At 37.4% G+C, this 121,896-nt stretch overlaps 1 protein-coding gene across 1 annotated transcript; it reads left to right on the top strand.

Moving 5' to 3' along the window:
* Positions 1–468: 468 nt before the first annotated feature.
* On the top strand, positions 469–71,551 carry ETNK1 (ethanolamine kinase 1). Its single transcript, XM_036758495.1, has 8 exons — positions 469–920; positions 26,551–26,810; positions 40,009–40,149; positions 41,689–41,831; positions 53,572–53,655; positions 55,149–55,309; positions 65,147–65,220; positions 65,568–71,551. The coding sequence occupies exons 1-8, from the start codon at positions 765–767 to the stop codon at positions 65,638–65,640; spliced, it is 1,092 nt and encodes a 363-aa protein (XP_036614390.1). The 5' UTR covers positions 469–764; the 3' UTR covers positions 65,641–71,551.
* Positions 71,552–121,896: the final 50,345 nt, after the last annotated feature.

The raw sequence follows: 121,896 nt of genomic DNA, 5'->3' as shown, positions 1-121,896 counted from the left end.
GTTATTGTTTTGTTGACTATAGACTAAGAAAATGATGAAGACAATGTCAATTGATGACGATTAAACTTAAGAGTGTGTGTGGCACGTACATTTCTTTTTCAGAGAGCCGACAGTTAAACCATTCACCTGCACATTCCCGGCCTTCAGCTCTGACATTCCAATGGGACACCTCCGGGGGCAAGATCGCGGCTTCTTACCTCTATGGGTTTACAGACCCTTTGCCTAAAAGGGCCTCTAAAGCTAAGGAGCCTCGGCAGCTCCGCCCACAGTCTTGGGCCGCTCCCCCAAGGCGGAAGTCCAACCAAAATGGGGGTTAACGGTAGCGCAGGCACCCACGACCCTGCTCCTGATTACGAGCCTCACCTGGCTCCGGGACCAGATTCAGCCTCAGCCGGGAGCCCGACCGAGGCCTCTGCTTGTGACGTCAGGCGCGTGCCCCACCCCCTCCCGTGACGCAAGAGTCAGGCCAGTCCCGGCATGCACCGGGGCCGCCGGCAGTAGAGCGCAGCGAAGTGGAATTTTCCCTGTGAGCTACCCGCCCCTGCTCGTTCCAGCTGTAGCCGAGACCCTCCCTCCCCCCCATCATTGCCCCCCTCCCCAGCAGGTTCCAACCGCTGCCCTCCGACCGCTCACCCGCCCCCCTCGCGCCCTCGGTCCGCCACCCTCCTCAGCCCAGAGCGTCGCCCGGCTTCAGCCTGTCGGCCCCCGCTGCCCTCGTCGCGGTTGCCGTAGTCGTCGTGGTCGTCTCCGCTGCCGCCTGGGCCATGGCTAACTACATCCACGTTCCCCCCGGGTCCCCGGAGGTCCCGAAGCTGAACGTCACCGTGCAGGAGCAGGAGGAACAGCGCTGCCGGGAGGGGGCCCTAAGCCTCCTTCGACACCTGCGGCCGCACTGGGACCCCCAGGAGGTGACCCTGCAGGTAACGCCCATCCCCCCGGGCGGCGGGGACCCCATCGGGCCCAATCTTCCTGCTCTCCTGTCTCCGGCTGGAGATGACCGAACCGTCTTTGCCTGGTCCCCGGGCCCCGATTACCATCCCCTTGCCATCCTGTCACTCGGGAGATAAACTCCGTGGTTTTTCCTATCCGAGTTGTAATTTTCCCCCTCCCCCCCTCTTAACATCTGGGAAGCGGATTCGCCTGAAGCTCCCCTCCCCCCATGGTTTGTTGTAGAGAAACACAAACTTAACACTTAACTGAAGCAGTCGGATAAATAATACCCGCTCCTCCCCCCCATCCCCGCTACCTCGGAGTTTCCTGTTATTTCTTTCCCTTAGGTTAGTAACCCTACCCCTCCACCCCCCACGGCTCCTTCTCAAATCCGGTTAGGAATAATGCCACGGGATTTAATCCTTTCTACCCATTCCCTCTCGTACCCCTCACCTCCACTTGAGCCCAAGATGCTTCTTGTCCTTCTTTTCTGGCCGGGTGTTACCTGTGTCCCGTTGGAAAGGGGTGTGTACCTACCTCACTTTATGGTAATGCCTAGGTTAGTTAGGTCCTTCTGTAGAGCTCCTCAGATTTTGTTTTATTTTAGTTTGGTGTAAGCTTTCCGAAACGTGTTGTGTCGGTGATGTGGTAGTTTGTTTAGAATGACAATATATGTTGATTTCTCCCTAACCTACTTGACTCTTTTTTTAAAAACTTCATTTTGTAAACCTTGAGGCTATATAAATGTCAGTTCTTGTTCCCCTTGTTAGTAGAAATAGTTTTCTGTATAGAAGCACTAAATTTGGAAAAAGGTTTCTCTAACATGATTTTTCTTTAACCCACGATTTATTTTTAAGTCTTAGGTTTACAAGAATGTTTTCATGGTAAACAAAGATAAATGTTAAAATGTTAATTTTGAAGTTTCAAGAACGTTTGGTATTTTGTACAGTAAAGTCCAACAAATGTAAGAGTAACAGGCGGGGTATATTGAGGAGAGTGGAGTCTCTAGCAGATAGCCGAACCTATCAACGTCTTACAACAAAATACCAGACCAAAAAAAAATTAAGTCTAATAGAGTGTTGAAATTTGCTGGACAAATATCAGAAGCAGCACTCCCACCCCCTTTTGACATTTTGTTAAATAAGCACATTATTTCCTTCTAGTTAAGGAAATTATTTTCATAATTGCAGATGAGCAATCCGTTTGTGTGGGGTGGGGGTTTAACTTGTTAACATAATTTTGGCATCATATGGAAAAAAATAATTGAAATTTTATTCTTCCAGTGTATAACTGTTAACTATCCAGTAAATTCTGGTGCTGGTAATAAGGGAAAGCACCTTAATCATTTCAGTACTGGCTTCGGGGATTGAAAACTCTGGACTGGGATTTGCTTCAATATATGAGGATCATAGAGTCTGTGTATCATAGACGGGCTTTATATCTGAATATAGAAAAATAAAGTAAGCACAGATTAAAATAAAAGCATAGAACATTTTTTGAGACTTCAAAAAAATCAACCAATTTTTCCATCCAGTCCCAGCTACTTCCTAACCAAGAATCCCCTAGTATAATTTCCTCAACAAATGGTTACCTGACCTTTTGAAAATCTCAAGGGGAGGAGAGGGTAGAAGAAATCCATTGCCTTTCCTTAACCCTCCCTATTCCACTTTAGGAGAGAATTACTATTCTAAAGTTTTTTTTTAAGTTTTTTTTTAAATAAACTGAAATCTGTATAGATTTATATGTAAATCTATATTTCTTTTAATATATGAAAGCCTCTCAGGTGCTATACTTGAATGGAGTGATGTGGTTCCTACTAAGGCTTTTAATCTTTCCAGTCCTTTTATGAGGTATTGAGGAAGGACTAGCACCTCTGGTGTGGGAGCTTGCCAAGTGCTTTTCAGGGCTGCTCATCCACGTTTGTTGTCCACCAGTTACCCTACTCTTACTGTGGCTCCTAGAAGCTGTAGCTTTTGCATAGGTCATGCTCAAAGTTGAGGGTAAACTACAGTCCTCATTGGTGAGTTAGGGGAGTATCTGCCCCAAGCATGAGAAGACTTCCTGGGTAGAATGGGCAGATGAGAACAATTTCTTCCAGTGTCCATGAAGGCAGCAGAGCTCGGTCGGACATTAAAGATGCCAAGGTCATCCGCTGGATCTGGGGCCATTGTTGGTTATTTTCGCTTTTGTCCTGCCCCTGAAGTTTGATGACTCCGGGGAAGAATGAAGCTAACAATGTTGTGTATCTCTGGGTCACTTAAATCCAATTCTTGTGCAAGCCAAGATATTATTGGTTCTCTTTGAAAAGGAAGGATGAACAACAATGTATATGTCTCCTTATTTTAGGTATTGAGGAAGGTTAAAAAAAAGTAGATCAGTACCTTGGCTTTGAAGGAGTTTATAGTCTAGTTGGGAAGTATGTAAAGATGTATTCAACTGTAACTAATGCAGATTGGAATTTGTTGACTGTATAAGCAATATAAAAATGTCAGAAATCAAGTTGCAAATGAAGACAAATGCTTGCTACCCTCTTGTTATATAAGAAAGATACCCAGTTTTGTTTTTGAGAATTACCACATCATACACAACTCAGCCCTAACCTTTTTGAATTATGAAGAACATTTTATTTTCTTTTAATTTTATTTTTAGTTTACAACACTCAGTTCCACAAGCATTTGAGTTCCAAATTTTCTCTCTCTCCCTAAACTTGGAAAATAATCTTAAATTCCTCTATGACCAAGCAAAACCTGGATCAAAAAAGCATCAACTTTTCTGTCAACCCAGCTATCATTAATCATCCATTACATTTCTGCAGGTCTGGTCTTGACTACTTTGACTTTCTTCAAGTCAGATCTTAACACAATGCCTGGTATGTAGTAGGGCTTAAGTGCTTACTTATTTTATTTCCTTCTCTAGTACTCTGGGGTTTCTTTAGTGATCTCACTGGGAATCCAGAAATTCTCAAAACAATTAATTTTAATTTCATTTAATTAAAAAAATACATCAAGCACAAAACAAAACATGCCACATGATGGTGCATTTAGGAGGACCAGGCATATTACCAAATCAAAAGTTAGTGTATTGAAATTCCAAAACCCCTGGAAATTGTTTTAGTCCTTTTATTCCTCTCATTTTTGGGGAGCCTCTGACTTGTGAATGAATAAATATAAATAAGTTTTTAAGATTTAATTCATATTCCTATAATATCTCTAATTTATAGGTCATTTGTCTAGAATGTATATATGTGTGTGTATATATATATATATATATATATATACATGTATAAAAAACACAAAATGTATTGTTTTTTTCCCCACCAGCCAACATGTAGATTCCCCTTGTTTTCAGTACTAGGGTTTCTCTGTATGCTATATGTGAATACTGTTGCTGGCCTTTCATCAGTTTGTCATTGTACAAGATCCCAGGAGAGTGACAGTATGCTACTATAAGTATTAAGGCTTAAGTCGTCAAAGACTAGTGGCTGTGGATACCAGCAAGTATAATTATTTTTAGCATGAATATTGACCCTTTTGCACATATAAAAAGATAATGCCAGGACATGATAAAATTTACTATGACTATGACATTTATTATCACAAGATGAACTTATCTTTCATATGCCATTATTTGTTTTGGAAGTACATTAGATTTTATACTGTGGAAGATAATCATTATTTTGCTAGGTAGTTTGAGTACTGTCTAGGGCAGCTAGGTGGTGCAGTGGATAGAGTACTGGGCCTGGAGTTAGTAAGACCCATCTCTATGAGTTCAAATGTGGCCTGAGACACTTAGTAGTTGTGTAACCCTGGACAAGTCATTCAACCCTGTTTGCCTCAGTTCCTTATCTTTAGAGGAGAAGGAAATGGCAAACCATTCCAGGTCATGAAGATTTGGTCACGACTAAACTGAACAACAATAAAATGAATGCTCTATTTCCCTGATTACTATCATTTTATTGTAGTTATTTTAATTTTATGATTAAGCCCAACACTACTACTTGTAAAAGCCAGTAGCTAATCTCCCAAGATGAAAATTGGTCCTAAATTTAATGGAGTCCCTTGACTATCAGTCTGCCTTTTTTGCCTTAGGTATTTGCTACTGATTTTAACTTCTCTGTAACTTGTTGTCTTAGTTGCCTGGGGTCATGAGAAGTGACTTGTCATTAGTAACACTGCTGTTAGTAGTATGTGTCAGCTATGGGACTTGAATTTATGGTAGGTCTTCCTAACTCAAAGACTCCATTTCACCAAGTTGCTTAATGTCACTTTGGTGGCATTGTGTTGCCTGTTGGGTGAGCATGAACATTGTTGCTGTGGAGCTAACTTTCCTTTAAGGCTGTTTCAGAACCAATTAAGAGTTAGATGAAATTTATCTAAGTAAACATACTAGTGAATTTAGAAAACACTCAAAATAATTTTTCCAGTTAAAAGCTAAAATAGAAATTCTGAAAAATATAAAAAAATTGAAAGCAAATAATAATAATAATAAAAAATAAGACTAGGAACTGTTTTTTTTTAAACAAAACAATAAAATAGACCATTAGCAAATTTGATTTTAAAAAAGAGGAAAAGTAGATTATCAGTATCAAAAATGAAAAAAATTCATGGTAAATAAGAAATTATTAGAAGTTATTTTAACCAACTATATGCCAATAAAACCAACTTAAATGAAATGGTGGATGAATGTTTTTAAAAGTATAAAATGCCCAGATTAACAGAACAAAAAAAAAGAATTTAAACCACCTAATCTCATAAATTCTTTTGTAGTCATTTTCATGGGTCTATATTTTTCCCAGTACAGTTAATCATTCAAGAAATATTTTTTGAAACGTAGTTGCATATCTTTTGATATAATTCACTTTATTAGACCAAGATAGAGAAACAATATCCTTTGGTCATACATTCCTAGTTTATTATCAATTATACTATACCTTGATGCCTTTTTTTTTTAGAAGAGGCAGTGTGATACAGTGCCAAGAGCCCTGTACCCAGGTTCAAGTTTTTGCTCTGACACTTAAAAGCTTTGTGCCTGCATAGCTTAATATCTTTGATTCTCACTTGGTAAAATGGATATAAAGGTACTTAGTCTTCCTGTCTTGAAAAGTTGTTAGGAGGCAACAACTTTATAAACTTTAAAATTCAATATTAATATGATTTGTGATTTAAAAGATAAAATCATTTTTAAAGCATTCAAGTTCCTGAAAATTTGCATGCAAATTAAATTTTTGTAAGCAGGGATAGTATTTTGATTGTGGTAGGAGTTTGAGATTTAAAGGAACATTGGCCAAATCCTAAATAAATGTGACCTGGGCATACCTCTGTATTTAGGTACATTTGGGTATGTGGTGTTGAATTGACAGAGAAAGGTCTTTCTTTCCTTTTCCTATTTTTTGATTTCGTCTTTGTCTCTTAGATTGATAAAGATTTGGGAAAGTTTTGGTATTTAAGGTCATATTGGAAATCATAAGATATCTCTGTAATTTGCTGGAGAGGATTTGTATATATTTATGAGATATTAACTGGAGTGGCTGTTGAATGTGAAGAATCTTTGTGGGGGGGGGGTCAGTAATGTCTGTCTCAGGTTCAAAAGGTGTCTTTGAAGTAAATATGTATGGTTTTTATATGTCTGTTACCTCTACACAGACACATGTAAATAGTATCAATTAATAAACATTTATGCTAGGCACTGTGCTAGACACTGGAGTTGTAGAAAGATTCGAAAGACAGTTCCTGCCCTCAAGAAACTTATAATCTAAGGTTGAAGAGGAGAGATCACATGCAAAGAAACATAGAAAATAAGCTATGAAAATAATTAACAGAGGCAAGACACTAGAAGTTAGAGGGGGTGGGGAAAGCTTCCAGTAAAAGACGAGATTTTATTTGGGACTTCAAAGGGAGCCAGGGAAGTCAGTAGGCAGAATGTAGGAGAAAGAGCATTCTACACATGGGGACCAGGGTGAGAAAATGCCCAGAGCAGAGAGATGGGAGCATCTTGTTTGTCGAGTAACAAGGAGGTCAGTGTCATTGGATCCAAGAGTGAATGTTGGTGAGTAGGTATAAAAGGACTGGAAAGGGAGGTGGGAGCTAGTTTATAAAAGACTTTAAAGGCTAAACAGAGTATTTTATAGTAGATCCTAGAGGTAATTGGAGTTCGTTGAGTAAACATGACTTGGTTAGAGCTTTGCTTGAGGAAAATTACTTTAGTGGCTGAATGGAGGCTGGCTTGGAGTGGAGGAAGATTTGAGGCAGATAGACTCACCATTAGGGCTCCTATAGTAGTCCAGCTTTGAGGTAATTAAGACCTGAACTAGAGTAGAGTCAGTGTCAGGAGAGAAGGAATCATAAAAATGTAATATGTTGCAAAAGTGAAATCAAAATGCTAGGTCTTTGTGGTTTTTATTAATGGTTAGATTAATTACTAAGCGAAGATTATATCTTAAGTAACAACTATTGGAGAAAGTAAGTCACCCTGCCAAGGAATACAATATTGTTGAAGTTGGAGAAGGGCTTATAGTTATTTGATAGGAACAGGGGATAAGAAGTCTGAAGTCTTTTATTCATTGGTTTTGTTTCTTCCTGTATTACTGAATTGATTGGTAACTATGGAGATACTATTTGCCTGTAGAGAATTGTTAACTGAAATGCCAGTGTGAGCCATTAATTTATGTACACCATAGTGAAAGCTTTAAAAGTGGTATTTGCTTTAATGAGTAAGGAGGCAATGTGGTATGTAGCAGAAAGAACTTTGGACTAAGGAGGCTTGGGTGATAGGCCTATTTCAGCTACCAACTAGCCGTGTGACTTTCATTAAGTTAAATTCTTAATTGTGAAAGCTGGATAATCTCCAAGATCCCTTCTAGGTTTAAAATTTGATGCTAAAATGATCAAATAGCAACTTTAGTTTTTTGATAAATCAGTGATTCTTCAGTGTATTCTCACATGACCCATCCTTATGCCCCACAGTAATGGCGTTTTGTTGACAAGGTTAGAAGAGGTAACATTTGATAACCCAAGGACTCATAATCACATGCTTGATAGTAAAACATAGAAAACATGACAGAAACCTAGCAAAAGAAGTATCTAGAACTAAAATTTTACTTGAAACTGAACTTTCCCAATGATGTCATCACCACTCTAGAAGGAAGCACAAAATACTTTAATGAGTCTACTTAAATTACCAGGAGATTACTCTTCCTTTAAAAAATACATCCATGATCTCAGTGATGCTGGTACTTCTTTGAGTAGTACCAGGTAGTAGCTCATCTGGGAATTCTCATTGTGTTTCTTATCTGTTGAGGTATTTTCAGTCGTGTCCAATTGTACCAGTTAGTAAAAAGGAAATCCAATAAATGCTGGTTTCATTTAACTTTCTGAGCACAGGGGGAAAAAAAACTAGCGAATAAATAATGGCTATTGTCCAGACTTTGTTGTTGTTGTCCTTCAGTCATTTCAGTCATGTCTGACTCTCCATGACCCCATTTATGATTTACTTGGCAGATATACTGAAGTGGTTTGCCATTTTCTTCTCCAGCTCATTTTACAGATGAGGAAACTGAAGCAAACAGGGTCAAGTGACTTGCCCAACGTCACATAGCTAGTAAGTGTCTTACTGACTCCAGGCCAGGAACTCTATCCACTGTGTCACCAAATTTGTCTTGTCCATGTCCTCCCATAAATCCTCCACGGGGAATCCATTCAGTATGGTAGGGGCATTTATTGAGATCTCTTGACATTGTACAAATGCCAGGGAAATTAGTGTAGACCAGGAGTGGGGAACCTGCAGCCTCAAGGCCACAGGTGGCTCTTTAGGTCCTCGAGTACAGACATTTGACTGAATCCAAGCTTCTTTTTATTAAAGAGATCTGTTTTGTCAAGTTTGGATTCAGTCAAAGGGCCACATTTGAGGACCTGGAGGGTCACTTGTGGCCTCGAGGTTGCAGGTTCCCCACCCCTGGTGTGGACTGTCCATTTAAACTTGCACCCACTGTGATTAACACGTCTTTTTCTGGTCACATATTTCTTTGATTGTATCTTTGATGCTTCTCCCACAAGTTCTTCATTGTTAATACTTATAGCCTACTTGTGTCTGTTGTACACTTCTCCATTGCCCTTTGGATGACTTTCAAACAGAATCCTTCCAGTACTGTGGAACAATTTTGATATTAAAAAAGATGGATCTTAGTTTCAGGGAAAACGTGTGTTTTCTTAGAAGTGTTGCCCAGTTTCCTAAAAGAAGTTATGCTCACTCTCTTCTTTATTCACTTTTGGGTTCATTTCATTGTCCATCCATGGGGTTTGTCTGAGATGTATGTATAGATGGACCAGCACTGTGGGTTGTTGTTACACGCTGTGTCTGGACAACAGGGCGGCTAGATTGTGCAGTGGATGGAGTGCTGGACCTGAAGTCAGGAAGACTTAATAGCCTGGGCAATTCACTCAAACCTTGTTTGCCTCAGTTTCCTCATCTGTAAAAGGATCTGGAGAAGAAAATGGCAACGTGCTCTAGTATCTTTGCCAAGAAAACCCCAAATGGGGTTATGGAAAGTGAGACATGACTGAAATGAATGAAGGACAACAACAACAAAGTCTGGACAGCAGGCATTATTTATTCACTACTTTTTTCCCCCTGTGCTCAGATAGAAAGTTAAATGAAACCAGCATTTATTGGATTTTTACTATTTGGTCACCACACCTGAACAAAAATTTGTGCTTTTACCATCACCAGCAAGTTTTCATCTTTTGTGTGAAGATCTTCAGTGAGATGAAGTCTATTATTTTCTGTGTACCAGAAGGGAAAAAAGAGATGAAGAAATGTCTTTGTTGATGAAGCTAATTACTCTTACCAGAAATTAGTATCTCAAGAGTTGGAAAGGACCTGAAGAGGGAATCCCCTCTATAATCTACTAGATATACTGTTGTTCAACCTTTTACTTGAAGACTAATAAGGGTGAACTTATAAGTTTATTAAAATAAGTTTTATTAGTGATTTCTATTTTTTTCATCATCTCAGTTATCCCAAGTATTCCTCTCCATCCTACGTGTGTGTATGTATGTATTTAGGGAGAAAAAAATCTTGTTACTGATCAGTATGTTGAAAAAGGCTGAAAACATGGAGGTTATAACACCTGTGAACGTGAACTTCCTGCCTCCAGGAAGAAGGGAGTTGGGTGCTGTCCTCTCATCTTTGCATTCCAGTCTTGCTTGATCTTTGCAATTTTTTTACATTCACTTTTGATGGGGTTACTTCACTGTACATCAATTAGTTCATATAGATCTTTCTTTTTTTAAAGATTTTTTTAAAATATATTTTTTTTTTATTTTTAGAGTACCACACTCAATTCCACAAGTTTTTGAGTTTTAAATTTTCTTCCTCTCCATTCCCTCCCCACTTCTCCCAAGACAGCCTGGGGGTTCTTCAGGTATTTGTTCTAGATTTTCCCTTTTGTTTATCTTTCTGTTAGACTTATTCAATGAGTGATTTGAGTATCTTGTTGGTATTGTGTTGTTATCTATGTCTTGTAGCTCAGTTAATGTTTCCTTTATAAATTTATATATATGTAGTTTGCTTGTTTTTCCCTTTTTATTTTTTGAATATTTGTTTTTGCTTTATCATAGAATATTATTGCAATTCCTGCTTTTTTGTGTTCATTTGATGCATAGTAAATTTTTTTCATCATCTCAGTTTCTTTTCTTACCTTCTTCCTACTGTTTCTTTCTCTTAACTCTTAAAAAGTATTCAAAGATTAGTTTTAATAATTATCATCTTCATTATCCTCTATCCTAGTCAGAAAAAATCTTACCTTTTTTCAATTTTCATGAAACTTTACTCCATTTCTTACATTTTCTCTTTGTCTTATACTTACTTGTCTATCTTATCTCCCTTATTATATCTGCATATTCTATAAGGACTAGGACATTTGTGTCAGCCTCTGACTACTAAAAGTGGTGGGTTATACACATGATATGATTTTGTTTGTTGAATGAATGAATTGCTTATGTAAATAGATTGATACTCTTCAGATTTCATCTTGGAATTAAATTCCCTTCAAATTACTTTCATCTTCCATTCTTCTCCATCATGAACTTTTGGTTTTTTTTTCAAGGCAGTTTCCTTGCTATATGTGAAACAGGCTTATCCTTTCCTCAAGTTTGTATGGTTTTTTCCCCTTGTTGGGAAATGTCTTTTCCTTTCTCTCAGCCTATCCAAATTTTCATACTTAAAGCCCAATTTAAGTCCAAGTTTCTCTATAAAGTTTCTGTATTATTTTGGCCCATTTTGATATATAACCTATTGTTTCTCACATACATTTAGGAGACTCCAAAGAGGTATAGTAGAAAGAGTACTGGATTGGAAATTAGGGGACCTTCAGCCTGTTCACATCCCTAACTGTGTTGTTTTTTTTTTTAGCCAAAGAAAAACAAAATTTTTTAAAAATTCGATAATGAGTAGACTCTCCGGGAGACTGAGCATTTATGATGCTAATGCCAGCAGGCCAGATTGAATCTGAGCGCCTTTGTGGAGGCAAGATGAGATTTATATACAGAAAAAATTTGGGGGAGGGATCTATGGGTAGTCAAGTAGTCTGGGGTGACTAGAGGAAGGGTTTAGGGAGGGTCTTGAGGAGGAGTCTAAGGAGGATCTTGATGGGACTGGGGTGAGTAGAGGTCAGGCTCCAGGAACCAAGAGAATGGGATTTTGATGGGATCAAGGGTGGAAGAAGCCAGAGGCAATCTGGAGGTAACCTGAGGTTTGGGCCTAGAGATAATGGAAGGCTTATGGCCTCAGGCAAAGGCTAGATCTAGTGGGAAGATTGAAGGGAGAGTTCAAGGGAACTCCCAGAGTCTAAAACCCATCATTTCCCCCCCTCAAACAAATGAGAACCAAATTCCTTTGGGGCAAGCTTCTGAAACTGCTTCCTGCTGGCAAGGAGTGTATCTCTGTCCCTGCCTTGCTGGGTCCTGTTCTGGGAGTACATAGTTTGAGCTGTTATCTGGAAGTTGATGGCTTGGACTCTGGAGGAGACAAACCTGGCAAGGAGGTTAAGCAAACAAAGACCAAATAGGCACAAAAGGAATATAGAGAAAGGACAATTTCCCTGGAGGGAATTAAAGATGATTATGGCAAGGCCAAAACATAAAAGGAAAAGGGCATGTGTGATAGAAGAATTTTTTGCTGTCAGATATCCCCTTTCTTTCCACATTGCTCCATGGGCATGTAGAACATGGAAAGCATATTTTGAGTCGATAAAAACTTTTACTCTTCTATTTTCCCATAGCTCTACAGCTCTACTGGTGGTTGCTATTAACCCTGCCTTATGGGCAGGGATCCCAGGGGGGCAGGGATTTGACCTCTATGTTGTGGTGGAGAATGACTATTACATACCTAACTTGCCTAACCACTTGTTCTATGTACCGCATTGCTTCGGGGTTCAGGAATGTATAACACACTCGAAGAATTAGGTGTTGAGGACTGTATAACATGCTCGAAGAATTAGTTCAGGGGTATCTAAGAGCACGATTTGATATTTGGTGAGCCTGTGGCTAGCTAGCCACTGGAGGCTCTCTGCTTCTAGGGTGCTGTGAACTTGATGGGGAGTCAAAACTTCTAGGGGCCGGTCAGCTAGAAGTTTAGAGGCTTCCTCAATTAGAGTGGCTATAGCATCCATGGAGTCTAATTGTTTTTTTTTAATTAGATTTTTTATTTTTTGTTTACAGCATTTAGTTTTACATGTTCTTGAGTTTCAAATTTTCTTCCCTTCTCTCATCTCCCTTCTCTCCTCCCCACCAAGACGGCATGCAGTCCAATATAGATTCTACATAAACCTTCGCATTAAACTTATTTAAGCAGTCAAGTTGCAAAGAAGATTTATGACCAGTGGAATGAATCATGAGAGAGAAGAAGCAAAACCAAAAAACAAAAAAAGAGAGCAAATAGTTTGCCTCTATCTGCATTTAGATTGCACAGTTCTTTCTCTGGATGTAGCTAGCATTTTCCATGAGTCCTTTGGAGCTGTCGTTGAGCCTTGTATTGCTGAGGGAGCCAAGTCTATCAAAGTTAGTCATCACAGAATCAATATGTCTGTGGTTGTGTACGATGTTCTCCTGATTCTGCTCCTCTCACTCAGCATCAGATCATGTAGGTTTTTCCAGGTTATTATGAAGTCCATATCTTCCCTATTTCTTATAGCACAATAGCATTCCATTACATTCATATACTACAACTTGTTCAACCATTCCCCAGTTGACGGGCATCCCCTTGATTTCCAATTCTTTGCCACCACAACAAGAGCAGCTATAAATATTTTTGTACATACAGGTCCCTTTCCCACTTGTGTGATCTCTTTGGGATATAGCCCTACGAGTGGTATTGCTGGGTCCAAGAGTGTGAACATTTTTATAGCCCTTTGGGTATAGTTCCAAATTGCTCTCCAAGATCACTGGATCAGTTCACTGCTCCACCAACAATGTAATAGTGTTCCAGTTTTCCCACACCCTCTCCAGCATTTATCATTTTCCTGTTTTGTCATGTTAGCTAATCTGACAGGAGAGATGTGGTACCTAAGAGTTGTTTTGATTTGCATTTCTCTAATCAATAGTGATTTAGAGCATTTTTTCATGTGCCTATCGATATCTTTAATTTCTTCCTTTGAAAAGTGCCTGTTCGTATCCTTTGACCATTTCTCAATTGGGGAATGACTTGTATTCCTATAAATTTGGCTCAGTTCCCTGTATATTTTAGATATGAGGCCTTTATCAGAGACATTGGTTATAAAGATTTTCTTCCAATTTTCTGCTTCCCTCCTAATTTTTGTTGCATTGACTTTGTTTATACAAAAACTTTTCAGTTTAGCATAATCAAAATTATCCATTTTGCATTTTATAATGCTCTCTATCTCTTGTTGGGTTGTGAATTCTTCCCTTTCCCATAAATCTTACAGGTAAACTATTCCTTGCTCTCCCAAATTCCTTATGGTATCAGCCTTTATTCCTAAATCACCTACCCGTTTTGACTTTATTTTGGTATGTGGTGTAAATATGGGTCTATGCCCAGTTTCTGCCGTACTATTTTCCAATTTTCCCAGCAGTTTTTATGAAATAGTGAATTCTTAACTCAGAAGCTGGATTCTTTGGGTTTATCTAAGATTAGATTGCTGTAGTTGGTGACTTCTGCATCTTGTATACCTAACCCATTCCACTGATCTACCACTCTGTTTCTTAGCCAGTAACAGGTAATTTTGAGGACTGCTGCTTTATAGTACAGTTTGATATGTGGTATGGCTAGGCCACCTTCCCTAGCATTTCTTTTCATTTGTTTTTCCAGATGAAGTTTGTTATTACTTTATCCAGCTCTGTAAAATAATTTTGTGGTAGTTTGATTGGTATGGCACTGAATAAGTAAATTAATTTAGGTAAAATTGTCATTTTTATTATATTAGCTCGGCCTAACCACGAGCAACTGATGTGATTCCATTTAATTAGATCTGACTTTATTTGTGTGAGAATTGTTTTGTAATTGTGTTCATATAGGCCCTGGGTTTGTCTTGGCAGGTAGACTCCCAAATATTTTATATTGTCTACAGTAACTTTAAATGGAATTTCTCTATTGGGCTTGGTTAGTAATGTATAGGAATGCTGAGGATTTATGTGAGTTTGTTTTATATCCTGCAACTTTGCTAAAGTTGTTTATTATTTCAAGTAGTTTTTTACTTGAATCTCTAGGATTCTCTAAATAAATCATCATATCTGCAAAAAGTGATAATTTAGTTTCTTCTTTGCCTCTTCTTTTTCTTAATGCTAAAGCTAGCATTTCTAGTACCAAATTGAATAATAGGGGTGATAATGGACATCCTTGTTTCACTCCAGATCTTATTGGGAATGCATCTAGCTTATCCCCATTACATATAATGCTTGCTGATGGTTTTAGGTAGATGCTATTTATAATTTTAAGGAAGACTTCATTTATTCCTGTGCTTTCTAGTTTTTTAATAGGAATGGGCGTTGTACTTTGTCAGAAGCTTTTTCTGCATCTACTGAGATAATCATGTGGTTTCTACTAGTTTTGTTAATGATATGATCAATTATGCTGATAGTTTTCCTAATATTGAACCAGCCAGCAAGTCCATGTTTAATAGATACCTAATTAGGCAGCTGCTAAACAGCGTTCCCTGTTCTGATTTTTGTGACCCAAGAAGAACAGAATTCACTCCACCTGGTTGTGTTTCTCTAATGTTATAGAGCCTCTTTTTAGTCAACTGTTCATTCACTAAAGAAAGCCTTTACACTTAGCCATACCAGATCTTAAATTGTATTATAAAGCAGCAATCATCAAAACTACTTGATACTGGCTAAGAAATAGAGTGGTGGATCAGGAGAATAGGTTAGGTACACAAGACACTGTAGTCAATGACTATAGTACTCTGTTATTTGATAAAACCAAAGAATCCAGCTTCTGGGAATAAAAACACAGTATTTGACAAAGACTGCTGGGAAAACTGGAAAACAGTATGGCAGAAACTAGGCATAAACCAACATCTTACACTATATAGCAAGATAAAGTCCAAATGGGTACATGATTTAGATATAAAGACTGTTATAAGCAAATTACGAGAACAAGGAATAGTTTACCTGTCAGATTTATGGAGGATGGAGGAATTTATAACCAAACAAGAGAGGAAATAGAGAACATTATGAAATGCAAAATGGATAATTTTGATTAATTACATTGAAAAGTCTTTGTACAAACAAAGCCAATGAACCAAGATTAGGAGAGAAGCAGAAAGTTGGGAAAGAATTTTTATAATCAGTGTCTCTGATAAAGGCCTTGTTTCTAAAATATGCAGAGAACCGAGTCACATTTATAAGAATACAAGTCATTCCCCAATGGAGAAATGGTCAAAGGATATAAACAGGCAGTTTTTCAGAGGAAGAAATTAAAGATATCTATAGTCATATGAAAAAATGCTCTAAATCACTGTTAATTAAGAAAAAGGCAAATCAAAACAACTCTTAGGTACCACATGTCACCTGTCAGATTGACTAACGTGACAAAACAGGAAAATCATAAATGCTAGGGAGGATTGGGAAAATTGGAACACTAGGTATTTTGACACTGTCGTCCTCTTCCGAGTTTGTGTTTTGATCTTGCCTGTGGCTGTAGTAGCCTTCTGTGGTGAAGGCTTTGTTGTTGTTTTTGCTCTTCTTCCAGCTCATTTCATGACTATTAAAATTGAGCTCTGCTCCTGGGGTAAAGGAGGCACTGTCCCACACTTCTTGCTCCAGGGGTCAGGGTCACTGACTTGCCGTTCTGGGGCCTCTGTAGTTGGCAACTCACCTATTGCATATGAAGATACAGGACTGGTAGTTTGCCTGTTATATGATGGGAATCTGAGTCCGACTGCTCAACAGTTTTGCTGGTTACTCACTTGTGTTGGAGCTAACGGCCTCACAACTGACTTGCTGTGCCACTGGCCTGCTGAGCCAAGACTGAGGGGCCTTAGTTGCTGATCCATGCTGGGGCTGGAAGCCTCCCTCTGGCTTACCTGGAAACCACCTGCACTGGGCTGTGCTCACCTTTTCATACCAGTGAAAAAGACCTTTCCTGCAGTCCTTCTAAGTTCTTTTGGGCTGGAAAATGCCTTTTGTGGATTGTGTCACTCTAGAATTTCTTAAAAATGTTTTGAGGGAAATTGGGGAGAGCTCACGCAACTTTCCTTCCTTTTCTCTGCCACCTTCGCTCTGCCTCATCATAGTTAATTTCCTATTCTCAGGTTTTGTTGTTGTTGTTGTAATCTTTCCTTCCAGGCACTATGACCAGGGTCCCCACTCCTGCTAGTGCTCTTCTTGCCCCGGAGCTCTATTCTGGTCCTAGAGCAAGAAAAGAGTCCCAGGTAATCACCTTCTGACCATTTGTCTGATCCATTTACTATCTGTGGGCTGAGAACTGTGAAAGATGCCTCAGCTGTTCTCAGTCCAGTTGCTTCCAAGGAGAGCTGTTGCCTTGCCCAGAATGGCCTCCAATAATTCAGCGATGCTAGACTGTGCCTTACTGTCACCCCAGTAATAGATCATAACTTAACAGGACACTAAATCATCCAATACTAAAGAGTGAGTGGATCAAACAACAAATCATAGAAACAATCAGTGATATCATCAAAGAGAATGACAATAATGAGACAACTTACCAAAATTTATGGGATGTGGCCAAAGCAGTACTTAGGGGAAATTTTATATCTCTGAATGTTTACATAAATAAAAGAGAGAAAGATAAGATTAATAAATTGAGCGCGCAACTAAAAAGGCAAGAAAAAGAACAAATTAAAAACCCCCAATTAAACAGCAAATTAAAAGCTGAAAATCAAAGGAGGGATTGATAAAAAGTAAGAAAGTTATTAAAGCAATAAAACTAAGAGCTAATTTGATGAAAAAACAAATCTTTGGTTAATTAGATTTTTTTTTTTTAAAAAGAAGAAAACAAAATTACAGAATTAGAGAGAAAAGGGCGGGGGGGGGGGACAGAGCAAAGATCAAGGTGTGAAAACAGGGATATGCCTAAGATCTCTCTGAAACCCCTCCAAATACCTGTAAAGAATGACTCTAAACAAATTCTAAAGCAGCAGAACAAACAAAAAGCAAGAGTGAAACAAATTTCCAGCCCAAGACAACCTGTAAGGTTTATGGGAAAAGTCTGTTGCAACAGGCTGAGAGAGAAGCATAGACCAGCAGAGGCTGCACCTCCGCAGACTGGGCCCCAGGAAACCCAGAATTGGCCAGGGGGGACTGAATTGCTAGCAGCTGTGGAATTTTCCAGACTTCTCAACCAACGAAAGCAAAAGATAACTTAGAAGGTCAGTGGGAAAGGTCTGTCAGGCCTGGCTGAGAGAGGAGCACAAACCAGCCCTCACCCCAGCGTGGTTCTGGGGTGGTGGCAGCAGTGACAGCAGCAGAAGCTGCTTCCAGAGTTCTCAATCCACAGACAGTAAGAGGATAAAATGACTGATCAGAAGGAGATTACAGGGATCTTTTTGCTGGCACAGAGGCAGGATTATGTTGGTTTGCCCATACTTAGATCTGGGTGGCAGTCCTGGGGCAAGGAGGAGCACTGGCACAGCAGAGCTTGTGAAGGCGGCAGGGAAGAGGGAACCCCCCTCACAGTTCCAGGGCAGAAAGGAGTGCTTGTGGTCATTCACAGACCAGAGCACAGGCCAGGAGAGGAGTAAACATCTCTCCTTAGATCATACCACCTTGGAAGAACTGAAAACTTACAGGTCCCTAGAAGTATCTCTGAAAACAGCTGCACAAAAGCACCGAAGCTTGGGACAGTACACATTCCACACTACAAACAGCCTTATCTTAACAAAAAGTTAAAAAGTCAAGTAATGGACTGGGAAAATGAGCATACGGAAGGAAAAAAGTCAGGCTATAGAATCTTTCTTTGGTAACAAAGAACAAAACAACATTCAGAAGAAGACAAGAAAGTCAAAGCTCCTACATCCAAAGCCTTCAAGAAAAATAGGAATTGGTCTCAGTCCATGGAAGAGCTCAAGAAGGATTTGGAAAATCAAGTAAGAGAAGTAGGAGAAAAATTGGAAAGAGAAATGATAGTGATGCAAGAAAATCATGAAAAATGAGTCAACAGCTTGCTAAAGGATACCTTTGCCCCACAAAAACTGAACCTTACTGTTATCAGATTTGGCTTAAAGAGGGAATAATATACACACTCAGTTGGGTATGGAAATCTATCTTACACTAGAGGAATGTAAGGGGCAAGGGAATAAGGGGGGTAGTGATAGGAGAGCAGATTGGGGGAGAGAGTGATCAGAAGCAAACATTTTTGAGGATGTACAGGGTGAAAGGAAACAACACAATTATTACAGAAGTGTTTTGCATGACTACACAAGTATAACCTAATTGCTTACCTTCTCAATGAAGGGGCATGGGGAGGGAAGAAGGGAGAGAATTTGGAACTCCAGAGTTTTAAAAACAAATGTTAAAAATTGTTTTTACATGTAACAGGGAAATAAGATACATAGGCAATGGGACATAGAAATCTTTCTTACCCTACAGGAAAATAGAAGGGGAAGGGGATGAGAGAAGGGGGGATGCTAGAAGGGAGGGCAGCTTGGGGGAAGGGGTAATCAGAAGCAAAATACCTTTGAGTTGGGACAAGGTGAAAGGAGAGAGGAAATAGAATAAACAGGTTTAGGAGGAATAGGATGGAGGGAAATACAGTTAGCAATAGTAACTGTGAAAAGAATGTTTTGAATCAAGTTTCTCTGATAAAGACCTAATTTCTTTTTTTTTAAAATTCGATATTTTTAAATTTTCAGCATTGATTTCCACAAGATTTTGAGTTACAGATTTCCTTCCCATTTCTACCCTCCCCCCCACTCCAAGATGGCATATATTCTGATTGCCTTGTTCCGCAGTCAGCCCTCCCTTCTATCACCCCTCTTCCCCTCCCCCCATCCCTTTTCCCCTTACTTTCTTGTAGGACAAGATAGATTTCTATGCCCCATTGCCTGTATATCTTATTTCCCTGTTGCATGCAAAAACAACCTTTTTTTTCTTTTTTGAGCATCTGCTTTTAAAACCCTGAGTTCCAGTTTCTCTCCCCTCCTCCTTCCCCACCCACTGTCCCTAAGAAGGCAAGAAATTCAACACAGGCCACATATTTATCATTATGCAAAACACTCCCATAAATAGTCATGTTGTGAAAGACTAACTGTATTTCCCTCCCTTCTATCCTGTCCCCCTTTATTCAGATTTCTCCCTTGACGCTGTCCCTTTTCAAAAGTGTTTGCTTTTGATTACTTCTTCTTCCCCCATCTGCCCTCCCTTCTATTGTCCCCCATTTTTATCCCCTTCCCCTACTTTCATGTGGGGTAAGATATCCAATTGAGTGTGTATGTTATTCCCTCCTCAGGTCAAATCTGATGAGAGCAGGATTCACTCATTCCCCCTCACCTGCCCCCTCTTCCCTTCCAACAGAACAGATTTTTCTTGCCACTTTTATGCGAGATAATTTACCCCATTCTATCTCTCCCTTTCTCCGTCTCTCAGTATATTCCTTTCTCATCCCTTAATTTGATTTCATTTTTTTTAGATATCATCTCTTCATATTCAACTCACCGTGTGCCCTCTGTCCATATATATATACACACATATATATATATACACATACACACATATATATACATACATATATACATACGTATACACACACACACATATATTCCCTTCAGCTGCCCTAATACTGAGGTCTCATGAATTACACACATCATCTTTCCCTGTAGGAATGTAAACAAAACAGTTCAACTTTAGTAAGTCCCTTATGATTTCTCTTTCTTGTTTACCTTTTCATGCTTCTCTTGATTCTTGTGTTTGAAAGTCAGATTTTCTGTTCAGTTCTGGTCTTTTCACTGAGAAAGCTTGAAAGTCCTCTATTTTATTGAAAGCCCGTATTTTGCCTTGGAGCATGATACTCAGTTTTGCTGGGTAGGTGATTCTTGGTTTTAATCCTATCTCCATTGAGCTCAGGAATATCATATTCCAAGCCCTTCAGTCCCTTAATGTAGAAGCTGCTAGATCTTGGGTTATTCTGATTGTGTTTCCACAATACTCAGATTGTTTGTTTCTGGCTGCTTGCAGTATTTTCTCCTTGATCTGGGAGCTCTGGAATTTGGCGACAATATTCCTAGGAGTTTTCTTTTTGGGGTTTTTATCAGGAGGCAACCAATGGGTTCTTTCAATTTCTGTTTTACCCTCTGGTTCTAGAATATCAGGTCAGTTTTTCTTGATAATTTCTTGAAAGATGATATCTAGGCTCTTTTTTTGATCATGGCTTTCAGGTAGTCCAATAATTTTTAAATTCTCTCTCCTGGATCTGTTCTTCAGGTCAGTGGTTTTTCCAATGAGATATTTCACATTGTCTTCCATTTTTTCATTCCTTCAGTTCTGTTTTATAATATCTTGATTGTAAAGTTGATTTCAAACCTGTTATGATCTTTGGGCTTGATGAGTGAAAGTATTGTCATGTACCCCTTTGACAGTCTGGTTTGAAGCCTTTTGGACTCTTTCTCAAGTAATATTTTTAAATGTATAAAATAAAATACATGGGAATATAAAGAAACCAATTATATTGGAATATTTGATTTAGGTGGTCACAGCCTTGCTGCTATCTTTCTTGCTTGTCCACCCTACTGATGCTCTTGTCTTCCTGCTACCTCCCTTTTTGGTTCTGGAATCTGAATCAAGTCTATGCATATCATCTGAGGGTGGCTCAACCCATGCACTGTCCTTGTGACTTCCCAAACTATTCCCTTCCTCCTCTATTATTGTTGTTGCCCTAATTAAAATGTAAACTTGAGAACAGGTACTATGTTTTGTATTTGTATTCCCTGCAATTAATACAATCCTTGGTTACACAGTAGACACTTTAATAAATGTTTTTTCATACATCTATTCTTTGCTTTTAAATTCCATTTCGTTCTTAGTTTTTCATTGGCGCTTTGATCAAGCACATAACACGTTTTTGAGGGGGAAAATTATGTTAACCTCCTTAGCTTGGAATCTTTTGAATTTTTATCTGTATTTTCTTTATCTCCTGATGACCTAACATAAAAATGTGAAAAACCAGTAAATTATTGACCTTACATTTTAAAAGTTGTTAATGTTTAAACAAGTTATTAGAAGATTATGGTCCTGCATAACTGAATTCATTAGCCCAGGGATTCTGAGGATTAAAGTTTAACAGACTGTAATAATGTTCATGCAAAATTAACCTTAAGTTTGTTCTGGTTGGAAGAATGGTTTTATATTGTATTTCTAACTGCTTAGAACTAGCGACTTATTACTTAGAGTGAAAAAATACTTATGATAGAGGAATACTATTGTCATTTGTCCTTGGATTTAAGTGGTTTTTACTGACAGGAATGGATTTTGTCTGATCAGAAGTACTGTAAACTAATTTTTTTAAAGTAACCTCTGCTTTGAGATCTATATATATATACACACACATATGTTTCCTTGTAATTAGTTCTTTTAATAGTCTTGAATCTGGCCCCATTAGATAAAGGTACTGTAACTGCTGTGACAAAATATTTTATTTTAATAGTGTTTTAAAGTACTTTGACTTACATATATCAGCTGCAGAATTAATTTATTTTGAGGAGCCATAAATTGATGAAACATTTTATGGAAAGATATTTTGTGGAAAACATTTTATGGAAAGACGAAAAGCTGTGACTTACTGAAATGCTATCAGCATTTCACTTTGTTTTTGGGCAAAGTTTCCACATTCAGACTTATTTTTTTGGGGAAAGGTGTAACACAAGAACATAATACTCAGATCTGTTTTCCTTAATTAACTTCCTTAGAATTTTATAGAAATTCCCTCAAAAAACCATGTAAGTTACTTTGTATTTAATCTGTTAACAGTAAATTTATGTACAAACATGTACGTGTATGGCCATATGTAAAGGCTGTCCCAAAAATTTTAGTGCAGTTTTAGTATTTAGTAACTTAAAACTGCATTAACACTTTTGAAATACTCTGTGTGTATATAATGCCCTTATATTATAAAAGTTGTTAGATTTTGTACTGCTGCTGTAACAAAAGATATACATATGTGTGTGTGTGAAAGAATATGATCTAAAGAAATTTATGTTCATGATATTTATTTAGGTCATATTCTTTCAGACATTATTATTAGTCATCATCAGTATTTTGGAATTGATAATTGTCAGTTCTGTGTTACATATATATAATATGTGTGTTTGTGTGTGTGTATGTGTGTGTGTATATATGTGTGTGTGTGGGTGTGTGTGTACACACACACCTCCCCCCCACACACACACATTCTCATTAACCCTCTTCAGTCAATTAGTAATTATTTATTAAGCACCTGTTTATGTGCCAGATACTGTGTTCTGCACTTGGGATACAAGTACAAATAACAAAATAATTCCTGTTTGCAAGTTTATATTCTTTTTTTTTTTTGGATTTATTTTTTTTATTTAAATTTATTTATTTAACATATTTGGTTTTCAGCATTGATTTTCACAACAGTTTGAATTACAAATTTTCTCCCCATTTCTACCCTCCCCCTCACTCCAAGATGGCATATATTCTGGTTGCCCTGTTCCCCAGTCAGCCCTCCCCTCTACCACCCCCCTCCCCTCTCATCCCCTTTTCCCTTCTTTTCTTGTAGGGCAAGATAGATTTCTACGCCCCATTGCCTGTGTATCTTATTTTTTAGTTGCATGCAAAAACTTTTTGTTTTTGAACATCTGTTTTTAAAACTTTGAGTTCCAAATTCTCTCCCCTCTTCCCTTCCCACCCACCCTCCCTAAGAAGTCAAGCACTTCAGCCTAGGCCATGCATGTATCATTATGTATAACCCTTCCACAATACTCATGTTGTGAAAGGCTAACTACATTTTGCTCCTTCCCAACCCATCCCGCTTTATTGAATTTTCTCCCTTGACCCTGTCCCCTTTCCAAAGTGTTTGTTTTGATTACTTCCACCCCCATCTGCCCTCCCCTCCATCATCCCCCCCCTTTTATTTTTATTTATCTTCCTCCCTCTTCTTTCCTGTGGGGTAAGATACCCAACTGAGTATGTATGGTATTCTCTCCTCAGGCCAAATCTGATGAGAGCAAGGTTCACTCATTCCCCCCTCACCTGCCCTCTCCCCTCCTCCCACAGAACTGCTTCTTCTTGCCACCTTTATGCGAGATAAACCCCATTCTATCTCTCCCTATCTCCCTCTCTCAGTATGTTGCTCTCTCATCCCTTAATTTCATTTTATTTCTTTTAGATATCTTCCCTTCATCTTCAACTCACCCTGTGTCTGCTCTCTTTTTACATATATATATATGTATATATACACATACATATATATACATATATATACACACATATATATAAAAACACACACATATATATACATACATACACATGCATACATATACACATAGATACATACATACATACACATTCACTTATATATATACATAAACATATATATATATGTATATGTGTATATATATATATATATATATGTGTGTGTGTGTGTGTGTGTGTGTGTGTGTATATGCATATTCCCTTCAACTACCCTAATACTGAGGTCTCATGAATCATACACATCATCTTTCCATGTAGGGATGTAAACAAAACAGTTCAACTTTAGTAAGTCCCTTGCAATTTCTGTTTCTTGATTACCTTTTCATGCTTCTCTTGATTCTTGTGTTTGAAAGTCAAATTTTCTATTCAGTTCTGGTCTTTTCACTGAGAAAGCTTGAAAGTCCTCTATTTTATTGAAAATCCATATTTTGCCTTGGAACATGATACTCAGTTTTGCTGGGTAGGTGATTCTAGGTTTTAATCCTAGCTCCATTGACCTCTGGAATATCGCATTCCAAGCTCTTCGATCTCTTAATGTAGAAGCTGCCAGATCTTGGGTTATTCTGATTGGGTTTCCACAATACTCAAATTGTTTCTTTCTGGCTGCTTGCAGTATTTTCTCCTTGATCTGGGAGCTCTGGAATTTGGCGACAATATTCCTAGGAGATTTCTTTTTGGGATCTATTTGAGGAGGCGATCGATAGATTCTTTCAATTTCTATTTTGCCCTGTGGCTCTAGAATATCAGGGCAGTTCTCCTTGATAATTTCTTGAAAGATGGTATATAGGCTCTTTTTTTGATCATGGCTTTCAGGTAGTCCAATAATTTTTAAATTCTCTCTCCTGGATCTGTTCTTCAGGTCAGTGGTTTTTCCAATGAGGTATTTCACATTGTCTTCCATTTTTTCATTCCTTCAGTTCTGTTTTATAATATCCTGATTTCTCATCAAGTCACTAGCTTCCACTTGCTCCAATCTAATTTTTAAAGTAGTATTTTCTTCAGTGGTCTTTTGGACCTCCTTTTCCATTTGGCTAATTCTGCCTTTCAAGGCATTCTTCTCCTCATTGGCTTTTTGGAGCTCTTTTGCCATTTGAGTTAGTCTATTTTTTAAGGTGTTGTTTTCTTCAGTGTATTTTTCAGTATTTTTTTGGGTCTCCTTTAGCAAGTCATTGACTTGTTTTTCATGGTTTTCTTGCATCCTTCTCATTTCTCTTCCCAATTTTTCCTCTACTTCTCTAACTTGCTTTTCCAACTCCTTTTTGAGCTCTTCCATGGCCTGGGACCAGTTCCTGTTTTTCTTGGAGGTTTCTGTTGTAGGCTCTTTGACTTTATTAATTTCTTCTGTCTGTATGTTTTGGTCTTCTTTGTCAGCAAAGAAAGAATGCAAAGTCTGAGACTGAATCTGGGTGCGTTTTCGCTGCCTGGCCATATTCCCAGCCAACTAACTTGACCCTTGAGTTTTTCAGTGGGGTATGACTGCTTGTAGATTACAGAGTTCTGTGTTCCACGTTTTGGGGGGAGGTGCCAGCTCTGCCACACCAGCACTGCGCTTTCCCCCAGAACCCTCAACCCTAACTGGACTTAGATCTTCGGCAGGCTGTGCACCCCTGCTCTGGTCCGCCACTTAATTCCTCCCACCAGGTGGGCCTGGAGCCAGAAGTAACAACAGCTGTAGCTGCCCCACCTCCGCTGCCCCTGGGGCTGGAAGCCGAACCGTGAACTCCTTCCACTCCCGCAGCTTTTCCCACTAACTTTCTCCGCAGTCTTTGGTGTTTGTGGGTTGAGAAGTCTCATAACTGCCGCAGCTCACCGAATCAGGGCGCTAGGGCCCCCTCCGCCCAGCTTCTGGTCTGAATGGTCCACGCCGCTCAGGCTGGGCTCTGCTCCACTCCATTCCCAGCTCCCAGCTCTGTGTGGGATAGACCTCCCCCAGAGATCATCTAGGCTGTCCTGGGCTGGAGCCCTGCTTCCCTCTGCTGTTTTGTGGGTTCTGCCATTCTAGAATTGGTTCAGAGCCATTTTTTATAAGTTTTTGGAGGGTCTCCGTACGGAGCTCACACTATTCCCTGCTTACCAGCCGCCATCTTGGCTCCGCCCCCCCGCACGTTTATATTCTGATGACGGGGGAAGACCAGTACATATATAAATATAAAATCATTAACAATATATAAAAGGAAGTTTGGAGGGAGGGCACTAACAGATAGGAGAGTTAGGAAAGGTTTAATGCAGAAGATGGTGCTTGAGGTGCAGAAAGAAAAGAGGGAATTTATAAGGCAGAGACAAATTGTTGATAAACTTTAAACCTCTCTTTTAGTTAAGTATAGATGCTAATACTTTAAATATGGTAGACAAAATTATCCCCAAATAAGAGTATGGTGCAGAGGAAAATGAACTGAATTTGGGGTCAGAAAGCCTGGGTTCAAATTATGGCTTTGCATTCTAGCTTGTGTACCCTTAGGTAAGGTGCTTAGCCTCTCTGAGCCTTTTTCTTCATCTCAAAAATGAAGTTGTACTAAATGATAGGGTCCTTCTAGGGCTAAAGCTATATTCTTAAAAGTATTTTTCTTCCATTAGATTTGTAATATTTAAAAATTAATTTTTCCAATTTTCCCCTTCAAATTTGTGTTAATTTCTTTGCGTTTTTCATTTATAACTTCTATCCTATCCTTAATGGTATTTATATTAAAAATAATAATAATAATTTTGTCTTATTTTGCAGCTTTTTACAGATGGGATCACAAATAAACTTATTGCCTGTTATGTGGGCAACACAATGGAGGATGTGGTCCTGGTGAGAATTTATGGCAATAAAACAGAATTGTTAGTTGACCGAGATGAAGAAGTGAAGAGTTTTCGAGTGCTGCAGGCTCATGGCTGTGCACCACAACTCTACTGTACATTCAATAATGGACTGTGCTACGAGTTCATACAGGGAGAAGCACTGGATCCAAAGCATGTTTGTAATCCAGCTATATTCAGGTATGCTTTTTTTGTTAGAGTTAAATGATTAAGGAAGTATTTTTCCTAACTAGATTATTTTCTTAAAATTCAGGATTTTTGTTTCAGAAGATTGTCCCAAAAGTTTTGGCAAGGATATTTCAAGCTTGCTGTATAAATGCTTCTTTAAAAAATGTTTTCGCTTCGTTGGATTAATTTAACTTGACATTTTTCTTAGCACTTCTTGGCTAAATAAAATTCGAAATAAATTTTTATTGATATATTTTATGTATTACATAAATTTCTAAATATATATCTATATCTCTGTCTCCTTGTTCCCTCCTTCCCCCTGAACCCTTTTAATAAACAACAAAAGAAGGAAGAAAAACAGTTTAGCAAAACTTAACACAAAAACTTGAGTCTGACAATATATTCAGTGTTCATACCTGTAGTTCCCCAAACCTCACCTTTGCAAAGAAGGGAGGAAAGTGCATCTTTTCTCCTGAGTAAACTTCTAATCACAGTTGCATAGTGTTCATTTTCTTTTTGTTCTTTCCTTTTATACTGTTATAGGCATGGTATATGTTTTTTTTTCTGGTTCTGTTTACTTCACTGTGCATCAGTCTGTCTAAATCTTCCCATGCCTCTCTGAATTCTTCAATTTCATTATTTCTAATGTACTAATATTCCTCTATATCTATTCATGTGTATCACATTTAGTTTAGCAGTTGTTCAGTCTATAGGAATCTACTTTGTTTCCTGTTCCTTGCAAACCACAGAAAGTTAGCTATTATTATTAAGCCAAACCAGTGATTATACACAAGGACTATAATGGTGTAAACAAAAGCAACACTAAAAGGTAACTGGACTCAGATTAATTACAGTTACCAATCTTGGTCCCAGAGAGCAAATGATTAAATATTTACCTCTTTTCAGTATGGAGTATGGGGGACCATGGAGTCAGAATTGCTGTTTTATTTAACTTGATAAAAAAAAAATTATTACAAGGAAGGATTCAGTTGGAAGAGGAAGAAGAGAGAAGAGGGACACTGGAAATTACTGGCATAAATTAATCATAAGTATCAGTAACATGTTAAAATCAAAGAAAATAAAAGGTAGAAGAAATGTCTTTAAGTAGTTGCTGTCGTGATTTTTGTTCTGCTTCTTTTCTTTGCTTTACTTAATGTTTTCTCATATTTTTTGGTGTTCATACTTTTTGTTTCTATGGCCAAGTACTCTTCCATTACATACATCTACTGTAATTTTGTAAATCACTACCTGAATGTTAGAAACATGAAATCTTTCTAATTTTTTGCTTTTGTCATAACTCTGTCTCTCTCCCCCTCTACCTCCAAACACACTTGTTCAGCCTATATAGTTTATATTTATTAATAATAAAAGGAAATTAATTTCACAAACACCTATCATGATGGACTTCTGTGTGCAAAGCAGGTAAGCGCTAAGAGACAAAATTGGAGATAAAAAAGTTATAGAATCAAAAGCCTTAGTAAAGTTCAATATGTTGCACTTATTTTTCCTAAGAAAATTTTGTCATTCTTTATCAATTTTGTATAGAAAAATGTATCATACAGTTAAACTGGAAAATTGCTGAAATGTTGTTTGAAAGCCAAATGGTCATATACATACTGGTCTTATTCGAGAACCATAGACTTTTAGAGCTGGAAAGGACCTCTGTACCATCCAGTATAACCTGTGCTCCCAAAGAAATTCCTACTGTAACTTACCTGACAAGTAGTCATCTAGCTTATGCTTAAAGACCTCCAGTGAGAGTAAAATTACTACCTCCTGAGGCAACCAGTTCCACTTTTGGACAGCTCTAAGTGTTGCAAAGTTCCTGACATCAAACCTAAATTTGCCTCTTTGCAACTTATTTCCATTGCTCCTGTTTCTGCCTTTGGGAACCAGTCATAACAAATCTACTTCTTTTTTATACATGACAGCTCTTTACATTCTTAAAAGACAGTTGTCCTGTTCCTCTGGGTCTTTTATTAGCTGGAACCCAGAACTGAATGCAGTATTCTGATCATAGTCTGTTAGCACAGTCTTGCCGGCCTAGAAGCTGTGCCTCTCAAGCCAGCCTAAGATCACATTAGCTTTTTTTGTTTGACGTAACACACTCCTGACTCATTGAACTTAACTGTTCGTTACTCCTTCCCAACCCCCACTCCCAATCTTTGTCAGATAAAATGCCAACCATCTCTTGCCCATCTTGTATTTATGAAGTTGTTCTTTTAAACCTATGTAAGATTACACGTTTGTATCTGTTGAATTTTATCATCTTAGATTCAGCATGTCATGAATTAAAGGAAGTGAGTTATAGATCAAAAAGAAATATAGTTATGTACCTTTAATATATGCTGTACTTTGAGGTATGATGTAATTCTCTGTTGCCTATTCCTCCCATAAATGCTCTTAAGAGGAGGGTGTCCACCTAATGTACTAGGGGACTTTTCCTCTGCATCCCTTCATATTGTAGGGATTTGAGTACAACACATAGACTGTGCATTAGTCCAGGGCTGTCCAACCTTAGGCTTTTATTGAAACGATAGACAATATATTTTGATTTGCCATTTTAGTTTGAGCTCTGCAGTAGCTTGGCTTTGTTTACTAAAGCATTTATATAAATTTCTATGCTTGTCACATGCGACATGGCAGGCTGCATTTTGGACAGCCCTGCGTTAGTTAATAATTGATCACTCTAGCTACTTAGCCAGACTATGAAACTTTTAGGTGTTCACAATTAAAACAAAGTGGATTGAAAAGTATGGTTAGAATGAGCAGTGGATTCTAGGCGACTAGGTGATCTAGGTTCTAAAATTTAATTTGCCCCACTATGTGAACTTGGACAAATCATTTGGACCTCATTAAGCCCCAGCTTTTGCATCTTTAAAATAAAAGGATAGGACTTAGATATTTTCCCCTTCTACCTCTGACTATGAATTTGTGCAAGTAATGCTTTACCTGTTTTAAAGAATGAATGAGTCCTTGACAATTAACATTTCACAAAATGATTCCCACTAACTTTCTGGAAAGTGGTTTCTCAAATAGATTGAAAGCCTTCTGAAATCATATTTCATAGTGCAGAGGGAAACTTTACCACCTTAGTTTTCATGAATTCTGAATGAATGGAATTTTAATTAGGCAGATGAGTTTCATTAAGGACAAATGCAAGTTAATACACTTTTGCAAACAAAAACAGCTGCTAAATCTAAGAAATAAATGCTCGTAGTACCCTTTTTTCCCAGCTTTTTGGAGCAGCATGTCTAAAAATGGTGAAATTTTCCATTTCTACAATGTCTCAGTTGAAGTTTGGTTATTTTTAGATATGTGACTGTCAGGGTGGGAGATGTATGGAAACAGAAACCAAACTATGAAGAGAATGGTGGCCTTGAAGCCATCAAAAACCAGGAAAAAAAGCCTGCCTAATCTTTTATTTTTTAAAAACAGTTCATTGAAGACACATCATTGCATTGTATAGCTGCTAAACAAAGTTATTGAGCATTATAAAGAAAAAAATTTTTTTTGGTTCAAACTTGTGATGCCAATCAGATAACTCCTGATGAAGGCTACTTGTATAACTGTAATGATACGGATATGGAACTAATTCTCCTACTAGTCTAGATTAGGTGATGACTCATGTGGAGTCGAGACCCATAGTTTAAGAAGCGCTGAAGGGGTCACAAGTGAAAAAAGTTTAAGAAGCCCTCTTCTAGAAGATACTTCCTTATGGTCAAGACTTTCTCCAAATGCTAAGTTATAGGGGCGTGTTAAAGTTAGGTTATGTAAGTCACCCAGCTCCTAGAATACTGGATACTAGAATACTGAATACTAGAATAGTTCACTTGGTGTAACTGTGAACACCTAAAAGTTTTATAGCCTGGCCATGTAGCTAGAGTGATCAGTTAATACCCATTGGAAGGACAAATACTGAAGCTGAAGTTTAAATACTTTGGCCACATAATTAGAAGACAGGACTCATTGGAAAACACCCTGATGTTGGGAAAAATTGAAGGCAAAAGGAGAAGGGAGTGGTAGAGGATGAGATAGATAGTGTCATGGAAGCATGAGCTTTGACAGACTTTGGGAGATAGTGGAGGAAAGCAGGGCCTGATGTGTACATGGGGTCATGAAGAATCAGACAACCTTTTGCCTAGTGTAACCTCCCTGAGAGTATCTACTTCTAGTGAGACCAGGGTATGAGGGAAATATGAAGTGGGATGTGAAAACTCACCAATGAGTCAGTCACACCGATCCTTTTGTAGTTCATACTGGGGAAGGTGGTGATGGTTGGTACCTTTGAGTAGCAGCTTTGAGTCATAGAAAAGGAGCAGTATGGTATTCATGACAACTTAAAGGCATGCAGGGAGGACAGCTAACCTTGCATTGTACCCATGGACTAATGGCCCTAGGTGAGGTTTGAGGCCTCTCCCTCCCCAACCAACCTCCACCTTGAGAAACCTTTACTTGGTCATATCTCCTCAAGCTGTCATTCTATGTTTCTCCCTTTTACTGTTAAATTATTAAGAAAAAACTCTCATTCCCTCCCCTTACTAATTTCTTATTCATTTCTCAGTCCCTTATAATCTGCCTCCAACTTCTCTCCAAGGTTACCAAGAATGGAATAATTGCCAAATCCTATGGCCTTTTGTTTTCATCCTTCTTGATCTCTGCAGTGTTTGACACTTTACTACCCATTCCTCATGGATAGTCTCTCTCTTCTGGGTTTTCATGATCTGCTTTTAACTTGGTTTTCTTTTTATCCCTATTAATATTATTTCTCAATCCTTTTTGCTGGATTGTCATCTATGTTTCTTCTCTTTTATGTCAAAGTACTGTGGTACTCTATCCTTTGGTCTGTTTCTCTTTCCATTCTTCTTTGGTAAGTGCATCAGTTTTTATGGGTTCAATTATTAATTCAGTGCAAATGACTCCTAGATCTACTCGACCAGCCATCATCTCCTGAACTTCAGTCCTGCCCCACCAGTTGCCTGCTGGACATCTCCATCTAGATGTTTGCATAGGCATTTCATTCATCATATCCAAAGAATTCGTATTTTAAAAATTCAGTTTTATTTTCAGCTCTGAATTCTCTCTCTTCCACTCCCCTCATCCCCCATTGAGAAAGCAATATATCTATGTCTGTATCTACATATGTATATATTGTTAAGCAAAACAAATTCATGCATAAGCTATGTTCCCCCTTCCCCCCAAAAAAGCTCCTCTTTTTGCGTTCTGAGTCTATCAACTATTTTGGGAGGTGGGAAGCATATTTCGTCGTGAGCCCCCTAGAACTGTGTTTAGTCATTGTGTTGAATGGTCTTTCAAGTCATGCCAAAAAGACTTTGCTAAGTTTTTCAGAATTACCTAATATTACCGGTTATCTCTATCTCACAACATCTCCCTGCCGCCCCCCTTATCTCATCCTTCCACTGTACTCAGGTGTATAATCTTGAAGTAATTGTCTGCTAACTCTCTCTTGCTCCACATAGCCAGGCAGTTTCCAAGTTTTACTTGTTGTACTTCAATGGTATCTCTCATATGTGTTCCCTTTTTTCATATGACTGCCACTCTTCTGTGGCTCTTTATCTGTTACCTGGGCCATTGCAATAGCTTTCTAATTGGTTTCCCTGCCCTCCACTCTCTCTTCTGCAGTCTGTCCTCAATTCAGCTGCCAAATTGATACTCTTAAAAAAGTCAAACTGTGTAAGAAGCTTGAGTAGCTGTTTGTTGCCTACATATACTCTATTCAGACATGCCTATTTTCTGTTCTCTCTGCACAACTTTCCAACTTTCATTTCTCTGCCTTTGAATAAGCTTCCTCCTGATATTTGAAAGGCACTTCCCCCTTAACTCTGCTTCTTTGAATCTTTAGCTTCAGCCAAATATTCCCTACAAAAGATCTTTACTGCTTTCCATAGTTGTTAATTCTCTTCTCCCCATTTACTTTGTATTTGTTGATCCATGTACATGTTGCTTCCCCAAGAAAAATGTAAGCTGCCTGGGGGCAGGGATTTTTTCCAGTTTTGTGTTTGTATCTGAACCACCTCACACAGTGCTTGACATATAGATATTTAAAAATTATTAAATTGATAACACATAAGAAAGCCTCTTTTTTTAAGAAGAGTTGTCTGCAAATTAATATTATAGGATGAATTATTGGAAAAGTTTCCTCCAGACAGCTACCTAATCTCAACTGTGATTGCAGGCTATAGTTTGCTTCAATCACTGAAGTATATCCTATCTCTTGTCTCCGTGATCTAGTGGATCTTTTAGTATGACATTTCTTATGTTCTTTTTTTTTTTTCCATGGTTAAACATTTAGTTTTTCTCCCCCACAGAAAAATGGGGGTGGGAGATGGGGTCAGAGAAATAGCCTTGTAACAAGTATGCATAGTCTAGACAAACAGATTTCTGTATTGGCCGTGTTCAAAAGTGTGTGTCATTTTGCATAGTAGTCCCTCACCTCATTGTTACCTCTCTGTCTGGTGGTGGTTAGTATTCTTCCTTGTGTATCCTCTGGAATTATGGTTGGTTTTTGTGTTACCAAAGTTCTTAAGTCTTTCAAAATTGTTCATTTTTATGCCATTGTTATAATAAAGTTTTTTTTTCATGTCCTACTCACTTAACTCTGTATCAGTTCATACAAGTCTAATAGATTTCTCTGAAAAAAAAAAACTTCTCTTTCATCATTTCTTACTGCTTAATAGTATTGTGTAACACTCATATGCCATATTTAGCTGTTCCCAAATTGATAGGCACTCTCTTAGTTTGCAGTTCTTTGTCTCTACAAAAGGAACTGTCTCAAAAATTTTTGTACACAAAAGACTTTTTCCTTTCTTAGATCTCTTTGGGATATAGACTTAGTATTTCCACACTGATTGCCAAAGATCATGCAGTGCAAAATAGTTCCACATTGCTTTCTAGAAAGTTAGATCAATTCACAGTTCCACCAGTACTGATTCAGTGTGCCTCTTTTACCATGGCCCTGTTTTTTGTCTTTTTGACTGTTTATCATCTTTGCCAGTAACCTCAGAGTTATTTTAATTTACACTTCTCTAATAGTGATTTCGAACTTTTTTCCACATAGTTTATAGCTAGCTTGGATTTCTTTCCTTGAGAACTACTTGTTCATATTCTTTGACCATTTATCAATTGAGGAATGATTGTTATAAATTTGAATTACTTCCTTATATATCTTGGAAATGAGATCTTTATCAGAGAAACTTGCTATAAAGATTTTTTCCCCCACTTATTTCTCTTTTTATTTTAGTTGCATTGTATTTGTTTGTTTAAAAATGTTGTTTAAATTTTATATAATTAAAATTATTCATTTATCTTTTATGATGCTTTTCCTTTTTCAGTCATAAATTCTTCCCCTTTACACAGATTTGAAAATTATTTTTTTAATAATTTGTTTATGATGTGACCTTTTGTGTCTGGGTCATTTTCATTTGGTGCTTATCTTAGTATGGGGTATGAGGTGATGGTCTAAACCTGTTTTTCTAACAAATTCTTGTCAAGTTTTACTAGCAATTTTGTCACTTATCCTAGTGACTGGGGATCTTTAGGTTTATTGAACACTATGCTACTGTGTTAATTTGTTTCTGTATCATATGTACCTGATCTCTTCCACTGATTGATTGCTTTATTTTTAATCAGTACCAAATCATTTTAATGATTTCCACTTTCTAGTACAACTTAGGATCAGGTATTAATAGACCCGTTTTCCTCTTCCTCCTTTGTTTCCACTTTTAAAAAATTATTACCCTTGAGATTTTTGACCTTTTTTACCTCTATGTGAAATTTATTTATTTTTTTTAGCTCTATAAAATGCTCCTTTGATAGTTTGATTGATGATAGTTTAGATAGTATTGTCATTTGGGGGAAAAAATGAACCACACAAATAAGAGATGGGAAGGAGGTGTGGCTTTATAACCTTTGATGGTCTGCAGGTGCCATAAAAGAATAAATAATGTCATGAGGATGCCAGAAACAACCAATTTGATCCTAGACTACATTGAAGTGGGCATAATATTGTCCAGGACTAGGGAGATAATCGTTTCATTGTACTCTCTCCTAGAAGAAACAAATCTAGAGTAGTCTACAGGTCACTTGCTTAACATTTTAGGAATGATATTGATGATAAGGATACTGATGGTATTCAAGAGAGGGGTAATTAGGATAATGATAGGACTATTAAGCAGGTAAGTGAAGCTTACTTGTCTAATATGTTCCAGAAGTTTGGGTTTGCTGTTTGTCTTTTTAATTTTGTATTTGTGGTCATGAGAGGTTTTAGGCTTTCAGATGCAAATAGTGAAAAGTGATATGATAATATGGCCATACTACCTGGAAGATATAGAAATAGTCTGCATTCTAATACTTACACATCAAGCAGAGAATCTTGAACTGATGTAGAGTGAAGTAAGCAGAAAGAACTGGGAGTACGGTTTATACAAGGTCAACAAAGTTGACATAAAAACTGCTTTGAAAGAGTTCTGACCAGCCATGTCTCCAGTGGATTTGTGATGAAGCATTTTATTTCCTGACAGAAAAGTGATGGGCTCAAGGTGCAGAAAGAGACACATTTTTGGACATGGCCACTGTGTGGATTCATTTTGCTTAACTGTGCTTACTCTTTTTTATTGGAAGATGGGGTTGAGGGTTTAAGAACAGGTTAGCAACAGTGAATAAAAAAAAAGAAAACCCAAGACATTTGTGAAACACTTTTTTTAAATGCCTGGAAGAGAACTGAGGGAGTTTTGAAAATAAATTGTGGGATTTATTATATCTATTTTTTTAAAAGAAGATGTATGGAGATTCATGGTTTTATGTATAAATTTCTTTTTGTGTTCCATATAAATGGAAATGTTCTAGGTAGTAGGAAAGAAAGTTGCATAGACACCATTCAGTTCCCCTTTTGTGTTGTTTTGCACAGTAGTTTAATGTAGATAAGATTTTATTTTTAAGATACACTTGTTACCATCTTCACATACATGTTTTCTTTTGAGCTGTTATAAAATTTCCTACGTAAGTGTTTGACTTAAGCTGTGATCTCCCAAGAAACAGTTATTGAGCTAGTGCTTCACTAAGCTGCTTGAGGAGCCAAGGATTCACTGTCTTTGTCCATGGCACTCAGCACAGTGCATGGCACATAGTACCGGCTAATAAAAGCTTATCGGTTTATAGATAATGGCTTGTGGCCTCAAACCAATCCAAGCACAATATATTTGTCAGTGCAGAAAGGATTACTGAGCTTGGAGTTAGCCTATTCATCCATAGCTTCAGGTCATTTGTGATCATAGTTAAGAATATACTTTTAAAATCAGACTATTTTAATTAATCTTTTTTTCATTTCAGCTTTGATTGTACTAGCCCTAATGCTTATGATTAACTTTGATAGTAGAATGAAAATTCTCAGAACAAATTAGTGCCACAAAGTCATGGCATAATTTTATAAAACTTTGAAGATGGTTAAAAAACAAATTTTTTGGCACCCCCCCCAGTGCTTTCTTTTAAAGCTTGAATGTCACCAGAAATTCAGGTCAAAGTTTAATTAAAAATAAGAGAAGCTGTTTTTATATTAATTCCAAAGGTCCTCAATTTTTTTCATATTTTTTTTCTTTAGCTAAGCATTTATTTCTAAGCAGCATTTTTGTCTAGGTATGAATTTGATAGTACACTAAAACTTTCCTGGTTAAGACTAATTAGCGGGAAGGCTAGCTTGCATTAGCAAAAAAAAAATCTGAATTATGGGATCATAGGATTTAAATCTGAAAGGTATTTTGGAAAACATTTAATTCTGTACCCTTTTTTTTTCCTAGAGGAAACTGAGGGGGAAGAGATTTTTAAACCCCATTCCAAATAATAGTGTTATTAACTTAATTCCCAGCCAAAACTGACATCCATTCTCACAATCTTTCTGCCAATGACCCTTTACCCTTTTGCTCTCCTAGCTGGGCATTGAATCACCATCCTATAATCCCCTCTCCCTTCCGACCTGTATACCTATTTCCCCCTTTCCAGTAGTGGCAGGCTGTTTCTATGGGGCAGATACCCCATTAACTGAACCTTTAGGACTTTTAGTTCTTTTCAGCTACTCTGTAGTTTAACTCTCCTGTGTGTATGTGTGTTGTCTTCTCCCATTAGACGATGGGTTCCTTGAGAGCAGGGACCGTCTTCCATTTGTATCCCCAGTGCTTAGTGCATAGTAAACACATGATAAAATGCCTGTTCAATCATTCATTCATTAATTCATTCATTCATGTATGCTCCTATATTATATTTTAATGACTTATAAAAAATCGTAACATCTTGCGGGATTTACTTTAATGAAGGGCTATGGAGCAAGGCATGTTGGTGAGGGAGGAGAAAGGCATTTTTGTTCTTTCGTGTAGGCTAAACACTCTTGCAATCTTATCATTTAGTTTCCTGACACATCCTTTTTTCATGTCATGAAAATATATACTTCAACCTAGCCTTATCCAAGTTATTATAAGTTATAAATCAGCAAAGCCTTATAAATTAGGGTTTTGAAAGAATGTGCTTTTTTTTTTTTTGCTGCAGGTGATGTACTTTAACTGAATTGTGCTTGTGGTAAAAATCTTATTGTCTCTAGATAACCACTTGAAAATTTTCAGAGCCAGATCATAGGGTTTTTTGTTTTTGTTTTGTTCTTGTTAGTTTTTCTGCTTGAGAATAGAGGGCCAGTTAGTAGTTCTCATATTTTCTCTAGTCTTAGGCAAGATTCTAATTTGTTTTGATTTTTACCTTTGCTTTACCAAGTTGATGATCTGACTTCACAGAGCTGATTTTGAAATTTCTTTTTATTTCTCCCTATTTAAAAAAAACCAACTTTTTATTTTTTGACATTCTTTTAAAATTTTGAATTCCAAATTCCCTCCCTTCCACACTCACTGAGAAAGCAAGCAATAAGATATCAATTATACATGTGAAATGATACAAAACTTTTCCCTATTTGCCATATTTCCATAAAAAGCAAGAAAAATAAAGTGAGAAAATTATACTTCATTTTGCACTCAGTTTATCAGTTCTCTTTCTGGAGGTCGATAGCATTTTTTCATCATGTGACGTTTGGAATTTTTTTGGATCACTGTTATTGATCAGAGTGGCCAAGTCTTCCACAGTTGATTATCGTTATATCATTGGGCACAGTGTTACTGGGCACAATGATCTCCCAGTTCTTCTCACTTCACTTTGCATCAGATGTATATATAGGTCTTGCCATGTTTACCTGAACCTTCCCTACCCCTGTCCCTTACCATTTCTTATAGTACTCCAACCTAATCATAGGCTATAACTTTTCATCCGTTCCTCCAGTTGATGATCATGCCCTCGATTTCCAGTTCTTTGCCACCACAAAAAGAGCTGCTATAAATATTTTTGTCTAGCTGTTCTCTTTTAGCCATTTTTTATGGTATTGTTAGGTACTTGCCACATCTAGTGCATTCCAGCTCACTCCTTGAAAAAAGTAAATATTCATAATAGATAGGAGTGATGCTTCTTGGGGGCTTTTTTTTTTTTTTTACCTTTTTCATTTTTTAATCTTGAATCATATGTCCTAACATTTTTCACCTTCTTCCCTTCACTTTGGTTCATTTTCACATAGACATTACTAAATATCAAGGTTAATCCTGACTCAGTTCGGGGACTCTTTCTCTTCACATAATTTCTCTAGTTTTTCATCCTGCAAAGGATGTTCGTGATAGTCTGCTTACATTAATCACAAACATTGGAGGACGAGATGACAGTTTTCCTCTTTACTAGTCTGTATTTGGTCCTTCCATATTTGTGGCAATATGTAATATTGTGAATTAAACATTTTTAGTGTGTGTTACTGAAAATCTGTGATGTTCAAAATGTGAGATTCACTTAAAGTAGCTAATTTTGAAATGATGTAGAAGTGAAGTTTAAAATTTTCTGTTTGGCCTTTTCTGCCTTTTAGTCACAGTGACTCAGCTCAGAAGGATCTTTTAAATTTCAAGTTGTACCTTTGAGAAACATCTAAAAGTTATATTACTATCATAGAATCTTTGAGATCATCTAGTTAATCCTCTTTTTGAGAGTTGAGGAAATTAAGGCCCCGCAGCTCTTTCATGATTTGCTTAAGATTATATTGTTGTTCATCCTTCATTTTCAGAGGGGACCATCACAGGGTGATGTCTTGACTTGCACAAGAAATGTATTTAAGTGAGGTAGAGTCATACAAAGTCATCAGCCTCTGTCTTCCAGAGTCATCAAAGTCTTAGTGGCAAGACAAAAGTCAGGATGACTGGCGATGGTCCAGGTTGCAGCGGATGAACCTTGGCATCTTCTGACTAAGCTCTAAGCACTCCACAGCACCTGCTTCAGCCACTTTCATGGCTACTAAAGCACATTGTTCTCATCTGCCCATTTTGCCAGGGAAAGTCTTCGCATGCGTGGGGTAGACATCCCTCTAACTCACTGACAGGTTTGAGGCCTGTCAGTTAAGCTAATTTAGCCTGTCTGCCAAGACTGTTTTACTGGGGTGTGGCTGCTGCACATAGGCTACAGCTTCTGGGAGCCAAAGGTGAGAGTTGGGTGAAAGGTGGACAGCAGAGGTGGATGAGCAGCCCTGAAAAGGGCTTACTTAGCAAGCCCTCAGACTGGACGTGCTAGCCCTCCCTGAACACTCCATATACCCCTTAACATATATATATATAGCAACTTAATGGCAGAGCAGAACTCAAACTTTGGTCTCCTGATTCTTGCTCCGTTGTTCTTTTCACTAATACCATGTTGCCTTCCTTACAACCTCCACCTTAGACATAGTTAAAGAAGGCTAATTTTTCCAGCAGCCCTGAACTTTGTCTTTGCAGTCAGGCCTGATCTATGGGTCTATATCCTTGTTTGTGGGCTTTGTATCAAGACACTGTTTTGAAATTGCTGAACAGATTTTCATGAATAAAAATTCCTGTTTCCATAAATGCTTTAAATTTTTAAAATTTTAACTTGTAATGAGATATGTCTCTAACTTTTAAGCAGCAGTACACCATAACTACTATTAAGTGACTATAGGGCTTTAGCCTATCATAGAACATATGGGGTATGTGCAAATATTTAATAATTATATTGAAAAAGCCTAATATCAATGGGTATTTTGGTAACTGGTCTATAAATGATTCAGGTTTATTAAACTTGTATTCTTATATGTAATTTATTTTGTTTTGTTTATAAACAGGTTAATTGCCCGTCACCTTGCCAAAATTCATGCTATACATGCACACAACGGCTGGATCCCCAAATCTAATCTATGGCTAAAGATGGGGAAATACTTCTCTCTTATTCCCGCAGAATTTGCTGATGAAAATATTAATAAAAGGTAAAAACTGGTGCACTTAAAGTTGTGGAAATTATTCTTCCTGTAGCAGAGTTTCAAAATTAAGTATTGGGTTTCCTACAGAGGAAATATGTATAGGATTTTGCGTTTGCATATAAGAAAAATCAGGGGTAATTCCTGAGAACTAGATGGTCTCAAAGGGACCTAAATAATAAGAAAAGGCTGGTAGGGGGGTAGTGATGAATGTGTTCTTGAGATTCCCATCAGTAAGGAAATCTGAAACCCGTATCTATTCTGTTTTATCATTAAGATTTTCCTTCAACATGTGGTGCATTATCATTCGTGTTAACTTAGGTGCCATGACTTACTATACAATACCACAATGTACTGGAAGTAACAATGTCATGACCAGTATTTCATGAACATTAAGATTTTTAAGTATAGAGAGTTTTCCATATTGGTTTAATTACTGGGACTGTACCCAGTCATTGTGATACATAACTATTTCTTTAGTTTTCAGTTGACTTTATGATTTTTAGAATTAAAAAATTCTTCTGAAAGGCACATTTTCTATGTATTTTATTTTTGTTGATAAAATTTTAGAACATAGATTATAATATACAATATTTTAATGACAGTAATAGTAACATTAAATCAGAAGTTTACATTGAATTTAAATCTACAGGTGCATTTAGGGATTTATGTTTCAGTGCTTCAGGAGCATCCTTTATGGTCAATGGCAGCAAAGATAAGCAAGAAATAAGATTTTCTCTTTCAAAAGTATTAGAGTTGGGTAGAGACATACTGTTTATACAAAATATAGTACGAATAAGAAACAAGCCAGGAGTTTTAAAATTCAGCAAATAACGAAATTAATTGTTGCCCTAAATGAAGGACACTAAGGTTTGCAAAATCAATTTTTTTAAAACATGTTTTCTGTGTCACTTTATATATTTATTTATTTTAGAGTCACTTTGATGAAGGCCTTTATGGTATTTTTCACATCTTCAGAAACGTGTGTGTGTCTGTGTCTGTGTGTATGTTGGACAAGTCACGTAATCTACTTGAGCCAAAGTTTCTTCATCCCTTAAGATCAATAACTTTGGAGACAAGCTATAAATTGGGGATAATAATACCTGAATTCTGGACTTTCTTTACTGGGTTGTTAATAGGCTTAAATATGATATCTTATAAAACACTTTGGAACCCTTATATCTCTGGATAAACATAAGCTGTTATTAACCTTTTATCCATCTTCACTTTTGTATTATGTCTGACAAAATGTAGCATAAGTCGTAGGATTTAAAACATTTTCTGTTTCATAGATATTTACATCATCTAAACAGTCCAGCCCATCTAGTATAATTTTATAATTATGCTGTATTTCATACTGACTTCTACTGTGTTTTCTTGTCCTTTGTACTTATCTTAGGAGTAGCCAAGCTACTATCCAGTAGAATTTCATATGTGCTCAGACAAAAAGTGCTAATTCAATAATAAATTTTATGATTATTTAAAAAAATTAAATTTTGAAAAAGGACAAAGAAGATATAATTTAAAATTATCTTTTAAACATGAAAGGTTCCTAAAAGATGTGCCGAGTCCCCATGTTCTTCAGGAGGAGATGACATGGATGAAGGAGATACTTTCAAACCTGGGCTCACCAGTTGTGCTTTGTCACAATGACCTGTTGTGTAAGAATATAATCTACAATGAGAAACAAGGTAGGTATCTGACCTAGCAGTAAGTAAAATTACCTACATTATAGTCTGATTCATTGGCTCTCTACCAATGCACTTGATTTTAATTGAACTGCATGGATATAAAACACATGAAGTTTTATGTCATTGATAAATGGATATAGCTGAGATTAATTAGCATATTTCTATCCATATTTGTATATATGTTGATCAGGATTGAACTGAGTTATTAAGTAGTTTGCATCTTAGAAACTGTCACATTTTTTAAATTTAAGAGGTACTTAAATTTTTGATGTTGTAAATTTAGTTGTAAAACTTGTTGGATGCATGGTTTAAAAGTGTTCCTGGTTGTAAAAAACTTTTTTCCTTAGTGTAATGTTGCCTAGTATTAATTCATAGATTTTTATTTTCAACATTGGGAAGGACAGTAGACTTAGGAGCAAATTTTTCTCTAGGTTTCCTGTTTTTTATTCTGACTTGTCAGATAATTTGATGCCAGAGAACAGTCCTCAGTGATGAAGTAATTTACTAATGCTTCTTGCACTTGATCATTTTATTCCCGTCTTCTGAAGTGTATGGGCATATTCTCATTAAAGATGTTTGATAGTTTTTTTTTTCTTTGAGGTATTTGTGAGGTAGACAATATACTTCTTGGAGGTAGGATATTTTGGGTGTTGCTTATACTTTGTCATAGAAACTAACTCCTAGAATATTTGTATTTTAAAAACTAGTTTGGAAGTTTGAATATCAAACTTCTAAGACTTAGTTGTATTATATAGTTTGGACCAAGTGGTTTGGGGTTAGTGTTTTAAAGTAAAATGTTTTGGGCAAAGGAAACTCTTGTGATCATATTTTCATTATATTGACTAATGATGCAGTTGGCTGCATTTTATAATTAAAAAGAATGTCTTTGAAGATAGCTACTTTGTTTCTTAGTTGGCAATAATATTTTAGAAGAAAAAATTTATGGAAAATGCCAACCTAGGGATCCCTCCTGGTAAGATATTATTAATCATATATCAAAAAACCACCAATTTAAAAATGTTTCTTTCCATCTCTTGTCATTTTTAAGTTGGGAATGTACTAATCCAAAAGTTTAAAAGATGTTCAGTTATATGACTTTAAGTAAATCAAAGGAACACTGTCAAGGTTAGTTGATATCACATAGTTTTCAAAATAGTTGTTTGGCTCTTGCTTTCTTCCAAACATGAAGGAGAGTTTTTTTCTGTGGGGAGGAGGCATATATTTAGCTTTTAAAAATATGCTTGTAGCTGTTATAATAAACTAGTTTTATGTATTTATGGGAAAATAAAATTACAGTTTTACTTGGGGGGGCTGTTCCTAACAGGAATATGAATATGTGTGTGTGCGTGCGTGCGTGTGTGTGTGTGTACATATATGCGTATATATGTATACACACATGTATATGAAAACCTGACAGTGTTCTTTAAAGTTGTATTTTGCTATGTATAATAGTTGTAATACACATATATTACGCATTATGCTAATGACCGGATCTCAATGCTATTTGCAAATGAAAACATTGGTATGCAATGAAAGCAGTGTCTTATCTTTTAAATTTAGTGCAAGGCCTGTTAACCCATACTTTACATAGTAGAGTTTACATTAAGGGGACTTCATCTTACATTCGAAGTGGAAACTCAGCTTTATTTTTAACTACAAGTTCACTGAAAAAAGTGAGTATTTGTTTCTAAATAGAGGTTTATTTTAACCTTTCCATATTTTTATTTTCCAAGTTTCTTGTGCTACATATTCTTTCCACAGAACAAACTTTTAAAAAATCAAGTATAACTGTGAACTAAAAAATCAGAATACTTTTTCTTATGTACTAAAATGTTGTTTTCCCTTTTTTTTTAAACACCCTCTTATCCCGTTTATTTGTCAAATAATACTAAAATGCTCATATTTAAACAAAATTTCCTTTAGGGACCTCTCTGAAGGTATACTTAAAGCTTTGCCTTTAGGAAAGATCTGAAGATCAGTGGCATGAGACCATTTTTCTCTCCCACAAGCAGAAGACTCTAGATTAATACTTTTGCTTATTTATCATTTTATATAGCAGTAAAGCTTCCAGAATACAACTAGCAACAGAACTGTATTTAAACATTTTTAATTCCCTCCCAACTCCACTGCTTTACAAAAGTTGTCCCTTAAACTGAGTACCTTATAACATTCTTAATCATTTGTTATCTGCTATGTGATAGATTTAGAGATTAACATTAAGAAAGTAGTAGCCATGAGACCAAAGCAAGCAATTATTAAGCACCTAGTTTGTGCCAGGTAATATGTAAGATTCCAGGGATTAAAAAGCAAAAAAAATCAGAGTAGTCCTCACCCTCAAGGAACTTATTAGGAGGAAACAGCATATACACAGATAAGTAAATACAAAACATATGCAAAACAATTGCCAAGTAATTTTAGTTGGAGTGGATGGGGGGGCGGGTCATAACAAAGGGGGAGGGTGGTGATGCAGGGATGAGCAAGAGGAGAGGGAACAGAAAAGATTTCCGTTAGGAAATGATCTTGATCTGAGCCTTGAGTGGAATTCAGCCTCGATGAAATGAGAAATCATTCCAAACATGAGGGATATGCTCCGCAAAGGTATCGAAGACAGAAGATGGAATGTTGAATATAGGGTATTGTCAGTAGGTTAGTGTGGCTGTCATAAAGAGTGTGTGAGGTGAAATAATGAAAAATGCATCAACAGAGATAGGTTGGAGGAAGATTGGGAAGGGCTTAGACAAGTAGGAGTTTGGAGACACAAGGTCAGAAGAGGAAGCTCTTACTTTCTCAGTAAAAGGTAAAGAGAGGTCCTCATGGTGCAGGTTGAAGGAAGAAATTGTGTGAGAGACTTGGGGGAGTTTTCAAACAGCCACTGCAGTGAGTGGGGTAGAGAATCAATTCGAGAGGAATGAAAGGATTGCTTTGTTACAGTGAAGGCCCAGGTGAGATTCAAGAACAAATTTTGATGGACCTAGACAACTTGGTGGCATGGTTTCCTCTAGTTGTTTAGTAGTACGTGAGGAAGAGTGTCAGATGTGGATCAGTTTGCAGGGCATGCATGAGCTGTTATAGATTGAGGGGTTAAGGGATTTGAGGATAGAGGACAGTTATGATTTGAACTGATGAACTGTTTCTTAAACTGTGGGGTCGAAACCCCTGGTTTAAAAGCCCTGAATTGTAGGGTCAGGATTGAGAGGTGGAGAAAGATAAGTCAGCAGGGGTAATGACTTGAAAGAGTCATGAGGTGTAGAAGGAATAGAGTTCCCAGTGGGGATTAAAAATAGGTTTAGGGCGGGGGTGGAGAACCTGCAGCTTGTAGCCCTTTAGATCCTCAAGTGCAGCCCTTGAATGAATCCAAACTTCACAGAATAAATCCCCTCAATTTGTTTTGTAAAATTTGGACTCAGTCAAAAGGCCACACCCAAGGACCTAGAAGGCCACATGTGGCCTCAAGGACATAGGTTCCCCATCCTTGGTTTAGGGAGTATCAAGGCAGAGAAAGAGATGGAATAAAGTTATGATCTGACAACAGAATTACAGACTTTATGGTTTTAGAAATGGAACACTTGAGGGTGGCGGTGAGATCAAGCAGCTTAACTATCCTGATGTGTGGCTGAGGTGGAGTGGAGGAGTATGATGTCGTGTATTGGTGAGTTGGAGAAACTAAGAGATTATGATGTTTGTGAGAACATGAACATGCATGTTGAATTTTTCTGGTATAAGAAAAGGACTTTGGAATAGTGATGAAGACTGAGCCCAGGATCTGAATGCTGGCAATGGTAAATAATTGCCACCGGTAAATAATTGCCACCATGTAGACTTGGCTCTGCCCTCAAGTAGAGGTCTAGACTAGGCGTGTGGCTCTCAGGGTAAGTACAGTAATAGTTTGCATTTATATAAAGCTTTTAAGGTTTACAAAGCACTTTCCTCACAAATAGACTCTGTAGTACAGCTCATATATTATTATCATTACCAGGTTACAGTTGGGGAACTGAATATTAGGACACTTTACTACAGTTATTTGTGGGGAAGCATCAGAGCCAGAACTCCAACTCTTATGACTTTGAGTCCTGTGTTTTTTCTGCTAAATGATACTATCTTGATCTCTCCTAGGCATGAAGATTGAGCTTAAATTAGAGTGGTTAAAGTGGTATGATGAAAAGGAGAACCAATCAGTAACTGCTCTGTGCTGGGGAACACAAGGGCATTAGTGAAGTAGTTCTTTCAAGGAACTTAACATTATGTTAGAGGAGACGACATCTACCAATAGAAGTATAGGTACAAAATAATGACAAAGAAGTTTAGGGAGTGTAGGAGGCACTCTCATATGATAGATTAAAGAATAATATAAATACAAAAGAAATGAGAAATGCCATGTTGGTCTAAATATATTACCATTTCCATTTTGTGTAAAACTAAAGTATGGCCTGTAATTTATTTCAACAAATATTTATTAAGTACCTACAGTGTGCCACGCACTGTGCTTAAAAACTGGGAATAGAAAGATAAAAATGGAAATGGTTCCTGACTTCAAGGACCTTACATTCTACTAGGGGAAACAGCATGCATACAGAACATAATTTCAAAGTATATGTAAAGACAAAGTAATTTCATAAGTGAAGTCATTAATAATTAGGGGAATCAGAAAAGGCCTCGTATAGAAGGAAATACTTAAAGTGAGCCTTGAATGGATCTACGGATTCCAAGAAGGGAGGAAGGAGAATATTGTATGCATGGGAGGACAATCACCTGTGGAAGGACACTGAGGCAGACAGCAGAAGGTCATGTACAGGGAATAGCAAGGATGGTTTGGTCAGAATATAGATTTTGTGATAGGAATGTACTATGAAATTTGTCTTTAAGGATAGACAAGAACCAGATTGGGAGATACTTGAAGTAGCAGTTTGTATTTTATTCTGAAGCTTCTTGAGTAGGAAGTAATGTGGTTAGCTCTTGAGAGAAAGTCAACATGGTATACAGTGATAGCAAATTATTGGACTTGGAGTCAGGATAGCCTAGATTCAAACCTCACATTGGCTGCTCATCTGTATGATTCTGATTCAAGGTATTTAACTTCTTAACCTTCGTTTCATATTCTGTAAAATGGGAATAACCTTACCACCCCCTTCAAAGTATCCTGAGATTTATATATACACATTTTTATGTGTAGGTATAGAAGAGCTTTTGCAAACATTAAAAGTCTACATAAGTAACAGACCATTTAAAATCAGTACTTTTTATTGTGTACTGATCTTATTTTTCCTTTTTCAAGAGATAAATTACTGTAGGGGTTTAGATCACATTTGGAAGTAGCCTATATTTAAACCAATGTAATCATTTTGTTTATTGGCTTCCTGTTTTATTCTGGGCCTAGTTTTTTCAAGTATGGAGCCTTCTAGACTTAATACTGTGCCACTCTAGTAAATATCCTTGATTTTCAACTTTTCCTTACTTGCTGACAATAATACTAAGTTGAGTTCACATTATTTGATTACTAAGTAGTTCAGCATTTTAACAACTCTGAGATGGTAGTATAAGAGCATTCTCTTTGTTTTATAGGTGAGTAACTGAGGATTAAAGTAATAAAGAGTCTGCTCCTTACTGCCAGTGTTTCTTTAAAGGTTCAAGTCACTTATTTTTGTTGAGCCTCAGTTTTCTCATCTATAAAATGATAAGATGACTTCTAAGGTTCCATCCAGCTCTGAATCTATGCTTTTATGACTTTCTCAGGGTCACATAGCTAATAAATGAGGAAGATTGGGCTCAAACTCAGATTGTCTGATGCCCAATCTAGAGTTTTTTTCCACTAAAAATATTTCTCTTCTGGACAGGTCGGCAATTATGGATTAATCTTTTGGGATGTTGCTGTTATTCCTCAACATTTTATCAGAATGACCTGGTGGCTTCTGAGACTGTTTGTAGAAGATCGAGAAATCTTATATTAAAAAAAAGTTTTCACCTCAAATTTTACTTGTTTACAAACAATAACATGTCTAGCTAATGAAATCAAAGATCTTTAATTTCAATTTTCAAACCAACAAACATTTATGAAGTATCTGCTTTGCAGAAGATACTTGTGCTAGGAAAATATAGGTGAAAACAAAAAAATTGCTAGGAAAAGAAAGATCCTATGCACATATTTCTAGGTTTTAACAATGTATATGAGAAATGGAGATGACGCTTGTTGAATGAGTCACTTTTCCTGGTTACAAGTGTAACTCTTAGCACTCTTGTTTTTGTTGAAATTGTTATTCGTGTCTTCACTTTTTAAAAACATCTTAATGTAAAGATCCATCTTTTGTAGAAACACAGTGATTTTATTTTTACTGTATTCTTTATTTTTGGTAACCCACATTTCACCATTGCTCTGAAGATAAGAATCCAGTAGGATTCCAGAATAACTATTTAGCAAGAAACAGAAAAAGACACATTATCAGTCTTGTACTTAAAACCTCTGCAGACTGATCCTAGTGAGAAATGAGTCAAAACAGAGAAAGACACAATACCATTCTTGTACTTAAAAACTAGTGAAATGAGCCCTAAAGTTATAAATGTGTTTCCCCAAAATATCCTGTTTATTTTTACTTCACTAACAAATCAGACTCGTTATAATTGAACAATCATTTCTAAATTATTATGAAATTTGAAATGTATAATTACCAGCTTTTTAAAATATCCTGTCACTTTTGTTGATGAATCAGTAGCAGGAATCATATTGCTATTGCACATTTCCTATTCAGAATTGTTTCCAAATATCCATACTGTAGGATATTTCCTCCATATGCTTTATATGTAAGAAAATTAAAGTAATTAACTAACACAAGGTACTGTGATTTCTGTGTTTTTTTCTCATTAATCTCTGTATACCTTTCCTCCTCTCTCTCCTATACATTCCCAAACAGCTTAACACCTTTCCCTTTTTAAGACTGATGAACAATCACAGTTACAGAATTTTAGAGTTGGGAGAAAGCTCAGAAGGTATCTCATCCAACCTCTGTTCATATCTTGAATCATGTCTACAACACTCCCCACAAGTTCTCATCTAGTTGTTTCTTGAAGATGACCTCTAGTGGTAGAAAAATTAATTCTTAAAGTAACCCATTCAGTTTTTGCATTATAGCTATTTGGAAGTTTTTACTTAGATTGAGCTAAAATTTACCTTCCTATAATGTCCATTTATTTCTTCCCTATAGTCGAATGCCTTCACTGACAACTCATTCACATATCTGAATACTACTTTCACATACGGCCCTACTCCCAACTTCCTTCAGCAAGTTGTATTGCTTACCCGTGTCTGTAAATGCTTCTGACTTTTCCTTAAGATGTTTTGCCTACAGATACAATACCTTTTATGTTTTGTGGCCATGCAGTGAAAGCATCATTTCTCTTGTATGGAACACTCAGTCTGAGATGGTATTAAGGTTATGATATAAGGTGTGACTCATTGAACTTATATTTCAATAGAACTCCTACTTTCTTTTCACATGAATTGCTTTGTAATTATATCCTCTTTGCCCATACTTGTGCAATTTGATTTTTGAACCTAAATTCTGGATGCAAAGGCTGAATGATCACTTTTCAGTTATGTTATAGATAGGCTTCTTTTTTCAGGTATGGGTTGGACTGAGTGTCCACTGAATTCCCTTTTAGGTAAGAAATTGTTTTCACATAGCTACTTCATTAAGTTTTACCTTGTTAGTTTGAGTCTACAGTTCCACTGAGTCTATCCTCACCCTTAAATGACTGTCAGTTCTGTGCTAAATTATTCACAATGCTTCCTTCTTACTTTGGCCTTCTACTGGCTTATTTTTTCTTTGTGTCGGGGAGGAAACCTGAAACCCTATCAAATAAATTATACACCCTTAGTAAATAAAGAGCTATATAGTTAATGGCCAAATTCTGATTTTATTAGCTTTAAATTTCATCTGTTTTAAAATGAAGTAATATTCTTAGAGCAACTGAGTTCAATTAATCGGGTTTTCCTGAGTTTTTCATAGGTTGCACAAAACATGCAGTAATATACAGTATAATTAAAAGTTAACATTAAGAATTAGTGGTCGTTTGTTCAGACCATTTTGTGAGAAAATCTCAAAATTTTGACTGTTGTATATTAACTAATAATTATTAGCTCATTCACAAAATGATGTACAAATTCCAAAAGGATAGGTGTTTTCTACTGATAATTTAGAAATATGAAGGATGTTAAATTTTTAAAGAAGTATAACTCCAGTACAACTTGTTACATTGGGAATACATTTTCCGGTACAGTACTCTGATTTTCTGGCACATGAAACAAGGGAAGTAGACATCTTCAATCTTAATCTGTTGCAAAAGATTAAATTTAAAGTTGAGTTCCACTTGCGGTTGTGACAATTTGAAAAAGAAGCTAGTTAATGCAGACTTTTTTCTTTAATTTTTTTCCTTTTAAGCTTTGTGTCTTGTAAAATGTGAGTTTGCCAAATTTTCTTCATCTGCTACAGATTAGGTATGCCATTGTTGCTGCCATGTGGCGGCGTACACCGTGCTTCTTAAACGCACTGACTGGAGGTTTATCGCATCACTTGTTCACATGCACGGAGCCTGGTAACAGCCTCATCTGTATCTTGTTAGCTTCATTTTCTTATTTTTTATTGCATTAATTATAAACAATATAGCATTTAAAATAAAGGCTAATTGTAATGAATTAATGCCACTACAAGTCTATGCTAAAACTTTCATATCAAAATAGATTTTAACTTTTATTTAAATTATCTATGTTTTTATTAAGTTGTGTCCACTGTGGAAGCAGGGGTTGTTTTTTTTTACCTGCCATTTTTAACTTTACATGCCAAATTTTGAGTACACGTATAAATTGTTTTTGTTAGTTAATTCACTTGTGGCAAAATTAAACATCAGGACTGGGCTGTGTATTTTTATTGGCATGAAACAGTTAAATGAGCTCTAGAAGAGTCTATGCTAAAAATCAACAGCTGCATAAAAAATAACATTCATTTTACCTGTTGATTCAGTTTTGTGATAAAGTAAGCCTTTACTTATCTGGGTTATAGAATGCTGGAGTTAAAAGGTACTTTGATTTTTTTTAGATCTTTTACTAAAAGCAGGTTTAACTTCAACTATTATAGGAGGCTAAATCATGATCCCCCTATTTTTTTAAAGATAATAATAGCTCACATTCGTTTCTCCACTTTATGTTTTGTAAAGTATTATCCTCACAAAAATTCTGTGAAGTAGGGCAGTAAAAGTTCATATTTATATGATTGTGGTATAGTTGGAGAAGTACCAGATTTGGAGTGTGTAAAGACCTGGATTTGAATCCTAATTCTGCCATTTGCTAACTACGTGGCTTTTGGGTAGGTCACTTAATCTCTGAATCCCAGTTTCCTCATTTGTAAAATGGAATGATATGTGCAGTGCCTACTTCACAGGGTTGTTGTTAGGATCAAATGATGTGCAAACAGTAAAGTACTGTTATTGTTGTTAAGTAATATTCTCTACATTTTTATAGGTGAGGAAATTTAGGCTCAAAGAAATTAAGCAATTTGTCCAAAGTCGCACAACTTTCTTAGGTGTCACAGGCAGGGCTTAAATATAGGCCTTCTAACTTCAAGTCCTATGCTCTTTTCACTATACTGTATTGATCTCATATTTTTAGGAAAAGAGATTTGTTAAACTTCTTTTGATCACCCATTCTCTTGTTTATCAGAAAAATTGCTGAAAACATTATTAAAATTAGACTTGCTTAGCATTACAATCTTTTCTGACATACTTAGCCTATGGAGTGAAGAATATAATGGGTACAAATCTCAGTAGATTGTAGCAAAGTCACACAAAATTTTGAATTTTATACATTGAATCTAGAAAGTATGTATTTGATATGGATTGTGATAATGAATTTTCATAGTGTAGATTACTCTCAGAGTTAGCATTTGAATTTAGACTTCATTATTGCTTTAATAAGGTCACAATTTCTGTATTAAATGCATTTGAATTAAATTTTTTTCTGCTTTTGTTTAAAGGACTGCCATCTGCCTTGAAACTTTTCGTCATACCATTTCTGCTTCTCTGGTTGGCTTTGATAAGAGAGGCTTCACAGCATTAAACACAAATCTCTAACAAGACAATACAGTTCAAGATTTGCTAAATCTATTGCTATTTGGAAAATGCCAGTGAATGGTTTGTGTCAGTGTAGCTTGACTGCTTTGATTAAATTGTCAAACTGTTGGCTGATTTTTTTTTGACCTGGCCTTATAAAGTAGTCTTTTTTGGGCTCTCTAAAACTATATCTTTAAGTATTGAAAAATAAAATTTGTAATTAGGAGCTTAGTACCTTTGTGGGTTCTTATATGAAGAACTATTAATGAAATTTGTAGGACTAAGTATTATTTTGTACATGAATAGCTAACTTTTGTAAAGATCTTGTGCCACAAGTTAAACTTTTGGGGAATACTGCACTGGTTAACACATCTACATGTAGATTCTTAAAACTGCATAACTATAAAAGCACTTCAACAAATGTCATGTAGATTTATTAGAAATGAATGATACCAAAGTCATTCAAGTTAAAGTAGAAAATAACTAAGGGATTATTAGCTACCTGTAGATCAAAATCTTCATAGAACAGACTTCTCAAAATACAAACCTTTTAACATATCAGCCTACTTAAACTATGATAAAGCTTTGTGACTTAATGTATTTGAGGAAGTTATTGTGGTACAGTGGAAAGAACACTGAATTTGGAGTCATAGGAACTGAGTTCCAACCGTAGATCTACTTTTGTACTGCCTCTGTGACTTTGGGCAAGTCACTTGACCTCTTTGGCCCTCATTTTCCTTGCATGTAAAATGAATTAGGGAGTTGGACTAGATGATCTTTAAGGTCTTAAAGATCTAAATATATGATGCTTTAATCTCTTAGATCTACTGGTTCAATCTGTTGTGGGGAGGACATAGTTTAAAAATTATCGTTACATACAAATCTATATCTGAAGGCAATAGAGAGGTAGAGTGGCATAATAAATAAAATACTGAAGATGGGGGCAAGAAGATGTGGGAATCAAATCCCGCCTCTTATATTAGAAGCTATGTGTTAGCCATGGGCAGCCCGTATAACCTTTGAGCCCCAAAAGAATTTCTATGACCGTTAAATTCCTACACCATTAAAATCACAAGTCCTTAATGTATACATGTAATCAGAGCCGGAAGAGTTTTGGAATAATTAGAAAAATATTTTCTTTCAGAAATGACTCTTGAACTTTCAGTATTAAATTTGCTTACTAAACTCATTTTTAAGTTATTGGATTAAATCACATTAAAAGAATTATAGGTCATTGATAGTTTTAAAGGATATCATTCCTAAATGCAGTATCGGTAGAAATAAACGTTCTGTCTAGAGCTGCTCTTTGAAGTATCTGATGCCCTCATGTGGTGAAAAATAATTCCTATTTTTGTTTAAACCTAGAGAACCATTTCATTTATTCTGTTTATATTTGAACTTTTTCTGACATAATTGAATGCTGATATTAACAAATATGCCGTTGACTAGAAAAGATAAATAATTTTTAAAAATTTAAAGCTCAGTGCCATAAAATTCACAGCCTTACCCTGGTATTGTCTCAGAGCTGCATGTAACTGAGCACAAACAATGAGACAGAAATATTGGAGGATACTTAGGCACAAGTAGTATAGGGGTTTGTACCTCTTATATGTGACTTCTTATGTCTTTTTTTTTGTGTCTCATATAGGTGATGTGCAATTCATAGATTATGAATACTCTGGCTACAACTACCTGGCATATGATATTGGAAACCATTTCAATGAATTTGCAGGTAAAGTCTGAATTTAACTTCTAAAACTATGGAGTCAGATTCTTCTGGAACAAAACCAGTATCTTAAGAGACTGATAGGATAGTTTACTGACCTCAGAAAACAAGACTTATTTAGTATTTGATTAAAAATAAAATATAAAACCAAAGGTTAAACTTGAAGAGTAACAGTTTTTTCATCCTGTATTGCCTCTAACCATCTGTTTGTGTGTTTGCTTTTGTTTTGGGGTAATTGTAATAATAATGGTTGAAAATACAGCAGTCTCCTTTTTTAAAGGACTTAATTAAATTTACAGTTAGAAAGGATTACAACCTCTTACTGTAAAGCACCTGAAGAAAATGCTAGAATTTCATGTTTTTTTCATACCTGTTATGGGAAGATATGATATAGTTTATTTCCACCATGAAGCTAAGTTTTGGAACTTGAATAAAATTTTAAAAATTGACAGGCATAACATATATTAGGAAACCTCATCTTTAAAAGGACAAATGTTGAAGCATCTCAAGTATATGCTAAAACAGTTTTGGTGGTCTCAGGTTTGGGTGCGAGCCCCTCTTCTCTCAAATAAAAATACTTATTTTAGGACTTTAAACATCTTGAAGTGAGCATTGTTTTATTCTGTTAGCAGATTAGAATGTCCTGCCAATAGTTTCCCCCAAATGAGTCATTTCTTTGAAAATAATTGACACTACCACTGTGTTTGTCAGCATTAATTTTTTTTTCCCTTTTGGCTAGGCAGTTGGGGTTAAGTGACTTGCCGAGGGCCCCACAGCTAATAAGTGTCAAGTATCTGAGGCTGTATTTGAACTTTCATCTTCCTGACTCCAAGGCTGATGCTGTTTCTACTGCACCACCTTACCTGCCTCCTGTTACCATTAAATTTTAACTCATGATGTGTTCTAGATGTGTTGATTTTTGTCAACCTGTTAACTAGTTTGGAAATAATCTAGGGAGAAATTTAATCTCCTGCAAAATTTATTGGTGGCTTTCAGCTTTCACTTGCATTCCTACCACCACATTTATTTACCTTCTCCATTTTCTAATATACTTAATGGAGAGATAGAGGCATAACCCAAGTAGTATTGGAGTCCGTGGCAAGAGAGAGGTCATTCACAAATGAATTCACCTCTCTGATCTCTGAACAAATGACATAGACAGTTAGCAGTGCCATAAATTCAAAGAAAGGGAGGGATCACTGTAGACCTGACTAGTGGAAGAGATGCTTTTGAGGGATATGTGGGATTTCAATAGAAGAGAATCGCCAAAAGGCAATTCAGGTACAGCGTAAATTATTACAATTTAAATGAGATACTTGAATAATTTTTCCGGAGTTTTACCAGTCACTGAATGCAACTTGATGTTTTGTATCCTGACCAAGATCTGGTAGCATTAAAAAAAAATTGTTTTCTGAGAAAAAAGATGGGAACAAACTGTTAGGGTGGGCAAAATAAAATTTTATTTTATCTTATATGTTATTTTCCCCTCCCCATTTTAGGTGTAAGTGATGTAGACTATAATCTCTATCCAGATAGAGAACTACAAGGTCAGTGGCTGAGGTCTTACCTTGAAGCCTATAAGGAATATAAAGGATTTGGAACAGATGTTACAGAAAAGGAAGTGGAGGTACTATTTATTCAGGTCAATCAGTTTGCATTGGTAAGTTTAAATATAAGTGGTTGGTAAAGATTCTTCTTATCATATAGTTAATGGAATTTGTAAATGTTTTTATCTTGCCAATAAATAATACATTTAGTCATTTTGAATTGGATGCATTTTGTAAATGAGGAACTGATTCAGTATACAAGCTAAAGTAATTGAAGGGAAGCAACTTCATGATTTCCCCCTTTTTCTACAAAGGAATCTTATGTGGTTTAAATGTCAGTACTAATCTTTTTTATAGTGAAAATTTTAATATAACTGAAGAAGACCTAGACTTAAGTTTATAGTTCATTTCAACAGTTCTCATTACATTACATATGGTCTATCCCTTGGATCATATGATCATAGATTTAGAATTGAAAGAGACTTTAGAGACCATCTAGTCTCATTAAACAAATGAGGAACTGGTTGTAATGGCTTTGCTCTGTAGAATCACTAGAATGCTAGAGATAGAGGAAGCTTTAGAGATCATCTAGTCTAAGCTCTTTTTTTTTTTAAACACAGGGAAATTAAAATCCTGAGAATTAGGTTCATAGAGGTAATTAGTAGCAAAGCCAAGACAAGAACCTAGATCACCTGATTCCTAGTCCAGTGCTCATTACCTCCCCTTTATTTATAGTACATAATATTCAAGCTGTATTTGTCCTGTGACACTTTAAATATATCACAGTATAATTTAAATCGTCACAGGATAGATGTAGTATCTTCATTTTATAGAATGAAATACTAAGGCCCCTGGTGTTTATGACTGAGTTGACTCATCTAGGTAGGAAAAAGAAATAAAGTATTTCTGCTTGATGTAGACCTGATGCTTTTCTATCTTACTTTCTCCCTTCTGATTACTGTCCTCTTTGGAGTTACAGTAATCAGTGTTTATTTGATTCCAAGATAACCCTTTCTTCCTTATGTAATAGGTCTGCCTTTATTTTATACATTTAAATAATGTGAAATCAGTATTTTTGAGGGTTACAGCATCCATTACCTAATTTGACACATCCAAGGTGTCATGAAATTAACTTGAGAAGCATCTGTCCATTGATTCTTAAAGGATTTATATTTTAATATCGTCTTTCCTTAGGGTTGGTATGATACAAGATTAATGAGGAGAATGGAAAAAAAGGACATGTGGAAATCTCCATGTATTTTTGAGTTGAGTAGTTGACTGGTGACTGAGGTGACTTGTTGACTTCCCAGCTTTAGTTCTTGCTTTTGTAGATTGGGTGTAAGCTTTTCCTGATTTCCTCCACTTGTTAGCATACTATCCTACTCCTTTCCTGAACTTGCTTTGTAATTTTCACTCGGTGTATACTTTCTGGTATACATGTTTTATGCCCCAGTAGATTATAATATCATTGAGAACAGGAATTATTTTTGGTTGTTTTTTTATTCTTGGTGCCTTGCAATGTGTAGTAGACATTGAAACCTACTGTTGATTTGAACTCAATTAAATTTGAGTTGTGAATTGTAGGATGTAGGTCTGAGGGAGCAACTTGAGATAGAAACAAAGTGCATTTATCAAGCACTACTGTGCTACATGCTGAGGATACAAATACAAGCAAACCAGACATTCCTCATTCTTGAGGAGATTATATTCTAATAATGGAAGTCAACATATAAAGGGGACTTGGAAAGGAATGTGAGAGTGGGGTCACCTGGAGTCATGGAATCCAAGGCTGCTGGAATACAGAAAGCATGGTGAATAGATAGATGCAATGTAATTATTAGCCCATTTTATAGATAAGAAACAGTTTCTGAATGAGGGTTTGAACTATGTGAATATATTGAGGGTAGATAAGGGTAGAGTGAGATTGGGAAACAGTACACTTTCATGGGAACACAGAGTGTGTGAAGAGGAAGTAGTATGAAATATGGGTATAAGAGAATATTGCAGCCAGATTATGGAGAGCTTGTAATGCTCGGCTAGGGAGCTGGTATTTTGTCCTAAAGGTAGTCACTGAAGGCTTTTGAGAAAAGGAGTTATCTAGTCATACTTGTGCTTTGGGAAGATTATTTTGGCAGCTATGTGAAGGATGGATTAGAGAGAGGTCAGGCTAGAAATAGGGAGAACAATTAGGAGATTTAGTATTGTGTAAGAAAGAGTTGATGGTCTTCCCAAACTAGGGTGTTAACAGTGTAAATATGAAGAAGGTGTCAAATGAGAATTGCTGTCAAGGTAGAATCCATAAGACTTGGTGACTTGTGGGAGGAAAAAAGTTGGAGATGATAGAGGGAAGAGTCAAAAATAAATATATGGTGTTAGACCTGTTTGACTAGGAGGATAGTGTTTCCATCATTAGAATAGGGGAGTTGTTGGGGGGTGGAGAGTGATATTCATTTTCAGACCTTGTGAACTTTGAATTTTAGTAATTGCTGGAATACTTAGTTGAATTTTCAGATTTGGAACTCAGGGAATAGGCTAAAGGTATGCACCTACATAAACTTGTGATCCATCTTCACAGAGATTGCTAAGCAGGAGAATACAGCAAGAGAAAGAAGAGGAAATTGTGGTTCATCCCCAGTTAAGGAGTGAAAAGGTTAAAGGTGAATCAGCAAAGAGGACTCAAAAGAGTGACGAGCCACATTGGGTAGGCCCTGGAGAGCAGTGTCCTAGCAACAAAGAGGAGAAAACAAAATGAAAATGAGATCTGTGTTCTGTTGAAAAAAGGGCAAAGAGGAAAAACCACAGTATTTTAAAAATGGGCCGTTGGGGTGAAGCCACCTTATAGAGCTTGAGTGAATGACTGGTGAGGAACACAATTTATTATCAGAGGTAGCACTGTCAAGGGAAGGTATTTGAGGACAGTGGAAACCTGAGTATATTGGTAGGTGCTAGGGAAGGGAGCTAGAGGAAGAGATTGAACACTTGGCATGATTAACTGGAAATATGACTGGAATATGGAATATGAATATGATAGGAAGGGAGAGTATACTTAATTCAGAAGAAACCGGACAGGTAAAGAATTGGGGAAGAAGTAGCATTGTATATTAACAAAATATACTTATGTGAGGGAATCCAGGAACTAAAAGGGGCAATCTTCATAGAAAGCATTTGGATGAAGATCAGCAAACACAAAAATAGAAATGATGTTGTCATTGGATTGTGTTTGTGGGCATCCTGGACAGAACATGGCAATAGCTTACAAATTTAGAAAATGGGTCACACGCCTGGCATGAAGGCACATTGTAGTAGTTATAAAGATTTCGATTTCAATCGAAAGCTCTCTCTGCCTAACACAGAGCAGACTTTCGCCGACCTAATACAGACTTTCCTTTACGATTTCATTGTTCAGAAGGTGGAGAAATCAACCAAGGAAATAAATAAGTCCAATTTTCATTAAGAAGGGGGAACTTGTTAGGGCACAGTAGAAAAAAGAGCTGGATTTTTAGAGCCATAGGACTTGGGTTCAAGTCTAGGCTTTTCCATCTCTGCAACCATAAGCAAGTTATTCTCTGGCCTCCGTTTCCTCATTTGAAATATGAGGCATTTGGATTAGGTAACCTCAGAGGTCTCTTCTACCTCTAAATTTATGCTGGGTCACAAATGATGGGAACCTTGGGGGAAAAGTGATAATTCCCTTAAAATGTGTTTATATAGAAAAGGTTAAGAAAGCTGAACATAGCTAGTTAGATATTCTAGAAGTATCTTCTAGATTTGATTAGAGATTTCTGAGAGTTCAGAGAAAGAATAAAGGCAAGATTACATGACATAAAATGGTACAGGGGAAGTCAATGTAGAAGAGATAGAACCTTTCAGAAACTTCCTAAAGAAGTCTGGCTTGTGCCCCTGTCAGTCATTGAAATTCTTCTTTCCAGAGCCACCGTCTTGTTCTGATGGCTGGTTACTTTTTGCTTTTGAGGTCCCCAGGTCTATTTTTTTTCTTCAGCTTGCTTGCATCATGCTAAGGGAAAACTCAGAGCTCCATGCTATTTATATGGTAGATTAGTAGATATAATTTACTTAGGTTCTGTCAAAGCATTTGACAAAAGACTTTCATGGTGTTTTAGAGAAAGGATGGGTAGATTTGTACTAGATGATAGAATAATTAGATGAAGTTGGAACTGTTTGAATGTCTATAACCAAAGAGTTCATTGTCAGCTTTGGAGGGATCTCCGGTGAAATGGCCTAGTTATCTGTGTTTGGCCCTTTACTGTTTGAGATTATTTTTTATGTTTTGGGGTTTGTTTGTTTTTTGTTGCAGGGGGGAAGGCAGGGCAATTGGGATTAAGTGACTTGCCCAGGGTCACACAGCTAGTTAGTGTGTCAAGTGTCTGAGGTAGGATTTGAAGTCAGGTTCTCCTGACTCCAGGGCCAGTGCTCTACTCACCGCGCCACCTAGCTGCCTCAGTTTTTTTTTAATCAGTGACTTGCCTGAAAGAAGGTAGTATCCTTATTGAATTTGCAAATGATAGAAAGCTGGAAGTTACTGTTAATAAACTATGTGACAAAGGTGGGCTCCAAACAGAGATATTAAGCTAGAATATTGGGTGTTGAACGATGGCATTTAATAGGAATAAATGTAAAGTCTTGGGTTCCAAAAATCAATTTTACATGTTACTACATGGAGGAAGTGTAGCTTAATAGGAATTTATCTGAAAAAGATCTGGGATTTTTAAGGCCTACATACTTACTGTGAGTCAGAAATGTACTATAGTAACTTTAAAAACCCATATGATATAAGGCTTTATTATGGATAGTGTAAAGCTTAAGGAGGGGATAATCCCCCTATACTCTGATTAGACCACTTCCAAGATATTATGTTCAAAATTGATTGCCACATTTTAGGATAGCTGGAGGGTATTTAATGGAGGGTCATCAGAATTGTGAAGAACTTCTAGGGACTTGACATATAAATATTAGTTGAAGGAAATGGGAATGTTTAGCTTGGGAGACACAAAGACTTGCAGGGATGGGGGTAAGCATCGTAACTACCTTCAAGTATTTGAACGAACTATTATGTCAAAGGATTTTGTTTTGTTTTGTTTGGCCCCAGAGGACAGATTTCCAAGCAGTGATTGTAAGTTGCAAAGGGCCATATTTAGGAAATGGAAGGAAAAGCTTCCTGATAATCCAAAAGTGGAATGAATTTCTTCTCCCCATTCTCCAGTTCCTTGGAGACTGTCAAGTAAAAGCTTGTTAGGCATGTTGGTGAAGTGGACTAGATGTGACCTCTGAGGTTCTCCTCAACTCTGAAATTCTGTAATTCTGTGACCCCACCCAACCCCCCAGTCATCCCCAAACAAGGGGATAATTCCACATAATTGTTGTCTCTTGATTTTTATTCTCCTTCATATAGTAGAAGGCAAGGCTGTGTCTGCAAGAGAGTGAGAAGACAGGGTGGAGTTAAGACAGTAGGGAACTAAATATTTTCAGTGAGAAATGTGATAGGGCATGAATAAAAACATTGCCTTGCATCACTGAGGTTAGATAGTATAAATTGTGGGGAGCCAGATCAGCAGCACAGTTTTGTGATTTTATTTAGCAATGCTTAGTGGTCTGGGACTTGGAACAGAGAAAGTGATGTAGAGTGTTCTTCAGGGTTGGGGATTTAAGACAAGAACGGTAAGAGTTCAAAGCTGCAAAACTCTATGTAAATACGAATATATCATTGTAAAGCTAGGGTAATGGTGGCAGACAGAAACAGCAGTAGGACAGAGTAAAGAGACCTGATATTGAGACAAAGATGAAGAACCGGTTCAGAGTAGAAGTGAAGGGGGAGTGTGCTCATGAAGTGGAAAGACAAGAGATTGTAGCCAGGGTAAGTGATGTGATGTAAGTAATGGGTTTTAGTTATTTTGAGAATGGAAGGATTTCTTCTGAAAAAGATCCAGGATGTAGTGGAGTTGGGTTTTTGGGGGGTGGGAGATGGTAAGTATATGAATCATGATGTATAACAGGGAAGGCTTAAGGTAGAGGAGAAGGCATTTTCATTGGCAGTTGCAAAAGTATAAGGATTAGAGAAACAGGAAATTAGAAGGTAGGGGTGGAGGAAGTGTTAAAGATTGCTGTTGGGGTAGGAGTGCTTGCTGAATTTCAATTAGAATGTTGATGTTTTAGGTAGAAGCTAACGTATTATTTAGGTGATAGTTAAGTTTCACAGACAATTAGATTTTATAATAATTAAGATATCATTGTTAACGTTAAAATAGACTGTGGTACATATAAAGCTTTTGTAGTCTTGAGTAGCTATATGTAGCATAATCTTTCTTTTCAGTCATTTATATTCATTTAATTTGTTCCCTATAGTTCTTAGTTCCATTTTTTTTGGACAAATAATTTCCATTTACCAGCTTTGTGATTTTGAATTTCATTTTCCTCATCTCTAAAATGGACATAATAGTGTTTTTATAATTTATTTTATAACGTCGTTGCAAGGACAACACTTTTTATACTGTGAAGTATCATGTAAATGATCATCCTTGTTATTACTTTGCTTCATTTTACAGTTGTCTTTGTGACCTGAAAAGACAAATTATTATGCTCTTACCAATTAGTTATCATCAGAAATTTCAGTTCCCGTGTCTTCTCCCTCTGCCTTCCCCCCACACTCACCCACGCATATACACATTGCTTTTGGCATTTTGATATCTCATTTTACATACGGCTAAGGCTTATGCTAGGAAATAGATTTTTGACAATAGTCCATTATAAGAATCAGCATCCAAAGCACGACATTTAGTAGTTAATTATAATTGTTAAAAGCAGTTAGGTATTAAACATGTTTCATTGGATTGTGGAAATGATCCTAGGTTTTTTAGGATTCTGGGCTACAGGTTCTGGAATGAAGCACGAACTGGAAAGGCTTTGAGTTGGAGCTTGTCATTAGAGTTTGTATCTAGTCAGACACCATGTTAATTAAGTGTAGAGAAGCTTATTCCCAAATCATGGACGTGGGTAATGAATTTTGGGAGACACATGAAGTGATGATCCACTGAAGTGTAGAAGGATAAGGATCCACAGTGATGGAGTCACATCTTTTGAATTATTCAGCTTAATATTAATCCTTCATAAGTGTCCTTGCTGAACAAATTCTGCTAATTGATGCAATGCAGTAAGTATTTACTAAATACCTAATTGTCAGGTGTTGTACTAGGTTCTTATACAAATACCAAAGTTAGATATTTCCTGCACTTGGGGAACTTATAGTCTACTGGTAAGGGCATACAATGTGTAAGCAGATAATTTTGGAATGTGGAGACATGCTAATAACTAGGAGAGTAAGGAAAGTGCTCATTAAAGAAGCACTTGACCTTAGCCTCGAAACAGCTTGCAGATTCTTAGATGTACAAGTGTGGAGGTAAAGCATTCCAGGCATGGACAGATAGCTTGTGCAAAGGCACAGAGACAGAACACAGAATGTCATCTAGGGAGCAGGAAGTTTGATTGGAATGTATGAAGGAGAATAATATAAAATCATTTTCTTTAAGAGCTATTATTTTATTCTAGAGGCAGTAGGAAGCCTCCAAAGCTTTTTGAGAGGAAAGTGACATAATTAGACCTGTGCTTTAGGAGTATCATTTTAGCAGCTATGTGGAGGATGGATTGGAGAAGGGGGAGACTGGTTAAACCTATTGCAGTAGTCCATATAATTAAGTAAGGAGGGGAAAAGAGGTTGTGATACGAGTGAAAGAAGAGAACAAATGCAAGAGATGTGAAGACAGAATAAATAAGACTTTACAACTAATTGAAGACTAGAGGTGAGAGAGAAGGGACAGTCTGGACAGTCAAGGATGACTTTAGGGTCATGAACCTGGTCACTGGAAGAGTGGTCATACCCTCAGTAGGAGTCAGAAAGTTAAGATGTGGGGAAAGTTTTGAGGAAAAGATTTTGCATTCCATTCTGGATATGCTGAGTAGGAGCTGCCTACAAGATACCTATGTTGAAATGTCCAACAGGCAGTAGGAGATGTGGGGCTGGAGCTCAGGAGGAAGATGAAGGCTATGTTTTGGGGTCATCTGCATAGAGCTATATAATAGTTGAACCTGTGGCAGCTGATGTGAGATAACTAAGAGTATAGAAGGAGAGAGAGGAGGAGGTACAAATTAGAGCCCTGAGATTATGCATGGGGGTATTGAGTTCTGTTAAAAAGACTGAAAAGTTAATGATTGATTATACAAGAAGGAGGAGAGAAGCATGACAACATAGGTTCCCCAGAGTCCAGGGCGAAGAGAATATTTAGGAGGGGGAGGTCACCAACAATGTCACTTAGTACAAGAGAGTTCAAGAAGGATGAGGACTGAGGAAAGATTATTAGATTTACCAATAACCAAATGATTGATGACCTTGGAGAGAGCAGTAGGTTCAGTGTGGTAGGGTTGGAAGCCAGATTTCGAGGGTGTGAGAAGTGAGTAGGAAGCATATAAGTAGAGACAAGGACAATTTTTCCTTGGACTTTCACTGTAAAAAGGAGAAAATATATTGGATAATAACTAGAGAAAATATTGAGCTCAAATGGAAGTTTTTTTTTTATGGATGGAAGAAAACTGGGAATCTCCTGTAGGAAGCAGGGAAGAAACAAGTAGATAAGGAAAAAATTGTGAATGAGAGTGGATAATCAAGGGGCAAGCTCCTAGAGGAGATAGGATATGGGAATTAAAGGTAGAGGAATGGCACTGGCAAGGAGACAGATGAAGGAGAAGAGAATAGTGCTGAGATTTTTTATGTGTAGAGTTAGGAAGAGGGAACTTTAAATATGAGGCCTCACTTTTTTCAGTGAAGTATGATTTGTGGTCCTTGGCGGAGAGGAGGGAGGAAGATGGGTGGTGCAGATCACTTGAGGGAAAGGAGTTTTGGAAGATAAAATTTTGGAAATATAATAAAGAGTCAGGGAAAAGCCTGTTTATGCACACATGTACACATGATAATAGCATTTACTGCAGAACACCTTTGTGACACCAGTGGGGTAGGTTAAGTATTATCTTTGTTTTACCAGTGAGGAAAGTGAACATCAGGAGAGAAATGGATTTGCTGTGTGGTACACACAGCAGTGCTGTGCCTAGCACCCTTTTGGCTACATCTAAGTGGGTGGGATGCAGACACGGTTATAACTTCAGAGGAAGAAGAGAAGAGAGAGATCCCTGAAGTCTGAGAATTTGAGTTTGAAGGGACTTCATAGAGCAACTAGTAAATCCTTCAGCAACAGCATCTTAGACAAGTAGTCCTGACTTCAGTGATGATTTCCAGTTACATACCTTCTAAGGAAGCCTGTTCCATTTTAGAATAACTCTTTTAAGAATTTCTCCTTACATAAAACTGGAATTTGCCCTCAGTGCAGCTTCTAATTGTTCACTGCTCCTAGTTTTGCCTTCTGGGGCCCAGTTGAAAAAGAAAGATAAGATTTCCTGGAACATGTAGGATTTAGAATCATAGATTGAGGGCTGGTTGGAATCTTAGACTAATTCAGTGCCTCCTCACTTTCTACAAGGAGAAAGCAGGAGCAGAGAGAAGTGACTTATAAGACTACACAGGTAGCAGGTGTCAGTGGTAGAATTCAAACTTGGGTCTCCTGCAACCCAGTCCAAAGCTCTTCCAAGTTATAGCCACTTGTTTTGCTCCCCATCCCTACCCACCATAGGGAACCATAATTGGTGCTGAAGAAAGAGAAGTAAAAAGAAGTAGTCATAATCTTTAGTCACTTTTGATTTACCATTTACAAAGCTAAGATATAAAAACATGAGGTGTTGCTATACAGATAACAGTATAGGCATTTAAAAATTAAAAAAAAAACAATTCGTATAAAGATGGACTATGTGGCAAAAAAAATGTTAAAATTAGTATTTTGTTGCTTGTCTCATAAAAAGTGTTTTGAATTTCATGAAGTTATTCTTTTCCTTAGGCTTCTCATTTCTTTTGGGGATTGTGGGCTTTAATTCAAGCCAAATATTCCACCATTGATTTTGATTTCCTTGGGTAAGTTTTGATTTACTTAAGCATACTCTTTTGTTTGTTTGTTTAGGATTACCTTGATCTAACACTTAGAACCGATGTGAAACATAGGCATTACATTCCTTGAAATTGTAAAGATGATAGTTTTTGGATTGTGGAGCAATCTTAGAAGTATCGCTATCCCTAAGCATGAGATGTAGTTCTTTAAAAAATCCAGTAGATGGCACAATAAACTTAAAAATCTGTCATTAAATCCTGAAACTTTTTTTTTCCTCCAAGTAAAATCTGTTTAGGTTTCAGATTCTTGAAATAAAAGATTTTACATGTTTTCAGCCTTTACTAATTTTGCCATAATTCTTTTTTCTCACTAGGTATGCAATTGTTCGTTTTAAGCAGTATTTCAAAATGAAGCCTGAGGTCACTGCATTAAAATTACCCGAGTAAAGGAGGATTTAGTTAACCTCAAGTGGCTGAGCAATCCTTGTGAACCATTTTTGAAAACAGATACTGAACAGCTAATATTTGTAAAATTCTGTAATTTCATTTGGTTATCTTGCTTTATAAATGATGCCTCTAAACAGCCAACTTATCTTTAAATATTAAATCTAATTCAGAAACGTACCTATTGTTAGTATAGATGGATTAGAAATTTGTTAAATCTGCAAAAGTCTTTAGAGATGGCAGTTTAATCCTCTCTTTGATCATTTTTTCTGTTATATGTGAATTATTTATTATAGATTTAACATGACTCCATTGCTGCTTTCATCAATTTCTGTATGAGAATTGAGTATAGGCAATGAAATTGTTTGTCATTTTTTTAAACTTCAATTTTTCACATTAGATTAATTGAGGTAAATTTTTTTGGGGAGTGTTCATTATAAATAATCTTATTGTACTGTATGTAAAAATGAGTCATTTATTCTTGAAATGCCAGGAACAGGTATAATAAATTTAGACCATTGCTCTAATTTTGGCTAGGAGGTAAAACCTTTCACGTCATGGTAACATTTTCTGAGTTGAATACTGGAATGAATTTGCTCCTGGGAATAATTTTTTTTTTAATTCTCCACTGGCAACACAGTGTGGGAATAGAAATTTCAGTGCCCCTTTTAATCTTGGAATAGATTTACTGACTGAATCTTAGCAAAATCTTTATGATAGAAAATGTTTTCTAATCTAAAATGTGAGTATTTTTCACTATTCCCATTTTTAAAAATTGCTACATAAAATTATTTCTAAGTTATGTGTGATTCTATGTATTGAACAGCGTTACAATCTTTTTAAAAGGTCTTCCATTTGCTCCAAGTAATTCCTCCTTCATTCCCCGCCTACCCCCACAAAAAAGGAAGAAAAGGAAAGGGAACATCTAATCACTCAGCTTCAGTGCTCCTAACTTGGTTTCATGTCTTTAGCACTTAGATTCAGTTGTACTAGGGAAAAAAATCAGAAAATATACAGACTTATAACAAATGGCTGTTGCTTAATGAATGTCTATAAAGTTCAAAGTGATGTATGGAAGCTGTGAAGAATTAAATATTGTAGAGATAAGTTTGAGGATTTGATCATTGTACACTTAAATTGTTATGCCAAGAAATCTTTGAATTCCAAAATGTGAATTAAGGAAAAAGGAAGATATGTATTGGTTTTTTTTAAAGACATTTATTTTAAAAAAATTGGAGGATGGGGGCTGATAACCTAGGGCAAGGGAAGAAGGGACTTCTATAAGGTAGGAGTTAGTTTTTAAGCCTTGAAATTGCTGTGTGAAATTTAATAGTCAACTTTGTAAACAATTATCCTGACAAGCTTTGCACTTCGGTCACATAAGTGCCCATATAAAGTTGACATAATGTGCCTGCGTATTCAGAATGTGCAAGCACAAACTTATCCTACAAATAAATATTGCAGGGAAACTCACCCCCCCCCCCCCCCAAGAATGTTAATTTTCAGAGTATTTACCTTCAGACAAGCACTTTTCAAGATTCTTGAAAGCAATTTGTAGAAAACTTTAAAGGTCATTTAAAGTTGAAAAATTCATTAAGTAAATATCTTCTTAAAAGGAATTTGTTTTCATAACAGTATTAGACCAAGATTCACCTTTCTACCTCCCCTTCATTATTACAATTAGTCACATTTTGGTTTTATTTTAAACCTCCAAAATAATAGAATTAGTAGTTTCTGTTCATTTGACTCAAAATAATATCTATGAAAGTGGAAAAATAGTTTTCCTATGCTATTAGAAATGTTTGAGTTTGTGAAAGTTCTTTTGGTGGATTTTTCATCTACATAAGGAATATTTGATAAATACTATGGAGAAAATACAAAATACTTTGATTTTTTGCTTTCTGGCTATGTAAGAAATAACAATTTGGATCCTTCACTTCCTTGAGAATGGAAGAAAACAACCCTTTCTCTTTTTCTCAGTGTCTTCTCAAGCTGATAATTGTAGATTTGACTTATTCTTACCTAGGCACTGCTGGGAAACTAGTAGAGCCTCAGCTGCCAGCTACTTCTCTGTTCTAGTCATTTCTTAAAGATGAATATTGGGATAACGAGTTGAGGAGACAATCACTTATGCTGCAAGGATATGCCTAACTCACATCTCATTGTGTATGTAGATAATGGGCACAGACTGGGCATGTATAGTCTTGCTATATCTTTGAGAAGGAGGAATTTGGGGTGGGGGGTGGTATTATGATGGTTTTACTCCACTGGTTTATGGGATCATAGTACAGATAGGGCTTACTCTGTTAGAAAAATTAAAATTTCCTTCGCAATAACCAGTTAAGGAATTACAAAAGAAAAATCTCAGAGCCCTAGAAACATTTATAAAAGATTTTCTTTGTGGCTTGCTAAGATGCCATTCTGTTGCCTTTTTTCTATGCTAAGTTAAGGGGCTTGAATGTCATACATAACTCAACTTGTAGTAAACCTGGTATTGAAATAGGAAGAGGGTTATATAAGTGACATTCATGTATGCACAATGTTAGTCAGTAGACCATAGTGGCCTGGGTGCTTTAAAAAGCAACATTGAGAAAATTATTTTCTTTTTTCTGTCACCACTTGTAAAATCAGACCTGGTTAATCGTGTTTAATTTTTTTCGTATCTTTTATCACCAATCTCTGGAAATCTAAAAGGTGTGGCAATAAGTCACATACTTCTAGTATGCTTATTTGTTTACTTGGAACATAATATTAATTAACCAGGTCTGGCCATGTATATAAAGCAATGTAAATAAATGTGTAAATTAGTGTGAATTGTATCTTACACTTATGAGCTTGTGCATTGCCTTGTATTCTTTGCTTTTGTAGAAATATCTCTATAAATAATCAAGCTCCGTATCTCCTCACATCCTTTTTGCTGCTGTTGTTTGTTAATCTGGCATACTTAATGACCCTATCTATACAGTGGGAAGATAAGAGATATGAAACTTGTGAAAAATTATAGTATGCTGTTACATTAAGGGCAGTACTTATTTATTTAACTCTTCAGTACCTAATTTGTAGCCTTTATTAACTTTTATGAGTTAGCACTTAGCCTTTGTGAAGTAAAGATTCCTGGAGACACTGATTTAATTCAGTACAGTCTTAGGCAAATAGAACTGAATTTTTTAGTTTTAATTATACAATATTTTAAGTTTAAAATACTAAACAAATGATTGAAAGCTAAGATATTATTATCTTTCTCTATTTTAGAGGAATTGAGGTCTTTTATACCAAAAGGAATCTGAGTTTGATATTCATATCTCTTAAAAGAAAATTTAAGTTCCTACAAACATAGACCATGCATCTTAACTTCACAAGTACATTTATTCACTCTTAAGATGGTAGAAGAGAATAAGATGTTAGTCCAACTAAATAAATCATTTAAAGTATTACCTGACTTAAAGACAAATTACTCTTTCTGGAGTGTCAGGTAAAACAGAAACCATTCCATTTAAATTTTTACATGGTTTTATCCCTTTGGTTTATTCTCATTCTTTCTGTAACTTTTTTGTAGATCCTAACTTGTACGAAATATAATTTGGTAGTCTTAATTTCTATTTACACACTGCCTTTGATAGGATTGTAAATCTATATGGCTTTAGGACACAGAGTTAAACTATTAAATATTTCCCAAGCTTTCATTTGGTGGAAAAACTAATTGATTCAAGTTTTTTGAAAATGTCTGGAGAAGGGTGATGGTGGCATTAACTGTGATTACTTTAAACTAAAAGGAAATCCTAATAATTTTTCCTCAAGGAACCAAAAATTATAAGCAAACAATTATTAAAGTAGTCACATCTTCTTTTGAAAGTTGCTTTGTGGGAATTATGTACTGTATTTCCTATTTGATTTCCATTTTCTCTTATGATTACAAGCTATTGTAATGTCATTTGACTATGTGGAAGCCTGTGCCACATTTTAAAGCAATTGGCAAATTATTAAGAAATAAGAATTAGAACACAGTAGTGTTTGGCCAACGATTTCATAGTAAATGTGATTAGTCATTTTTAAAAAAATTACTTCCCACAAGATTGGAATATGTACAAATGTGTATATATGTGTGTTGCATATGTCATGTAAACTTGTGTGTGGAGACAACTACAATATTTACTTTCCACAAACATGAGATTTTCCCAATATTTTAAGCTCAAAGGCTCAATTTGTTGCTGTCAAAGAAAATACTTTGATTTATATCACCTCTTGGCTTGCGAATAGAGTTGGGGTGGCAGAGTTCTTATGAAAGTATTTTATTCCATCATGCTTAATTGACACATAATCTGGTGACATTTTAAAAAAATATTTTTTCTACCAAATACTTGAAAGTGAAACCAATAACATGTATTAAGCAAATAAAGGGCAAAACAACCCTGATGTTTCTACTATTTAAGAACATTTTATTTTCATTGATCTTTTTAAAGGGTAACTAAATATTACTTGAGTCTTTAGTATTCTCTGAAAGAAAAATGATGAAATTGCGGGTAGAAAATGATCTTATGTAAACTTAACATGTTTGTTAGTCTGGTCTACTTTCATCTTTTTCCCCATATTAAAAATATATGATAGGCTGTGGATTAGATTATGAAACAACATGTATTCTCTCTACTCTTTAACCTTGTAGTTCTGTTTCTGAAAATTTTTGTTTAGCCAAAAACTTTTTTTTTCAATTATCCATGAACTTGCACTATTTTCTTTGTTTAAAATGTAACATTTTGTAGTGGTGATAGGTTCTATTTCACAATATTGAATAATACCAGTAGTGGGAAGTAGGAGATATCCCATATTGTAATTACTTTACTTATTTTTCACATTGAACTCTTTACTGGCCATTGGTTGTGATAACTATCTTGGAGGATTGGGAGGTTAGCGGGGATTAGGAGATTTTCCATGATAGTGAACCTCACTTGTATATGTCATGAACTCACCTCTGTGGCCTGGAAAAGACCTTGGAATGGAAACACAAAATGCTTAAAATCACTTTGCACCAACCTGTTGTATGCTGCCATACATAGTTAATATGGTGCTACACAGGAAATTGTATTCTCTGGTCATCTGAAGTAGTTTTTCTAAATGAGTTGTTTCATAGAGTTTTGCAACTCCAGCAAAATTAAATCAACAAAGCCTAAGTAAAAACTTTTTTTTTAACTGTGCTGAATTTCAAAAGCCTTTGTACATCAAAGTCACTTTCCATAACATCTTAAGTATTTTTTAGATTTAAAATACACATTTTTGGAAGAAGATATTGCTTCAAGAGCTTAAATGACAACTTCCTTAGAATCAGATGGAAAAACAAAATTTGAGTGATTCAAGGTCATTGTATTAGTTGTGTTAGTTAGATTTGGAAATTGTGGCATAAGGCTTAAATTTGTATTTATCAAATGTGAACTGTAGTAGTGTGATGCTGCTTTGTATATACTGTAAGTGCTACACATAGTCTCAGCACTGAAAATGTATTGATACCTCTCAAAAGAGTTCAACTTGAAGTGTAGGTGTTTTGATATGCTTCAGAAATGTGCGTGTCTGAGAATCTGTTAATCTGTTTGGAATTGAAGATACTTCCTGTTTTGTCTCATTTAATTTAAAATTTAATTTTTATCCTTTTACTACTGTTAATTTGTCAGTGTGTTCTGTGGATACATTGGGGTTGCTGGTGAAGACAGCTAAGATGTTAACCTCATTTATGTTTTGGCTCTGTTCATAAGCTATTATTGGAGTTGATTGTATTTCTTTTTAAAAAGTAAGTGATGTTTAAGCTTTGTTTTTGTTGTATAAATCGTTTTACCATTGATTAAATGAAGGAATGTATCTTTTTGAAGAGATTTATATTCTGTAAATAAAAACTGGTTGTAACAATAAAACTAGGTTCTAACATGTATTCCCAGATTTTGTTGATATTTCAAATTTTTTAATTCTAGATCACTTAAAATTATTTAATAAGTATACATATTCAAATATATTTTTGGAAAGTCTTTTGTACTAATCATTCTCATTCATTTTGTAATTCCCTGCTTAGCAGATAAGAGGAAAAAAGATATCTCCTTTAAAAAAAAACATGGAGAAAGAATGTCGAAATGAAACAAACCATAAATAAACTTTCATTTGATAGCTCTCAAATCTAGTTGCCGTAGTTTAAAATTGTGTCATGGCATATAGGAACTATGAGAGGGATAGAAAGCTCAGTGAGATGTAGTCCATACCTATGAAGAGCTTATTATAATCTAATGGAAGGGATAAAATGAATGCACACCTAACACCCAGGGTAGAGAGTATGACTAGTGCTACTATAAGGGAGGTTAATAGGAAATGGGAAGAAATAAATGAAGGTTTAATGAATGGGAATTCCAAATTTACCCTGAAGCTAAAAGCTTTTAGAACAAAAATTGCTTTAGAACAAAAAAGATGCTCTCTTTTCCTTCATTTGTAAATCTTTTATTTCGTAATTAGTCAAGAGTTTTAAAAATTGGATTTCTAAGGGATTTTTTTTACTACTACATCATTGATAATCCTGACCACATACTCCAAACAAATATATTTTTAGTGTCTCGCTCTACAAAATCTTCAGTGGCATCATCTTACACACTTCCAGAATCTGTCTCTGACCTCTTTATTAAACATTTCTCCTGTTCACATACTTGCCAGGCCAGTCGAACTGGTATACTGTTTCCTGTACATAAGTTCATTTTCACTTTTATGCCTTTTTTGGTTCTTCATGTCTGATGTGCCTTTCCCTCCATAGCTCTACTACTTGGAATCTGTGCCTTCATTTAAAGTGGCTTGGGTGCCATCTCCTACATAAGTCTTTTTCTAATTCTCTTGTTAACTTTCTCTCTCTTGAAACTAATATGTATATACTTAATAGATTTATCTTTGTGCATGTGTATGTATGCGCGCACACACGCGCGCACACACACACGCGCACATATGTATTGCATGTGGCAATCTGCCCCTGTCCTCCCCCTCCTCCTACTTCCACCCCCAGGTATGATACTCCTGTGACTTTGGGCAGTTCTTCAAACTCTGAACCTTAGTTTTCTCATCTGTAGAGTGAAGGGGTTGGACAACAATGACGTCTAAGGCCCTTTTCTGCTCTAAATCTCTTAATCCTGTAATTCCCCAGCACCTAATAAAGTATTTCAATATGTGTCTCATATAAAACAATGATTATTTGGAAATAATGTATAAGAAAACATCAGATTAAATGGTTACTGTGGGTCATAAATCATTGCTTCTTATAGTGGTATCAAAGGATGATTTTCAAGTACATACCTCAGACATTTCTATTCTTCATTAAATAGTGTAATAGGGGTTTGTAGATTGAGGCATTTTGAATGTTACAATTGCTCAGGAGATTCTAGCACTCACGCTCCATGGTTTTTGTTGTTGTTTTGTCTAGAGCCGACTTCATCATAGAGATTCCAGATGTATAGACTTTTTCTCCTAGTGCAGGTCAGCCACTGGCTAACTCAGAAGTTTTACTATTATCTGGGACATTGAAGTTAAATGACTTGGCCAAAGTCAGTGTCTTAAGTCTTCTGGGTCTCTGTCCACTGAGCTAGGCCACCTCTTCTCAAGCTCCATGTTGTTATTAATTCAACAATAAACGTTAACTGCTTGTTATGTACGAGGTGCCATGTCTTTGTGCTGGGGATATGAAAAAAATGAAATAGTCCCTGCCCTCAAAGAACTTAAATTATCCAGGGAGATGGGAACAACCTGCAGGTTCAATCAGGGCTTTGAGTATAATGGGCACCTGAGCTGAAAAACCTAAGGATTCTAAAAGTGCAAATGAGAAAATAGTACCTGCCAGGGCAGGGTCAGCATACCAGAGATGGGGAATGGAATGCTGAGCTTTTAAAAGGTGTAAAATGAATGTGTAAAGGGAATTGTGAACAGTCCAGAAAAGTAGGCTGGAGCCAGATGGTGCTCAAAGTTGAAGGCTAGATTGAAGAATTTATATCTTACGCTAGAGCATGGGGCCCATAAAGGTTTTAATCAGGAGTCTGACTGAATTGGTTGTTGAAGGGCAAAGTGAAATTACATTCAGAAAGGGTTCTCCCTCAGTTTGATATTTTCACTTCTTTGCTCTTTCCCTCCTTCCCCTTTCCAAGTCTATTCCATGTGAGAGTGGGACAGAAACCATACATTTAATTTCAGAGTTTTCATAGAGTTGACTAAGAGAGTCATATCTGTCCACTGATGAAGGATGACAGGGAAGAGTTTCCAAATGATGGTGCATCTACAAGCTCACAACTTTTGTGAATGGGGAGGGCCCCCTTAGACTTAGGAATGTAAGATTAATGATGAATAATGGGTATATTAACAAAAAGACTGAGCAAATATATCAGATTTCAAGCTTGAAGGAGCCTCAGAAACCATCTTACTCTAATCTCTTAGTTTTACAGATAAACAGGCTTAGTCTAATTGACCTGCCCATGATCTCAGCTAATGTCAGAGAAGGGATTTGAATCTAGGTCTTAAGAGCTTCTGGTCTAGCACTATCCACTATGCCATATACAATATGTATTCTATTCTAATACAAATCATGGAAATCTAATACAAAATCACGGAAAAGATAAAATAGACTTGAAACCAAAGAATATAGTATACAAGAAATTAGCTGGCACAGTACATGGCAGGGAATCTTTCTACTTTAACAGTCCTGCTAAACTTTTCAGTTGAGAGTTGCTTGTGGAACAAGTTGCCCTTGTTATTGAGGTTGGCCAGTTTTAGGGAAGATGAAAGAAGATCTCCTTAATAGATAAAAGTATTTTTACACTTGTCTAGATTTTTCAGGTGTAGGATGGAGGATGATATCCCCAAAGTGAGATATTTTTGAATTGCTCATCAAAGGAGGGGAAAATTAGGGAGAGAACACCTGTCATTCTACTCTTTAACCTTGAATATGTGTTCTTCCAGAAAAGTATACACCTATACACTAAGCTGTGTATTTTATTTTGTTGAGATAGCTTAAGTGGCATACTTGGTAGAATGCTGGACTTGGAGTCAAGAAGACCTGAATTCAAATTTCTGAATCAGAGATTACATGTCTGGCCCTGGGAAAGCCACTGAACCTATGAAGTTTCAATTTCTTCATAAAATGGGAGTAACACCTACCACACAGTTGTTGAATCAAATGCTATAACACATAAAAGAGGACCAGGAAATATGTTGGAGGAAGCAGTACAGTTTCTCCTGTAACTCCCAGCAAAGATTTAGGTAGAGTTCACTAGTAATGATTAGGAAACCCAAGGAGAAGCCACAATGGGTAATTTTCCAGCCCAAGATCTCAAACTTAGTTCCCAGGCAAGTAACCAGGGCATTAGCTTTTAACAAACATGGGCCTGCAACTCAATAATTGGGAGAAATGTAAATCAAAACGACTCTGAAATTCCACCTCACATTCATCAGATTGCAAAGGTTAAAAAAAATGACAAATGCTGGAGGGACTGGGAGAAAACAGGTATATTAATCACTGTTGGTGGAACTATGAACCAGTCCAGCCATTCTATAAAGGAATTTGGAACTATACCCTCAACATTTCTATATTGTGCGTATCCTAGCAATGCCATTAATGGGACTAGTAACGGACAGAAAAAAAAAGAAAAGGGCCCATACATACAAAAATATTTCTAGCAATTTTTTGTGGTGACAAAAAATTGGAATGTGTGGGGGTGCCCATCAATTGGGAAATGGCTGAACAAGTTATGGTTTACAGATATGATGGAATACTATTGTGCTATAAAAAATGATGAAAGGCGTGGTTTCAGAGAAACCTGGAAAGACTTGTATGAACTGATGCCAAGTGAAGTAAACAGAACCGGAAGAGCAACTTATGTAACAATGTTGAAAAGACAACTTTGAAAGACTTAGAAATTCTGATCAACATAATGACCAACCATAATTCTTAAGGACTTGTGATGAAACTATCTACCTCCTGACAAAGAGGTAACGGACTCAGAGTGCAGAAAGAGACACTTTTTTTTTTCTGGACATGGCCAATGTAGGTATTTGTTTTGCTTGACTTTACATCTTCCTCATGGGGATTTTATTTTTCTTAAGTTTGGGGGAAGGTAAGAGAGAATGTGGACCTAAAAGTACAATAAAATTGAATTTTTCAAAAGGAAATGATGGGGAAAATCTGCCCAGATACATTAAAAATAAGAAGGAAATGTGAAAATTCAATCTGCCAGTCACTTCTGAAAGAAATCCTAAAATGAATGATGTCCAAGAAAACAATACTGCAGGAAGAAAGAGTTCAGGTACTAAGGAGCCACAGTCACTATGATTGGAAGTTATCAATAGAGATAGAGAGGTTGGAATATAATATTTCAAAAGATAAATAATAAAAGATTGCAAAAAAATTTTCCAGGACACTGAGTATAATCCTACAGGAGAAAAAAGACCATTAATAAGAACATTCAAGCATTCCTAATAGAAGAGCAAGAATAGAATAGAAAATAATTGAATAGAAAATTTGAAATATAAACATGAGTTAAGAGAAACAAAGTAAACAAGAGCAAGAAATCTGAAGATTATACAAAGATGAAGTATTTATAGTCTAATAGGAGAGAGATTATTATATGTCATCTTAGAACCCTATCATCAGTGGTCATACAGGTCATAAAACAGAAGATGGGAGGAATTTTTGTTCTGGAAGGGAAAAGAAGGGAAAGGAGTATACTAAGGGAAGAAAGTAAAAAAGGTAGAAGAACTTTTTCATTTTACAAATAGAAGACAATACAAACAGGGATCCTGTACCACTTGAACTTTGCTTTCATTTGCACTAGTCTAAACACAGTAGACACTATCTGTGTGACCCTGGGCTAGTCATTTAACCCTAATTTGTCTCTGTTTCTTCATCTGTAAAATGAGCTGGAGAAGGAACTGGCAAACTACTCCATGTCTTTGCCAAGAAAACCCCAAATGAGGTCACAAAGTAGGACACAATTGAAAAATAAGTGAACAAAGGGTAGAACACACACGCACACATGCACATGCACACGTACACATTTTGATTTGAAATATTTGACTCAACAGGGAAGTATGAGGGTAGAAGGGATATGAGAGAGAAGGTAAATTCAGGAAGGGAGATTTCAATAAATCGACCATGTATAAGGACATAACCTTACAAACATGCAGTAATATTAATTTCCTTTAGTGATAACAATACAAGAAAAATTATTCACTAAAGGATTTAAATTGATTGGAGATTAACAATCTGAAGGAACAGGTTGGTCAGAGAACAAATCATAGAAACTTATCAAAGATAATAAGACGTCCCAAAATTTGTGGGATGTAGCCAAGGCAGTTCTTAGGGGGAAGAGGGCAATTTTATCACTAAACGCATTCATCAAAGGAGGAATGTGGGAATAAGGAATTGCATAATGAGAATAGGTAGTGGGGTTTGAATGTTGACCTAGTGATTCTGAAACTCGCTTATGACCAGATGTGAGTTTGTTAATTATTAAGTGAAAAACTTAATGAGATTATCAAAGTCAATAGTAGTATGACATCCTTGCTCCATTCAGTTCAGGGAACAAAATTTTGAAGCAGGAGTGGAAATACTCTCATTCCCTAAGGCAGGAGACCAGGCTGGAAACTGTCCTCACCTCAGGGGTGGGAGACTAGTACGATGGAATGGCACTTCTCATAGGATGCTGGAGGTCAGGCAGGAGATCAGGCAGGAGCTGCTAAATTTATATTCCTAAAGTACAGGTTTGAATATGGCACTTCCCTGTCCTGACCCTCACCCCTGCCCTTCCCTACTCCCCTCGCTCACCACCCACTTGGCGTGCCTCCAAACTTCGGTGGCTCATAATTACATCTAGATTAAAATACAAACTCCTCGAGGCTTGACATTTAAAACCCTTCAGAATCAGGCTTCCACCTACTTCTTGAGAGATTTCATATTTATTCAATCTGTATTCCAGTTAAACTAGCCAACTGGCTGTTCCCAAACTCAGAATTCCACCTCCTATATGCATTTCCATGAGTATTCCCCCATGCCTTGAATTCACTCCATCCTAATCTCTAGCATTTAGAAGTCTTGCCTTCAAGGCTCACTTCAGTTGCCTCTTTGTACCTAATCTTTCCAGATCTTCCCAATCGTTAGTACCCCTTTGCTCTTCAAATTATCTTGTCTCTACTTCTCTGTGTTACTTATGTTGTATGTTTACAGGTGAATATAAGCTCCTCGAGGGTGGGGACCGTATAATTTTTGTCTTCAATTTTGTTCTTTCCACTTACATTGTAGCCATTGCGTATAGTGTTTTCCTGTCTCAGCTTGCTTTATTTGCATTAGTTCGTGTAAGTCTTTTTATGCTCCATATTCATCACATTCGTCATTTCTTACAGCTTGGTAATATTCCATTATATTCATGTACCATAGTGTGTTTAGCCATTCTCCATTTGGTGGGCATCTACTGTTTCTAATTTTTCACTACCACCAAAAGTGCCACTATCAATATGCCATATATGGAGTTTTTCTTTTTGGCAGTCATCTCTTTGAGGAAAGAACCTAAGAGTGAAATCTCTGGGCCAAAGGGCATGGACATTTTAGCCACTTTATTTGCATAATTCTAAATTGTTTTACAGAATGGTTGTGCTCATGTATAGCTCCACTAACAAGTTATTAGTATGCCTGTCTTTCCACAATTTCCTCAACATTGTCTATGCCCATCTTTTGTCATCTTTGCTAATTTGCTGGTGTGAGTTAAAACCTCAGAGTTGCTTTGATTTTCATTGTTCCTACTATTAGTGATTTGGCACATTCTTTCCTGTGGTAGTTAAAAGCTTGAACTTTTTCATTTGAGAGTTGTTTGCTCATATCCTTTGAACAAGTCACCTTTTTGCCTTTGCTTGAAGACCTTCAGTGGAAGGTCATTCCACTTTGAAATAGTTGTAATTGTTGAGAAATATGTTGTTACATCAAACCAAAATGTCTTTTTTATAATTTCCACACATTGTTCCTAAGTCTTTCTGCCCCACGAACTGAAGAGAACAAATGTAAATCCTGCTTCTACATGACAGCCCTTCAAATACTTGAAGGTGGCTGTCATATGCCCTTTGAATTGTCTGTTTTTAAGGCTCAGCATTCTTAGTTCTTTTAACCCAACTTCACGTGACATGAACTCAGGGTCTTTATATTGACATGAGAAAAGTATGTTTCTATGGGATGTCAGCTTCTGAATATGAATCATTTCCCATGGGTATTATACAGCAAACACTTGTCATGGATTCACAGCTAGTCAGTCCTTAGGCTTGGAGACTAGTAGGATGCTGTGTTTCAGACTTTCTAATCTGATAGTCTGTTGTTGACCTTGGGAATGATAGTCTGTCATTGACCTTAGGGATCCAGGATAGTGTGGTTTTGGTCTCTTGGTTGTCCTTGCACAAGATATGGGCTAAAGGAAGGCAAAACATAAGGGTTAGAGATGACTGCCTATTTATATTTGAAATAGAGGTTCATCCTAAAATGAATGTGAAGAAAGGCAAAAAGAACACTGACCTTTTTCTGCCACCACACCATCAATGCCTTTATGTATTTGATAAAAATTTTAGACAGCCTAGGGCTAGACACAGATGGCTAGGCTAGGGCATTCCACTGGAGACTCCCCTACCAATTTGCAACAAAGCATTAAGTGACAACTCTTTGTGTCCAGTCATTTGACCAGTTCTGAATTAACCTAACTGTACTATCATAAATAGATAATAGGCACTTAATGTTTATTGATTGATTGATCTAATCAGGAATGTTTTGATAACTAGCTCTTTGAGAACCCACATGTACAAAAATACTTATAGCAGCTCTTTTTGTGGTGGACAAGAATTGGAAATTGAGGGGATGCCCTTCTATTGGGGAATGGCTGAACAAGTTGTGGTATATGAATGTAATGGAATACTGTTGTGCTATAAGAAATGATAAGCAGGCTGATTTCAGAAAAGCCTGGACAGACTTACATGAACGGGTGCTGAGTGAAATGAGCAGAACCAGAAGAACACTGTACACAGTAACAGCAATATTGTGTGATGCAACTTTGATAGACTTAGCTCTTCTCAGCAATGCAATGGTCTAAGACCAGGGCTGTCCAACCTTAGGTTTTTATTAGAACAATAGACAATATGTTTTGATTTGCCTTTTTAGTGAGAGCTTTGCAGTAGCTGGGCTTCATTTACTAAAGCATTTATGTACATTTCTGTGCCTAGGCAGGCCGCATAAATCTGCAGGCTGGCATGCGGCCCAGGGGCCACATTTTGGGTAGCCCTGGTCTAAGACAATTCCAAAAGACTCATGATAGAAAATGCTATCCACATCCAGAGGAACTATGGAGTCTGAATGAAGATCGAGGTATAACTATTTTTCTCTTTTTTTTCCTTTATAGTGATTTTTCCCTTTTGTTCTGATTCTTCTTTCACAATATGACTGATGTGGAAATATGTTTAATATGATTGTACATGTATAGCTTATATCAGATTGCATGGTGTCTTGGGGAGGGGCGAGGAAAAGGAGGGGAAAAAATTTGGAACTCAAAATCTTATAAAAGTGAATGTTGAAAACTAAAAATTAATTAACTAATTTTTTAAAAAAGAAATTAGTTCTTTGAAAAAATGGACATACATACATTTTAAAGTTTATTCTGCATTATTGACATTTTTATTGTTGTTTTAAGTCTAGAAATCAACAGAACAAAATAAATCAAGCCCTGATATGTAGTGTTTGCAAATTTACAAGGTATAAATGCTCACACTGAAAATCTAACAATTGGCTTTTATGAGCTGGTTCAAGCTAGTTCCAGTATATCCCCTGGATCTAGTCTTCTCCTCTACATCTTATCTGTAAGCATGAAAGACTTTAAATGCTTTGCTCAAATCTAGGTAAACTATATCTACACCATCAATGATTTGCCAGTCTAGTAATTAAAAAAAAGAAATATGGTTATTCCGGCATGACTGACCTATCTTGGAAGTTGCTTTACTGGCTTATTGTGATCATTCCATCCTTTTCTAGATATTCACTAATCATCTCTTTAATGCTAGAATTGTTCTAGAATTTCCTCAGGATTTGAAGTCAAGCTCACTGGCTTATAGCTTGTAGATCGCATTCGTTTCTCTTTTCAATCTTTTTGGGATGATTTTTATCTTTCTCCAATCCAATCTCCAACCTTTCAGACCATTGATGGTTGCTCAGTTCTTTTGGTACCTAAGAAAATAGTTCATCCAGGCAATTGATTTGGACTCATACAAAGCAAGGAGGTGTTTGCCTATTACTTAGTGCAGTGGGAGAAATTAGAAGACTATATCCACCTCCATCTGCTCTGGCTAGAGCATGCCCATTGGAGCATATGTATAAGGTATGCATGTCATAGTGGCCAGAATATATGGAGCTTTAGTGAGTTGCATGGATCTGTGGAAAAAATAAAATGCCTGTTTATGTGTTAAGCTGAGTTCCCCTGACCACTCAAGAGTGATATTTGCGCTGGGTTAGCCCTGTAGGACTTTTATTTTATGACACAGCATTTCCTTGTTAGTCCCCTGGTCCCCTATAATGGTAGTGGGTGTGAGCTATGTCAAAGGTTTGGCCACTGGGGCCAGCAAGAGAGACCCACTTAATAGACTAAAAGAAATGACATCCCTCTTGAATTTCCTCTTTTCTCATCCTCTGACCAGTTTGGGGACCCTCCTGTCCTCTCCTTTGGATTTCCTATCGTGGGATGGAGTAGGAAAGAGAGGAAGGGGATACCCTGGCAGCCATGAAGCCTACTTGTTCATGGCAGTGAGAGCAGGTACTGTGTAGGTGAGGTAGGTTGGATCTGGAGGCCCTAGTGACATTTTATTATTTGTGTTACCCTGAGCTTGGGTGATTGATTAGTGATCATGAGACATCTATTTTTCAGGAATTTCTGATTCCACAATCAGTTCCAATTGCCCTTTGGGAAGTGTTCCCCACAGTTACAGCTTCTCAGAGGAGATGACCACCAAGAGAATAAGGCATGGTGTGCTGGCCAGAAGATATGGACCATTAATGAGTTGTACAGATGGCAGGTCCAAAGTGAATATGAAAAACCTATTCCTGCTTGGTATTTGTATTTGTATCATGCTTTAATTATCTGTCAGTGGATGCTTATGAGTCTTTTATGTCTCTAAGCATATCTATTGTTGTGGAGGAATTAAATAGCATTTTTAACATCTAAACTACTTTACATTGAGTGTCTTTCTAGAAAGAACTTTTAAAATCCCTTTTGGGGAGACTTTAGACATAAATCAAATCTAAGCTTTGTTTAAGAGATTATCCCCAGAGTTCTATTCTGGGGTAAGAGTATAATGAGGCAGTCAACAAGAAAAATCCCTATCTCTTTAGAGGCCAGGCTCCCTCAGGACAGAAGCCAGTCTGTGTGAGCCCAAAATTGGGCTTTTTAGTGAGAGAGGGCACTTCTCAGTCCTTCTGGGCCAGCAGATCATTATACTTATCTTGGATAGCCATTAATGCCAGTTAATATTATTAGTTGACTAATTGGTATCAAACTTAATATCAATGAATTCTTTATTATCTAGTTTTGTTGTATCTTTTCTGATCTCCTTGGAAGAGAAAAAAGATGGAAAACAAGAATTTAGCAACACTATTTTCTATTTGTTGTCAGGTCTTATCTCCTGTTGCGTCATCCACAACACAGTGCTGTCTGACCGTTTATCTCTGTGAATCTCATTCCTGTGGGCTCTAGGAAAGGATGTGGAGAGTGTGTTGAGTAAATTGCAATGATGTACATTCTCCAAGCAAAATCAGTTTATTAACAGTGACACATATAACTGGTAAGAAAGTGGGTAAGACTGACCACCTCAGTAAGGTCAGTGACTCTTATAAAAAGGGAGGGACCCTTTTATTGACACACAGGAGAGGGTGTGGGTAGTTGGGGAACATTACCATTGGTTACCGTTGGAGAAAGTAGTTTGGCATTCAGGTGTGGCTGATCACACCCCTCTCTGACAATTAAGGAATGTTAATTATTTTATTCCACTCATCAGCCTCTAGTGAGCTTGGCTAGGAGACCAGAACCACATAGTTTGATCTCTACCAAGGGGAGTTCAAAGCTCCCCTAATCGCACAAGGAGAGACAAGGGCAGAAGAATTATCTTTTGGGGGGAATGGCAACAGGTTAAGCTATCTGGGGTTTACAGACAACAAGCAGATGCTCCAGGTTAAGCTGGTTGAGGCTTATAGACAGCAAGCAGATATTCCAGGTGCTAGCTGCATGAGTGATAACAGTATTTCCTTTCAATCATGCCTTTAAACTCATTCCAACTACCTCAGACCACATTTTTGAATGAAATGAGTTCGAGGAAATACTAACAATTATAAAAATCAGTTACATTGTAAAATCAATACAGTAGCTATCAAAGATAATATTAATTTTTATCTCTTCACAAGAGATTGGCAAAGTGACAACTGATGATATGGTAAATGGAAAAAGATGGCTTCTCTTCTTTTGGGGATCTCAATGATCTCTCTTGTGAGCGAGACAGGATCAAACAATATGTCCTGTCTTTTCTCCTCTTTGTCATGTGAGGTGATGGTGACGGTCTGAGACAGTGGCAGAGGCAGTAGGAACATCTATCATAAATGGCAGACTTTGGGGCAGTTGGGTTGAGGGGGTGGGTTTTAGAAGACAATTGGAGTTGTAATCAGCATCACCTAGTATCAACTGAAGTCTTATAACCACCAAGTCTCCTTTTGGCTTACAGACTGCTAAGTTGAGGAAATGCCTGCATTTCCCACTTTTTCCTTTAATCTACAAGCCTTAGACGTGAATGGAAAATAGAGAGTATAGTGAACACCTTTCCTCCCATGAACCCATAGGTGTGTGTGCCAGAAGCTTTCTTATCCATACTAGAGATCTATGAGGATTTGGGAATGTGCAGGCATGCAAATGAAATTACATATTTCATTTGCATTTAATTCCATGTTACTAAAAACCATGCAGTCACAGCATACTAAATTTTCAAATGTATAAGAGAAGTGGGAAGTGACTTGAGAGAGTGGAATACCCCTTGAAACAGGGGTCCTTAGCCTTGGGTCCAGGGACTTCCAAGGGCTCAGGGATTGATTTTAGGGAGTCCATGAGTTTGGATGTGAACAGTTATATCATTATTTTAATATGTAATCCTATGTGTTTTATTTTATGCATTTAAAAATATTCTGAAAAGGGGTCCATAGGTTTCACCAGACTGCCCAGTGGTCCATGACAAAAAATGTTAGATGTTACCTAAAGCGCAAGAGCTCTAAGGAATATATAGAAGATGGATTTCATTTTAAAACATTTGATTAACAATTCATTTTATCTCCTAGTCTAAATTGGAACCTGGCCAGCAAGGGGTTAAAATTTAAAATGCCACTTCAGAGCCAAAGGGAGACACTACTGCTGCCATGTTGGAACAGGGTAGCCACAGCGATTTGCTTAGGCTCCTAACCCTGCTAGAGAGTGACTAGCTAGGACATAGGCCCCGCACACTTAGAGGCTCAAGCATTTGAGCACCACCTGGTCGCTAGCTTAGATATTGCACTTGGAGCTAATTTAAACTCCCTTGCCTGGATAATTAACACAGTGACAGCTGGTTCCCTGTATGGATAAGGAAGGCAATGCTGAGCCAAAGTGTCACATTTGCACTACCTACCTTATGGGGCTGTTGTGAAAAAAGTGTTTTGTAAACCTTAAAGCACTTTCTAAATGCATGTTATTATTATGTTAGAATCAGAAGTCACATGAGGGATAGGCAATGAAGTGAACCTATTGAAAATGAACTAAAAAAAGATTCAGAGTCACCCACTCTTAGGCTAAGAGAAGGAAGTAGAAGGACCACTGGACTGCAATTATGGGACCTGGGTTCAATGCCAGTTTCAACTCCTAGCAACCTTCAGTAAGTCACTTTGCTTCTCGGGTCCTCAGTTTCTTTATCTTTAAAAGGAGGGGGGTAGATCAGATATGGACCCTTCCATATCTAATATTCTGTAATTCCATTAGAAGTTGCTTCCTTCTAGGTATCTTCACCTCTCCTTCATAGAGATAAAATAATGGATACATTTATATTTATTAGGAAGGAATAAAAATCACTGCTAAACTTCGTAGAGAAATATGTGCTATGAATTCATAGAATCGTTTAGTTTTGTAGTTTAATAAATTTAAGGCCAAATATATCACCACTCTATCTAGACAAACCATGTTATACTCCAGCCAAACTGGACTACTTACTGCCCCCTATATGTGATGTAGTGAAAATAACCCTGGACTTGGGCCTCAAAACTAAGATGACCTGGGCTCAAATTCCAGTTCTACCACTTAACCTCCACAACTTTCAGTTTTTCTATTTGTAAAGTGGAGTGGCAAGAGGAGGTCGTGCAGAGAATAGATTGCCAGGCCTGAAGTCAGGAATACTTATCTTCCTGAATTCAACTCTGGTCTCAGATACTTACTAGCTGTCCGACCCTGGGTAAGATATTAACCCTGTTTGCCTCAGTTTTCTCATCTGTAAAAGAAAACCTCAAATGGGATCATGAAGAGTTGGACATGGCTAAACTTTTATCTCTTAACTTCCCATGATTCTCTGTCTCCCACCCTTTCTCATACCTGGAACACCCTCTCAGCCAGCTACTGGCTCTTGGTTACCTCAGCTGTCCTAGATTGCAAATGTTTTCCATGTGCTGTAGTTTGCCTGATGAAATTTTGCCATCCTTTAAAATTAAGCTTAAATCCTTCCTTCAAAAACTTTTTCCTGGTCCCTCCATTCATAAGAGACATCAAATAATCAAGTTAAGAAGCATTTATTAATCATTTACTATGTGCCAGGCACTGTGCTAAATCAGTTCCTGTTCTCAAGGAACTCACAATCTGATGAGGGAGACAATATGCAAACAACCACGTGTACGCAAGATATATACAGAATATGTTGGAGATAATCTTCGAAGGAAAGCGCTAAGATTAAGAATAACAGGGAAAGGCAGTTTTGCAGGAGGTGGCATTTTAGCTGAGACTTGAAGGAAGTCAGGAGGCAGAGATGAGGAGGGAAAGTGTTCCACGTATGGGGGACAGCCGGTGAAAATTCGCAGAGTTGGGAGATGGAGTGTTTTGTGCTGGAAACAGCACAGAGGTCTGTGTCTTCTTGTGAGAGACAGAACAATTTCATGGGAGGCCATTTCCACTTGACATATAAAATGCCGATGATGAGTGTAAGATAGAGGGAAGACCTTAACTCTACAGATATCTTCACCGACCAGTGAGTGCTCCTGAAAGGGGAACTAGAAAGCTTCCAACTATAGCAGAGAACTAGATACTCTGATACCCTCCCCCTCTAGAGAGAGGTCAGGGCAGTGCTTCCTTCTCTAATTTGGAGTTTTAGAAGAGGAATATTATCCCCAAAGGTCAGTTAAGGAAACTCACCAAGGCAGGTCCAATAACCACCACACTTATTAGTCATAGGTTTTCCAAGCTAGTAAGAGCTTAAAACTTGTTGATTGACACCAATTACATTGTTTTTGAAACATTTTAATATTTTTTCCCAATTACATGTAAAATTTTTTCTAACTTTTAAAAAAAAAATCTGAGTTCCAAATTCTCTCCCCTCTTCTCTTCCTCTTGTTCTCTCCCCTCCTTGAGAAGGCAAGCGATTTTGATATAGCTTATACTTGTGTAGCCATGCAAAACATTTCCATATTAGCCACGTTGCAAAAGAAAACATAGACCAAAAAACAATAATAATAAAGTTTTTTTTTTTTAAGAGAGCTCCTATCTGCACTCATATGCTATCAGTTCTTTCTCTGGAGGTGGATAGCGTTTTTTAGCATAAGTCCTTTAGAATTGTTTTGGATAATTGTATTGCTGAGAATAGCTAAGTCATTCACAATTGATCATCATAGAAAAAGCAGATACATTATTAATAGCAGCAGCAGCCACAGTCATCTCTCTGAGTCTTTGTAGACAAACTCAGAGGGGCACCGGCTAATGGATATATAATGGGGAGGGAGTTGGTTCATGACCTCATCAGCTTGCTAAGATGGTATCTACATGCTAAGGACAATAGGGAGGAGCAGCTTCCAAGAGATTTATGGTGATGCTTGAAGGAAGTCCTTGGAGGGACTGGAGCATGGGTGGACATTCTGTAACTGGCTCTGGTTTGCCTGTGACATGGTTGGGAAGAGCCTTGTCCCTTTGACTGCTTAGCCACAAAAGGGCCTAAGGAAGTTCCAAATGTTTCTTTGCCTTATTTGCTTCCAGGAAATCTTGGTGATTCCTTCAATTATGGAATCTGTTCAAAGGGGTGGTCTCTGACCTTAGGTGTTTTAAAAGATAAGAAAAAGCAGCTCCATCTCCTTGGCAATTCCGATTCATGGTTACACTTCAATGAGCCAGCAAGTGTGCATTGGAATATATTTTCCCGAGTCTGCGAGTTTCCATTTCCTTTGCCCTTGGAGAGCCTTCTACCCAGATTTTTTATGGGTTGGTACAGAAATGGATGACAAATAGGCCACTGCAAGATCTTCCATGCTTCTGTTGCTGTGAGACAAGGAGCAAAGCACAGAGTGCTACAAGCCGAGAAAGTGAAGCCCGAACTAAAATCTTTTGGGGAATCCATTTGTGAAAGCAGTAAAGTGTACTGGAAGCAGTGGAGAGAGGCGAAGCCCAACCTCTCAGTGTGGACTGATTGGATCAGAGCAAAACAAACAGCTACTCTTGGGGCAAGCAAGCAGAATTCTAATCCACAATAACTTTTCTCCCTCACTTGTCACAGTGCTTGCTCAAGAAACTCTCTCTACTTTTGTTTTTAGTAAAAAAAAAAAGTGTTATTGATACTTTTTTCACATTTCTATCACTTTACTATGAGTCCTTTGTAACAAAGAGGTAACAATTCAGCAAATAAAATCAAAATATTATCCATGCCTGATAACAAATGCTTCCTTGCATAGCTTTGGTCCACCATAGCTTTGGTCATGGTCTGCATGATCCCAGACAGTGTGCCATTGGTCACAGCATCAATCAAAGTTTTATAAAGTATTACAATATTATTTTCCTTTACATTATTGTGGTCTTTGAGTAAATGTTTTTCTGGTTCTCCTTCCTTCTCTCTACATTGTTTTATGAAAGTCTTCCCAAGTTATTCCAAATTCATTTCACTTGTTATGCTCTATGGCACGTTTTGTCTGGCCATTTCTCCATCAGTAAGTACTCACTTTGTTTTCTCTTGTCTCATTATTGCAAAAAGGTGTAGCCATGAGTATTTTTGGGTGACAACTTTCCTTTCGTCCTTGACTTTAGGGTACCGTGTACATAGCTTGTTTCTTCAAGCAACAAATCCCAATTATTATTTGTAAAGGATACTGCTTGAATGTGTGTCCTATTGACCTTCCTTTTGTTCTCTTCTGTGAATTTTTAAAAATGTTTCAATGACCCTCTTTTTTAAAGAATTGAAAACACTTTGGGTTTGCTCTCACAGAGCCAGGCAGGCTACATCTTCTCCTTAGGGTGCTTGAGATACTCTGAGGGGTTTGGGAGTGTCTCTTCTTTACTGTTGCTGTCTTGAGGCCCCTCTCACAGATGGATGCATTCCCCGCACTGTTAGCCCCCAGTGAATAGTGTCCCAGGTCCATTCAATCACTTAATGTCAACTAGCTTTTACAAAAGTATATTTGCTTCTATCATATAGCTAGAACAAAAGTACAAAAATTTCCTCTCAACACTTGTGTGGGAACGCTCTCCTATAGTGCTACCTTTTTATCTGGTGATAGTGGGCTCACTCTTAGCATAACTTCTACAAAATAGTGGTCCCACCAAGTTCATGTGCAGATGCAGCATGACTGCTAGATGAATCCTCTTCTTAGCTGCCTTGGGTGTGGGTCCTAAAGGTCATTCCCAAAGGTCCCTACTTGCTCCTCTGGACACTGATGCTGTAAAACCTTAGACTCAGGTGACTCACCCTCCTTGTTTTTCAAAACTCACCAGGCTGTAGTCTCAACCTCTTCACTTACAATGAAAGAATATACAAAAAGGTAATCAAATAACTCAGGCCTGCATTTACAGGCCACATGTTGACCATGGTGGAAGAGAGTACAAGGCCTCTCCCCTCATAGCATTTGTCTCCCCTTGGAAGTTATCAGTGAAGGACTAAAAGATACTCATTAAGTAAGCCAAAGTGAAAATGTCTTTCTCTGGCCATTAATGGCTTTTTGATGTCACCCCTAGTTCCAGGGACCCAAACAAAAGATGCTTTCTTAACATGTAGTTAGCAGATCAATTCTGCAACATGACAGCTCTCCTGGAAGCAAGTTCTCCAGCTTCTTCAAATGGAGGTGACAGTGTTAGAGGTGGTCTGTGCAGGTGTGCAGGTGCTGGTACCTGGTACACTTCTTTCTAATTTTAGTAACTCTATTGTTTCCTCATTCAATTCCCACTCTTACTTTAGCTTGCCACTGAAAGAAGGTAACAGATATACATAGTCAAGCAAAACAAATCTTAGCAGTGACTATGGCGAAAAATATATGTCTCATTCTGAACCTTGAGTCCATCTCTGTCAGGAGGTGGGCAGCATGCTTCATCTTTTGTCTTCTGGAATAGCAGTTGTCAGTCATTCTGTTAATCATAATTCTTAAGTCTTTCAAATTTGTCTTAAAATTTTTTTTTTGTATAAAGTGTTCTTCTAATTTGATTCACTTCACTACGTATCAGTTCATATAAGTCTTCCAAGGTTTGTCTGAAACCATCTCTTATGACACATAGAGTTTCATTACATTCCCATACCATAATTTGTTCATTCATTCCCCACTTTGGTGGCCGCCCCCCTTTAGTTTAAAATTCTTTGCAACCACAAAAGAGCTGCTATAAATATGTACATATATGAGTCTTTTTTCTAATTTCTTTGGTATTTGGGGGGTATTAGATCAAAGGATTTGCACAGCTTAGTGACTTTTGGGGTATAATTTCAAAGTGCTTTCCAGAATGGGTAGAATAATTCCACCAACACTAACAATGTATCAGTTTATATTTTTCTTGAGTCTCTATAAGAATTCATTTTTTCCAAGCTGATGACTGTGAAACAGAACCTCAGAGTTGTTTTAATGGGCATTTCTTTTATGATTAGTGATTTGGGACATTTTTTCCTACAGTTGGTCATTCGCTTTTCTTCTTTTCAGAAGTATTTATTCATATTCATTGACCATTTATGTACTGGTGAATGGCTCTTGATCTTACTATATGTACATGAGTTCATTATATTGTTAGAATAACTTGTTGCAAAGATTTTTAAAAATAATATTTTATTTTTTCTCAATTGCATGTGAAAACAATTTTTAACAATTTTTAAAAATTTTGAGTTCCAAATTCTCTCCCTCTTCCCCATCCTCTCCCTGTGATGGCAAACAATTTTATATAAGTTATACATGTGTAATCGTACAAAATATATTTCTACATTAGTCATGTTGTAAAAGAAAACACAGACCAAACCTTGCCCCCCACACACACACAAAATAAAGTGAAAAATAGTATGTTTTGTTCTGCATTCAGACTCCATAAGTTCTTTCTCTGGAGGTGCATATCATTTTTCATAATGAATCCTTTGGAATTTTCCTGGATCATTGTATCACTGAGGATAGCTTAGCCATTTACCATTGATTATTGTAATGATATTGCTGTTGCTGCGTATAATGTTCTTCTGGTTCTGCTCATTTCACTTGTTTCCTTTCATATATGCCTTCTCAGGTTTTTCTGAGAGCATCCTGCTCATCGTTTCTTATAGCACAATAGTATTCCATCACAATCATATACCACAACTTGTTCAATCATTCCCCAATTGATGAATATCCTTTCAATTTCCAATTTGCTGCAAAAAAAACTTCTAGCTAATTGTTTCCCTTCTAACTTTAACTGCATTGATTTTGTTTTTGCACTTTTCAAACTTTGTGTACTCAAAATTGTCTATTTTATCTTTTTTGACCCTCCTGATCCTTTGTTTGGGCATTAATTCTTCCCCTATCCAGAGCAGTAATAGGTACTCCTTCCTTGTTGCTCTAATTTGTTTATGATGTCACCTTTTCACTTGAAGTCATGTGTCCTTTTGGAAGGGCATGTGGGGTGTTCACACCAGCACCTCTAGTGTGAGGACTTGCCAAGCTCTTTTCAGGGCTGCTCATCCACCTTTGGTGTCCATCTGTCACCCAACTTTCACCTTTGGCTCCAAGAAGCTTTAGCATGTGCAGCAGCCATATCCTGGTAAAACTGTCTTGGTAGATGGGTTAAATCAGGTTGAGGGTAGCCAACAGACCTCAAACCCGTCAGTGAGTTAGGGGGATGGCTACCCCAAGCCTGTGAAGACTTCCCCTAGCAGAATGGCTGGATGAGAACAATTTGTTCCAACAGCAATGAAGGCGACTGAAGCAGGCACCATGGAGCGCTTAGAGCTTGGTCAGACATCAGACATCCTGCGCCATTGTTGGTTATCTTGACCTTTGTCCTGCCGCTGGATTTTCATGACTCTGAAACTGATATTGAGGCTGACAACTTTGTGCAACCTTGCATCACTTGAAATCCAATTCATGTTTAAGTCAAGACATCACCATGATGTCATTGGTCCTCTTCGAAAATAAAGGATGAACAACATCCTTTTGGAACTTATCTTAGTAGATAGCATGGGGTTTTTTTATTTATATCTAATTTCATCCAGATCATTTTCCAATTTTTTTTAGCAGTTTTTGTCTTGGGATCTAAGTCTCTCCCCTCCACCACCTTTGGGAGTTTGTTTGAGATGTGTTGGACTGTTTCCCCTGAGATTGGATTTAGATTGTCTATTTTTCACTTGGCTAATCTGGGCATTTTATAGCTTTGTAAATATTCTTCCATTTTATTTAAATTGTCAGTTTTATTAACATATGACTGGGTAAAATAGCTTCTGATAATTTTCTTTCTTCTTCACTTGTTGAGCATTCTCTTTTTTTTCTTTTTCAATACTGGGGGCAAATGACAATGGAAAGTCAGTGAGAGCTTGGGTAAGAACATTAAGTAGTTAGGGATAGGTTGGGAAAGTCTTGGAAATTCACCAACATTTATTTTCTCTTCTGGAAGATTGGGACTGTTCCATAAGCTACTGCAGTATCCATTGGGTGAGTTTGGCCCTAACTCCTTCCTTTGGAAAAGGAATGCCTCCCTTCCTTTATTTTCTGGGTAACACAATGCTCTTTAACAGGAGCTGGAATAAAAAGCACAGTTAACTGTTATTCCACAACGTTGATGTCCTTTTGCCTTTTTGATACTATAGATGTTTATATTTAGTTCTCTGTAGCTATCAGTCTTTCCTCAGGTTTGACTTCCCCGTCTTGTCCATTCTCTACCCCTTCCATGTGCCAAAAACATATGGTAGAAGAAATCAAATAGTCAGTAATTTCACCCTTTCACCTATAATCCCCAGAGTCCCTCCTTTAATATTCTTGCCAGTTGCTCACCCAATCTTTGACTGAAGACCTCTAATAAGAGAGAACTCACTACTTACTAAGGCAGCCCACATCCATTGTTATTCTTCCTTCCATGCTCACATCCAATTGGTTACCGCATCTTGTACAAATTTGTTGTTGTTGTTATTGTTCAGTCATTTCGGTCTCTTTGACTTTTGGGGGTTTTCTGGAATAGTTTGTCATTTCCTTCTCCAGTTCACTTTATAGATGAGGAAACAGGGTTAAGTGACTTGCCCAGGGTCACACAGCTAGTAAGTGTCTTAGCCCAGATTTGAACTCAGATCTTCCTGATTCCAGGCCCAGCATACTATCTACTGTGCCACTTACCTGCCCCCTTGTACCAAATGAAAGAAAATGTACTACAACACCCTTCTTATCCATCCCTAAGTCTTTCTTCCTACCATCCACCCAACAGTGGAAGGTTTCATTACCATTCTCTGGCTTATTGCAATCTTTTCCTAAGAGGCATTCCCACTTCTATTCTCTTCCCACTTCAGTCATCCTTCACACCTTTGCCAAACCTATCTTCCTTAGATTCAAAACCCTTCAGTGGTTCTGTGTTGTCTACCAAGTAAAGTTCAAACTCATTTTTATTGTACTTGTCACCATTTAGTACCATCCTTCCTTTCTAGTTTTATCTCATACTACTCCCCTCTAATTACCCTACAACAGCACTATCTCCTTTCTAGACTGGAAGCCCCACGAGGACAGGAGCTGTATTATATCTAAACCTTGCATATCCCAGAGTAACTAGTGCAATGATTAGTGTGGAGAACATTATACATTAATTAGGTGTTATTTTGCATTACTTTTTTGTACATGCACTATCTCCTTTCTAGACTGTAAGCCCCGTGAGGACAGAAGTTGTGTTATATCCAAACCTTGCATATCCCAAAGTAACTAGTACATGATTACTGCACAGAACACACTCATTAAATATTTGGTGAATTGTTATAATCTGTTAGTTCTGTTCACACCAAGTTGCCAATCCCTCCCTTTGGGTAGGATGAGTTTGCCAAAGATGAAAAAGGATTAACAGGTCCAAGGACATAAATCCGGACCAGGGAATCTGTCAGTGTGAAGAAATGAGCCATGTTAATAAGACTGGGCAAGAGATTTGTGCTTTTATGTCTTCCTTTGTCTTATGTCTTTGAACTCCGCAAATTTAGAACTTGTACCAAATGAAATAAAATGTACTTCTGTATTAGTGTGACTGTACTCATTTCTCCTGACAAGTGTCTATGAGGAGGGTGTTAGGGTAGTTTGATTTATGGCTACTTCATTTTGCAAGTCATATGCTTGTGTTAGGATAGCACAAATAGAAGAGTATTTTAAGTGCCAAAAATATGGAATGTTAAACTTTATTTCTGAGTGATTTTATTTTTATTCTTGATTTAGAAGTATTAATATATTTTCTTGACAACTCCACATTCGGGAAGATATTTTGGCTGCTGTAAATACCTGTAGGCTGAAGAGAAATGTATTTATCGACTTAACTCAGTTTTAAGTAGATGGTTGAAATCAGAAATGTTAAGGTAATGCCTCCACTTTACTTAAACATAATTAATCACCTATGTTTTAAAGACATATGGTCTAAAGTAGCCATAGAAGACTCTGAACTGTGTATATTTTTTTCAAGCTTCCTTTGGACACTCTCTGTCCCTACACACAGAACTACCACCCACCCACCTACACATACATATACACATTTGTATAGGTGTGTAGTGTTTTGTTGTGTACCCTATGCAAATCAGCCTTTTGGTCGCAATCACCCACAAGAAACACAGTTATTTAGACCCCCTAGCTCATTTTGCTCTTGGTTGTAGGTACAGGTGTTCTCTGCATCTTTCGTTCTCTAGATGTTCTCAAGAGGCCAAGGCAACAATTATGTTTCCATTTTTTTAGTTTCTTTGCTGTATTCCTCTGTTTGGTGAAATTTATCTTACTGTTGCCAACCTTTGTTTCCTCTAAAATGCCCACTGAGATGGGGACCCCCTGGGTTAGGGGAACACTCAAGTTCTTGGGCTGCCAGCCAGACAAATAGCAGGTAGGGATATGCTATCAGGAATGCCATCACCATTCCTGATATTTCTGTGGCTCCTCAGGCAGACCACTTTCAATAGGCTATTGCTAGAGACTGAACCATCGTAGAGCAGAGTTACCAACATATTTCCTTGCTGAGATGTCCCACCACCAGACATGTATGTATAAATAGCTATTTTACCACTAAAAGGGAAGACTGGATCACATGATCTAATTGCTTCACTAATGCTGCTGGTGGAGTAACTCCAGCCACTGCAGTGATGGCCCCAAACATAATTGTTCTCTTTAGTGATGCTTCAACAAGCTTGGTCAGAAGAGGCAGGTTCAAATCCCACCTTTGACCCTAACTAGATGACTTTGACAATTCACTTAGTGTCTCTGAGCCCAGTTTCTTCATTTGCAAAATGGGTGAAATTGTTGTATCTGCTTCACCCTCATGAAGATTGAATGTGACTTCCAAACCTCTGATTTCATTGACTTGGGAAAATGCCAGAGTGGAAACTCCTCTAATAAATACGGATCAAATTGTAACTTAACATATTAGAGAGTTATGTGAGGGGCCCAAAAAGGTTAAGAGATTTACTCAGGATAACACAGCATGTTCCATGTCAGAATTAGGACTTGAACCCATTACTTCCCAACTAATTCTGCATTCTACTATGTCTCTGCCTCTTGTCAAATGAGGTATTATATGAAAAGGTATTATATGTAAAGTTATATGTAAATACAATATGTTTTCTATTGTATTTTAAGTGCCGTATCAAGTACTTCAGGGACATGTGAGTTTTGGTGTTGTGGGAAATCTCCACCAACGTGGATGTAGCCTTTTGGCAAATTGTTGTCTTAGGCTCTTGCCTGAGTCTCAGAGAGATTAAGTGACATGGTCACACAGCAGGTGTCAGAAATGGGATTTGAACCCAGACGTTCCTGATCTTATGTCCAATATTCTTTCCTCTATGCCAAGGGTGGGGAACCTGTGGCCTCGAGGCCACATGTGACCCTTTAGGGCCTCACAGAATGTGAAGTTTGGATTCAGTCAAAGGGCCGCATTTGAGGACCTAAGGGCCACATGTGGCCTCAAGGCCACAGGTTCCTCACCCTTGCCATGCTGCCTGTCAAAGACCATATGTCTATTTGTTAAAAGGTAGGGCAGTATTATAGAAATAAAGTGGGTAAACCTGCCTCAGGGTTGGGAGTGACTGAAAATTTTAAGAAGAAGACTTCTCAATGACAGTTGCAATAATTTTGTTAATGCTGTTTTAAAAATATACTGTTTGTAAGCATATTATCCCAACGATGCAGAGAAGATAGAACAGATGAAGAGACTGGGGGCCCTTGGGCCTGAGGTCCAACACTTGGGATATACTGGACACTAAAAAGGAGAGATAACTACACGAAAACCACAGGACTCCACATTCCTATGCAGAACCAAGAGAGATCAAGGGTAGATAGCCAGAGGCTGAACTGAGGCATGGATGTGCAAGTGGAGTGGGAATGTGACCAGGACCACAAAGGAATTCCCAACCGGAGCCTGGCCTGGGCATGAGCATGGGCAAGGCAGTGCAAATTGTAATACTAACCACAATGGAGTAAAAAGCCTCATCAGGACCAACGCTTGAGTGATGTTTGGGGAAGGGCTTTAGTGGGTATGCATGCCCAACCAGGTGGTTCAATATAACTTATAACCAAAGCCATGCAGGCTTAGTCAAATACTCAAATAAATCTAGGTAAATCCAATGGCGACATCGATAATTATAGCAGCTACCTGGTGAGACGTAGCATGGAAGGAAAAAAAATCCCACATTTTTCTCCCCCAAAGAAGAAAGGTATGTGAGCCACGGTGGAGAGCTAGTGTAACAAGAACAACAATTGTTAGCATTTCTGTAGCTCTCCAAGGTTCACAGAAAGCTTTACGTACATCAACTCATTTGAGCCTCACAACCCTGAGAAGTCAGTGCTATTATTAAACCCATTTTCAAATGAGGAAACTGAGGCACAGAAATATTAAGTGATTTGCCCAGAGTCACACAGATATTAAGTGTCTGCGGCAGGAAATCAGCCTTGGTACTCATCTCATTGGTAACTTCTGTCCCACTGATTAGAGGGCAGAACCAAGAGCTCCATTTAAGGAGAGGGCCCAGGTCATCTGTCTCCTCATTTCCCACATAACTGCACCCTTTGGGATTCCTATGGAGTTCTCCATCATACCCTCATATCAGGTACCCTCTGCCCCCCACCTCTCCTCTTCATCTTCCTTTTGTGTGATGTCTTCCCCTGTGAAACTATAAGTTCCTTGAGGGTAGAGACTATCTTTATTATTTGTATTCTTATTGCTTGGGCTTAGCACAATGCCTGGAACATAGTAGACACTTAATAAATGCGTATTGATTAACTGACTGAGGATTTTCTGTCTCCAAGTCCTTCATTCTATCTACTGTACCACCTAGCTGAATTATACCTATACATTAATGTGGAGGTGTGCGCACACACACACACACACACACACACACACACACACATCATATGGTTTAGATTTCAATGAAATAATCTTTCTGCATTTGAAAAATATATATCTTTTATGATTTTATTCTTTTATAATTTTGCTTCTTATATTACAATCAACATAAGAAAGATATTACCAGTACCATCATAGGATATTAGCCTCAACGAAAGAAAATAATTCAACTCAACAAGTGTTAAGCACCTACAGTGTACAATATGGGCAGTTGGGTGGTGCAGTGGATAGAGCACTGGACTTGGAATCAGGAAGACATCTTCCTGAGTTCAAATCTAGCCTCAGACACTTACTAGCTGTGTGACCTTGGGCAAGTCATTTAACCCCAATTGCCTTGCCTTCCCCCTCTGAAAATAAAAGAAGAAGAAAAAAGAGAACCTCAAATGGAGTCACAGAGTCAGACATGACAGAAATGTCTCAACAATAACAAAACAGTGTACAATGCTGTGCTAAGCTCTAGGGATAAAAGTTGAAAACAAAAGAGCCCCTGGCTTCAAGGAGCCCAATTCTACCTTGAGGATTCATTCAGCATGCATACAGAGAAGTCTAATAACAGATAATGTAAGGAGGGAAGAGCACCAACATCTTGGGAGATCAGTGAAGGCTTCTAATAGGAGGTCTCCCCATGAGGTAGTCTTGTAAAAAACTAAGGATTCTGGAAAGTGATGGGGAGGGAGTGCATTGTAGACTTGGGAAGTGACTTGGACAAATGCATGGAGGTGGGAGATGGTTAGGTCACAGGGAATAAAGTACTATAAGGCTGGAAAGGTAGGTTAGAGACAAGTTGAGAGAAGAGTTATACACCAGCCTGAAGAGTGTATTTTATTCAAGAAGCAATAAGGATTCACTTAAGCCTTTTTAGCAAGAGATTGCAACTGTGTTTTAAGATTATTTTGGTAGTTGTGTGGAGGATGGATTATAGAAGGGAAAGACTAGATTCAGTGAGGCCATTTAGAAGGCTCTAAAAACAATCCAGGTAAAAAGTGATGAGGAGCCAAACTACAATGGTGGTTATACAGGAGGAGGGAAGGGTACGGGTGTGAGAGATGTTATGGAGGTAGAAATGACAATTGATTGAAAGGCAAGTAATCGAATGGCAAGTAGGGGTATAGGGAGAAAAACAACAAGGAAAGCTCTACGGATACAAAGGATAAAGACTTCACAGAATTAGGGAAGTTTATAGTAGGTATTTATTTAGGTCAAGAGAAAGATGAGTTCTGTCTTGGACATGTTGAGTTGAGATGGCACTTGGACATCCAGATAGAGGTGTCTAGCTGGCAGTTGGTAATATGGGAAAGCATTCAGGAGAGCTTTTTAGAGATAGATATAGAGATTTGTAAGTCTTCTGCAAAGGGGTCATAATAATAGCTAGCATTTATGTAGCACTAAAAGGTTGGCAAAATACATATGTTATTTGATTCTTACATCAACCCTGTGAGATGGATACCATTGTCATCCCCATTTGACAAATGAGCAAACCGAGACTGAGAGAGGTTAATTCACACATGATAAGTGTCTGAGGCAGTATTAGAACTCAGGCTTCCTGATTCCAAGTCCAGAATCTATTCACAGAGCCAACTATCTTCCAAAGATGTTGACTGAACAGATGGAAGGTGATAGGATCACCGAGAGAGATGATAAGAGGAGTGAGACCAGGACAGAACATTCCAGAAAACCCACACACAAGGAGCAGGGAATGGACAAATCAGCAAATAAGACTGAAAACATGCAGTCAGGTAAGAAGAGAAGCAGGAGAGGGCAGTGTAAGTGAAGTCAAGGGAAGAGAGAGCAGTGGGTCATCAGCACTGTCAAAAGCTACAGTGGGGTCAAGGAGGATGACTGAGAAAAGTAATTTCCTGTTGCTGTTGTATTTAACAGTTAAGAGATAATTAGTAACCTCGGAGACCTGGAGTTGGTGACCTGGAGTTTCATTACAGTGGTCTATTCTCAGAGCCAGATTATAAAGGTTTGAGAAGTGAGTGGAGGGCAAGCAAGTCGGGGCAAAGAGGAGATAAAACTATTTTGTGGAGCTTGTCAGTGAGGGAGGGGGCTACAGGATGATTCCCTGAGTCAATGTCAGAGTCAAGCAAAGGCATTTTATCCATCAGGTTGATCTAGGTATGCCTGTAGACAGGAAAGGAGCCAATAGAAAGGGAATGGTTTGGGGTGAGAGACAGGGATAGAACACAGGAAGGGATGGGATCCACGGTTCAAGTACAGGGTATAACCTTGGCCAGGAGAAGGGCCATCTCTTCCTTGGATCCTGAAGCAAAGGAGGAGAGTATGGATGATGATGTAGGCTGATGTTGAGGTGTCAATTAGAGGAGATATGGTTGTTCATGACAGATGGCCTCGATTTTTTTTCAGTAAAGTAAAGGTCATTTCCTGAGAGACAGTGGGCGAGGGTTAGAGGGCTTGGGGAAAGAGGAGAAGGTTTGGAACAGATGCTGTGGGGGATATGCTAGAGAAGCAGCATTAAAATTGATGTGATATGATACTGATAAATTTGACATAGCAAAAAAGAAAATCTTACTGCACCCAAACAGAAATTTTGTAAATGTCACTGCGTGTCCTCACTTAAAAGACACCTCACTAACAAATTGTACATACACGCATACACAAAATGTGTCTAAAAACTCCCGCATTTAATTCAGTCCAAATAAACTAAATGGTTTGATTGAATTCAACCATTCTCCCTTGTCCCACCTTAAATCACTTTGTGCCTTTAGATGAAGTCGACCGGATGGTGTCTCAGGCACTTAGGTGACCCATATTTCCATATTAGAAACACATCTCCTGGCTATTTCAGGAGAAAAACAAGTGGTTCTGAAATGTGAAACTTGGACCTCGATTTTAGGCTAGATCCATGACCCCAGATAAGTTCATTTACCTCACCACTATCTTATATTTTCTACCAGTAAAATGGCAACAATATCGAAGAAGATTATGTGCAGATGGAATGTCTATTTGGTGTTGTCAAGAGTCTTTGGGTAATGAGAAATATCTTCAGCATTACTCCTGTGTCTCACCTTCCTGCCTGTTTTCCTCTTTCCTTTTATCAAGGTCCATAACTAGTGGCACAGTGAATAGAGTGCAGATGGCAGACCACTCCAGTATCTTTGCCAGGTGTAATGGCAAGCAAAGTGGGACTTTTTATTATCTTTTGGAGTGCTTCTCAGCACTAAGGCAGTCAAGTGCCTTTGACTGAGTCTTGCCTTTGTTTGTAGGAAGGCCCACACCCTTTTGCTACTTAGGTCAGGAGAGGTGTGAAATCCTCAAGAGGTGTGAAAGCGCTCTGACCCTGAAGAAGCATATATACTCTGAGGTTAGCATTTTGTTTGGGGCTCACTCGTTGGAAGAGTGTTGGTGTAGAGACTCTGGGTAGCCATTAAGGAGCCTCCCCACCCCCGGCTTTGAAAACCCAGATGTTGGTGCTTCTCTCTCTGGTAACTATGTATGTATAGCTTTGGTCAGACATCTAGAAGCCTGTCTCTTGATTTGTGTTATTTGCTCTGTTTATATTTTCTCTGTTTGTAATCTCTGTTTGTATTTGCTCTGAAGCTCAGGGTGCTGGCTTTTCTCCCTGAAATAAGTGAATGATATATGTATTTTTAATTAAAGTGAGACTGTAAACCTCTTAAAGTTGCTTTCCTTAGAAAAGCAGATCAGAGAACCTGTGCTAGCGGCCCTCCTGTGTGCTGGTGTCGTTGGTCTTGTGCCCCTACAGCAGCTGCTAGTCCCACTGTTGTTACACCAGGAATATCCCAGATGGGATCATGAAGAAATGGACACAACTGAAGCAACTCAACAATAACAACGTCTGCTGCTGGGGCTGAAAGGACTTCACAGAAGAATTATATGGGCCAGTCATTGATGAAGCCGGTAGGCCCCTTTAGTGTGTTTAAGGGAAGGGCCAACAGAGTGGGATACATGGCTTTAATGATGACACTACAGGGAGAAGATTCAGAGATATCAAGGAAGGGCACTAGGGTGACCCCCGACCCTTCCTTTCCCCTGGGGCCAGGACTGGTACTTCATCGCCAAACTAGGGAACCCCCTCGACTCCCATACTGGAGGGACAAAACTTAAGCACTGGATTTGGAGCCAGAGGACCTAGGTTCAAATCTTCCTTTTGTCCTTGAATAATTATATGACCTCAGAGAAGTCATTTGCCCTCCTTGGGCATCAATATCTTCATCTATAAAATGAAGGAGCTGTACAGAATTATCTCTAAAGTTCCTTCTAACTCTATGTCATACTTCTCAGACCAGCTACTCAAACCACTCATATTGGAGCTAGGACTAAGAGCTCCAAAAAAGGACTGGGAAGGGATAGGGAAGGAACCTGACCAGGGATGTCACCAGGAAGCCTTGGGAATGATGGTCTTCAGGCTATGACAGGAAGAGGGAGGCCATGATGATTTAGGACCCTCGGTTCCATGCTTCAAGACAACTCACTCAGCTGGAGTTTGCGGAAGCTCTAGAATTGGACCAGGTTGGCAGAAGCTCAGCTATTTCATAAGGAAGAAAGAGTGATTTTACTCAAATCTCAGAGATTTTTCAGAAGTCAGAGACAAGGAGAGGCAAATCAGCTGGCAAACTGGAAGTTTCTTGCCCAGAAAATTCCAGACAGAGAAAACACAGATACAGGAGGAGCATGCTCCAGAAAAGGGAAGAAGAGAGGAGTAAGGGGGTAGGGGGCAGAAGGAGAGGATGCTTCTAGAGAATGGACAGACTGTTGGGCAGAGAAAGACTAAATCTGAAAAACCAAAAGTTCTCAGACTATACAAAACCCTTAGAATTTTTTTGTGTGTATGTGCCATATGCCCTATTAAATTCTACTTTTTGTGACAGTAGGGAATATCCTCTCTGATTTTGTATCTTTCCCACTTCCTAGCATGTTGCTCTGAACATATCAGATGCTTGATAAATGTTTTTTGAACTGAATTGAATTGGAATGTCACCACTGGCCCTCAGGTTCAGTTAGCATGCTTCCTGTTCAAAGGAAAAATTGTTGACTTGATGGATTTCACTGATATACTGACACCTCTGGTGGCCTGACGCTGGCAAAATTAATTGCTTTTGGTCCAGAAACAGTTATATCAGGAGCTTGTCAGTATTAAATTGTTTTTAAAGGCTATCAAGGCTTTTTTCTAAGAATATATGCATAGTGGCACAGAGAAAGATCATTGTACATGAAACTGTATTATACACAACTTACTTTTCTTTTTAAATATGTAATGAATTCAACATGTAACTTTCAAAGCTATCCTGCTTATCTATGGTTTTTTCTGACCTTCCTGTACTATGCTACCTTCTATAAATGGTAGTAGATTGATCTTAGAAACTGCTATCAGCATTCCTTTTCATGTTCAAGGTCTTGGCAAATCAAACTATCAGCCAGTCTACAATCATCAATTAAGTGACGACTATGACTATGCTATAGGTACTATGACAGGCCCTGGGGATCCAAAAGCAAACAAGAAACAGTTCCTGCCCTCAGGAAGTTTCTATTCTATCAAGAGAGCCACTATGTGTGTATATATATGTATATACTTATACATACTACATATGTATGTATATCATATATGCAAAAGATATATGTATATATATATATCTACATGATGCATATATATTTAATATAATTGGGGGGGTCACTAGGAACTTGGGTTACCAGGAAAAACTTCACAGAAAAAGTGGCACTTGAATTGAGTTTTGAAAGAAAGAGGGGATTCTTAGAGATCCAGGTGAGGAGAAAGTGAAGTCTAGGCTTAGAGGACAGCCGGCACACAGGCAAAGGAACAGGAAATTGGGTGTCTTGTATACAGACTAGCAAGAATGTCCTTGTCAAATCATCCCATTGTAAGAACTGTAGTGTTTTTCTAAAGAAAGGGAAAGGATTGGCGATGATGGGGATAAAAGTCTCTGGACTAAAGAAGGGATTTTCCAGGCTAGGCCAGGAGGTGTATCAATGCAAGCTGGTATCGGTGAAGTGGCAGAGTAACAAACCTTGCACCTTACTTGTGTCATGACTCAAGTGGACCGTGCAGCTATGAGGAAGGTGTGTTAATTCTAATATCCTTAAGTTCTTTTCACACCTTGAGGTGGAGAGAAGGGGAGAACTCAACTTCCAAGGTGGGCCTATAAATTATTTGAGACTATGTAGGTCCCCTTGAGGAAGTTTTTTTGACTGTGGACTTTGCTATGAGCTCTTTCTATATTCTTTTGCTGTTCATAAGAGACATGTTCTATATTCCGTGGCTTGGTTGTCTGGGTTACTTGCAAGAAAAACTAAAGACTCTAGGGCAGGTGCTAGAAATGATCCTTATGTTCTTAGGGGAGACTCTGGGTGAGGACAAAACAAATGGTCAAAAGAAATAATCATTGAGAAGTCTCCAAGATAAAACTTAAGTCTGTATGATTCCAGATCAACTTTGGACCACCGGTAATAGAATCATAGATATTTTAAACATCTAGAACTGTATGAAAAGAATAAAGAGAAACCAAGAATCAGTTAACTGAATCTAAGGAGACAAGGACAAAGAAAAAAGTGACTGGAAAACCAGAATTACCAGCCTTTTTCTAACAGATGTAGCAGCACGGCTGTTTCTACATTTAGAAAGGACATTGACTTTAAATAGAAAACTGGTATGTACTGTTAGCATGGGATATTGTACCCCAAGAAGCAGTTGGCTAGCGTTACACATTTCATTGTTACCTAATGTAGCAGGAAAATCCTGTAACATCTGTTACCACAAACTAAGTGAATCTTCCACCTATAACAACTCTTTGATTTACTGAAAAGAAAGATGAAGAAATAAATGTTCAAAATGGATAACGAGTAGAATTCAGAACCTCCAAATTGCTGTTGTAGCCATGTTATTACTGACTTTCAGCAATTTTTTTTAAAGCGACACTTTTGTCTCTGACTCTTAATATAAACTACAATCGCACTACATGGTTGCCATAGCTAGGAGCTATTGTTAAATGGATGATCTTATGTATAATTATCTGACTGGTTAAGTGAATGGCAACCCATATGAACAGTTTAGTTTTTCTTAAATTTGATTAAGTGATACCCTGAAGTAAAGTGGTATTGTGTAATATCTACATGCAATAATTAAAGGGTTTGGTATGCATAAAGTAATTTCAAAGTGTTTTTTAAGTGCTTAAAAGGTCACCAATAGGGAAAAGAAATGATAAATATGGTGTTTTAAACTGTATTTTTTTTCACCACTTCAAAAATGTCACAGTGAATGAAAGGAAAAAGCTGCCCGATAGCAGATGAGTGGGTATTGACAGCTGCACTAGTGTTAAATGCTTCGTGGCATAAAAAATTTAGTGAAGAAACAAGTTTTAGTCACTTTCCCATATTACTTTTTATTTTTAAAAAATCCAAATTCAGATGTGAACTTTGATTTATTTTTGGATTTGTTAATGAAAGTAATTTGTTAAGTAAAGGAAATATCAAGTCAATTGGCCAGATACATACGTACTCAGAAAATAGTTATATGTATAACCTTCCATGTATAATTGTATACTCTTTGTAAAATTATATTCATAATTTTGTGATATTGTTTTATGCCCAGATGGTCTAGCATATGTAGCTGTGGAATATACAGTGAGTAACTATATTACATATGATATATATGTCAAGTATATGGAATTCCATGATTGTCCACATAAATGAGCATAATGTCCACAGTTTTTATGTATATCCATCAGGAGCAAGTTTTTATTAAGCACCTACTATATGCTAGGCATCGTGCTAAGTGCTTTGCAATTATCATCTCATTTATCTTCACAGCAACTCAGGGAGGTAGGTACAATGATTATCCCATTTTACATTTGAGGAACCTAAGTTAGAGAGAGGTTAAGTGACTCGTCCAGGGTCACAAAGCTAGGAAGTATCTGAGGCTTGATCTGAACTCAGGTCTTCCCTGACTTTAGTCCTAGAACTCTATCTATTGTACCACCTTGCTGCCTATATACATTCAGAAAGGAATAATGCCAATGGGTGTCCCAAAGGCAGAAACGTGAAAAATTCCCCCGGTGGAACGGGTGGATTAAAACAATTTGTTCTAATGACCGTAAAGGCGGCTGAGGGCAGTTTGACAAAGGATGTATGAACAGCAGCAGCAGCAACAGCAATGCTAATGGGACGCAGGTGGGGGTCCAGAATTTTTCTTGTGATTTAATTAACATACTTTGGTTTCCTCCAAATATTTAAAAGACGATTTCTTCAAAGATTTCTGATTTCATTAGTTTTGATGCTCCATCCGCTGCTGCCTGTCATAATCCCCTCCGCACCTCAACAGACGGTCTTCATGAGGTGCCACATCCAAAGACGTCCATCGCCCGGTTGTTGCTTTGGAAGAGGACCGATGACATCACGGCGTGACGCCTAGACTTGCTCGTGAATTGGATTTAAGCAAAGCAGAGTTTCTCAAAGTCGTCAGCCTCGCTCTTTCTTCCTGAGTCATTGAAGCCTAGCGGCGGGGCAAAAGCCAAGATGACCGGTGATGGCCCAGGACGTGGTAGATAGCCTTGGCATCTTTGGTGTCTGACCGAGCTCTTAGCACTCCGCAGCACCTACTTCAGCCGCTTTCACGTCCGTTGGAACAAATTGTTCCTGCGTGCCTGTTTTGCTGGGAGAAGTCTTCACATGCTTGGGGTAGACAGCTCCCAACTCACTGATGGGTTTGAGGCCTCTTGGTTACCCTCAACATGGTTTAACCCATCTCCTGAGATAGTTTTACCAGGGTGTGGCCACCGTGAATACTACAGCTTTTTGCATAAGAGTTGAGTGAGAAGTGGATACCAAAGATGGTTGAGCAGCCCTGGAAGGGGCTCAGCAAGCCCTCACACCAGAGGTGCTGGTCCTTCCTGAACCCTCCATGTGCCTCCTTTAGTGGTGATACTCTCCACTTAGGGAATATAATAGCAATTTAGATTTGAAGATCTTTCCCACCCATTAATGGGCCGTGTGGCCTGCTTACATCACAGGCAGCCTAAGTCACATGTGGTAGGAGGAGCTTGCTGAGAGGAAAAGGAAATTGTGTCACAGGGAATGCTGAGAGAGTAGTTAGGACAGTTAGAGCTGAGGGAAAGAGAGCAGACCTGTGATAGCTGTGCTGTAAGTTTTGCTTGTTGGTAGCAAGGCCCCAGCAGAGGGCAGATGGTTTTGGGATGGTGACACTCCATGTTGTGATGTTGTGTATTGAATTCTTTGCTGTTGTGATGGATTTGGGTGGATGGCTTATGGGATATGGTTCTCTGGCGTCTGAATAAGTGATTTACTGCTTTTACCTTCTATCTGGAGAGTCTCATATATTTTGTGATACAGAATCACATAGGCATTTTGACGATTATTATCTATATTGTGATTATTGCCTTCCTGAGACAGGGTAGCATAGAGATTACCTAAAATATTCATCTCTAGGCCTATACTTGAAACCTTTCCAGCTAGGCAGGATCAACCAGAACTTGTCCTTTGCTGCTATGGCTTTGGAGATTCCAGAGTCACTACCATGTGATAATTGAAGGAAAATTTTAAAAAACCCAACACTTTCTTTCCAGAGAAAGTTGGAAGGCACTGAACACAATGAATGTCAAACAACGTCACAAAAATGTAACTAGTTCCTTATGTGGAAGTTATATCAAAATCAACTATCTATGTGCAGTCATACCATCATCTAATTAGAGCAAAAGTCAAAATCAACATAAAATTAGAAGAAAGGCTAAAAATGGGAAGAAGACTGAATAATTACAACACTTTCAACCTGACCTATTCAAATAAGCCATTGATGCATAAATCTAGAAAGTAGAAATGGCAAAGATCAGTGTTCTGACCTTGATTATGACCTTTCCTGGGAAAATTTAAGTGATATACAATAGTTGCCCCAGGGAAGTAAAAAAAGGCCCAGAATCTTCCACATTCAGTCACTTAACCAAGATGAGAGACATGGTGGCCAAGGATAACATTGGTTGAAAATACAAAATCATTTCTAAAACACTATGGATTATGTATCACAATGATAGAGCAGTTGTTTTCTGCAAATTTCTTTAACTCAAAAACCCCAGGAAAAGAAATTATGCACCAGGCATAGAATAACTACAGTTGAATCCACAAAATAAGAAGATAAATACTGCCCAGGATAAAAATTCCATTAAATAACATTGGACAACTTAAATAGGGCTTTTATTCACTGTCCTTATATCCCCACACATTCCATGTGCTGGTCACAATTAGTACAAAGAATTGCTTCAGGGTCCAGCTGTTGAACTCCTTAACCAGTTTCTTTATGGAATTGACTCATACTGACATTCCTGTCACCCCACAAGAGTCATCTGACACTCATTCTGCCCAGGAACTTGAAGAAAAGGAAAATGAATGGGAGATGGGGACAAAAGATGCTGGTGCCAGATAAACTATTTTATGTTTGTGGGTATCATAGAAAATGAAATATTATCACTTCTAACCATCCATGCAACAAGTAGCATAGCATCTAAATTTACAAAGGAAAAGTTAACTGAGTTGAAAATTACACAGATAATAACATAAGAATTTTAGGAGGATTTAATGTTCCTCTCTCAGAGTTGGACAGATCTAACAAAAAACAAAAACAAAAAGAAAATACAGAATTGGGCAAACTGTTGGAGAAATTATATCAGAAAGACTTATGACATCTTCTGAACAGGAACATTATCTCTTTCTCGTCTATTCAAAATCTTTATGAGACTCATCTACTCACCCATTGAAAATATCCATAATGAAAGTATTAGTAGGGAATAAGCAGGATTTCATAAGCGATACTCTTCATCTTTACCATCACACACACAATCAACTGAAAGACATAGAGAACACAAGATACCACTGTGCTTATTGTTTATTGTTCAAGCATTTGATTTGGTAGAGTAAAATGATACCTTAAAGGCTCTCTTCCAAAAGACTTCTCTTCCAGTGTGTCCCATTTAGATATACATCAAACTCATTCAAGATTCCTTGAAAACTATGACAAGAGACATAACTTTGTTCCATGACTTTTTGATTATAAACATCAGACAAGGCATAAAACACGGAGATAGATGTATGGTCACCAAAGGCTCTTGCCACTGTGATGGAGGAGATCCAGTGCAGAGTCCTCGTTGAAGAGGGATCTCTTATGGATGGTGAGGTCCACTAAATGTTCCTGTTTGTGGATGATATCGTGCTGGTTGTAATTTATTCCAGAACATTTCAGAACCTCATGAAAGAGATCCATATCACTCCAAAGATCTTAGCCTGATCATCCGCACAAGAAGGACCAAGTAGATGAATGATGCTTATTATTCAAATTATGACACACATTTGGATGGACACCCTAAACAATTTATCAATCAACATGTAGTCTTGGGCCAGAAAGAACAAAGGATAATGATTTGGACCAAGAATTAAATAGGAGGACTTCAGTCTGGATTGTCTTTGAGCAACTGTAAAGCTCATTTAATAACCTGAAGCTTCTCCTTGAAACACAGGTCCATTCATCTTTCTGTTACCAAAATTCTTCAAACAGCTGTTCGGCTGCAAAACACAGAATGCAACAGGCTGTGAATAGTTGAAAATGAGTATCATACAGAGGTCATTGGAGTGGTTGATGGTAGGTGAAAGCAGGCTTCTCATACCTGCTATGGTGGACTTTGGGGAGCATGTGGGTAAGAGTAGTACTGGATGGGAAGGCATGGATAGCTTGTGATCTGCGTCATTGGAGGCAACATGCCAATTAATGAGATCACAAATCCATCTAAGTGTTTGAGTATTAAGACCTGCTATGCATAATCATATGCTAGCAAAACAAAAGAAAACGAAAAACATTGTCATCTACTTGTAGCAATGCTTTGGAGATAAGTATTTTCTAGCAGAAATAAAGTCCTGAAAGCCTGTCTACATAAGCCCCTTGGGGTCATGGGGCTCCTGAAAAGACAGAGGTAACCTCCCTTCATCTTAGAAGAATGTGGGAAATGACATAGTTTTGGAAATGAGAAATTATTATGGTCGGGAATTAAAGTTCCTTCACAGTATAACTGAGAGAAAAAAAATGGAAGGAGCTTCCTCCTCTCTCCCACTTGGAAAATGGCAAAGAGTGGCCCTAGAGCATGAGCATAGGGACCATCCAAGATAGCTAGCTTGCTTGTTAAATCAAACAATTCCTGCCTCTTACCTGTAACTGCTGTTAAAAGTTGGGGTTTATCTAAGGCCTGAGGGAATAATTCCAATCAATCAGAAAAGCTGAATCCCTTTTGGGGGGTCTGACACGTTTTGGGTTCATTATGGCTTTTTCATCTTTCTTTTTGAGCTAAGATTTCTTATCCTATCATTGGACAGGTTCAGAACTGCTTTTTTATTGCCTTATGCATTGGCAGAGAAACTTTGGAAAACATTTTGGAGTGTCCTACGTGTTGCAGTGAACTATAGGGTTTTTTTTTGTCCAGACCTCCAGGTGAATCATCCTATTGCAGGGAAGTTGTTGAGGGAAAAATAAGCTTAATGTATGTGCTCTAAGAATCATGAAAGAATTTTTAAAATTTTGTTTCTCATCTGAATGTGAAAAATTGTGGTCCTCAGGAGAAAACCCAAAAGAAATGAATGGAGCTAATGGCTTTCGTTCTACTTTCCCCTCCAAATGAATGGTTGTGCTCCTTACATGGTTCTTGTCTTATCTCCTTTATTAGCTTATAAACTGACATCACAAAACATGTCTTTTAAAGATTTATATACCCACTGCTTCACATGGTACCTCAGTTATAGTGGGTGCATTATCAATGTTGCTGAACTGAATTGTATAAAACTATTAGAAGCCTTGAGAAATTTATATTCAAGACATTTATATTCAAGACAACTCAGAAAGACACTTGCCTACCATTTCCCTCAAACTTTCAGGGAAAGAGACTCTTCTACTTCTGATCCATTCTAGGTACTTGATTTCTTTTACTGGTGGAAAATGACACATTCTGGGAGAATTTGAGATGAATAAGCTACAAATTCACAAGTTAAAGTTTTGTAGGGGTGCCAGGATCGATATCTCTCTTCTTGATGAAATTACTAAGGGATTATTAATGGCCACAAGTAGTCAGGCCCTGAGCCAGGTTTACAATGCTTTCAGAAAGTCTTGCCAAATGATTAAGGTACTCATTACTTACTCAGTTTGTGACTATAGATAATATATTGAAAGCTTTTCATAGGAACAGATTTGGGGTTGGCTCTGTTATAATGCTCAGTTAAATTGGTAGTGAAGTTAATATGGTTCTATCCTTGAATATGGCTCAGATTTTATGGATAACCTTGGATAACCTCATATTTTTGTTCTGGTATGTTTCATCTTTTAGACATAAGCACAGAAGAGAAAAACCTACTTAATTAATTAGATTTCCTTAGCTGAGAGGAAGTGAGGCACCTTAAGGTGGTACATGAATCTTTTTAGGTAATCAGATTGCCCTGAAGTCATTCAAAGTTAACTCCCAGAGTAGTTTAGCTTGAGGGCAATTGAACTCAATAAGCCAAAATTCAACTGGAGGTTGGTTCACTTTTTTTATTGTTTGGAAGCAGCTAGGTGGTACAGTGAATACAGCGCTGGACCTCCAGTCAGAAGGACCTGAGTTCAAAAGTAGACGCAGACACTTATTAGCTGTGTGACTTTGGGCAAATCACTTAAACTCTGTCTGTTTCGTCAACTGTAAGATGGGGATAATAACAGCACCTGTCTCACAGGGTTGTTGTGAGGATTAAATGATACCTATGTAAAGCACTTAGCATAGTGCCAGGGGGAGCTAAGATGGCAGAGAGAAGCCAGGAAGTTTCCTGACTTCTCCAGTTTCCCTTAGAAACAACATTAAATCTAGCCCCTAAACCGATTCTGGAGTGACAGAACCCACAAAAAAGATGGAGTGAAACAATTTTCCAGTTTAAGATAACTTAGAAGGACTTCAGGAAAGATCTGTCTCACTTGGGTAAAAGGGGAGCACGGCCCTGTGCAGATGGTGTCCAGGCAAGCCAGCAGGAGGCTCTTAGCTGCAGCAGATAAGCAACTGAGGCCCCATGGTTCTGACTCAGCAGGCCAGTGACACAGCAGGTCAGCTGTGAGACCTCTAGCTCCAGAAGGCAAATTGCGAGCCCTGAAACCCCAGCACAACAGGTGTGACTAGGCTGGGCCACCCCTGTGCAGTGGGCAAGCTGCAAGCACCTGAGGCCCCACCGTGGAAAGCCAGTGACCAGGACTCTGGCACTCAGCATAAGAAATTTGGGACAGTGCCCCCTGTGCCCCAGGAGCAGAGCTTGACTTTAAAATTCACAAAATAAGCTGAAAATGAGTAAGAAACAGAAAAGAACCCTGACCATAGCCCTGTCACCATATTATGGTAACAAGGAAGATCAAAACACAAACTCAGCAGAGGACAATATTGTCAAAATGCCTACATACAAAGTCTCAAAGGGTATTGGTTTCAAGCCCAAAAAGTCATCTTGGAAGAACTCAAAAAGGATTTTAAAAATCAAATAAGAGAAGTAGAAGAAAAATTGGGGAAAGCAATGAGAGTTATTCAGGAGAATCACGAAAAAAGAATCAATAGTGGTCAAGAATTGGAAATTGAGGGGATGCCCATCAATTGGGGAGTGGCTGAACAAGTTGTTGTATATGAATGTAATAGAATAATACTGTGCTGTAAGAAATGATGAGCAGGCAGACTTCAGAAAAACCTGAAAAGACTTATATGAACTGATGCTGAGTGAAGTAAGTAGAATCAGGAGAACATTGTATACAGTAACAGCCACAGTGTATGATGACTGACTTTGATAGACTTAGCTCTTCTCAGCAATGTGAAGACCTACAACAATTCCAAAAGACTCACGATTGAAAATGCCATCCACATCCAGAGAAAGAACTGTGGAGTCTGAATGCAGATTGAAACATGATATTTACTCTCTTTGTTTTGTTTTGGTTTGTTTTTTTCTTTCTCATGGTTTCTCCCATTCATTCTAATTCTTCTATACAACACGACTGATATGAAAATATGTTTAGTAGGAACATATATGTAGAGCCTATATTGTACTGCATGCAGTCTTGGGGATGGGAGAGGGGGGGGGTGTGGAGAAAATTTAAAACTTATGGAAGTGAATGTTGAAAACTAAAAATAAATAATTAAAAAAAGAAAGCCAATATAATAAGTACTATATGTTGTATTAAAAAAAAAAGAATCAATAGATTGGAAAAGGAAGGACAAAAATTAACTAAAGGAAACAACTCCTTAAAAAATAGAATTAGCCAAATTTTTAAAAATCCACTGAAGAAAACAACTCCTGTAAAAGTAGGATTGGCCAAATGGAAAAGCAGATACAAAATCTAACTGAAAAAAATAATTCCTTAAAAATTAGACTCTGCGAGACATCAAGAATAAGTCAAACAAAATGAAAAGGATGGAAAAATAGAAGAAAATGTAAAATACCTCATTGGAAAAAGAACTGACCTGGAAAACACATACAGCAGAATTTGAGAATTATTGGACTACCTGAAGGCCATGATCAAAAAAAGAGTCTGGACAGCATCTTTCAAGAAATTATCAACGAAAACTGCCCTAATATCCTAGAACCAGAGAGTAAAATAGTCATTTAAAAAATTTACCAAAAAATCCTGAAAGAGATCCCAAAATGAAAACTCAAAGAAATATTGGAGCCAAATTCCAGAATTATCAGGTCAAGGAGAAAATACTGCAAGCAGCCAGAAAGAAACAATTTAAATACCAAGGAGCCACAATCAAGGTTACACAGGACTTAGCAGCTTCTATGTTAAAGGATCAGAAGGCCTAGAATGTAATACTCCAGAAGGCAAAAGAGCTTGGATTACAACCAAGAATTAACTAGCCAGCAAAACTGAGCATAATCTTTCAGGGGAAAAGATGAATATTCAATGAAATAAGGGGACTTTCCTGATGAAAAGACCAGAGCTGAACAGAAAATCTGTTCTTCAAATATAAGACTTAAGAGAAGCATAAAAAGATAAACAGGAAAGAAAATAACATGTTATTCAATAAGATTAAATTGTTTACATCCTAATGTGGGAAGATGATACTTGTAATTCTTGAGAACTGTATCTTTATTAGAACAGTTAGAAGGAGTATACCTAGACAGACAGTGTGGGTATAAGTTGATTTTGATGTGATGATATAAAAAAATTAATGGGTGAAAAAAAGGATTATACTAGAAGAAGAGGAAAGGAGGAGGCAGAATAGGTTCAATTACATCACATGAAGAGGCACAAAAGACCTACTACAGTAGAGGGAAAGAAAGGAGGGGTGAGCATTGTTTGAACCTTACCCTCATCGGATTTGGCTCAGTTGGGTATAGAAATTTATCTTACACTATAGGAAAGTAGAAGAGGAAATGGAAAAGAAAAGGGAAGGGGGGGATGATAGAAGGGAGGGCACATTGAGGGAGGTGGTGGTCAGAAGCAAAACACTGGTGAGGAGGCACAGGGTAAAAGGAGAAACAAAGGTATAAAAAGGATGGAAGGAAATACAGTTAGGAATCATAACTGTGAATGTGCATGGGATGAACTATCCCATAAAATGGAAGCAGATAGGAAAGTGGATTAAAAACCAGAATCCTACAAGACATTGTTTACAAGAAACACACTTGAAGCAGAGAGATACACAAGGAATAAAGGTAAAAGGCTGGAGCAGAATATATTATGCTTCAGCTGAAGTGAAAAATAAAAGCATGGGTAGCAATCTTGATCTCAGACAAAGCAAAAGCAAAAATAGATCTAATTAAAAGAGATAAAGAAGGAAACTACATATTGCTAAAAGGTACCATAGACAATGAAATAATATCAATACTAAAGATATATGCACCAAGTGGTATAGCATCCAGATTCTTAAAGGAGAAACTAAGTGAGTTATAGGAAGAAATAGACAACAAAACTATACTAGTGGAGGACCTCAACCTATTCCTCTCAGAGCTAGATAAATCCAACCACAAACTAAACAAGAAAGAAGTTAAGGAGGTGGATAGAATTTGGAGAAATTTGGATGGGGATAGAAAGGAATATACCTTTTTCTCAATGGTACACTTACACAAAATTGGTCATGTTTTAGGGCATAAAAACCTACTAATCAAATGCATAAAGGCAGAAATATCAAATGCATCCTTTTCAGATCATGATGCAATAAAAGTTACATGTAGTAAAGGGCCATGGAAAGATAAGCCAAAAACTAATTGGAAATGAAATAATCTAATCTTAAAGAATGGGTGGGCCAAACAACAAATCAGAAATAATAAATAATTTCACCAAAGAGAACAACAGTGATGAGACGACATACCAAAACTTATGGGAGTTCTTAAGGGTAATTTTATATTGCTAAATGCTTGTGTAAACAAAATAGAGAAAGAGGAGATCAGTGAATTGGGCATGCAACTAAAACATCTAGAAAAAGAACAAATTAAAAATCCCCAATTAAATACCAAATTAGAAATTCTGAAAATCAAAGGACAGATTAATAAAATTGGAAGTAAGAAAAATATTGAAGTAATAAATAAACTAAACTGGTGTTATGAAAAAACTAATAAAATAGATAAACCTTTGGTTAATTTGTTTTAAAAAAAATAAAGGAAAAAAACAAATTACCAGCATCAAAAATGAAAAGAGTGAATTCACCACCAATGAAGAGAAAATTAAAGTAATGATTAGGAGCCATTTTATCCCAATTGTATACCAAGAAATCTGACAATCTACGTGAAATGGATGAACATTTACAAAAATATAAATTGGCCAGATTAACAGAAGAGGAAATAAAATACCTTAATAACCCCATTTTAGAAAAAGAAATTGAACAATCCATCAATGAGCTCGCTAAGAAAAAATCTCCAGGGCCAGATGGAATTACAAGTAAATTCTACCAAACATTTAAAGAACAATTAATTTCAATACTATATAAACTATTCGGAAAAATAGGCAAAGGAGTTCTACCAAATTCTTTTGATGACACAAATATTGTGGTGGTACCTAAACCAGAAAGAGCCAAACAGAGAACCAATTTCCCTAATGAATATTGATGCAAAAATTTTAAATAAAATATTAGCAAAAAGATTACAGCAATTTAACACAAAGATAATATACTATGGCCAGGTGGAGTTTATATCAAGCATGTAGGGCCAGTTCAATATTAGGAAAACTATCAGCATAATAGACTATATCAATAACAAAACTAACAAATCATACGATTATCTCAATAGATGCAGGAAAAGCTTTTGACAAGTAATTTTTTACTTGAGTCTCTAGGATTCTCTAAGTATACAATCATATCATCTGCAAAGAGTGATAACTTTGTTTCTTCATTGCCTATCCTAGTTCCTTCAACTTCTTTTTCTTCTGTTATTCCTAAAGCAAACATTTCTAGTACAATATTGAATAATAGTGGTGCTAATGGGCACCCTTCTTTCACCCCTGATCTTATTGGGAAAGCTTCTAGCTTATCTCCATTACATACAATCCTTACTGATGGTTATAGATAGATACTGCTCATCATTTTAAGGTAAATTCCTTTTATTCCTGTGCTCACTGGAGTTGTGAACTGATCCAACCATTCTGGAGAACAATTTGGAACTATGCCCAAAGGGCTATAAAACTGTGCATACCCTTTGGTCCAGCAATAGCACTACTAGGTCTGTATCCCAAAGAGATCATTAAAAGGGGAACAAAGGATTGCTTGGGGTCTTGGGGAAGAGAGAGGGAACAGAGAGAGGGAGAAAAATTTGGAACTCAAACTCTTACAAAAATGAAAGTTGAAAAATATCTTTACATATAATTGGAAAAAATAAAATACTATTAAATAAAAAAAGCACAGTGCCTAGCACATTTTTTAGATACTATGTAAACTCCACCTCTATCTTTACTCTTAAATTTAGCCTGTGGAATAATCCTGCTAGTTTGTGTGATCAGATTCTGTTTTTTATAATTTTTCTTTGTCTTTGAACATCACCTAGTGGTTTTCATATTTGACATCTAAATGAAGTTCCACCTAAAACTTTTGGTCATTGGCTGAGGAGAAATGATTATTGATTAGTTAGTTTCAATCATATCACTATTATAAATTTCCCAATTTAAGCCCCATATTAAATAACCCTATTGATGATTTTATTCAGTTTTCCTCCCAAATTATCATGTTCTTTTGATCCTACTTAGAGAATGATGGAGCTCTCACTTAGATTTTGGATGAAAAACTTTTGTTGATTCACCACAACATTTACTTTTCAGTTATTTAAAAAGAAACCTGAATTCCACAATCAATGAATACCTGCTTTAAAAGGGGTTTTTTTCTACTATAAAGAATGGAGCTATGAATATTCTGTATATGTAAGAAGGTCCTTTTTGTCACTTAGATCCTTGAGTATATTCCCACTGGTCACATTACTAGGTCACAGAGGATAAATGTGAGCAACTTTTCTTGAAAAATTCCAAATTATTTTCCATAATGGTTGGACCAGATCATAGCTCTACCAATAACATATTAGTGTCCCTACTTCCTTATAACTCCTTGTACTTTTACTATTTTTCTCTTTTAACACCTGTGCTAAAGACCTCAGAGTTGTTTTATTTTTTGTTTATTTTATTAATATTTTGTAACATTTTTGATATATTTTTGAAAATTTCCATTTCTTCTTTTTAAAACTATTCTTTTATATTGTCTGGCCACTTGATTATATATTTTTGATGTCAGGCTTTTATAAGAGATACTCCATGCGAAGATATTTACAATTTGCTAGCTTTTTCTTATTCTAGCTAATTTGTTTTTTATTTCAGAATCCAAGATATGCTAGCATCCCAAGAAAACCTGGAACGTTCTGAAGCAAAGCAGAGATACAATGAAAAGTAAGTGCAATAGAGATTTTAGCCTTATTCATTCGCAGTTGCAAACAGCTACCACCATCTTTGCCCTTTTACTGTCCAGTGTTTCTAATACTTTCTCGATGCTTCTCTAAGATGTAAGGCATTTTTTCTTTTTTTTCTTTTTTTAAAATTTATTTAATATATTTAGTTTTCAGCATTGATTTTCACAAAAGTTTGAATTACAAATTTTTTCCCCATTTCTACCCTCCCCCCACTCCAAGATGGCATATATTCTGGTTGCCCCATTCCCCAGTCAGCTCTCCCTTCTGCCACCGCACTCCCCTCCCATCCCCCTTTCCCTTTTTCTCTTGTAGGGCAAGATAAATTTCTATGCCCCACTGCCTGTGTATCTTATTTCCTAGTTGCATGAAAAAACTTTTTTTTTGTTGTTGTTGTTTTTGAACATCTGTTTTTAAAACTTTGAGTTCCAAATTCTCTCCCCTCTTCCCTCCCCACCCACCCTCCCTAAGAAGGCAAGCAATTCAACATAGGCCACATGCGTATCATTATGTAAAACCCTTCCACAATACTCATGTTGTGAAAGGTTAACTATGTTTTGCTCCTTCCTAACCTATCCCCCTTTATTGAATTTTCTCCATTGACCCTGTCCCTTTTCAAAAGTGTTTGTTTTTGATTACCTCCTCCCCCTATCTGCTCTCTTTTCTATCATCCCCCCTTTTTTATCTTCTTCCTCCTTCTTTCCTGTGGGGTAAGATACCCAATTGAATGTGTATGATATTCCCTCCTCAGGTCAAATACGATGAGAGCAAGATTTACTCATTCCCCCTCACCTGCCCCCTCTTCCCTTCCAACAGAACCACTTTTTCTTGCCACTTTTATGCGAGATAGTTTACCCCATTCTATCTCTCCCTTTCTCCCTTTCTTAATATATTCCCCTCTTATCCCTTAAATTGATTTTATTTTTTTAGATATCATCCCTTCATATTCAACTCACCCTGTGCCCTTTGTGTGTGTGTGTGTGTGTGTGTGTGTGTGTGTGTGTGTATATATATATTTATATATACCTACATATATACATAGACACACACATATGTGTATATATATATATGTATACACACACACATATATATATATGCATATTCCTTTCAGCTACTATAATATTGAGGTCTCATGAATCATACACATCATCTTTCCATGTAGGAATGTAAACAAAACAGTTCAACTTTAGTAAGTCCCTTGCAATTTCTTTTTCTTGTTCTTTTTCTTGATTACCTTTTCATGCTTCTCTTGATTCTTGTGTTTGAAAGTCAAATTTTCTATTCAGCTCTGGTCTTTTCACTGAGAAAGCTTGAAAGTCCTCTATTTTATTGAAAATCCATATTTTGCCTTGGAGCATGATACTCAGTTTTGCTGGGTAGGTCATTCTTGCTTTTAATCCTAGCTCCATTGACCTCCAGAATGTCATATTCCAAGCCCTTCAGTCCCTTAATGTGAAAGCTGCCAGATCCTGTGTTATCCTGATTGCTTTTCCACAGTCTTCAAATTGTTTCTTTCTGGCTGCTTGCAGTATTTTCTCCTTGACCTGGGAGCTCTGGAATTTGGCGACAATGTTCCTAGGAGTTTTCTTTTGGGGATCTATTTGAGGAGGCAATCTGTGGATTCTTTCAATTTCTATTTTACCCTCTGGCTCTAGAATATCAGGGCAATTCTCCTTGATAATTTCTTGAAAGATGATATCTAGGCTCTTTTTTTTGATCATGGCTTTCAGGTAGTCCAATAATTTTTAAATTATCTTTCCTGGATCTATATTCTAGGTCAGTGGTTTTTCCAATGAGATATTTGACATTGTCTTCCATTTTTTCATTCCTTTGGTTCTGTTTTATAATATCTTGATTTCTCATCAAGTCACTAGCTTCCACTTGCTCCAGTCTAATTTTTAAGGTAGTATTTTCTTCAGTGGTCTTTTGGACCTCCTTTTCCATTTGGCTAATTCTGGCTTTCAAGGCATTCTTCTCCTCATTGGCTTTTTGGAGCTCTTTTGCCATTTGAGTTAGTCTATTTTTTAAAGTGTTGTTTTCTTCAATATTTTTTTCAGTATTTTTTTTGGGTCTCCTTTAGCACGTCATTGACTTGTTTTTCATGGTTTTCTTGCATCCTTCTCATTTCTCTTCCCAATTTTTCCTCTACTTCTCTAACTTGCTTTTCCAACTCCTTTTTGAGCTCTTCCATGGCCTGAGACCAGTTCATGTTTTTCATGGAGGCTTTTGGTGTAGGCTCTTGGACTTTGTTGACTTCTTCAGGCCGTATGTTTTGGTCTTCTTTGTCACCAAAGAAAGAATCCAAAGTCTGAGACTGAATCTGGGTGTGTTTTCGCTTCCTGGCCATGTTCCCAGCCAACTTACTTGGCCTTTGAGTTTTTCGTCGGGGTATGACTGCTTGTAGAGCAAAGAGTACTTTGTTCCAAGCTTGAGGGGATGCGCCGTTGACTTCAGAGCTATTTCTATACAGCCAGCTCTGTCACATCAGCACTCCTCCTTCCTCAAGAACCACCAACCTGGACCTGACACAAATCTTCAGCAGGCTCTGCACTCCTGCTCTGATCCTCCACTTAATTCCTCCCATCACGTGGGCCTGGGGTGGGAAGTAACTGCAGCTGTAGTTCTGTAGCTGCATCTCCCCTGCTGCCCCTGGGGCAGTGGCCGAACCACGAACTCTGTCCCCCTCAGCTTTTCCCACTAACCTTCTCTGTTGTCTTTGGTGTTTGTGGGTTGAGAAGTCTGGTAACTGCCACAGCTCACTGATTCAGGGTGCTAGGGCCTGTCCTGCCCGGCTCCTGGTCTGGTTTGTCCTGCTGCCTCCCATGCTGACCTCTGCTCCCCTCCACTCCGTGCGCCATAGACCTCATCCAACGACCATCCAGGCTGTCCTGGGCTGGATCCCTGCTTCCCTCTGCTATTTTGTGGGTTCTGCAGTTCTAGAATTTGTTCAGAGCCATTTTTTATAGGTTTTTGGAGGGACCTGGCAAGGAGCTCACGCAAGTCCCTGCTTTCCAGCCACCATCTTGGCTCCACCCCCGGAAGTACCTTTTTTTTTTTTTAAACATTAGTAAACATTTATTTTCTCTTCCTCTCACTCCAACTATTGAGACCATTCAAACAAAACACTTTTTACAAATATTCATAAAAACAAATTCCAGTATTGGCCAGGAGCTGAGTAGCAGGAATCACAATTAGTCATTGCATTGATCAGAATGCTTAAGTTTTCAAAGTTGCTTGTCTTTACAATGTTGTTATTGAGTAAATAATTCTCTTTGTTCTACTCATTTCACTCTGCATCAGGTCAAACAGTCTTCTCAGGTTTCTTCAAAATCTCCTCTAACATTATTTCTTACAGTACATTAATATTTCCTTGATGCAAGGTGATTTGCTAGCCCCAGTCACTAGTCATTTGGGATTGGGGGAGGGAAGAGGGAATGATGGGAACTGGAAAATAAAATTAAAGGTGTACAAGTATTTTCTCCCTGCCCCAGAAGACTTAGTGGGAGGTGTTGATAATCTGAGTACACTGCCTGAGCCCTGACATAGAGAAAATGTGGATAGAAGTTAATCACTTAGCTAGGCATGAATGTTGGGGACTTTCAATCTGGATGGATAAGTCAGGAATTCTTCATACCAGCCTTGGGGGCCATTAATCAACCATAGTGAGTATGGCTGTGGTCCTAACCAACAAAAGAGCAGGCAGCATTAATTAGCCCAGAGGCTATTGCTGCAACACTTTCTTGATGCAGGGGAAGATGGTACTGACAGACGTGAGAGCAGCATCAGATAGAGTTAACAGATGCCAGGTAGGGTGGCAACATCATAGTGGTGAATTCCTATAAGAAGAAGAGATCCTAGGCCAAGTTAAAGAATTCTAGACTCAATCCATGAGCTACAAAAGATAGTAGTTCAGTTGTTTTTCAGTTGCGTCCAACTCTTTGTGACCCCATCTGGGGTTTTCTTGGCAAGGATACTGAAGTGGTTTGCCATCTTCTTCTTTGGCTCATTTTTTACAGATGAAGAACTGAGGCAAACAGAGTTAAGTGACTTGCCTAGGGTCACACAGCTAGTAAGTGTCTGAGGCTGCATTTGAACTCAATAAGATGAGTCTTCCTGACTCCAGACCTGGCCACCTAGCTGCTCTACACAATAGACAAGTTGGGAACAATTAGGCACAGAATAATGATATGGAGAAGCATGTGGAAACTTTGATCCTTTCTGTTATTATGAGTCAGATACACTCTTTAGGTCTAGCAGAGGTGAGTCAAATCTCTTGGGAGTCTTAGTTCTTTCCCTGTTGTGGCAGGGAGATGGGGGTAATTTAACCTTAGAGTAGGGCTTCCATCTGGAGTGAATGTGTAAGTTGCTAGAGACCATAGGCTTACCAGAAGGGAGAGATTTCTTGACCCCCTAGCAATATTTTTTTCCCACTTCAGGGAGTTGGATGTTGATGCTTTAATAGTAGGAGACAAGTGAGGAGCAACTACCTCTGGGGAAAAAGGAGACCTGCTTATCAGTGAGGGAAGTTTTGACTATGGACTTTAATACAAGAGCCTACTGTATTTTGTTTTGCTGTGTGTAATAAACTTATTCTATGCTCTGTCACTAGCTAACCTGGTACTTCAATATATAGATTCTAGAAACGAACCATATTTTGATGTTTCCCAGGAAGACTCAGAGTAAAGGAAAAATGAACCATAAAGAATACTGATTAGTGTAATATCTCTAAGATGTGAATTCGAATCTCTATGAGTTTAGAGCTAATTTGGACCAAGGGCTACATAATTACAACTCCAAAAGTTGAACAAAAGGCAGACTTAGTGATGATGCTTATAATTTGTTTCAATTTTACATTTTATTCTTTATTGTTATTCAGAATTTGACCATGAACATTTCCATAAAAAGTTTGGAAAAATATTATGCATAAAACCATGAATCTATATTATGTGTAACATATTTTGTAAAGTATAAAATAAATTCAACAAATTAGTTTCAAAGCTGCTCTATTTGTCTGTGTCTTCCTTCAGAACTTCTGTTCTTTTCTTTAGCACTTAAAAAATGCTTCAGTGACATTCTATTTTTTTTCTTCCTTTCTTTTCTTTTTTGGGGGAGGGGGTATCATTATCATTAACCTGTCTCTACCCTTTTCTAATTCCCTACCATTAAAAAAACAAATGAACCCCTCCCATGTAACAAATGAGCATAGTCAAGCAAAATAAATCCATAAATAGGCCATTTGGAAAATATATGTCTTATTCTGCACCTCTCC

The sequence above is a fragment of the Trichosurus vulpecula genome, chromosome 5 (genome assembly GCF_011100635.1).
Source record: "Trichosurus vulpecula isolate mTriVul1 chromosome 5, mTriVul1.pri, whole genome shotgun sequence".
Lineage (NCBI taxonomy): Eukaryota > Metazoa > Chordata > Mammalia > Diprotodontia > Phalangeridae > Trichosurus > Trichosurus vulpecula.
Note: the sequence above shows the minus strand (reverse complement) of the source record. Positions and strands in the feature narration are given on the sequence as shown.

Coding starts and splice junctions, on each gene's coding strand:
- ETNK1 (XM_036758495.1), top strand. CDS start 765: ATGGCTAACTACATCCACGTTCCCCCCGGGTCCCCGGAGGTCCCGAAG. Junction 921..26,550: donor CCCAGGAGGTGACCCTGCAG/GTAACGCCCATC, acceptor CTTATTTTGCAG/CTTTTTACAGATGGGATCAC. Junction 55,310..65,146: donor AGGTCAATCAGTTTGCATTG/GTAAGTTTAAAT, acceptor TCTTTTCCTTAG/GCTTCTCATTTCTTTTGGGG.